At 38.2% G+C, this 144179-nt stretch overlaps 11 protein-coding genes and 1 long non-coding RNA gene across 20 annotated transcripts; 11 read left to right on the plus strand and 1 right to left on the minus strand.

Annotated features, from left to right (window-relative positions):
* The first annotated feature begins 12129 nt into the window (after positions 1-12129).
* LOC132378279 (homeobox protein Hox-A13-like) lies at positions 12130-13472 on the plus strand. Its single transcript, XM_059945065.1, has 2 exons — positions 12130-12821; positions 13220-13472. The coding sequence occupies exons 1-2, from the start codon at positions 12173-12175 to the stop codon at positions 13462-13464; spliced, it is 894 nt and encodes a 297-aa protein (XP_059801048.1). The 5' UTR covers positions 12130-12172; the 3' UTR covers positions 13465-13472.
* Positions 13473-25432: 11960 nt separating this feature from the next.
* hoxa11b (homeobox A11b) lies at positions 25433-34058 on the plus strand. Of its 2 annotated transcripts, XR_009506954.1 has the most exons (3): positions 25433-26479; positions 27659-27967; positions 30818-34058. XR_009506954.1 is itself a non-coding variant. In XM_059945063.1 (2 exons), exons 1-2 carry the CDS (start codon positions 25831-25833, stop codon positions 27889-27891), a joined length of 882 nt encoding a protein of 293 aa, XP_059801046.1. In that variant the 5' UTR covers positions 25434-25830; the 3' UTR covers positions 27892-28205. The 2 variants fall into 2 exon arrangements, 1 of the variants encoding a protein (XP_059801046.1); XM_059945063.1 differs by lacking the exon at positions 30818-34058 and having other exon boundaries at positions 25434-26479; positions 27659-28205.
* Positions 34059-38798: 4740 nt separating this feature from the next.
* hoxa10b (homeobox A10b) lies at positions 38799-42213 on the plus strand. The gene is made up of 2 exons (XM_059945064.1): positions 38799-39606; positions 41178-42213. The coding sequence occupies exons 1-2, from the start codon at positions 38850-38852 to the stop codon at positions 41450-41452; spliced, it is 1032 nt and encodes a 343-aa protein (XP_059801047.1). The 5' UTR covers positions 38799-38849; the 3' UTR covers positions 41453-42213.
* LOC132378281 (uncharacterized) lies at positions 41718-44728 on the minus strand. The gene is made up of 2 exons (XR_009506955.1): positions 43307-44728; positions 41718-42661 (listed from the first exon to the last, which is right to left on the minus strand). It is a non-coding gene; the product is annotated as an uncharacterized LOC132378281 (long non-coding RNA).
* Positions 44729-44736: 8 nt separating this feature from the next.
* On the plus strand, positions 44737-51842 carry LOC132378280 (homeobox protein Hox-A9). 2 transcript variants are annotated; one of them, XM_059945066.1, is made up of 3 exons: positions 44737-48306; positions 49040-49606; positions 50440-51842. In XM_059945066.1, exons 2-3 carry the CDS (start codon positions 49066-49068, stop codon positions 50679-50681), a joined length of 783 nt encoding a protein of 260 aa, XP_059801049.1. In that variant the 5' UTR covers positions 44737-48306; positions 49040-49065; the 3' UTR covers positions 50682-51842. The 2 variants fall into 2 exon arrangements, with proteins under 2 accessions (XP_059801049.1, XP_059801050.1); XM_059945067.1 differs by lacking the exon at positions 44737-48306 and having other exon boundaries at positions 49006-49606.
* Positions 51843-58287: 6445 nt separating this feature from the next.
* LOC132378288 (homeobox protein Hox-A7) lies at positions 58288-60179 on the plus strand. Its single transcript, XM_059945081.1, has 2 exons — positions 58288-58809; positions 59770-60179. Exons 1-2 carry the CDS (start codon positions 58416-58418, stop codon positions 60000-60002), a joined length of 627 nt encoding a protein of 208 aa, XP_059801064.1. The 5' UTR covers positions 58288-58415; the 3' UTR covers positions 60003-60179.
* A 2758-nt stretch (positions 60180-62937) lies between these two features.
* LOC132378282 (homeobox protein Hox-A3) lies at positions 62938-106662 on the plus strand. 6 transcript variants are annotated; one of them, XM_059945070.1, is made up of 4 exons: positions 62973-63076; positions 96907-96961; positions 101979-102549; positions 104103-106662. In XM_059945070.1, exons 3-4 carry the CDS (start codon positions 102093-102095, stop codon positions 104873-104875), a joined length of 1230 nt encoding a protein of 409 aa, XP_059801053.1. In that variant the 5' UTR covers positions 62973-63076; positions 96907-96961; positions 101979-102092; the 3' UTR covers positions 104876-106662. The 6 variants fall into 6 exon arrangements, with proteins under 6 accessions (XP_059801057.1, XP_059801053.1, XP_059801052.1 ...); XM_059945071.1 differs by lacking the exon at positions 62973-63076 and adding an exon at positions 93088-94849; XM_059945073.1 differs by lacking the exon at positions 62973-63076 and adding an exon at positions 98744-98825 and having other exon boundaries at positions 96116-96961.
* LOC132378287 (homeobox protein Hox-A6) lies at positions 62939-69010 on the plus strand. Of its 2 annotated transcripts, XM_059945079.1 has the most exons (3): positions 62939-63076; positions 67694-68316; positions 68502-69010. In XM_059945079.1, exons 2-3 carry the CDS (start codon positions 67887-67889, stop codon positions 68759-68761), a joined length of 690 nt encoding a protein of 229 aa, XP_059801062.1. In that variant the 5' UTR covers positions 62939-63076; positions 67694-67886; the 3' UTR covers positions 68762-69010. The 2 variants fall into 2 exon arrangements, with proteins under 2 accessions (XP_059801062.1, XP_059801061.1); XM_059945078.1 differs by lacking the exon at positions 62939-63076 and having other exon boundaries at positions 66181-68316.
* On the plus strand, positions 68799-72077 carry LOC132378284 (homeobox protein Hox-A5). The gene is made up of 2 exons (XM_059945076.1): positions 68799-71375; positions 71827-72077. Exons 1-2 carry the CDS (start codon positions 70787-70789, stop codon positions 72075-72077), a joined length of 840 nt encoding a protein of 279 aa, XP_059801059.1. The 5' UTR covers positions 68799-70786.
* On the plus strand, positions 79363-85703 carry LOC132378286 (homeobox protein Hox-A4). Its single transcript, XM_059945077.1, has 2 exons — positions 79363-84224; positions 84575-85703. Exons 1-2 carry the CDS (start codon positions 83807-83809, stop codon positions 84898-84900), a joined length of 744 nt encoding a protein of 247 aa, XP_059801060.1. The 5' UTR covers positions 79363-83806; the 3' UTR covers positions 84901-85703.
* A 112-nt stretch (positions 106663-106774) lies between the features above and the next one.
* Positions 106775-111492, plus strand: hoxa2b (homeobox A2b). The gene is made up of 2 exons (XM_059945075.1): positions 106775-109834; positions 110348-111492. The coding sequence occupies exons 1-2, from the start codon at positions 109483-109485 to the stop codon at positions 111085-111087; spliced, it is 1092 nt and encodes a 363-aa protein (XP_059801058.1). The 5' UTR covers positions 106775-109482; the 3' UTR covers positions 111088-111492.
* A 3932-nt stretch (positions 111493-115424) lies between these two features.
* Positions 115425-117705, plus strand: hoxa1a (homeobox A1a). The gene is made up of 2 exons (XM_059945082.1): positions 115425-116052; positions 116438-117705. Exons 1-2 carry the CDS (start codon positions 115428-115430, stop codon positions 116782-116784), a joined length of 972 nt encoding a protein of 323 aa, XP_059801065.1. The 5' UTR covers positions 115425-115427; the 3' UTR covers positions 116785-117705.
* The last annotated feature ends 26474 nt before the right edge of the window (positions 117706-144179 follow it).

Here is a 144179-nt window from a genome sequence, read left to right on the forward strand (position 1 = left end):
TGGGGGAGTTTAGGACCAGAGGGCACAGCTTCAGGATAGAGGGAGGTTTGGTTCAGTTAAGTTAAATAGCATAGAGGTTGTTTAAAATTAACTCATAAGAAAAATCGATTCGAATGTCAGGACACGGCGAGCAATAAAAAGGTGTGTTATCTAATTAACAATTATTTTCAAAAACTATTTATTCAATCCTGTTTTTAAGTAACATAATTTTGTCTTTTATGTTTTAGTGTTTGCACCTTATCCCATTGTAAAACAATTTGAACTACATCGCTTGCATGAAAACTGCTCTAAAATTATTATTATTATTATTATTATTATTATATTGGGCAGAAAAGCTGAATAAAAAACTACTTTTAAGTACATAAATGCCGTTCCTACTGAGCGGGTGTTGTCTAAATTCAAAAAGTTGTCTGCAATATGAAACAGGCCAGAATGCGTTTTTTAAAAAATATAAATTAAACTGGTTCACATCTCTGTCGAAACTAATTAAAACCCGCGTACTTACGCAAGTTTGCTGCCCTCGTAAAATCTACAGGTTGGATAGTTGCATTATAAACATGAGGGATTTAAGATCAAACCGTAACCTACCTTTCAGAAGATATTATACTTGCCATGGGGGGCGGGGGCGGAATCTCGCGCTCTTCGCGGCGGCTTTTTCACAAGTGTCTTAAGTCTGTACTTAATCGCATAATGTCAGTGGGTTCTCCTGAGTTACAGCTGAAGAGTCTTAAATTTTTTAACACTACCATTTCGAACCAATTAAAATCGATATAAGCGTAACTTAATCACGAATTTCATAAGACAAAGAAAGTTAATCGGATTTTTAATCGTTCTGTTACTCTTTTTCGTTCATTATAAGTGTAGTTTAAAGCAATCTATTCGCAATGATCAAAACTAAAGCTGAAAAAGTCCCATTTCTTTTGCAGTACACGATGACATTAATCTAAATAATGACTCGTGGCTTTTAGTGCATTTTTATTGTCTGTAATGGTAACCGAGGAGATTTTTGGCTTCCTGGAGTGCAAGGCTGTGTGGCAGTAACCATGCGTTTGGAATACAAAAACTATTCGTTTAAAGAATTTACCAGCAGTTTCTGAGGTCGTGTAATTAACAAATTCTGGAAAATTGTAATTTGTATATAGATTACCAAAACAAACATTTGACATTAACAGTTTTATACAAATGTGTTCCAATTAATAAGCACAAGCGTATTGGTTTCATTAGATCAGAGCAGTCACGTACTAGTAGAGATGTCGGAGTGCCGCTGATAAGGCGCACTGGGGATGCTGAAAGGGTCAATGTGTTCTCCACTCCAATCTGCCCGCAACACACTGAGGCAATAAAACACCTTTGTGAAGTGGTCGAATGCTTTTAAACCAATCAGCTGCTTGGCGGTTTTCCCGCACCCACATTTCGATCGATATGTTTTCGTGTTATTTCTCCCCCTCTCATTCATTTGATCTAACGAAGGCAACGGGGGCAATATTTTTATGCATAGAATGATCAGGTGCGCTCGGCAATAAATCACAACAAGATGTCCTCCAGCCGACGAAACGGAGCTGGTCTCTTTGATTTATTTTACTGTGGAGCTGAGCCTTATTCTCCGGCCACCACACCAAACCCCAGCACATGCGATTGTATGTTGATCGACCACACCCTCTCCACCTGTTTCTACAGTATTTCCTATCAAGAATTTATCGAAGCAGAACAAAAGTATAGATATTAAATAATTACACAAAATGCTGGAGGAACTCAGCAGGTCAGGAGAATAAACATTCGACGTTTCGAGCCGAGACCCTTCATTAGGATTCGTACCCAACCATCGACTATTTATTCCTCTCCACATACGCTGCCTGACCTGCTGAGTTCTTCGAGCTTTTTGTGTGTTGTTACTCTGGAGTTCCAGCATCCGCAAAGTCTCTTGTGTTTATTAAGGTACAAAACTTTAAATATATTGCAATATAGAGTGCTTTTAACTTGTCTCAGAATGTCAAAAACTTTAAGTGTAGTAATGTGGAAAATATATTATTTGTAAGAACATGGTAAAAGTGAAGTACTTATTCAAGGATTTCTAGATTCGTTTAATTTTCCTGTTCGTTAAGAGGATTTATTTAACCGAGATTAATAAAAGAAAGACTGAAGCCTAATTCTACAGTAACATTAACTAGACGAGGCGCTGCTTCAGACGATAATTTAAACTGAATAAATGTGAAGGCAAATTATATTTTTGGTCGAAAAAATGCTAGCTATGCGTTACCATATAATATGTTACTGTTGGGGATGGGGATTTGCGTGAGTGGGCGCTTTGCAAAAGAACGGGCAATGCCAACAAAAAAGAATATGAAGAGGGAGAGGGATAACTACTTTAGCTAGTTTAAACTAGTCCAGGACACCAAGGACACTCCATTTGTTCGGCACTACGCATTTTATTGCTTAGAGACTAAATATTTGTTCAAAAGTCTAATTTACGTGCCTTTGAAGAAAGCCTAGGTGCACTACCAGACGTAGTGACCAATAAATCTCAAACCTCCCATGCCCCCTGCTAAATTAGCTGGAGTAAGGCCATTTGTCCAACAATATTTCATATAATCAGTTTCAGCGCCCATGGCCCTCACCACGTTTATATAAAATGCGCGAATCTACCCTAAAATAAACGAGTTTCTGGGTTTCAATATAAATAATATTTCTGAAGTGAGATCACATTTTGCAACTGGCAAAGTGAATGCAGTTACTACTTCGGTGTTTTTGATCTGAATAGGCTGAAATTTACTGGCAGCCTTTTTATGGTTTTACCTTCCTGTTTCAACAGTTACGGTAACAAATGACCCACAGGTATGCGCGTAGGATACGTCCTGTTTTACATTGTGTAGCTCCGTAGAAGGTTTAATTCTGCATTCATAAGTACTGTTCCACGAAGAACAGGCAAACACAATATCAAGGTCATCCACCAACAGATATGCTCGGAGACGAGAACTCCTACTTCAGGGAAGAATGGCACTATTGACTCTACTGTTACCTCTGCAGACATCTACCGGCAACATTGAGTCACTGCAACGCGATTACAGGAATGATTTGGCTTGGAAATCTAGGTTATAGGTGCATAATTTTTATTTCTTTTCGGACTGCCAGGGATCATTTATCATTTCATGTCTTTCAGTGACTCGCTCCGTTGGAGATCCTGGGTCAAGCGTTCGTGAAGTCCCTGCTCCTCTCGGGAACAGGACGGTTATGAGTCGCGGTCATTCTGGAAAACTCTTTGACTGACCTCAGAACCAAGATCAGAATCAGAATCAGGTTTAATATCACATGATTGTGCCGTGAAATGTGTTGTTTTGCTGTGGCAGCACATTGCAACATATGATAAAAGTATAAATTACAATAATATTATATATGTGTATTTGTTTGCATTATTTTCTCTTTCTCCAAACTGTGTATGTGTGCGTATAAGTGTATGTATGTGTGTGTATATATATCTATATATATATATATACAGATACACACAAATGTGTGTTAAATTAAATAAGTGCATAGAGAAGATGTACTGAGGTAGTGACAATTTATTCATTGTCCATTCAGAAACGTTGATTTTCTCTTTGATGGTAGCAATGAGAAGAGAGCATATCCTGGCTGAAAGGGGTCCTTAATGGTGAATGTCGCTTTTTTGAGCCATCGCCTTTTGAAGATGTCCTGGATGCTGGTGAAGCATCAAGACCTGAAAGTGGGCTGAAGAGGCACGGGTCCAACAGGCTTTTTCATGGAACTATGGAATTCCCACAGCTTTCACTGGTCAATTTAAGACATACCCCGACAAACAGACACGAAGGTAGCTCAATGCCATTAGTGCAGATAATAATTTACAACCCGCCTTTTGTTGGTATGATGGGGGTGCACAGTGAACAAGTGGGGACAAATTGTGATCAAATTTAGGATATTTTCAATGAAATATTTACAGGCTAAGGTTAACTCACAAAGATTCGGTCAACTGTCAGTTCAGACATGTAAGTCAAATGAAGTCAGCAGTGTAAAATTTTGCAGAAATAGAAGTAGTATATCATTTTAACTAAAATGATCCGCATTCCATTAGCTAGTAGGGGGGAAATATAAAATGTTTGGAGTCGTTATTTCTCCTTTAAGTAGCATTTCGGCTTTAAATGGACTGTAATTCCTGATACAAAGTATCTCCTGTGAAAATAAAATTGAATTTCGGCAAGGAAGATTTAATTTAGATATTATCGGAGTATTACAGTTAAACGTGTTCTCCATACTGCAGAGAACGAACTATGCTTGATATCAAGTTGATTGTCTCTTACATTTGAGGTTCATGAATTAACAAAAAGAAATTATTCGGACTAAAAGCGACAGTAAAGAACAATAGTAAGAGATAATCATTTTTCGATTACATCGTTTTTAAAAATAATTTTACTGGGAAGGTGACGAGATGTCTCTTAGTACTCAGGAAATAACTTGCATGCAGACTGTAGAAAGAAAAAATAATGCAATCGTTTTTCCAAGTTACCTCCATCTCCGAGATGTATAAAAGTCACTGAAGGCCTTCAGAGGCATTTATGAATGATGATCTGTCGGCATTTGTTTCGATGTGTTTATACAGATTGTCGAAGCCCGGCAGCGAGAACATAGTTTGTGTGAATATGTCTCGCCACAACACAAATATCATAAGCAACGACGAACTGCTTTGAAAGAAGTTTTCTTTTCGGAATATATTGTACTTCCGATAGAATTGCCCCGTAAATAATAGCCCGATGGTGAATAAATACTACATGGTGGTTCTCCGAGAATTAATGACTTATTAAGGCGGAACATACGCTTCAATTAAACGACATTCTCTGTATCAAAACAAAAAGAGTTGTGGAAATATCTGAATAACAGACACAAAATACTGGAGGAACCCAACAAGTCAGGCAGCACTTATGGAAGGGAATAAACAGTCGACATTTCGGGTCAAGACCCTTCACCGGAAATATCTGTACTGATTTTGCAGTCATACGTATATAATAATAACCAAAAATAAATATTAGATATGGTCATTTAAAGAAATAACTCAAGGGTAAATAATTCCGGAACATAAAAAAGCAGCCTTCAACATTGCTTACCAACATCTACAGCAAATGAAGTTAAGAAACATATAGTTACTCAGACTATTAAATTAAATTTATGCAACCGAGATACAATAGAATGTAATAGAAACAATGTTAATGCAAGCACACCAAGAATAAATGTCTTATAAATGCCTGTGAAAATATGTTCACGTCCCGGAGTGCCGGCTTTAAGTTTAATTTAGCGTTATACTTAATAAATGTATATAATGTTTATTTAACATAGTGTGGACATCAATTACATTAAATAATATTTAATATTCAAATATTGTTATTAAATATTGTTGTTTCTCTGTTTTCTCGTTGTTCTTATATATTTAATTCAACTGATATATAGGTCTTGTCGTATCGTCAATTTAAAAGAAATTTAAATTTTCTATAATCTTTAAATCATTAAGTTTATTATTGGTGTAGACTTAATGAGCGAATAGTTGTTTGCAGAAATGTGAGAGCGGGATTCGGTACTTCAAAGTCACGTAAACGTTGGTTGCATATGAACAGTATATACATTGTACATATAAATGTTTCCTCCTCCTGGCGATATATACATTTAAATGTTGTCATGTAAGTTTATAAACATTGAATTGGTGATGAAGACTTTTTATGTAAGAATAAATCATAATAATTAATAATAAATATAAGAGCCGAAATAGTTGAATCGAATGATTGGGTGTTATTTATTCACAGCTTGGAGTGACCAGTCATCTTAACTTGCCCACCCAGGAGCTCAGCGTAGTTAGAAGAATCCGTATTATATTAAATACCAAAATGCCAACTTCGACAGTGATCTCGAGGAAACCACCTTTCTAGATTGTGAAATTAAAATAGATTTGAAATGGTGCACAGTTGGTGTACGTGCGCGCGCGTGTGTGTGTGCACGCGTGCGGGGACCTGTGTGTGTGTGGGGATGGGTAGTGCTTCGAGGGGTTAGGGGCGGTAATGGTGAGGCAATAGGGAAGAACATAAGAGCATGAGAACATAGGTGGCAAAATATAACCTATTTCTTAACTAGCTCCAAATCGTAGCACGTTTAAAATGGGACTTTTTTTTCACATTATGCGACAAGCCAGTTTTTGGATTCGTCATGAGAAAGAGAAAAGGCTCGTTAGCCTCCAGCTAACTGGAACTAATTATGCAGCCATGAATTGCTATGTTGAAGCAGAACTATCACACTAAAATTGTCCTTTTTTTAACGTATGAATGTTTACAACGAGAGTCCAGAAAGGAGAAATGGCATTGTAGCTGGGTTTAGAGCAGAAACTATCCGCAGATCTTTTTTGTGTTTTTTTCCTATAATAAGATATGAATAGAAGACAAAGTATTTAAATTTTAAGAGGAAATTTCCAAATAGAAAAACCCATGTGATTTGTGCGTGCCAAGTTATAAGCTGAAGTAAAATCTTCTTCATTAGAATATATTTACCATAAAGTCGGGATTTGATTATTACAAAATTGCATCTTTTGATTAAAGTTCATTTCTTTAAATATGCCAGTGATAATCACATGGCAATCGTTCCACGAATGGCCGCTATGAAGTACCGGATATGCATTTTGTTCTCTCCAAATGTTCGCGCACTTAACATGTGAATAAGGTCATACTTAATGGCAAATGCAGACGGTGCCCCACAGGTGTGAAGAATCAAATAAAATATATGTTAAAATTCAAAATTGCTATTCATTCCTTATCTGTATTTGTCAATGTAGACGAGTTCCGCCTTGCATTGAACACTGGAAAACCCAATTCGTTTCAAACACATACTCAATGCGTGATAGTGGCCAATATAACACAATTCATATTCAAATTGTTTCCATGTTATTCTACTATAAGCTTGACAACCGAATTAATACAAACATCAATGATATTATGCCTCTCGCGAATAACAATGATTTTCCAATGATAGGTAAAGCATCTGGTAAGTCAATCGTAGCCGCATACTTCATAAATAATGGGTGATATCGACAAACATGAAGTGATGAAAGAAGAGTCATGCTCTATCAGTAATGTATACGCATTTATTGATATGAATGTTATATCGCAGACTGAGCAAGTGCATGACAAATTAACCCGTTCATAGAAAACAAAACATGAATCACTTTGATTGATCTCAGTCAGGCTACCGGATAATATTTCAGGAAAGAAATATGAAACGCTCGGCTATTTTTTTATTGGTAGAGATGCTGTGTTGAGTAAATATCGTATATGCCGTATATGATTCATAAGACATATAATAATTGAAACAACTGCAATTTAATTGATTTAGGAAAATGACTTAAAGACCCAGGTGATAAATAGCACATGCACAGTGGAGTAACGTAATAAATATTTTTAGAAGTTTTAGACATTGCCTTTTTAAAATAATAGTATTAGAAGATACCTTTAGCAGCATCGAATAAAGGATTGCGGTTATTGAAATATAACTAACATGATTTATTATATGACTTTGTGGCAGAAAATCAAAAATCAAATTGTCACCTACTTAACAACTCTTAAATTGTCAGGTGTTATTAGTAAATTTTCGTTGAAGATAAACAAGATGTACCACGCTTATTGCGATTATCTTTTTAAACTCAGTCCCTAGAGAAAGTGAGTATTATTTCCCCTTTAAGGATATTAACCTGGCATTAGTCCTAAAGGAAACTAAACAGCAATTTTGAGAACACGTGCCCCTTTTGACCTCAACATTTTCCAAAAGGAATTCTAGAAAGATTTGAATTAAAGAGAAAGTATATGAGCTACAACTCACAGTGTGGTCTAAAGAATATTTTTATGACATGATACAAATATTTTTAACTCTGTGGTTTTGTGGTGACTTCAAATATAGGAAAAATCTAGCTCTAACAGTAACGCTGTTCTGTATCCACGTAAATACCCTTTTAGTAGATAAATAGGTGAATATGTGGAACAGATACTTCCAAAGTCCTCTTGCTTCAAAGGATTATGTCAGACAAGTGGTCGTAGATGTTTGACGAGAGCAATTTGTAGAATACATTCAGAATTTTTTTTTAAAGTGGAAATCAAAACTGACCTCTCCTGGATCAAGCACATCTTTTTTATGTTGAAAACGGGAAGTCAGTATACCGTGAACTCCCTCCAAAATTTGTAAATAAATCCGTATGTGAAGTAAAAAGCGATTCATCATACCAGTAATGATGGAATATTTTTGACCTGCTTTTTAAAATCGACTTATTAACCAATGCGTTCTACATTCATACAAATTGGTTACTGCTTTGCCCTTACGATGATTTGGTATTCGGGCATACATTATAGCAATTATTCATAATATCATCCCGAAAGGGCAAAGCTAATAGCTCCGGGCTGACAACGCGAGGGAAATAACGAGATCGAAGGCTTATGCGTGGGTGCTTTGCAGCATCATTGAAAGCAGAATTAGCAGGCAATATTTCTTTTAAAAAACAATAAATTGTTATTTTGCAAAGTTCTAACAATAACTACTACAAATCGTGAGCAATTCCGGCATAAAGTCAGAGTTACCTCCCAGGCACAGATGCATCTTAGTCACAGCTATCTCTTAGGCATGTAGTTGCTGCACTTTATCAGGGGTAAAAAAGCTTTCCATTGGTGATGTACGGATCCAAAAATAGTTTGAAACCTTGCCTAGAGGTAGCTCCTGGCAGGGAAAGATGGCCCTCATTACTTGACGCAGTATTCATCGTGGCAGTTCGGCGAGTTCAAAATGCCTCCACCTTTCCAAGCAAAAGTAACTTGGCTGTGGTACACTCTGCTCAAAGCAAGAGGTTGCTTAAACAGCGCATTTAAACCGGATGCAATGCTGTCTAATTTGCAAAGTGACTGCATCTATTTCACATCCTATGCCAACAATGCAGAAACAGGCTGGAAATGAAGACGGCATGGTCAGTGAATTTTTTTTACATTTGGAGGGCTGTGAGCGAAAACAAAAGAAAACAAATAAAACGACAATGAAAAAGTCAATTCTCACGGCTTGCCTTTATAAAAATTCAGACATGGTCGTCAACGCGTGAATGACAGCACTCACATTGGCTAGACTGCAACTTTCAACTTGACCTTGGCCTTTGGCCGTGTCTAACCCTTATGTAAAAGAGCTGCCCATTTGGTCGCTGCCATTTTGTAGTGTAATCTGCAGTGTACCATTTGAATATGCTGCAGATTGTATTTACATCGGGCCCATTCCTTAACATAACACTCTTTCAAAGCGGAAGGCACTGGTGGTCCAGCCTACACTCAAGTGCGCAGTCTAATGTTTGCTTCAATTCAACGTGTATTTTTGGGGGAGGGACGGTCGTCCCTGGATTAAATAATGTTAATTTTTTTTTTAAAAAGGTCGCTGTATCAAACTGTTGTTCGAATGGATTCAGATGGAAGGATATTCCAAAATAGCGCAGTCTTATCCCACTTTGCTCATTTATCTGATAAATGGATATTTATATGGGACAAATCTACAAACTTAAACGTTACTCACCTTCTGTGAATCTGCTGAGATTAGCTGAGCACATAAAGGGTTATTAAGGATTAATTTGGAATATTTATGGGCTAAATTGTGCTGTTTCAAAATATTGCATGATCAGAACAAATTCTGGTAAGGCTGTTGGTTATAATACTGGTTATTAAGGTACATCAACCACATTAAATGCTGATACTAATAAGATCGACCGACTAATAATTATGGGAAGAAGCGACTCTTTGTCTATCAGTGACAGAAACGCTGGGGCACCTATCATCTTCTCACATAATTATCACTGGAGTACAAACTAAACGAGTTCCCACCGAGCAAACTGATGATAGATTTGAAAGAATAATCTCACAAGATCTATTCAGAATTTCCCAGTTTAGCCTGTCTATACTTCACAACAGCGTTATGTCTTTTAAACCCATCTCAATATATTTTACACGGTTATAACCTGGAAAACGTTGCATACTTCGGATTTCAAAAGGAAAGGTAATGTAGAATATTTCTATATACAGCGGAGAGACGATTTTAATTATATTATTTCAGGGCACGGAAATCGACGGATAGGGATTAAATCCAATTTAATTGGAATAATAGCCTCTATTTTACTAACAATGGTCTGCATCAGTGAAGATTCGGCGTCTTTAAATCGTTTAGCTTCCCATTACTTACATTTTTTGAAATAAGATTAAAAGGACAACATTTAGCGACTTCTTTAGCGATTGCCCGATCCCAGTATCAGAAGAACGACAGAAAGAAAGTGAGAAAATGGAAAGAGAATATCAGGCAGGAAAGAAATAGAAAGCGTGGGGAAGGGGTAGGTGGAAATTATAAAGAATAAAAGGCATTTCAATAGTAAAATGATTGTTCTGGGCAGCTGCATCACTTCAGTCTTCAGCTAAAGGAATAAGACCAACTGCTGACTGAAAAAGGATTGACGACGTCGCTTATGACATGAGCTAGACTCCACTTACCACAAGGTCCCATGTACAAAGTAAATGACTAGAATTGAATTAAAATCGTCCTTCGTGACGATTCAGTGCTGCCGAATAGTTCTGGATCCTTCTCCACTCTTCATTTTCACCAGCTACTCTTTTTCATCATGTGATATCTGCCTTTAGCTGGACGTTTTATGGTCAAGCTTTCCATCAAATTTCACCGAGTAAATTCTAAATACTGCAATAATGTAGTTGAATCCATTAAATAAGGCTTTTAGCATCGTATTAGATATTATAAAATAAATTATAGCTATGGATTTTAGTAAATTCAACCATGTGGCAGATATTATTAAATAATTCACAATTCTATCGCTCTTCCGTCTACTTAAATGTGCCAGTTGCCCATAAAACACATTTACTGATATTTTAATGCGAAATCCAGTTCTGTGAACACTGTTCCTACTCAGTGAATGCACATTTAGCAGCCAGCAAGTTACCAGGAAGCGTCTGCATTAGCGGGGGAAGAAATGAGAACTGACATTTGTTTAAAAACTTCAGGAATCGCGGCTGGCTAAAAGCAGGAAAAGAATTAGTCAATATTCTTATCTGGCTTATAAATGTCCTTTGATATTAATATATTTTAAGCTGGCTAGGAATTTCACGACTAACGTTTACAGGTAAATATATTAGTTGTCCAGTGCGGATGGAAAATCAGTAAGATGAGTTCAATTTCCGAATTGATTGTGATTGATTCCAACACACGCCGTTCTGGTATATATGCTGTTTACAAATATGATATCGCGAATGAACAGACGTTGTTTTAAAAAAATATCACTTTTTATCAAACACTCACACCGGAATAATTTTGGACTTTTCTTCGGCATTATTACTATTCGGTTTAACGAGTTATGTCATGAAGCAATATAAAGGTCATACAGATGTTTCCTTTTCACTATAAAGTGCAGCTACTACCGATTTCTTCAAGCCTTATTTTCCTGTTAGCTGAGAACAGTGATTTGATTTGTATATTGTAAGGTAAAGTGCTAACCCATCCTGACAAAATGTTACTACCGGCAGCGGACTTGACAAAAATACTACAGTTTAATTGATAGGAGATACGTATGATAATAGGGATGAACCGTAAATTCATCTACTGGAAAGTAAACTAAACGTTTGGCACGATAGTCAAGAATATACACAGATAATCGATATTTCAAATCCTTTACGTGGCCAACCCCATAAAATGAGAATTATTTATTTTGTGCAAAACAAAAGCAACAGATTTAACGTCGAGCACTTTTGTGTTTATGCAAAATATTGCTTTTATTAGAATGGCCAAGTTTTCCCTGTAAATTCACCTCTATAATTTCCATAAAAACGGTTTATTTTGTGCAGCTTTGGTGTTTTTACATTTTGATACATGGGTTTTATTTCAATTACTTGTTCATGTAAATATCCAAACGTTACTTTATTAGACTAAAGGAACATCTACCTTTTTTATTCTTCAGATGTTTATCATATACTTTGCATATCACGTGGGGAACTCGCAGCCAATAAGGAGGCAGGTTTCGGCGACATTGGCGCGTCAACGCTGCTAAGTCTGAGAGCTTCAGTATCTCTTCTCAGTCTTGGGGGCTTTTAAAACGGCCACTAGTCTCAATGTAGGACGTGATATGACAGCGTCAGTGATACTTCATCCCCGCTGGATCGACACGGTGATGTTCGTCTACGACAATAATTTGGATGAAATTAATAAAAACATGGATGGATTTTCAGGAGGGAACTTCACAGCAAATCAATGCAGGAATCTGATGGCCCATCCAGCATCCTTAGCCCCCAGTTCTGCCTACTCGACAACTGAAGTACCAGCCTCTGGCATTGTTGAACCTGTCAAACAGTGTAGTCCTTGTCCTGCAGCTCAAACTTCCTCCAGTGCGTCTCTTCCTTATGGATACTTTGGGAGCAGTTACTATCCCTGCCGAATGAGCCACCATAGCAGCATTAAGTCCTGTGCGCAGCCCTCCAGCTTGTCTGGTTATCCTGCTGACAAATACATGGACACGTCCGCCGGCGAGGAATTCACCAGCCGAGCTAAGGAGTTTGCTTTCTACCAAGGTTACGCGGGGCCATACCAACCAATGCCCAGCTATCTGGACGTACCTGTGGTCCCCACTATCAGCGCTCCGGGAGAACCGAGACACGAAACGTTATTGCCCATGGAGAGTTACCAGCCCTGGGCAATCACCAATGGGTGGAACGGGCAAGTCTGCTGTTCGAAAGAGCAATCTCAAGCGACCCACCTCTGGAAGTCGAGTCTGCCAGGTAAATATAGATAGAACTTAACACATTCCCCATAGCCGAGCCCCGTCCAATGAAGGGGAAAAACGATCTGTCTGACGTGCAAATACGTACGGGTAACCGAATAACATAAAAATAGACCATAATTAAGAAACGATATTCGCAGTGCCATCAGCACTTGTATTTTAACGTGGTGCCTCAATACGCCTTTGCATGTTTTTAATAATTCCTTTGACCTCTGCACAGATTGCAATAATATTTGCGGGCGTGCCAGTTAATTTATTAAATGCAGTCACAGTAACGTCTCCGTGCAGTGATGTTGAACTTGACTCCAGCGACTCGATCTGCCTTGAAACTTTGGTGTATTTGACGTCGACAGCTAAGCTGCCAGAGATGGTAAAGATGTGCATTTCTCTTCACAGACGTCGTATCGCATCCTTCGGACGCGAGCTCTTTTCGGCGTGGAAGAAAGAAGAGGGTGCCTTACACCAAGGTGCAATTGAAAGAACTTGAACGGGAATATGCTACCAATAAATTCATTACCAAGGACAAGCGAAGGAGAATATCGGCATCAACAAACCTCTCTGAAAGACAAGTCACGATTTGGTTTCAAAACAGACGAGTTAAGGAAAAAAAAGTTCTCAGCAAACTGAAAAGTAACAGCTAGTGCGACAATTCCAAAAAAAATTCTTGGACATATTTTGAAAATTTTAAAACAAATCTGATCTCAGCCTGAAGAAAAAGAAACCACCTCAGCTCACTTTCTCGATGGTAGATTTCTTTCTCTTTTTCTGCCTGAATATTACTTTTCTTAAAACATCCCACAAAGTACAAGAGAGACAGTGTACAAATATCTTGCTAACATAATTTAATATTCGCCAGAAATAAATCAAACCTCTTAATCAAGAATCGAGAGGGTTGCTGTTTTCAAATGTGGGGAACGTTGTATGCACATAGCCTGAAACAGAAAGAATAAGAGTAAAACCTTGTTCCACACAGTTTCTTCGCAAAATGCCATCAGAGCACCTAAAGAAAACTTGCTGAAAAGGTTTAGTTATTAAAAAAAGCTACTAGAGTGCATGTTATTTTTTTTTCCTCAGGTAAGCCATGGGATATATCGTGAAAATGTATAATAAAAGTATGTTTAAGCACTACGTTTTCTTTGGAAGGGATGCGCCGTCTCTAAAGATATTAATGTATAGGTAGATGGAAGAATATATTCTAAATAGGAATGCAAATGGGAATGTGAATGCGTACAATTCTAGCTCTCTACGTTTCTAATAATGTACATACCTAAGAGCACCATTGGCTTTCGTAATAAGTGCAGAGCGTCAGTTTCCACAGAGCTGAAAGACAAATTTTGCAAACTTGGAAATGAACTAAATATGAAGCTTTTTTAATATAAGTCTGCTAGTTATCATACACATCTCACATGGCATTAATCTCTATGCAGGCTTAAGGCGCGCAGCTTTCTTCCTAAAGATGACAACGTTTGCGTGCAATTGTATTTAAAAAAAAATTGCTGGATTGTTATATCTGCATGCTCCCCTCTTGCTTGGTATATATAAACCATTTATAGTTGCAACGTTAAATCACAAATGATAATCATGAAATTAAGATATGTTTTACATTACTATTATGCAACTTTTAATCTGTATAGCCTATTGTCTTTTTAATCATCTACTGAATTACTTGCATTAAAACAAATTATTTCACGAATAAAAGGTCTTCATAAACTACAGTGTTGCATAGTTTTTGTTAAGAAACTTCTAAGATTAAAAAAAAATGTCAAAGGGGCTAATTAGATTTCTTCCTGTTGTGAAGCAAGTTACTCGAAATGCGTGGAAACCATGCGTGCTTTCTGAAAACTAACCGACGAATTTGCTAATCGGTAAATATATCCAACCATTCCTGTTTTAAATGGAAGAATGGCACCGCCAGATAAAGATTCAAGATTTTGATGGAAGCTGTAGACTGGATGTCTAAATTTGTATCAATATATACCAAAAGTTTGAGAACAATAAGTAACTCTTTCCATATTCTGGGTAAAAATATATGCTCTCTTTGCTTTGTACGTGGAGGCAGGGCGATGGGGGTGGGGGAGGAGACTTAAACCTTGACCTTGACGAAAACAGATAGTCTTTGACCTTGACGATTAACTGCTCATGAATAGTCATGAGGCGCATATGTAGAGCAAGTCCGCCATCTACTGTTACATCTGCAGACATTCATTTATATGTGCTTTGAAAGCATGAACAACCAAACATGACTGTATCAATTATAAAGGTGCAGAGAGTGAACTGGGAGCATACAGCGTAGGTCAGTAACTTTAACGAATAGTTATGCATTGTGAGCATAATAGAAAATTTCCGGTAAATTATTTAAAATATTTGATTTTTCAATGGCTATACATGAACTATATTTTGCTTCACCAAAGTTTGCTATTTTACTAATATCCCAGGGGAGGGAATTTAGAATCCATATCAAAATGGGGATTTGTTTGTATAAACAAAACGATCGAGTAAAATTTCTCACTGTTATATTTATAAACTGCATTAAAGAGCTTATAGTGATCGAATTATCTAAGAACAGTCGTCTATAACATGTTAAAGACACTTCTGTTATTCCACCTTTATCCGTATTTAACCGCTCTGGGCAGGAGAACATTTTTAATATATTATATGCATAATATCCGGTCATGTGGAATTTCGCTTCTCATCTTGCGAAATTAAAGGTATTGCTTAGATGCTCCAAGTAAGGAATTTTACGCGACGTTTTAGGAATTTCAAATTGTACGGTCTACATACATTTCAAGTGAAATTGCATGTGATGTTGCGTATTCCGTCTTTCGCCGAGAGTAGTGGAAATGGAAAACTATAACTCGATCTTCATTGAAAATGTTAACTACCGCAACTTTTCATTTTAACACACAGAATTGCAGATAAATCCCACAATCATACAGTGAGTCCGCTATTTTATCGTGGATATTATAGAAAATGGTTCCGTGAAATTATTAATTGTGAGGTAAGCTTACTTCCTTAAGTAACCTATCTACTTTGTTACAATAACATCAAATTAATATTCGACGCATTATCAACCTTAAACTATTAATTTATTTTCTCTAGTGCCTTTTTTTCCTAACGCATCCGAGACAACCATCAGTGTGGTGGGGGGGGGGGGGGGGGCGAGGTTTACAGTTCGCAACATGAAAGCTGATTTGTCAAAATGTCGTGGGATTATAAAATTCTACATTGATCACATGACATAGTCGAACCAATCACAGCATGCTTTTGCAAAACCCAAACGGGCATTTGTAGGAAATTGCTTGAGGAGAGCCACCCACATTGTGGCTCATGAAGGCTGGTTTAATTATTACTGTTCTGTATACATCTTGTGTAAAAATACTGCGAAATATCTGCTTAAGGGAAGAAAACCATAATTAATATTTATTATACATTATTAATAATAAGTAACCACTGTTGTTGTCAAAACAGGTAATGTTTAGAGGAATAACTGACAATTATTTCCAAAGAAATTAATGCCATGCAAGTTTTTATTTCGGCTGTTATATGTTTTGTTGGCCTTAAGTAACAAATAATATCGGCGAAAGCGGTGCAAAATCCTTAAGCAATGTCGCTCGCATTTGTCTAATCATCATTTCTTGTTATTTATGTATTGCTATTTGAAAAAATAGCAAAATTAACTACTTAGTTATCTCAGTGATATCTACAGAGACCAGAAAACATAATAATTTAGAACTGGCACTTCTGTATTCATTTAGCCTTCGGCTGTTAAAAGAGTTCTGTGCCAATGATGGACGTTGAACTGTAGATCCTTACTTAGAATAAATGAACGCATATTTCTAATGACTTCAGTGGCAGCCGTGAACGAATAATTTATTGGGAAAACAATAATGCATTTTGGATTACTGAATGTGTTCAACGGAACCGTTATCAGTAACCTTAACATACTTCTTAGTGAGATGCTCACATATTTTACTTTGAATTCTCAAATATAAAATATCATAGCAATAGAGTGCACAAAGCAAAGCATTAGGAATTATAGTCAATAACGTTTATAACCCTGTATCATTTATAATTAAAACGACGGCATTCGTTCCATGACTAAAGTTATCAGGCATTTCCGAGAACTAAAGACATATTAAGATCAACACAGACAAACTGCTGGAGGAACTCAGCAGGTCAGGCAGCATCTATGGTAATGAAAATTATTGTTTTTGATTTCATTTCACTTGTTTTCATAGATATGCGTATGCATGTATATATCTATATCTATTTATATACGTGCGTATGTATGAATGTATGTATGTATGCATGTGTATATATATATATATATATATATACACATATATTCATCAAATACTACTGTGTCACTTCAGAGCAGAAGTATCAGAGAATGTATTTGTGTTATCATGTTTAATTCCAGTTCCGGGAAATAATTACTTGAAAGTACATAAATTCTTTCTCTCTCTCGCTCTCTCTCTCTCTCTCTCTCTCTCTCTCTCTCTCTCTCTCTCTCTCTCTCTCTCTCTCTCTCTCTCTCTCTCTACACACACGCACATATAGATAGATAGATAAATAAATAGATAGATGGCTAGATAGGTTTTATATATATATGTATAAAACTGTTCACGTCACCGAGTATATGTTCTGCCTGCAGCGTTCTTCCTCATTAATCGTGATATAATAGTTTATTTGATTACTTTTTCTCTTTACACGATTGAAGCCTTGTTATCTATTCTGAAGGAATACAGCATTCCCTGTATGATGCACTTACATGCGCAACTAAATACAAAATGCGTATATTTCCCATTTACTGCTGAGTAGAACTTGCTACCAGACAAATAAACGTATCCAAAACCAACACTCTTAATATTGAGAAATAACGAAAAGTATATTTAATGTTCATATCAAAGGGATATTATATAATATCAAAGGGATATTATAAGTAAAATTACAGCTGAATTCAACGATGAACGTGTTCGGTAAATTGGACTTTTAACTGCCTACTGCTATACACGCAACTTACTGTACGTTGCTTTTCGAAAATTAGGTCAATTTGACTTGAAAATTGTTGAATTAAGTTTACAATTTTTCATCAAATATTACTGTACCACTTCGGTTCAGAAATAAATTTGATTTTCTGTAGGAAATATCAAATTAAACCTTTGTATAACCATGTTTAATTCCAATTCCGTAGAAATCACTTAAATGTATATAAATAATTATTTCCCTATTTTATTCTGATTTATAATAGATTATAAATGCATTTCAAAAATGGGCTAATGTGACTTTGTACATAATATAGGTCCAGCAATGAAATTCTTTGCAATAAGATAACATGGGAACGAAATATTACGTCGACTACGTATCTTGTACACCCCGCAAAACGAAACTGTGCTTCATAAAATACAAAATTATATGATATGCAAGCATTTTACTTTGCGGTTTATGTACCACAGAATAATAGGTGAAAATAATTACAGATGCATACCAGCAAGTAAAATAGCCTTTAATAGATTAGCATAAGTTATGTGGTTTTTCATATGCTCGAGTACATCTGCGGAATTGAAGTTAATAATGATTAAAGTATTACTTTTGACAAATTAAGACAAAGAACATTTCACTTGTAGAGTGTGTATTTTCTAGATAACCAATTTTATGTTTTGGATTTGCAAAGGTTAAGATAACACGCGTTTTATGCTTTATAATTCATTTCAAAGGAAATATGTATTCCACTTCATTAAATATTTTCAGGCGCTGAATTAAAGCGGAGGCTACTTATAAATGCAATCTACTTCCTAGATTTTTTACATGTGTGATTATATCAGTACAATTGTACTTAACAATATCAGTTTGCCCCCTCCAAATGCTGAAAGTGTATTTTGCATAATTTAGAATTTATTTTAAATCGCACCCAACCATTCAATTCATGAGGATTTATTTGCTGAACGTGCATTGAGAGTTTGAATTCAGTTGTATTATTACTCATTCCAACTCACTCCAGCCTTGAATTAAAATAACTTCTGTAGAGCTTTTTAAGCAACAATAATTTGTTGAAAGTATTGATGTTCATTATTTCTGAAAGTAAATCTAATTTGCGGTAGGTTTGTGAGTGGTTTTCCGAGATACTTTCTTACATCGACTTACCAATCAGTCATCTAGTAGTGTGGTGAAGTCCTTCGATGTTTTGTCAAAATAATACACGTAGAAATGTTCCTTTCTGTAACAATTTGTCGAACCATATCTATTATTGTGTAGTCTTATTTATGCTTCTCTATTCGGAATGTGAATAGGCTCTCAATTTGTAAACATGATTTGTTTTTAAATGCTTTACTGGTTACCAGTAAAATGTTCACCTCCCGTCTCCAAACGGGGCAGATAATCAAGTGTAAGCAGATAAAATAAAAATTACAGGAGTAGCTTCATTCGCAGATGCGTGAGGAAATGTTCTTCAAAAACTGAGGCAGTATATATTTGAACTTTCGTATTGAGCTCAAAATATTTACCACGTCTGCAGTCGAGATAAAAAAGCAAACGTATTTAAACGTTTTCAGATCTGTAATCTCCAAAGTAATTTACACTATTTACCAATAAAACATCAGGATAAATGCAGCTGAAATTCGTTTGTTTAACTTTTTTGGAATAACACCGTTCACCTCATCCCTGACGCATGCAGTCACGGACTTGTCCTTTTGTTGATATTTAATTCCAGCATTTCACTTTGGCTTTTTATATTCTTTCAGGCAAAGGAATTGAGACATTTTGCTATTATTGCAGATTTGCTGAGCACATACGCGACGTGTGTGGGTTCTGGACGTTCAACTGGGAGACAATTGCATCACGACTTGGAATATGCTTAACCTACCAAAGATTAGTTGCAATTAGGAGGTTGCCTCGTTTATCTGAGTATACCAACTGGGCAAGGGATTAACATGAGGCTACAGGAAATGTTCTGAACCCATCGCACCTGTGCATTCCAAGCCGGCAGCTATTTATTGAAAGGATAAGAATCGGAACGCTGGAATAATGCATCTGACAATGAACGGAATGGTTACAGATTTACGCCATGCCGAGGCGAATAATGTACTTTTAACGAACGTCGTTCTTAAATTCCGATCTGTGACTACCAGCCAAGTTCAAAGTAAGGAGCTTTCAAGTTCAAATCCGACAGTTCAGGTGAAATTTGCCGTACCTTGCAGATATTACGGTATTCATGAAGGCTCAGATTGGCTTATATACTTCAATTAAAGACGGGGCCATTTAGTAAGTAATATCACTATTTTGTGTAATTCGGGGGGAAATATACTGCCGAAATTCACCGCTCAGCTATCAATAAGTTTTATTCAATCTTCATGTCTCTATGATTCATGAATATTGAAGTCCTAAACATGCTATCGTGTCTAAAAGGTAACTTCAATTTATCAAATTCCCTGTGTGTTGGAGTTAAAACCATCCGGTGAAATTAGCAATGCACGCCAACAACGCGCTTCTTGCAAAAAAAAACAACACGATAATGAATTAATAGTTCAAAATAAATTCTCACATCATAGACTCAATAATTCTCGGGAGCGAAACATTGTGCTTATTTGTAAGGAAAGCGGCAATTTTATGACGGCTAGATCTAATTGTTCAAAAGAGAAGCCTCAATATTAATTAATGATCCATTTATTTTGCCGGGGTGAGCTTAAAATACTGCTGAGGGTTCCCCCCCCACCCCTTGCGTCACTGGATAGGTAGACAATTTGAGCGCTAGGTTTTGAATTTATTGAAAAAAGGATAGATTGTCACAATAATCATGCCATAGTTTTAAAAAAATCTTTATTTGGGAATTACATAGGTTAAAAATCAAAATCAATATAATCACTAGCTACCAAAGCAGAAATGTGAGATTTCGAATTGCGAATGCAATAAAAACACAGAAATCTCGCATGAGAGTTTGATTTCGAAGAATAAGATAATTTCCTCCAGAAACAGTTAAAATATAAAATTTTCATTTGCAACTTGTAGTACGGGATGCGTTTTGGCTTCACTGCCGAGTTATCGTGCTTTCACAGAGTACAAGAAATATATTAGAAAAGCAAGATGAAAATATAATTTTTGCTCAAGTACAAGCCACAATGTTCAATGTGTATTGTATGAGATGGTCATTTTAGTAAACCTGTCGCAACTCAACACAACTTAAAACAAAACTAAATGATAGAATAATCGTTGTTTCAAATACAGAGACAACAATCAGCCTGGGAGCTGTATCCTTTTATTTCTCGACTTGTTTGTTTTTCTGTGCTTAACATCTTTAAGGATGTTTTTTTTTAAATCAATGCCAACCTATCCTATTAAGATGCGAATTTCTTCATGTATTTAATTGAACTTTGAGCAAAATTTCGGAGACATTAGGCATAAAAATGGCGGCCAGTCACCGTTGTCTTGTCACTGTCAGGCAGTGCCATTGAACGAGGGGACAAAACAGCCAAGCACGCACACACAGACACAAAACAACATGGACTTTCGTTGAAAAGGAGTGCAATTTTCTGAAGCCAATCGTTTTCATTTTAAGTTTTGAGATTCGAAATGTCTATCATTAAAGAAATAGAGAAAAAAAGACGTTGTAGGCCTCCCTACTCCTCCAATCACCAAGAAAGAATTTGTTTTTATTTGTTTTGATCTCACAACACCGCCTTAGAATGAAGAATGCTATTGCTCCGACTTTGAAACTTCCGCAGTTTATCGTATCAATACCAAGAGGAGAATATTTTGACCTAATGATAAAGGTTCATAAATTGGAAGAGTTCTGGTAAAGGGCGGCAGACATTGTCGTTGAAAGATTCGGGACTAAAATGTCATAGTACACCAGGAAATATATATTTTCCTTTATGCGCGAAGATGCTCTTTTAATTTTTCTTCCAGGGAGACAAAACAAAATATTCAGAAGTATTGAAAACCTTCGCGTTAGAAAAGTGGTTTGGGCGTAATTTTGCAAACTGATTTGGTGTTATACACGGTTAAGATATATGTTGCTTCATTTGCCAACGATAATTAAGATCCATTGCAATTCGTGGGAAGAAATGAAGAACAAATGCGGATGCAATTCCTTGTAAAAACCTGCAAAGAGCAGTAGGGCTGGCCGTTTTCATTCTGAGGTGAATTTCGGTTTTCTGTGACAACATAAGTACACTTGCTGTAAATATACATTTCAGCTTTTACCACATGGACATTGGGATTTGAAAATGAATGAATCCAAACTCAACAAAATGGATTTTCATTTACCGTTTAGTCCGTCTCAGTTAATGGCACAATCCATTTTACAAGTGGTGGCAGGCCACGATCCAAATATTTAAAATTTTCATGACGATCAATAGACTTAAGGTGTCTTCGTATTGAAAGCAAAATGACTTCGCATGATATAGCCCCGGTTTAGAAGAGTATGAACGCTTCGCTTATGCACCCTTTTTCAGAGTTGAAGTTCAATGTTAAGTCGTTTGCACACTCTTGCAAAACCCCCGCAAAACTCAGATGAAATCTTCGCCTAACCCCTCTCTTATTTTACGACAGGCTTTTGTTTTGCAACTTTAACACGGAAATATTTAATCCGATTTCGTTTCTAATAATATCTTCAACAAAGCTTCCAAGTACACCTCAGAGTGAAGAAATTCAGCTTCATCCGGGTCTCAACTCTCCCACGGAGTCCTGCAGGAGATAGCCTGCGCCGCAATAATTCACTGATCTTCTTAAACTTCGGCATTTACATTACATTTCATTTTCATCAAATAACAACCAAATGGCAGGAATTTACGTCTAGTATAAGACCAAAAAGGTAGGTATATTTTTGTTTTTGGACCATACATTTAGCATCGAGTGACTATATTTTTGAAAGCTGCGGGATCAATAAAAATGATTTAAAAATCAAGTTAATTTGATCCTGAATCTATATTTGAAAAAGGCCCGTACTTACTGTAGAGGAAGTACCATAACTGAGAAATACAGATGACTAGAAAATGGCGCAGCGATTAAGATAGTGACTGCATTTTAGATCATTTTCGCCTTTTATTTAATGCAATCGCCAGCTTCTCCTTTTGAATTTGGGGTATTATTGAATATCTGAAGCTTGGTTTTTGATATTCTCTTTACAAAATTTTAGGTTCATTGCGTTAAACCAGCAATCCATGCATGCGAAATCCAATCCTTTGGTGAGAAGGGAATCCGACAAGAAATTAGGTTTTGATCCACTGGTGATAAAAAAAAAACGCGCAATGTCCGGCTAAAAAGCTTACTCTTTCAAAATTCAGCCCGATTTTCATCAGACAAAGGCCGCGTCCTTGACGCTTTTGGGAACGCCTGATTGCTCACGTTAGCTGGGAATGTCAGGGATTCCATGTAGGTGGCGTCTGTAGCTAACCCCTGGTCAGCTACAATGTCTATGCGGGCGTCTGGTGAAGCTGGTTGTCAAAATTACTATTAAAACCATAGGTCGGGCTAAACCGATCTCGGTTCTTGTAGGCGTAGTATTTAGTTATTTCGTGAAACGCAGTGTCGGTATTTGCCCATCCGTACAGGGACAATCGCGTCATTTTCCTTCTGGGCTCCCTTTCATTCAAAAATTCACGAACTTTCATATTTTACATTGCAGTTTTGATCACAGATACTAAATGTGTATATCTCCTCGCGAATCAGTGTTTAAACCGCTGAATATGAATTAATTTGGATATTATTTCAAAACTGTCAAATTTCACAGCATGGCGTCGCGGTTCTATCCCGTGAATGTACCTATAATCTATCTATATATAATTAGTTAAATAATGAAAAGGTATACTATAGTCCATTGTAGAAATATGCTGTTGACCAGCGTTGAATGCCACACAAAACTGACTATTGCGAAGCCTTGTTGCAAATTTTGGCTTCGTTAATGCTCTTTATATTGCAATGTTTTGGGAACTTACTATTTACTCTTTTATAAGATGGACTTATTTTTATAGCTAGTGATTTATTCGGTTGTGCAGGCCAGAGAAATAAGTGAAATCGGAATTCCGAATATTCTGCAGACTTTCCTAGCATCGCCGTGTGCTTATCGAAACGAAACAATTCGAAAAAAAAAATGATTAATTTGCAATTACCATGGTTGCTCGTAAAGATACATTTTGAGCGCGGAACTTAATTTAAAGTTCGGTCTTTCTGGCAAATGTTTATGGCAAGGGTCCTTATCCCCAAGAAACCTGTTTGTTTTGGCACTGCGCAATTGTTTTTGGAGCAGCAATAAGCTAATATGTGACAAATTCTTAAAACAAAGTTTAACTTCAACTCTTATCTATGGTTCCATTATTTTCAAAAGCATAAAGGATTCATTGCAAGCTTTTAAACCCTCAGTGTGCATTTAAAACCAAACAGTCTGTTGGACGGTGGTAATATGTGTAAATAAATGTACTTTTATTGGATATTCTGATTAATATTTCCCTCGCCAAACTAAAACCATTCTGTATTTAGTCTCAACCACATTAACTATAAGACTGCTCCTTACTCATATGACTTTGTTGAGATTTTATGGAAATATGGAACAATGTGCCCACGGCCAATGTCAAATTGGTTTTCAATCCGCATTTTTCACGTTTGCTTCGTCCTAAACTTTTTGTCTCTCTCTGCTACAAGTGTTTTTGTCTTGAACAACAGAGTCACAAGAATCCCGCCTGAAATGTGAACGTTGGTTCAATCTTAGACTGCTTTAGATAATATTTCTCGAAATCCAGCTAAATGGATACCTGATTTATATAATTGTTCTGGGAGGGCGCGGGTTTTGTATATGGTGTTGAACGTGACCATGCTCTGTTTCTCTTCAGCCAGAAGTACAATACCAATTTTAAGAAACATGTTTGGCAGATTCGCACGGAATCAAATCTTATGAGAAAATAAAACTTAGAGTCGATTTGAATACATTGATGAAATCACAAACGAGCTTGTCGAACATTTCGAACTTGTCGCGAGTAACTTAGCTTCTCCACGTCTTTACGGAGGTCTACGACTGACTGTGTGCTCTAATGCCTTACTTTTGTGGAGGGGAGGGTGTAGGTGGGGAGTGAGGATATTTGGATTTGAAAATAGGAGATGTTTGAAGATGAATACTTATTTATTCATTTTAATTTATGTTCTTATAACATTTTCTGTAATATTCTTACTGAGTTTTAGTTATTATTCATCCATAAATTCACAAATGGTAGGTTGGAATAAATATGTTGCCTATCTTCTTCAATTAAAGTCAGAAGAGAAAAGATAAGGGGATTTTCTTCAATAAGATGTCGAATGGTCGCGGACTTTACCTCCAGTAGTTCTGTGTGTGTGTGTGTGTGTGTGTGTGTGTGTGTGTGTGTGTGTGTGTGTGTGTGTGTGTGTGTGTGTGTGTGTGTGTCTGTGTGTGTGTGTGTGTGTGTGTGTGAGAAAGAGAGAGTGTGTGAGTGTGTGTGTGAGTGTGAGTGTGAGTGTGTGTGAGTGTGTGTGTGTGAGTGTGAGTGTGAGTGTGAGTGTGCGTGTATGTGTGTGAGTGTGAGTGTGAGTGTGCGTGTATGTGTGTGAGTGTGTGTGTGTGTGTGTGTGTGTGTGTGCGATAATTCGAAAATCGCGCTTTAAAAATTAATCAGCGCTTGATATGTATTTTAGCTGCGGAAATCGTTAGAAGTTTTTTTCCATGCCTATTCTTGGTTTAAGTCAGCTAGTGGGAGAGACATGAAGTAAACGTGCCAAATGCGTCTCTGGTGTGAAGCCTGAACACCTTCACAGTATTATTCGAGCCTTCCTTTTCCCCTCTTAGAAATGTGCAGAGCTGAGTTGTAAAGAGCTTTGCGCTCCTGGTGCGAGGGGGGAATCCAAAGTGATGCATGTCAATTTCTCCAGGCATCTGGTCACATGACTGACTTGTTCCTGCGATGTATGGAGATACATTTCCACGTCAGCTTACGTTTCCAAATTTTTACTCCGCGGATCAGCTTCAAAGAGGCAGCAGCATCTAAGGACCATGTTTAGCTGTGCGAATGCGAGCTATTCTTGCGCTAGGGGACCCCAAGAAAGCGATGATGGATTTTGATGAGCGGGTTTCTTGTGGCTCTAATCTTTATTTGCCTAGTTGTACCTATTATGTCTCGGGTCCGGATTTCTCCAGCCTGCCTTCTTTTCTGCCCCAAACACCGGCTTCTCGTCCCATGACATACTCTTACTCGTCTAATATCCCCCAGGTTCAACCTGTGCGAGAAGTTACCTTCAGAGACTATGCCATCGATCCCTCCAATAAGTGGCATCACAGAAGCAATCTCCCCCATTGCTATTCCGCAGAGGAGCTGATGCACAGGGAGTGTCTTCCTACCAGCACCATGGGCGAGATGTTAATGAAAAATAGCGCCAGCGTTTACCACCCCAGTTCCAACGCGTCTTCCAGCTTCTACAACCCGGTGGGGAGGAACGGTGTGCTGCCGCAGGGATTTGATCAGTTCTTCGAGACCGCTTACGGTCCTGGTGAGAATCAGCAGTCGGAGTATTGCGGGGAGAAGAGCCCAGGTAAAGTGCCGTCTGCAGCAACTTCAAGTTCGGAGACTTCCAGGGTGTCGGTGGAGAAGGAGACGAGTCCCGGGAGCAGCAGCCCGGAATCTTCTTCCGGCAACAACGAGGAAAAAAGCAGTAACTCTAGTAGGTAGAATCAGTGCCCACTTATGAAGGAAAGTTTTGCGATCTCGCGCGCTGCTGTTAAAAATTTTATGTGCTGTTTTATAAGCATATAAGGGGGTTTATGGATGGCCTGTAGATTTCCCAACAAAACTTTTTTTTATATATAAATGACAGGATCACGTGCTCCGCTCTGAAATTGGCCGTGAAATAACACCAGCCAATCCCTGCATTAACATACCTCAAGTAGCACCTCAAAAAAGTGAATTTTGGATTAAAAATCTGATCGCTTAAATTATCAGATGGACATTTATTTAAAAAGGTAGACTTTTGGCCGCTGTGATCAATGCGTGTATGAATACAGCTCACGGATTCTATAAAACACGTGTTGACACAAAAACTATTTATAGGTTGTATTCAGTTCCACAAGTAACCGCTTTAAAACATAACAGGGGTAAAATGACATTTTTAACAGCAACATAAATACTGCAATACCTTTAGCACGGAGCTTTCCATCATAAAAAAGGACTTATTTCAGGTCGGAGTAGCTATATTTTATTTAATAATCACATTTTATAGCTGGACGTGCGATAAGCACAGCCTTAGCGTTACAGTGTTACTTCTGGAGGTTACTTATGTTGACTTTTTCAGTACGGAATATCCACACAATGACGTCCCCACCCCAAAGGAAACCAATTCCAGTTTCTCAGTATCTTTATAATGTTAGGTTGATAATCATCTGCTCCAAACCCCTTTTAAATGTAACCGCTTTGATAAAATAAAACGTCTTGCCTTTCACTTAATTTTGTCTTTGATACTCTCAACCTCGAGCATTTCACTTTTCAAAAGTGTTTATCTTCCAAAGAGGGTGGCTAGCCCTTTGGATGCATAAAGCCCTTTTGTGATTTCAAGTATCTTTGGAAAGGGAGTATTACCGCTTCAACTTAAGAAATTCTACGACCATTCTGAGCATCGAGGCGGCCATCTTTTGTTCTAAGGTTCATTCAATACGTTAAAAGCGCTTTTATGCTTTAGCTAACTTTTCTGTATCGCGAGTATTGGTGGAGAATTGCTCTGTGTACAATGTAGGAACTGCATAAAACTTTCTTTCCCTGTTCGCGGAGAAGTATAATCCTCACAGAAAGCACTGTCTACTCTTATTTACAGCTATCAATGTTTTAACCCACTGTTTACCTGTTTCAGGTGGTCAGCGTACACGTAAAAAAAGATGCCCCTATACCAAGTACCAGATCAGGGAGCTGGAGAGAGAATTCTTTTTCAGTGTCTACATTAATAAGGAGAAGCGCCTACAACTTTCCCGGATGCTCAACTTAACCGACCGGCAAGTTAAAATTTGGTTTCAGAACAGGAGGATGAAGGAAAAGAAATTAAACAGAGACCGCCTTCAATATTACACTACGAATCCATTGCTCTGAGATTAGACTGAGTTTACAAAGAGGCATTCCATCTTCCTAACTTCTACGATGAAATCGGCCAGGCCAGAACGCAGAGGTAAAAAAAACTCAAGTTCGAGTTTGTGAGCAGACACTTTAATTCAGCCCTGACGGGCCAGGCGACTTTCCAAAGCTAATTAGGACGTCTAGTTTCAACTCTAAAAAGTAACTGGAATTTATGCTCATCGTTGACTTCACAAACACACACACACACACACACACACACACACACACACACACACACACACACACACACACAAACACACACACACACACACACACACACACACACACACTTCCAAACTCATATCCGTCGTCTATATGATTCATACAGAGAGTGTCTCTAGAGATTAACTTTGAGATGTCAAGGTGAACGTTTGAACATAGTTAAGCGAAACTGGGTTTGTAATTGAAGAAAGAAGGCAGCTTCTATACATGAACGGACACGTGTACTGAAGCCCTAAGAGAAAGAATTGACTGTTGTGGACCTGCTGCAATATAAGAATATTTTTAAAATTAAGTTGATAAGATGCGCATGCTTTAGATTAGGAGCATTTCAGTGGCTCTCAATGCCAGCCACAACAATTGGATATATATTTGTTATCTTCGGTTACCAAAAGTAGCAAGCAGTCTCGTTCTTTTGCATCTGAGCCTTCGGAAGGAGAGGACTTAGCGCAGCAGCAATTCTGCAAATTATGCCTGTTTAACGCTGCTTAGCGTATTAAAACTTGTCTATAGGAAAGGCAGATGATAACTTCGGATCTCTACGATAGAATCACCTTTATTTCCATAAATAACAATCAGTACTCCCCATCCCCCACCCCCATAATTACCCCAAATGAGAACATGCATGCAAATATCCAATTTGAAATTCATAGCAAAAGGAAACACCGTTTCTAATGAGTGTGGAATTTATATTAGTCATTAAAATAAGCAAGTGTGGTTAAATTCAGTTTTACATGTATAAATCTGTATATTTTAGCTGTTGGCCTCGATATATATAAACACCTTACCATTTAATACATAGCTTGGGATAATAAGATATTTGAAAACCGGCTACTTTATGCTCACTGAAGCAATCTGTGTGTGTTTATTTGTACTTGATTCATCGTGCTTCGTAATTTTCAAATACAGTTTTTACTTTCAAAAGGAAAAGATTCTACCCACGGAGGCATACTTGAGCACAAAGTATTGTAAATATGTCGCTCTTTTGGTACAGATGAATGTGTATAGGAATTGGGTTTAAAGGCTGCTGCTCACGCATCTATTCTTTTCACGGATTCCTCCAAAGGATGATCAGTCTGCAGTATTTTCAGTATTGATGCCATCTTTATCCGTGTGAACCAAAGACAAAATTATTTTCATTGAGTGTTTTATTGCACAATGGTAACATTTCCTGTACATTCAGCATATAAGCTTTTTATAGACCGATATACCTATAGGCCGTATTGTACAAAAATCGCCACACGTAACCAGACGACACATGCCAGCCCTGAAAATCCCTTTGGTTTATTTTATCAATTTAATTTGAATGTTTCGTTGTGGCTTTTGTTATTAACATCATCAAAATAGCTTATTTTCTCGTTCATTCTCGCAAAATGACAGATGACAGCGGTCGATTGTTCGCCGTTATGTTCTTTTTTGGTAATTCTATTTTTTTTTGTTTTGCAAAACACTGAAATATAACAAAAGGCTGGAACGTGCATCACAGAGGTGGTGTTTTCTACATTAAGAAATTAGATTTTGAAAATAAACAACAATTCTTTTAAGAGCAAAGTCTTCATCAAAAGCTGTTTAATTAAATGTGATGTCGACATTTGCTAACATTTGTATATAATTTGTATTTATCAATTTAACTAAAATGAGGTAAATTTGCATGTCCACGTTCAGAGAGCGCACAATTGGATTTAATGTAGAAAAAGTAATTAAGGTACTTTTTCTTAGGACAAACTTTGTTGGGTATTCAAGACAGAACTAAAACACCTGCGAAGTATTGTATTATTGTTCGTTTCATGTACGTAATAAACAACCATTAAAGCTGGATAACATTCCACATCTGTCTACATACATTGGTACGTTTTTCTTTAGTTTGTTTTCTGGAAAATAAGATATTCAGATCAAATTGCAATGATAATTTCAACTATTCAAGTCATATTAAAAGCCTCAGGTTCGCATTAACAAAATTAGACGAAAAATCAAAAAAATTGCATTGATTTAAACTTTATTCCACATACACGAAAAAAAACCCGAAACTGTTATGAGGGAAATTTTGTGGGTCTTTGCTCTCGGTTTAGCAAATATTGGACTGCGTTTGTTAAGATTCATAGAGTGTATATTAGAAGAAATTGTAATGCATTTTAGCTGTGTTACAATATCTTTAATGCTGATTTTTTTTCTGCTTTCCGTCTTGTTTCCTGGCTTTGAACTTCTGTTGCGCCGTGGACGTCACCTCTAACCTTGGGGGTAAAGGGATAATCAGCCCTGAATCTTCCATTCTCTGCTCAGACTCCCGCCGGAGGCGACGGGAGACCGAAACAAATTATAAGAGACTGATCAACAGTATTGGCAGAGATACTATCGAGACATGCTCTAACATCATGAAAGTTTAATGTTGCGTGTGAGGCTGTTTTAATAATGAATGATACTAACAGTGATTAAAGATATGAGTTAGTTTTTATATCTAGAGAAGAGGGAGTTGAGACAAGTATGGTAGCATATTAAGGGGCTGTGGCATTAAAGGCAAATGACAAGAGATCGCCTCTGTTGCTCGGTTACTAACAGCGGGAAAAGTCATAAAGTCTTTTTTAATTGCAGCTATCTGTTTCTTAATATTGGGGCAATAGATATAAAATTCCAAATGCAGCGAATATAAACAAAATCTTCGAGTTTAATTGTTCTCCCTCTCTAGATATCGTTTTGCGTTCGCTCAGTGTTTCTGCTCAACTACACCAGAGAGCGATGACCATGAATTCTTCCAACTGGACACACACAGTCCACATGGTGGCGCCATTTAGATCAATGTCAAAGCCGCTTTGGCGACCGCAAAAAAATAAGGAAAAATACTTTGTCGATGTTCCAAAGTACAAGTTTAAAGGGAGGTATGTGAATCTTTTGAAGCCAAATGGAAAACCGCACCTCTCTATTTGACAAATTAAATCTAATCCAAATTGAATATCCAATAAAGCTCAGAAATAACCACTTTTTTGCTAACAGAAGAAAGGTGATCGGGTTCATGCAGATACAACATGGATTCTTCAACCTAGAAATGCTATCACACAATAATCACCGAGGAATTCAACAGCTTAGGGTACAATTCATGTAAACTTTGAATTCGGATGGAATGAATTGTTTTAAATTGTTCTTATTTCATTAAAAATGTCAAGGAAAGGGAACGTATACGACAGATTTTAATTGACTTCTAAAATAGATTAGAAAATACAATAAATTTGCCTCAAATAAATCTCAAGAATGTTATACGATAATAACAATACAAAATGTATATTGTCGAATTTAGTAGTTAGGAAGGAAATGTTTGTTTTTCTGCAGCGGTTTCGCCTATTCGTTCTTTTGTTTTTCCTTCCGTTTTTGCACGATATTGTATGATTTTTATTGTCAACTTAACACTAACATTGGACATCAAGCGATGTAATATTTAGTTTGGTTATTTTCTCCAACAACCAGGGCGTAATATTCTGAGAAATATTTTCGCGAAACGACTATATGTATTTTTCAAAACGGTTACTGGGTGTAAATGTGCCCAACCGCTGAACTTTGCGTTTAAGATTCAGAGCATTTCCGACCCTTTTCTGTTTTCTGATTTTGTTCAATTCCCATTCATTATTTTATTTAAAACATGAAAGAATAAGTATATATTTCTTCTTCAGAAGTATAACAATAATATTAGCGCAGTTTCGTGTCTTCCTAAATATTATCGTATGTTAAAACATCAACCGAAAATCGTGTAACTGAGCTAGATTTCCTCGTTTGCCCGCATTTATATATATAATGGGAAACATTATGAAGCATTAGTTGCATATTTTTCCAAAGTATATTCGATTATTTATTTCTCGCTCTGCTTCGTTTTAACGGTTAACGTAGAAATTAGATTAATCTACTCCTGCGAACTATTTCTCTTATTTGTTGATATCCATTGACCATATTGTGTTTTTAACATGGACGACTAATCTACAACTGGATGCAAAGAAACGCGAAATTTGCCAAAATTTAATATCAATTCGGAGCATATTAAGTGCAAGATTTTGTACATTTTGAAGTAAATTTCATGTGCTGACCGTCTCCTGCGGGGAATCTAAGATTAATTTTGTCTTGTACAGCGTTATGTTCCGTAGCGATGCCCTGTGTTAACTCGTCTGACTAAACAATGTATAAGCATGATATATCTAACAAATATTATTGCGTTAAATTGTGGTGGATGCGGGTACTGTAGTTCAGTTCATTGCTTGCTTGCCTGTGTATATGTAACTTTATGCGACTGTGCTAAGCTAGTAAAGGATTTCGTTAAAACGTCAATATTAATTAATTATTGGCTATGGAATCTTTCAGCTAAATTGCGAAAAATTACCTACTTTCTATAATTGAACAATACTTCCAATCTATCCTGTGTCATTCATTGTATTCCTTTGTTTCAGACAATGTAAAAAAATTGTAACTTCCAGCCATTATCTTCATACCTTTTAATGATGTGTTATCAAGAGTGTCATGAATTGCATTCCTATCAGGACTCAATACAACTTCAATATTTAAAGCATGTTATTTGGAAGCTGAGGCAATCTGAAGCCACAGCGCCCTCTGGGTCTAGGACTAGCACTTGCACACTGCACAATATTCATTCATCCTGTTTTTGGTTGTTGGATTAAGTATGTTCCAATGTTTCAGTACTAAATATATTTAATAACCAGAACCGATAACAAACCAACTAAAAATAGAACTTAGTTTCGAAGGGGAATTTAAATTTTCGTGCTTGCTGCATTGAAATGTGCAAAATATCATTAGTAGTTTGTTTGTTAAAGGCCATATCATCAAAGGAAACCATTTCAACAACTGTTCTTTCCTCTTGTCAGGGAGATCAGGTTTTCCACTCCAGAAACCACTGCGCCTAGATTTTAAAATTATTGCTATTCCTGTCTTTCAAGTGTAAGAAAACATTAACTCGTTGATTAGATATCTCGATCAATTGATAGATATCTAACTGAATGAATATCGAAAATAAGCAGTGGAAAGAATAGGCACTTAGTGCGCAAGATTTCCAAAAATGTGAAATATTGAAGGATAAATTTAAAAAGTAGGATGGCTAAAGAAGAAATTCATCTTCCTAACTTTCCGGAAATAAAACTGTTTAGACAACCCGAAGTTGATATAATTGATTTAAAAATCAGTTTATCATGTTCTATCTCTAACAAAAACACTTTTCAAAAATAATTTATTGTACATATTCAGCTGCGTGCTTGGACTATTAATATCTATTTTACAAGTCACTATTTACAAATCGCTTTGCATCAAAACTTTCGTTGCTTGCCCAGTGAGTTCCTGAAAGCGGGACGTCAATGTGCTGTAAAGCATTTTGCTAAAGCAGAGTCTACCGCAAAAAATTAGTAAATATGATTGAACTGGTTACAGTCTGTTTTTATTTGAATAGATGGGGGTGGGGGTTTAATAATGAAATTTAACTATTTGTTCCGGGACGTACAAACTGTACGTTAAACAGATCTGGTATGTGCACGCTTCATAGTTGAATTTTGCCTTAATATGAACATAATGCTGGATTATGGAATGGCTTAAAATTGAACATTAATACCACAAATCCTTCATTGTTTAGAAGTATCAAATTATTGAATGAAACATTCTGGACAGAGTAGATCACTGATGTAAAGAATTTGCTGTAATTGTACATTTTCCGCCAACTCTATTTTCAACGTGGGCCATAACATGGATCTTTTTAGTTTGCGACTCGACCCCTGCTGTGTCACCTTCACCGTGGCCGGTGCAACTGAATTGCCGTTTTTTTTGTTATAAAGCCAGTGAGCTACTCTGTCAGCGTGTAAAAAAAACTTCTCAGTCATTTACCATAAAGAATATGGTTAACAAAATGAAAATCCATAGCTCAGATTATTCCAAATTCAGTACTTCACAAAGAGGTAATTTCAAATAAATGAAACCTACCTATCTGTTTCAACAAAATCTAGTCAAAATCTCGTTAACTTTAGAACCAGGTCGAATAATATATGAGTTTGCGCAAGTCTGTATTTGTTTGCATGTATTTTGCAATGCATGGTTTCCACATCATTTGAGTAATTTTACCTGCAATATCTTAAGGGAAACTATCATTAGAATTATTTAAAATCCCGTTTTATATATTAAAAATAGATATATCGTTACACGATACGGCACAGAAAACTATATATTCTATTTAAGTAGATTTTTATAAAGCTCCCCACCCTATTTTCGTCTGAACACCTTATGAATTGTCAGAATGCTGATTTCATTGAACGCACAAAATTGAAGTGCACAAATCTTCGCTATAACACAAGCGCTGATTTCACCAGTTATAAACCTTTACCTTGTGGAATATTGTTCATTGTTCACGTTCAAAGTCGATTAATTCATTTGAAATTGTATAATCCAATCGCCTTTTCTTAGTCTTTTTAAAAAGGGGATACTGTTGCTACATAACAGTATAATAGCTGAGATGGAAGTAGAACAAATGAATCAGGTCTCCCACGTTACAACAGGGACTGCACATCAAAAAGTACTTCATTGGCTGTAAAGCGCTTTGGGACGTCCCGAGGTTGTGAAAGGCGCTGTTTAAATGCAAGTCTTTTGTCCCTGTTTTAAATTGCTCGAGACATGTTCACGGAATTCTATTTAAGCAAGCAATTGAAAAATAATGTTATTAATTTTTCTTCATTTCAAGCCATAAAACAGTCATACGTCCATTTCTGTTATTACTCTATATTTCATTTCATTTTGTTGTTCAGTACAGGGATTCTTATTGTTTTCTGGCTTGATCTCAGTTTATTCTGCATTCAACTCTGAATGTAAACGATATCTTTAGATTAACGGCTCGGACTCACTATTAAAATAATTTTAAAACACATGCAACAACTTGTCCCTAAAAATATTGCCCACCTCTATTAGTGTTGTGGTGAAGACTAACCAGATTAGTTAGAATTATAGATTTATATGGAAATAATATTTAGTGAATTTGATAACCTTGTATTTCATTTCTTGTCTGCGATCTATAGCGTCAGTTCGTATTTTAATTGTAAACTGTATACAAAGTTCTTACTTCAGAACTTCGTAAACTTATAGAACCGTGTTTCTGTTTCAGTGGTTTCTGCGCTGACCAACAAATATAAAGAAAAAGAGCACTTTAGTTCCACGGGTTCTCAGTCGCCAGCTTGATCCATACACCTTAACATGTATATCGGGTACATATTATCTGGAAAGGATCTGATAGGCAACTGTATTGGGATCTCGGGATGGTTGCCTGTAAAGCTATTGAATACAAAAGCAGTTAAAGGCAGACATTGTTTTCAGATTTATCGTTGAGACACAAAAAAACAATGGTGTCTCTTCGACTTCTCCAGCAATCTTAGCAAATCACAAGGAAGAGATATTACGTTTAAAAATGTTAAGTCAGAGCCCGCAGATTGCAAATATTTGCTCTAGTTCTGCGTCCGTAAAGGTTTCAGTGCGCACATGCAGTACAATGGCCGATACACTTGAAGGGTGAGGAGTTTTGTTTTGAAGTTCAGAGAAGTTTTGGTAGATTTTGTTACTGAGAAAAAAAACCGTAACAAAATTGTTATAAGCAGTCTCACTCAGTGCTGAAAGAGGCGAATGTGTTAGTTTTCACCTTGTATCTTTATCCGGAAAAGAGTGAAAGGAATTTAGTCTAGCCTTCAGTCTTAAGTTCACGATCTAGGGTAATAACGAGTCGGAGCCTTAAGTGAGACAGCCAGCTCAGTTCAGACATTGAAATCGCTTATTTACTGAAGAACCGCGATTCGCTCCACTGCTATCTATGTTCGCCCCTTTATCACTGACTGGAGAACGCATTATTTACCTCAGTTGTTGCTGCGTTTCAAGACGAATGTTTTTTTTTATTTACCCGCTGACGGAAAAATGTAGAAATCTTGCAATGCCCACGATCGAAATAGCATGGCGTAAAGAAAAATTTCTTCGTTTTTCATTTTTAAAAAAATATCAAATAGAACGCACTGATCGCCACGCAAAGTGCCGTCTAACTTGTTCGGAATTATGCACTTTCTAGAGCTATTTCTTTAGTATTTTTTTCTATCTATGCCCCTGAACTGCACGATAAAGGCGTTTCATCTCCCCTGCGTCTTCGGCAGAGTTAACCACGTTTCCTAACTGTTACCAATGTCGTAATTAACAGTCACGTACACCTTAGTAGCAAGAAAAAGAAACTTCTTCCCGCAAATCCTTGCTGCTTCAATTACTTCCTGGTGTGGGTTTTTTAAATGTGCACACGAGACTCACGGCCCTCGCCCCATCCCTATCCATAAAGTTGAGAAAGGCTTGTAGTGTCTTAGAAACTGAAGAAACCAATCCACTGTCCCCATTACAGATTTACTAGGAAATTGGGTTATAGACGTTTAAACCTTTCCAAAAACACACCAATAAAATTATCCAAATATGGTATCAATTTATTAAGCAATGAAACATTTACCAAGAGAACCAGATAAATATCATGTCTCTAACACATAAATGCGCCGCTTGTTAGCATTGGTGTACAGTAGTCCGAACCCTTATATATGAGACTCTGGCAGAGATGATAATTGTTATTTTTCTCCCATTAAATCTTTGTCTGCTCCCGTGATCATACGTGTCATGGGCACAGTGGGACTGCAAAGGGAATATTTTCATTTTTTTCTATATAGAACATTCGGATTTTTATAGGGTTCCTAGACGGCCGTGATAATTCTAAACAGTCGTTAGTGCTTGGGAAACAAGCGAGAATAAGGAATCCTCCGAGACGGCCCCTCAGCAAACACGACGCGTGTAAAGCCGGCCTTTATATCACGGTGACCTTAACTGAAACGATATTTTAAATAACCTTCCTCGAGATGAACAATATTTTCTCAGTTTTAATCCAGCGCCAGAAGTCAAAATAGCTATAATTGGAATAATAGTGCAGAGATGGGGGTGTATGGGTGGTGGTGTGGTGCCGGTGATAGTGGAAGTGGGGGACTGGGTGGGGGTGGGGCGGCCAGGGTGCACATTTTGATTGCGGCTTTAAGATGGCTCGTAGCAAAACACAGTCATGTTCGGGGCTGAATATTACATTCCAAGCTAACGACTACATTTTCAGCATCATTGCTGGCTGCGTTTTATTAGAGATGGCCGAGCAAGATGCAGTCAATGCGACTGACGCCCAGAAATGTTTCCCATCCAGATCCACAACCATACACATAGCCACAAATACACCCGGTTAAGTTCTTACCTTCTCTAGGACCATGTGGATCTCCCTCCCTCTCTCTCTCTCTCTCTCTCTCTCTCTCTCTCTCTCTCTCTCTCTCTCTCTCTGTCTGTATGAGTGTGTGTGTGTGTGTGTGTGTATGTGTGTGTGTGTGTGTGTCTGTGTGTGTGTGTGTGTGTGTGTGTGTGTGTGTGTCTGTGTGTGCGTGTGCGCCTGGGAGGGGCACTTATTACTGTTGCATTAAATTCTATAACAATACACAGATATTAACATTAATTTGTGCATAATCATCCTGCATACTAAATTGGGGGAGAGAAGTTCACCAATCGAAGGCCACAGTTCCATACTGATTTTTTTAAAAAATATATATGCCAGTTTGGCTTTCTCTCTGTCTTCATTTTGTAAGTTGCCTCTGAACGGGACGGAGTGACAGAGTCTGGAGGAAGCTTCCGCTTCCCGCTTTGTTTTAAACTCGATCGGGTTGTAGTTAAGACGCTTGTAAATTTTGTTTAACTGCAACGCACTCTATTTTTTTTAAGACGAAATGATGAGGTCGATTTTATAGGTATGGTAAACGATGTATACTCTGGCCCAGCCGGTCGAAGGGCAGATGAATGAAGTATTTCGCCACAACTGATTCTCGATATTGTGATTTGGGATAAAATACCACGAATTGTCATAATTCAGTAACATCAAATATCCACGCTGTAGAAATAGATGGATAAGAATAAATGCTTGTTTTATTAGGGTGTTTCTTCGACCTTGCACACTTAACCTACAGCGCTGTAGAATGTTACATTAACCCACTAAACTCTAAGCTACGCAGGCCAGATATACAGCCACGGGTTTGTATTTCAGAAGTGATTCTTCAAGGAATAGCAATGGAAGTAACAATCAGTGAAGAGACACCGTGGATCTCAATTACAATGACCACTATGAAACTCTTGCAGCAGGCGGCTGGGTAATTACAATCAGATCGGTGAAAGTCAAGATTACTTGTGTTTACTCGCGAGTATCCTCATATGAAACCTCTACACCCGATTAAAACTGCAGAATATAGAATTAAAACTTTGTTCTTTTTGCCAACTGCATTGGCTAATAATTTAGAGCATGTAAATAACTGCTGCTTGCAATTGTTATGTAGCTTCTCGTTAAATTGAAACTTGTAATATTGAATTTGCATTTTGCGCCTTTTAAAAATTTTACTTGAAGGCCATGATTCTAATACAGTAGAACTGAATAAATAAAGATGCATTTAGACGCTTTTGCAGTTTACCGAATACATATGGTGACCTTATTGCAGTTCTGGTGACGTAGCCCCGCCAAAGAGGAGTGGCTTATGCCCAGTTATGCCTTTTGATTGGCTCGTCCCGCCTGTCGTGCTGCGGAGGTATCTCTAATCATATTCAACGTGTTTGCACAAGAAATGTCAGCCTGAACTGGATATCTTCTGCTTTCGCCAAATTACCCCACAACAATGTCATGCTCAGACAGCCCGGCTGCAAACTCCTTTTTAGTAGATTCTCTGATCAGCGTGGGCCGTGGCGGAGAAGGAACCTATTATCCCAACAACAGCGTATACCTGCCGCCTGGTTCTGATCTATCATACGGCATCCAGAACTGTGGACTTTTCCCATCTCTGAGCAAACGCAGTGAGAACAACTCTCAGAGTATGGTCCTGACTTCTCATCCCTACATGAGCGGGATGGAAGTCTGGTCAGATCCTCCTAGATCTTGTCGCATGGATCAACCTGCAACCCAGCAAGCAGCATGTTCCTTCCCCCAGAATATCAAAGAAGAAAATGCCTATTGCTTATATGATTCTGAGAAATGTCCAAAAAGCGCGGCAGCAACAGATCTTTCCACGTTTCCAAGGCTAACGTCAGAGTCGTGCTCCACTAGTGACACTACTACTAACGGCGGGGTTCCTGTGCCCGGCTATTTCCGTCTGTCCCAAGCCTACCCGGCATCCAAACAGACACTCTATAACAACACTGGGCAGGTTGGGGCCTCTCCGTTCGTGCCTCAGTCCCAGATCCGTTTTGGAACACCCCCTTCTTCAGCTTCGACCCCGAGTGAGTTGGGGAGGAAAGGGAGCGAAGGGACATCCCCCGGCCATTTAACTTGCGGTTCCGAAAGGGAAGAGGCAGAAGCTCCAGCTTCGTCAGCCAACGAAGAGTCTTCTCCAGTCCCCTCAGAGAGCAGCAAAAACTCTCCTGAAAAAGAAACAAAAGGTAGGTACATAAGAGACAGTGGACGGTTTACAGAGCTAGCAATCTGAAATGGGTAGACGTGGCAGGTACAGCCAATAAGCCTAACAAAGGGGGGTTCGTTTTGACCCTGTGAACTTTTTATTTTTGGGCGTGAGCTATGCTGTAAAAATTAATGCCTAGTATAGTTTATAGTGTGAGCCCACGCTCCGGAATCAATTGCACTCACATTCTAAACTTGTCAGATAAGTTACAAACCACGAATCCCGTCTACAGTTATTTAAGTGTACCGCATATTTGAACACAGAGTCCAAAGTAAATAAAAGACAGCCAATAAATAATACTCAAAGGAAATCAGGGACGTTTTATGATCTAGTGCGTCTTTCGAGAAAACAGGGTTAAAATAAGAAAATAGGAAAAGTTTCAAAATAATAAAAGAGAATGCTGTCATATTTTGCTTTAAGACATTTGATGTTATTAAACCAGTGTAGAATTATTGCTCATGGGGTTTTGTTAAAAATATCAGAGTAGATGAGAAAAGACAGTTTTAGAAGTTACCTAGTTTATTTCTTACTGTACGCAAAAACCATCCATTTAGTTAAATGGGAGCACCACAATAGAAAGTTAAAATGTCCAACGATCATTTTAGTTGTAGCTCTAACGAACTTCATAAGAAAACGTTTCAATAAGTTAGTTCAAGTGAAAAAAGTGGTGAAATAGAAAGGCAAGAATCTTAAAGCTTTCAAGTAAAGAGGCAACATTTCGATCTGGTACATTTGCAGTTGTTCGCTTAAATGAAGAATCCCACTTAATCTCCTTGGATTATTGGCATGGATGAAGATAGGTTTTATTTCATGTGAAACATGACAAGAAATAGGACTGAACACTTAAGAGTCTGAAATGATAGGAGAGGCACTAAGCAAAATATTGAATTGTATGATAATTTCACGAGTATATTTTAATTGAATAACCAACTGCGTTGGCATTAATCTAGCACTTTGATAGGAGAAATAAGTTGCACTCTTACAGAATGGAATGAAATTAATCTGACAGTATCACTCTGAGTACATAAGATTTCTGACAATTGTTTAAATTATGTCCAATTCTATTAAAATACGATTTTCAAACTAATTTCATCTTCATCCTAAAAGACTCCACGTTCTCTGTAATACCACATAAACACCCAGATCGGCTTAGATCACGGAATAATTCAAAATGCATTATTTTTCCGTACCATGAAAACGTACAGTAAAGGTATTGACAGGTAATGGGAAAAATAGGACCATGTTTCTATAAGATTAAAAGTGAAAATTTGAAACAATTAGAGGATGCAGTATTTTGAATATTTCAAGTTGTATCTAAAGATGGTGTACCTCATTTTTGGGCACAATGGCATGGAGAACATAGGTAAATGTATCCATTTTTGAACAAGTAGTTTCCCATTGAAAATTATTTGACGAAACATTTTGTTCTTTCTCTGATCATCTGCTTTCTCTCTCACTCTCTCATTCTATCTCTCTATTATCTATTTCTTTATCTATCTATCTCTGTCTGTTTCGTTCCTTTTGCTTGCTGCCATTTCTTTTACTCAATAGGGGAAGTGAAAGCTGAAAATGGGGCTAACTGGCTGACTGCAAAGAGTGGCAGGAAAAAACGATGCCCTTACACCAAACATCAGACCCTGGAGCTGGAGAAAGAGTTTCTTTTCAACATGTACCTGACTCGAGAGCGTCGCCTAGAGATTAGCCGCAGTGTCCACCTGACTGACAGACAGGTCAAAATCTGGTTTCAAAATCGCAGAATGAAACTCAAGAAAATGAACCGTGAGAACAGGATTCGGGAGCTCACAGCAAACTTCAGCTTTTCATGATAAACACAGACACTGGTTTGAATATTTTAGCCGGAGACACCGGGAAGTTGTGCTAGTGTTACTAAAAGACTACAACCTTTTCCACTTACCTCTGACGTCTCAGCCTTGTGCTGATTGTAGATAAATACGTTTTATGTGTTTTGTTTTTATTTGTGGAGCTAGTCTGTCTCTGTATCTATAATAATAAGTGTGGCCATCGATGAGTAAGGCATGCACAGAAGTTATCGTCCTATATGACGATTTTCCAAACAACTGAAGAGGAATAGGGTTGGGAGGGGGTGGGGTGGGGAAGAAGGATGATGAACATGTCAACAAACATTTAATTGTGCTAGTTACCAATTATCAGCTAAGTAAATCGAACATTGTAATATTTAAATACATTTATGCTGTTAAAATAGTTCCAGGATAATGTTACTACCATATACCGATATGTCGATAAAAGTTAAATGTGAATATACTGTAAAAGTGTGTTGTTACATAAATATATCACATGCCATGAACGGAAGCACCATTGCACATTTAAATGTGAAACATTGTTGCAAACATAATGAAGTAGAATGTGGGACCTTTTATTCCGTGCCGCTGATTCCCTTTTAAAAAGAAAATAAAATCAACTAGAATTAATTCATTTTTGATTTTGAAAAAAAAAGAAATATTCTTACTGGAAAACTCAGAAAATGCTTGATCCTATTGCCGCTGCACTGTGTACGTTAGCAAAATCTTGTGTTCCCTGGAAGATGAATAAAACGTATTTCGTCGGAGTCCTTTGAGATAGGTATATGCACATTGTTTTTTTAAAGTTCATTTTGTGTTCGGTGTTTTTTTCCTTACCTTTATCTGTTGAGAAGGTTTACTACAGGAATGGTGGGTTTAAGACTGGCAATTACCGTTGCAATCTATTTAAATATTACCTAGACGGTCGTAATTTGTCTGGGCCATATAGCAATGGTGCTGTAACGTTTGTCGGCTTTTGTTGAGTTTTATGACTTGCTAGTATATCTGGGTTGTTGCTGTCTTGGACGAGTGGTTTCAGTTGAGCGAACAGCCACGAAGACAGAGGAAGCAGCGCACCGCTCGGATGTAGGAAATTGGTTTTCTTCGAACAAAATGCACACCAGATCTTTTAATCTGCAAAACTCAGAAGAGTTTGAAGAATCGAAATACTCTAGCAGATCAAACATCTGGAAGTATTCAGGATGAAGGTGAGATCTGTATGAAGAGCGAAGTCCATTATCGTATATTTAAACCAATAGGTAAGGGATCATGTATAACAAACACGTGTTTTTGGTATATTTTAAATGTAATCTGTGGTGTTAGCAAAGGAAAGTTAATGCTACTGTATGGGCTATTTTCTTTTTGGGTGGGAGATATGGAAGAAGAAGAAAAAAAGAAAATATATATTTATTGTCTGTGTCATCTGACTAGCTCTTTTCTTCGGACAAACCTTGAACTCGTTATTATTGCAGTGCACACAAGTTACAATAGCTTATCATTACTAGAATGAATGACATGTATAGAGATCGCGTGAAATCCTGCACAGGGATAATAAAGAACCCCGCCATATTTAGTGGGGTCTAACAAGTATTCTCGTGCTGAATTTGCAATTCAATTTATTCATTTGAATTGGAATCCGGCATCAAAACCCCGAAAAACCGTCGATTATTTGGGAATAATTTTAGGGACAAGCAGCCTTGCTTGTTGGAGCGTCTTTCGATTCTGGTAAATGCATGCAAGATTTTGACGGGAAGCGCAATGATTGTGACCTCTATCTGAGTAAGCTTGTTGAATGTTCATTCAGATTGCCCCCTACTTATGTACAGTGATAGGAATCTAAAGATCTGAGATAGAACTGACCTGTGATTTAGGTAGTTTCATGTTGTTGGGGTAAGGTCTAACTCTACAACACGAAACTGCCTGAATTACTGCAGTTATCGTCATCGCCAGTGAGTTCTTGAGCTGGTTTGGAAAGAAACAGCAGATACTTTAAAAAAACATGAAAAAATTTAAAGGCTTTTGGTTTGATACGGCCAGCGGTAAAGTTCCGTAACAGGAATAAAAACGTGCAACAAAACGATATAGTAGATAGCCATTCTATAACTTTCCACCCCCGCCCATTCCGAAATTAATGCAATGGTATTTTTTTAAAGAGCACAAGAGATTCTTCCTTATTTTATAATCTAAAGATGGACTGTGCTTTCCGAACGATGTGGAATTTCCTGAATATAACATTCTACATTCGATTTGTTTGTTTTTCCTAAGAAGGATCAAGTTCATGTTTAAATTAAATATGATACATTTCGATTTCCCTTCAATATGTGTGCGTTGTCGAAGCATTATTTCAAAGTACCGATGATGGTCCGCGGTACCCTGCTGCAGATTGCGGCAGTTTCATACGTACGGCGGCGTAATCGATGCATTGCAGATTTCCATTTTGTTAGTGATAAATATTCCAAGTTATATTAGCATAGCTAAAAAAAAAAAGTCACATATTTGCTTGATCCATTCTGTGCATGGCTCATATTGTAATTCGCGGTGAAAATTTGAAATAAAAAAATGTCCTTGCAACATGATTTAAGATACGCATTTTATGCATATGTATTCTACCATGTGCAAGACAAAGAAATTACTTGAAAGGCACAAGGCCTCGGTTATGATCATTACATGGCGCCTAGGCGCGTAATTTTGGTTTGTTCTTGGAAACAGCGACCTCGGCGGAGCGCAGTGGAAGCGCTGCTCAGGCTCTGCTGAAACTAGACTAAACACAGAAATCAGACTTGTCCCATTATATTGGGCTGTTTAGACCAGACAAACAGAAGCTTTAATCTAAGCAAAGCAAGTAAATAAGCACAATGGTGCCTTGTTTTGTTGGCTAAGTTAATTGAACATCCTTTGGAATTAAACTATTTAAAGTGGATGTTTCAATGTCATTATGCAAGGCAAGGATCATTATACAGTAACTACATAGTTTCTTGTCCTGTTTTATGAATACAGAATTAAATTCATTGTACATATAATGCATGTTCAGTAATTGTTCTGAAGTAAAACGAGCAGAATAAATTAATGGAGAAAATGCAGAACTTGCATATTGTACAAAGAAAATATCCTTACATACAATTTTCCATATGGTCCTACAAACGATTTGAAATTAGCTTTGCAAGGAAATTACTTCTGGTTAATTCAGATATGGGTAAAAACTCATCTGCAATATTAAATGATGTCATCCAGCATGTTGTCGAAGGAGATTTAACGCAAAGCAGAAATTTCTATCTTGATTATTTTCTCAGTTCAATGTAAAAAGAAGATCTTCCGAAAAAAATAAGTGCGTTGGTACACCACAGCAGGTTCGTATTCTCCTGATGCCGCTGTGCCACCTTAAACTATCGACGGCATGGTTTATTGACCCGCGAAGGAAGTCAAGTTTGTACTGGTCATCCCTTCTGGTAACTGGCAGACCCTACTTAAAACGTTGTAAACTCTGCCCTTTGACTAAACGCATTTCCTCTCATTTGCCTCGATTCTATAGACGAATACGTTACCAAGAAGTTGGAGATATTTCTTTAATCATTACGCATCCGAATAAATATCGAATTGTGTTTTATATCATCTATATTTTAATGCTATTTTCCCAATTTAATGTCCTTTAACTATGACTTATTTGACAAATCTGATAGTACAAATTATATTATTTTTTAAATCATTCTGGTTACATTTTGTATTATAATATTTGTGCGTTGTTCGCAGTCATCTCCGAGGTTCTTACGATTTATAATCTTATAAAAAAGGAAAGCGCGACAGCTTTGTAGTCGCCTTCATTAATGTTAAATTAGAAGCTCGCTTTCCTTTTTGTTAAAGGCCAGTGCATGCGGTCCTCTACAGTTTCACATTGAGTATTTAATTTCGGATTACTGCGAATGAACTAAAATGCGACTCAAATATTCGTAACTATACAACACTCCAATATAATGTTTGTTTTTTTTTCTCAGACTATAATCAGACATGACTTGTTTGCAACTGAAAGTGAGCGTTTAGCTGCAAAGCGTTCAGGACAATTTTGATTCCCATGTAGATATCGCCAGCATGCAAATTATATAGTTAATACACGTTTGAGTCTTGGTCAAAATACTTTTCTTACAGCAAATTAGACACGAAAACGATGAAAGATGTTTATCGTCCTCACGTACTGTGAGTGTACAAATTGGGCTTTGCAATTTCACACAGATGTTATCTGAACGGAAACATAGGCGTCAGCGTTATTTTAAATGACAGGGCTGTAAAGTCCCTCTAAAAAATCAAAATTTCCAGGCTATGTCAACCTTAAAAATTTTATCACTCAGCTTTATCTCAGTCTTACCAAATTATTCTGACTACAATGTGTATTCAACGACAATCCAATTTGCCTGGATAATTCCATAAAGCATTAATTTTTTTGCTGAGAAAACATCGGTATAATACTTTTGTCTGAACTTTCATGATATAATATTTGCATTAATTCATAACGATATGCTATTTATTTAGAATAAACGTAATTCTAAAGTAAAAGTAAACCAGACCAACTCGACACTGCACAGGAAGAGCAATTTAGCTTTATCCTTGATCCATTCGCCTTGTCATGGAATGAGATACGAATTATCTCTCTAACAAATATATTTTAAACTTGAAGTGGATGCCTTGTTGCACTCCTCTACGCTGAATTATCTGCATCCTTGCGGCATTTAACAATTTATTGGCGAACTTAAGGAATTACATCCAAGAACGCTCCTGCATTTTCCTTCTTTATGCTGTTTTAAAAATGCCCTTGCTTGAGAGCTGGAGCTTGCAAATAACATGTGAGCTTCCCGTCCAGAACGCCTGAACATGAGTCGCAACTGTATACCTAAACTGAAATACAAACCATCAAAATTCGTAACTATATTTTAGGTGGGGGGTAAGGGAATGGATTAGGTTTTGGTAGGAACTAAGTAATGATTATAGTACTTGCAACGAATTCAACTATATCGTTTAAAATCAAGCATTACATACAAACTATAAATCTTTAGGATCACAGCTAGACGCGGCGCACTCCAACTTTTGTTTTAATGGCTAGTCGTTTTTTTAAAAAGCTCATTTAAAAAAACCTTAATTTTAATTAGATGAACGGCTCTGTTTAGCGAAGTACAGATTCAGGGCCCCGTGGCTTCACTTTATGTATATATGAAATCAACATTTTATCCCAATTTCAGACAATCTGCACAGGAAACGCAAACGTCTCCTTTTTTCTCCCTTAGGCTCAGCACTGGACTTGAATGGATCTTGATTCTGCGCTAGACCGCATCACTCCACCAGTTTCAATGTAACACTGCGCTGTCTAGCTACTCATGTCCGCTCGCAAGCGACGGCTGAAGCTCCCCAACACCCGCCCCCACCCCTCGCCAGCAGACACTTTAGACTCAGACTTCAGCACTCCCCCCACAACCCCCCGTAACACCAGCATACCACCCACACAAAAAACTCCTTCCTGACCCACTCTCCCTAACAGTGAAAAGTCAAAGCAGTAAGGAGAAAAATATAATTGTTCAGATTAATATAAAAACCCAGAGGAAAGGACGCCGTGTTTCAGTTATTTCAGGTTTATACAATCATCGGATGGCTGTGAGGACAGCCGTAGGAAGGAGGGTGTATGTGTGGGAGCAACGACGATAGCACGTTGGCTTTAAGTGGCATCTGATAATTGTCTTTGTTTCTTCACTATTTCTGCGTTATCAGATATAACGCAACAGTTCAAGTACTTCTCATTGATTGCGGGGGAAGACTTTGTTGCTACTGTAGAGGTACACCAAGAGATTTTTTCCACCTTCATTTTAAGCAGACGAAATATTTTTAACCGCATATAGCTAGCCAAATAGCCGCAAACAAAGATAAAATTAAAACTGAAACATTACGGCTGAGTTGCGAATCGACAGCTTCAACAGCCAAATCTAATTACTTGGCCTTAAAGACCAAGGGTATTTTTAATTAAAACAGAACTAGGCTCAATGCCAGTCATTTAGAATAGCTGTTATTAATTCTTTCGCAGATTCTGAGTTGTTTCCTACATATAAACACATTTAAAAAGCTGTCCCAATGAGACACTGTTAAAAATTACCATTTTATTCTGCGAACACAGCGCAGGAGAGCCAAACAAATAAATGAATCGACGTGTGATCATTAGATACAAAAGAAAATATTTCCTGTTAGAACACAAATGGTAAGTTATTCTACGCAAAAGGTTATAATAATGACGGAAAATTATTACGAAATATTTCTTAAGTAATTTCATAGATTTTTTATTAAATATATTGCACATTTATTTACTTAAACACTGGACCAGGCCATAATACCGGCCTTCAGGAATATCTTTTATGTTAATTTTAATATTGTTGAGTAAAATCATCCGTCGCTTTAGAGATACACATTCACACATCTTACATATATCGGTAGAAAGTGTGTGCGTGAAAGAGAAGGTTAGGCCCAATTAGGTTTTAAAGCACAGTACTTCGTTGTAATATTTAATATGCCGAAGGGAGAAGGTAATAAATGAAGCCATTAATACGGATGCTGGCGAAATCCACAGAAATAGGCCTCGTATATTTGTTCAATGTCTAACGGTTTGTTTTCATTTGCCATTGAAAGGAATCTATCTGAGCCATATAAGAGACGAGAATTCCAAATACCGTCAGTGAAGGAAGGCTTTGCAATTTTCGCCCACATAATCCTCCAGTGAATGTATGAAGGAGATTGTCCACGAATCCGAAGAGAAAAGATGTGGGGACTACTGGATTTCCGAACAAATTAATATCCCCCGTGTATCTGCATCTGTCTACCAAAAATAACACGTTGTACGCGGAAGTTGTAATTTATTATGGTTTACTGTAGGTAAAGAGCCGTTTTGCAATGGCCATAGTTTGCTAACATGTAGTTTAATTGCTCAAACGGTTATAAAACGGAGATTGACACAGTGGGTTTAATGTGGAACTCGTTTTTAAAAGGAACGATGCATAACAGATACAGGTACACACGCCACTTCTCAGAGGTAGTCTTTAAAACTTCGTTAACAATTATTATTTGTTAAAAATGTATTTGAATTTTAGTTTTTACCAAGCATGAATAGTAAATGCCTGCCCGAACACAGATTCTTTGTTGTTTTTATGCAGTTTATAATTTCACTCTTTTCATAATATTTTATGAGAAGGTTAACGATTATAAGGTGTTCGTTAAAAAAAAACGAGCATCAGATGGGAAGATTGATTATGATATAAAGTAGTCCCCTAAGAAAAGAAATACAACCGAATATTTTTTCACATTTCAGTTGCCAGAAACAAATCGACGGGTTTATATAGAAGAAATTATATCCCTTTGCAAAAAAAAACATATGAACTTGCTATATAAAATTATGACTATAAAAGATTGACCCCGCTACAAGCTGCGGATTGATTTATATTTTATTGTTGTTTTTTGAATCACGTGGGTAATTTATCCAATGGCGTGGAAGTGCGCTTGCACCATATTAGCGGACTGTACTTGTCCCGGCGGTAAGTTGTTATATTGAAATCTGCTCTTTCATATTTTCAGAGGCGCTTGCTGTGTCTTTGCCGAGCATGTCGACATCGGGGACTATCAGCAATTATTATGTCGACTCTCTTATAATGCATGAAAACGAGGATCTGCTGTCGTCCAGATATGCCTCGGGTCCATTGGCTCAGTCTTCCAGGCAGGCACCTCTTGCTGAGCACCCCGATTTTTCCCCATGTAACTTCCAATCTAAAGCGACCGTGTTCAGCACGTCCTGGAACCCGGTTCATGCTCAGAGTTCTGCCAATATGCCCGCCGTTTATCACCCATACATGCACCAGGCACCTATTGCCGCTACGCCTGATGGTAGGTACATGCGCTCCTGGCTAGATCCCATGCCGGGAACCTTGTCCTTCCCCGGGTTACCTTCCAGTAGACACTACGGTATCAAACCTGAGCCCGCAGCTGCCCGCAGGAATGACTGCACCACGTTTGAAACACACACGTTAGCCCTCTCAGATTATCCTTGTGGACCATCTCCCGGTGATAAACGTCTGGCCGAGATTTCCTTTTCTGAAAATAATGGAGAGGTTGAGCCAAACGCAGATAAGCTGCACTTGGATCCAAGTAAGTATGGAAATCTCGCATCTTTTTTAAAAAAAACTTTTCTAAGGATTATAAATTAGAGTCATTTTATATACTTGACTTTTTCATTGCGTGCAGTAATAAAAAACATTTATCTCCTTCTAATTATGTGTTTTGTATGTGTGTGTATGTGTGTGTCTGAAAGAGAGAGAGAGAGTGAGTGAGTGAGAGTATTATGCATAAATTTAAGGTATTTGATCAAGGTTCATTTGTACGTTTTAGGGCATTTCCATGGACAGAAACCGTGTATAAATTGAATTGGTATGCATTCCTTATAACAGAGGAAGGGGAAGATATTAATTGCAGTCCCTGTAATTCAAGTGCAAGTAAATGAGATGGAGATAAGTTCACTGGAAAGATGAAATGCATGCAACACACAATGCAATTAGCTTGATTAACAATTTGTCTTAATACAGCTATTTTATCTCTTCATTTTAAACTCTGTGCAGAGACTCTCTTCACTGAAGTGAACAGTGCGTGTAAAAGTATAATCATTCAAAGATTGAAGATTCAGGATTGTTTAATGTCATTTCCAATACACAAGTGTAAAGGAGAACGAAATAATTGTTGCTCGAGATCCAATGCACCACAAAAAAAAAACACAATATGATAAAAAATAATATTTTTAAAAGCACGATAAATATAAATACATAAGATAATCGGTGTGAACATATGAATTTGCAGAAAACAGTTTCATCAACACAGAGTTGCCCAACCCCTATTATCTGTAAAGGTGTTTTGATTCTGGGAATATTGCAATATTTGACCAACATGGGAAGGGAAATAAAGTAAATGTGTTTCCTTTACACTTTCAGATAACCCTTCCGCCAACTGGCTGCATGCAAGGTCCACCAGAAAAAAACGCTGTCCTTACACTAAACATCAGACGCTGGAGTTGGAGAAGGAATTCTTGTTTAATATGTACCTCACGAGAGACCGCAGATACGAAGTGGCCAGAGTCCTCAATCTCACCGAACGGCAAGTTAAAATCTGGTTTCAGAATAGAAGAATGAAGATGAAAAAGATTAACAAGGAACGACCTAAAGATGACCGGTGACACGGATTAAAATATCTTGGAAGGGGAAAGGACTAACTCACTATTACAATCGAAACAGACCCTGCTTAGAAAGACATTGAGAACATTATATCATACCATTAGCACAAATTACTCCTTTGCCAGTTCTGGACTACACTTGGTGGGAAAGACTAATGCATTGGTTAGATGGGAACCAAAGATGGAGACATCTACGGCAAGGTTAAGTCTGTGGCTACGGAAGCTACCTTTACATGAAAACTACCTTCTATAAATCTACCGCTATTCTGTGCGGGCAGTAATTCAGTAATACTGTATTAGTTTAATATTTACTCGTTTTACACGCAGCAAACGATGCTGCCTATATACTTGAATCCCTGTGTCTGTCGTGATTATCTCTGTGACTGGGCCTATGTGCTTGGGCGGTGTCTGAGTTAAGATCGTGTAAACCAACAAAAGAAAAAACTCAGCTCAACTCAGGATGTTTAATATAAAACTAACAGGCTGTGTGTTGGACATGAAATGTTATTTTCGTGGTGAACTTGGGACATATATTGTATTATTTTCACTGTGAATTAACTTGTAAAAAAAAAACGCCGGGCTTTATGCTGTCTTTGTGAGACTGAGTAACGGCCTTGCCTGGGTGCATGACGATTGTGTTGTTCTTCAGCAAGTATATGAAACTGAATTGCATAGAATGCTAATATAAGTTTTATTTAAAATAAAAAGCAGCGCTGAACATTCTGCTAAACGATACTATTGTCTATTGTGATGAAAGCACGAATAAAGTTCTCAGACACTTTGTATTTATCGGTGTTGTGGTGCAAAGAAAAGTATAAGATTTGGTTTAAAACTACCTATATGTATAACTAGTAACTACCTATGTTTCGTGTGTAAATGTCACTCTTAAAAACTGTCTAGATGCATTTATGCGATGGAAAGAAAACAATATTGTCAATAAAGGTAATGTGTACAATACAAGGAAAATATTTGGGTGCAATAGAAAGAGCATATACCACTAATGTGTTTTAAATGGGATTTTCTTTAGACCTGCCAAGCTAACACATTTAAACTTGTGTACACGTTTAAAATGAATACCTCGTGTCATATTGACCAAACTATACTGTTTGTAATGAAATGTCATTTTATTTGTTGTCTAATAAAATATATGTTTCACTACATAAACACACGTGTTTTCTCGTCATGGAATTCAAACTACGGAAATGCTTCCCGGGGTACAATGTCCCCCGAATATATTTCATCTATTGAACCATAATTTCAAAATTTTTCGAAACTCACCAAACATACCCTTTTACTATATTCAACTATTCTCTACGGGTTTAAAATATTAGAATTAAACCCAAATTTTTACAACAAAAGGGATAATGAAATAAAAATTATATATATATATATATATATATATATATATCAATTTCAAGGAAAAATCCGTTCAGCACCAAGACTTAGTCTCCGATATCAACACATAGTTTTGTAACAGTTAGCGACTACTTCAACAAAAGCTATTAGGTTTCTTTCCAAAATTCTGGCATTCAAAATTTGATCTACTCTTTGGATTTCCCGGAATAAACATGAGATGTTTACTCGTAACTAAAACTAGAGTTCGAGGTTTCGGGCGGGTGGGGGGGGGGGGGGGAGGAAAAATATCATAAACATTGAAGTAGTAGCTTTGTTTTGGAAGCGGATTTGATGACGCAGGGTCTGAATACATTTGAGCTTAACGCCCAGTTATCACCAATTAACCCGAGAACCTGCAAAAGCGCTCTAACAACTTGTATTTGTCGCTTGGCCATGCTCCAATGCGGCTGGCTATTTATACGATTTGTTGTGGGTTACTTATGCAAGAAATGCAGTAATTTTACTCGGAGTGGAAATAGATAACCTTGATCCAGTTGCCTGTGAAAAAACCCCAATGTTATTGGGATTTCATCACATTATAATGAAACGAATATCTATATATTCTTTTTTAAAAAATCAGTCTGGCAGTAATCCTTGCCGCCATTTCCTTAACATATCAACACAAAAGAATCGGAGCCTTTGAAAGCAAAGAAAGTTAAATTAGTCTTTGAGTTTCCTCCACCAACAAAAAGTACACGATTTGGCCATTTGTGCAACTTCCTTGCTAATTGTACGATCCCTAGTAACTTTTTAAATCCCCGAAGACAGTTTGGATGGATTTAGTGGGATTCAAACGGTTTGGGATTTGGACGCAAAGGCCCGGGGTAGCAGCAAGTCTTGGCAGTGGCTGTCGTTAGTAAAATTCAGAGTGGTGTACCGCAATAAAATAAAATGACTGCTGTAAGCGTTTATGGGGTGTAAAACGCTGGAGGTTAAGGGGCGAAGTACATAAACACGACACTGACGATCGAAGTATTCTTCATGTCTAGGGTAAACACGCGAATAGGGTTTACAGTAATTAAAATAAAATTTTATTATGATATTAAAACAGTTGGTAAATTGAAATTGCTTTATTTTATTTTTTAAAGTGTTCAGTCTGGAGGGTTAGAATGTTGCGACGCCCTCTGTTGTTACATATGGAACTTCAAAGACTAAACAGGGAGACTTGCAATAAAATAAAGGGTCTGGCAAGCCGTCTGGAATTCAGGTTTTAATGAGTTTACAACTGTCCAGCTACAATCAGTATTTTTCCAGGGAAGGCCATCCATTTGTTTTGTCTGGCTGCTTAGACAAAAGGGTCTGCGGAAATAACGACCTTTATTAGTCTCGTCTCTAACGTGGGCCCCTCACATATCTCTTTACTAATTTATTGCGTCTAGTGGCAAAAATAACTGATATATAGTTATTTTAAGTCTGTTTTTAAATGTTCGATATTTAATTGGGTAGATATAAGTAAATATCTGATTGAAATCGATGGAGTTACTAGATTCAACACAGTTTAGACAAGGCTTTTCTGGGCATTCCCATTCAGCAGTTCTTTTTGAAGCAAGATCTCCCTACAGCCGGAAGATGGCAGTATTAATCCACAAAAGAGTTTAAAAAGAGTGCCGCCAAGCTGCCAAAAAGTGCAAATACTGTTATATCCCGGGATTTATTTATACAGTAGGTTGTAAATAGGATGAAAACATCTACGACAAATGACACTTGTAAATTCGGACTGTGGTCGATGGAGTATATTCATTTTGAATCTATCAACTCATTTGTGAACAGATTAATTCCACTTCACACAGGGTCTGAAAACCATTTGTACTTTAGTGTTTTATTTTTAATGTACAATAAGGCGTTTTAAATTGGTTATTTTCCACTCTATTCCTCAGCCCTACTGTGCAGTTTGCAGTACTGGAGAGCAATTAAAAGTTACTTGAAAACGAATCATTAAATATCTGCACATAAAATCGTGCATATAAACTACGTGCACAGTACGTCCGCTCACTCACGCAAGTATAACACAAATGCATGTATTCAGACATATACGCATGCAGTTTCATGCCTATGATTGCATGTTAATTATTTATGTTGACTTCCTTTTCAAGAAGAGCAGGAAGAATCTCGTTAAATGTAACACAACGAAGGAGAATAAAATCCATATCACATATAATTTATAACCAGAATTCAGATTATTATATTTAAAACACCAAATTGACACTAAATATATGTATAATATATAGTTAGATAGAATAAGTTCGCCCAATGGTGAACGCAAAAATGTGTGTGTGTGTGTGTGTGTGTGTGTGTGTGTGTGTGTGTGTGTGTGTGTGTGTGTGTGTGTGTGTGTGTGTGTGTGTGAGAGAGAGAGAGAGAGAGAGAGCGTGCGTGCGCGCGTGCTCGCGCGGCTGTGATCTGGTCTGAATGAGAACAAGAGATTACTGAAATAAGCGATAATTTTATTTTATATGAAGTCAGAAAATTATAGATTTCAAAGATGATAATTCAGTGCAACATAAGCTAATGCATTTTAAATATAGATAAGTATTAAATAAGGACGTCGTGAAAGGCGCGGTAAATTCATTCAAATAAGTTTTAGAATCTGCATGAAATGATTAATAATTTATTTAAATTTGATAATGGTAACCAAATAAAAAGTTTTAAGGGGATACACGTTTATTTTTACATATGTGATGTCATCTGCATAATATTTTATTGTTGGATCAAACTGCGACATTTAAGCATATAATTTTTTAAAAGGGTAGTCTCTATAGAAACTCCCCCACATTGGTCTTGGAATGAATGAGGGGGTGGCCGGCGTTAAAGAAGGCCTATTTATTACCAGAATCGGAATATTTGAAGACATTCACTCAAGTTTATTTTGAAAGTCAAAAACGTACAACTACTTTTTGGAAGCATATTCGCTTTTACCTTTTGGAACAAAGCCGTGGCTCTATCGCCGCACTGAAAAGTGCTGCACATGGATTCAAAAGTTCGTCGGATAGCCACAGAATTACGAACACGTGAATGATAATTATTTCACGATATATTCTAAAAATGATGCTCGTAAATTGTATATATTCAAACGTGTATCCGCACGCGTGTGTTTGCACATTCTTGCCACAACGCTATGCTAATTTAGCAAAACTAGGCTTCCATTTTTTCTTAATAAGCTGCAGAGAGGAATCTGGAAGTTTTACAGCTCTATAATAGATTCCAAACTACAGCAAATGAGTTGTAATGGAATTTGATATAAAGGTATTTCAAAATATGTTGACAGCCAAGATATATATTATTATTCAATCGCATTTCAAATATATGCTTCGTGATCAAGTGCTCGTTGCTACTTTGTCTATTGAAGTGTAAAGTTCCCAGCTGCAGTTTCAATATGATCTGTTGCTGTGCAACATAATCTTAATGTTCCATAAAGTATTTTTTTCATGTATTTGCAACCGGCTGCCAATAACATTTAAATGTCTATTAGAATATCATAGAAAAAATACTCATCGTTGAACGGGATAGGATTTCCAAAAATGCAAAAATTTCCAGATGACATGAAATTTGCCAAAATTTCTACAAAATATTATGTTGCTACCCAATATTGTGAATACTTCTTTCTGTCTCGATGTCCGTCTCCCTCTCTGCTGGCCTGTCTGCTTTCTGTCTGTCTGTTTTCCTGTCTATCTACTTATGCAATTGAGAAATTGTTAGTAATTGAATATTTATCGATTTTCAATCGTGCAAGATCAAATATGCCAGAACTGCTGAAGATATAACAGCAGAATTGTTTAGAAACCAGCAATAATTGCAAAGCTTTATAAATCATTTTTATTTCTAAAATTTTGGCAATGTTTGGAGTTACGGCCACAATGTTTTGATATAATCGCATTAACGTGTATCTCGCTTTCTTTGCTTCTGCACGTCCTTCAATTCGATCTGTTACAACAATGCTGCGTATAATGTACCCATGGATTCCTGGTAATAAAAAGAAAATAAAAATTGGCAATGTTGATAAATAAACAGCATCAGTGCTTGATAGGGAAGGTTACAATTTAGTTAGATAACAGAATATAAGCATACTGGCGAGGTTGGGCGGAATATTATTATTTCTTCTATATTTAACAACAAATGCAGCTAGGTTCATGCGTTCGGAATGATCATAGGACAACTGTACGAAGAAACTAGCAATCCTGGTGAATAGAGAAATATTGTGCCAAAGAAAATTGGAAAAAAATAGCTTTGGCAGTTTTCTGCTTCATGTTATTTGAAAATGATTTTATGGAACTTTGAGGAACATCGGTGTTCTTGGCGTGTATTTGACTTCAGTTAATAGCACGATTTTTATTATTATTGAAGTAATTTTGCATGGATGAAATGCTGATCTTATTCCGTTCAATTGCCTTACTTTTTATTTCAATTGACCCCCTCCTATTGACTGGATCCTCTTAAAGTTTTCGTCGGAGATCAATTATTTCTAATCATAGAACAATCGGTAGCGGTAACATATTTTTTGCGAGGAATGTTTAGACTTAGAAAATATGATTATCACACGGTAGGTGATGGTTCTTCTCTCTGCTATATACATACGTTCTGAGTAAGTTAATTAAATCTATTTGAAAAATTATTTTTATACATTCTTTTGACATCCTGTCAGTGTGGTAACAATCTTTGACAGCTCGAATTCGGGTTTATTTTAAGTTATTTGTACTATAAGAAAAGTTTAGAACACAAAACCATCTCTCAAGCCGTTCGTGCGGTATTTACATTAGCTCGTTGTTTCGTTTTAGGGATGTACAGGAAATATGGAGATTACCAGCAATTTTATAGGCTGGTGGTATATAAACTAAAGATTATTTTTTAACGATCGAGGGACGAATGCAGTCCAGCAACCTCCCGATAAAGCATCTTCGCGGGTGGAAAGCCTAGAACTAGCCGGAGAGATCCAGAGTTCAAAAGAAAATAACATTTAATAACATAAAAGCAAGTGCTTCTTAAAGGATTTCAGACTCAAATGCAGAAACATATTTTATTGCAATAAGCCTTTACTTTTAACGTACCAGGTGCGTCGTTGTTAGACTGTGTGCCTGCTGTATGTACAGTGGCCTGGGGTTCCTTGCCTAAGTATAACATCGAACAAATATAACAGTTAATCTTGTGCATTGAGGCAAGAGTTCGGCTAGAAAGCAACCAAAGCCAAAGTAGAGCGACTGTCGCAATTGCAAGGAAACTCGCTTCTGAGACACCTTCCATGATCTAATGAGAGAATTAGGAGACAGAGAGAATGAAAAAAAAAAGTTGTAAAACAGAAGGAGGAAATGATGCCGGGTTAAAGCCCCTGCGGGGATCTAGTCAGATTACCTAGCAACTCCAAGAGGTTTCCACAGAATATCTGTGGCAGAGGAAATGCGGTGGTTTACAAAATGAAATTATGCATTTTGCTACATCAGTATGCAAACGTGATAGAATACATAAAAAGATCGAGAGTTCATAGCAGGAGCTGATATCACAGCGACGCCCCGCCCAGTTCCCTTGCAGCGTTACTGTGGATTCGACCTTTTTTTTTGCATTACTATTACCCATCAAAACCACACAGATTATCCCGTAATCTAGAGATTAGATAGATGAACCCTGATCATTAATTCCATTGGGCTCTGGTTACCATAGGCCTCCAACCCCTCCCCCATTCCCATATCCCTTTTATTTCATAGAGGAACTCATAATGCCGAATAACAGCAAACTCTTGCACAGAGAGCGCGTGTGGAACAATGGAAGAGCGCCTGTCTTTTAATTGAAACCGTGTAATGTCTACTTTTAACAAGCAAAGTGTAGAAGATGTTTCATAATTTTGATGTAATGTGATCATCGGTTTTCTCCTATATGTGAATTTTACCTATTTCAGCCAGTAAAAGCAACGTGTCTCCTTTTTTTTGTATCAAAGAAAACCTTTCATTACATTTCCAAATTCATCGTGCATCTAATTTTCAAAAGCGTTGGAGACATACCTGCGCTCTGAAAAATCTTCACATACATGTGAGGGGGATTGGCTTGTCAAGAACTTGTTAGAAGATACTTACTTTTGGAAAGTTCCACAACCTATCTATATTAATAATGCAATCTTTTATATGATTCTTGCATAATTTATTTTGAAAATAGTCGAATAACATGATTTTTACCACCTGTGATGTGGAATGCTATTGGGCGACGGGATCACATGGTCGGGTCACGTGAATAGAAATAAGTCGGGCCGAAGGAAAATGGGTGTTTGGTGTAAATCGGGGGTGTAATGCTGCCATATATCACGCTATCTCGTAAAACCGACACTGAAGAGTCTCGGCCAACAAATCACCAGACAAAATTATGAGTTCGTCGTATTATGTGAATGCTCTTTTTCCCAAATATACGGCGGGGACATCCGTTTTCCAGAACACGAGTGGCTTTACTGAAGCAACTTCTTGTGCCTTTGCCGCGAACTCTCAAAGATCGAGCTATGGAGCGAGCGCGAGCGCCTTCCCAACCCCGATGGCCGGGTTGTACAATGTTAACAGTGCAATCTATCACGGCCCTTCCATGTACAACACGGGTTATAACCTAAATTCAGATTCCTACAACCTGCGCTGCTCTGCCTTAGACCAGAACATTCCAGTACTTTGCAGCGATCTGAGCAAACAGGGTTGCGAAAAATTGGACCAGACAAGCGTGCACCCTCAAGCAGAGAGCAATTTCCGGATTTACCCCTGGATGAGGAATGCAGGTATGGGACATGAATGTAACTCGGCTATGGGAGACGTGCAAGCGGCCAGTTAAGATGAGAGCCAGTACATCCTGAAAGTAGTTAAAGAGTTTTAATGATAGCTGCGGAACAGTTCCTCAAACGCATGTGGCATTGTATGCAGATAGCAATCATAAAACTTTTATTGCACAATTAATCAGTACAATCCTCGTAAAAGCTCTCGACATCCGCTCATTTAAGGTTAACAGCGAGCCACATATTGCTTATTTACTCACTTTAGTCAACATCAAATAAGCTTTTTAAAAACTGATACTCGGGAAGCAATATAGTCTTGAGCGTATGGAATGATATATTCCATGTCTAATGTAAGTTTACAGTTAAAACACAGTCGAAAGACTGAAGAAATTATACGTATTTTACCCCAAGAAAGATCCCTTGACCTATGTAAAGATTCAACCCTATAGATGTGGGTTCGTCTTTAAAACGTACCATTTAGTACTGTAATGCAAGTGTAAATCTGCCCGGATTTGTGTGGTTCTATTACTGGTCAACATACTTGGAGAACCTTTAATGGAACGTTAAGACAGAAGTTACCTGTATTTTCTGATTAAATTGATATCCATAATCCTGAGTGAAATGTGTAGATCCTGAATGTTATTTCAGTCTACTTAACAACAATTCTTAAAGACCACAGAGGCCTCAATTAAACCTTATTCTACTTGAATACATAGCTAGAAGAAAGAAACGCTTCGATCAAAATTATTCATTTGCATCCTAAAGCTATTTAGAAATTATATTTAGTCCATAGACAATTTAATAAAAGAGACAATTAGTGCACAGACAATTTAATAAGCAGACGTGGGGAAAGTTAGAGCGTCCAGTAGTGAATTAGACAGATTATCTATGTTTACTAGTTATTAAACTTTATTTTAAACACAGATATAATTACTGTTTGGTTTTATTTCCTCTCCTGCACCCCAGGCCCGGACAGAAAGCGAGGTCGGCAAACCTACACCCGCTACCAGACCCTGGAACTGGAGAAAGAATTTCACTTTAACCGCTATCTGACTCGCAGGCGGCGGATCGAAATCGCACACGCTCTGTGTCTGACTGAGAGGCAGATCAAAATCTGGTTCCAGAACAGGAGGATGAAGTGGAAAAAGGAAACCAAAGCTGGCAGCTCTAGCACCACAACCGAGGAGAAACAGGAATGAAACATCCATCTGAAGCTTGAACTGTGCGAATGTACAAAGCTGTTTCCCAACAGCTAACAATGACATTTAACTACCTAGCCACAGTCGTGGACTATTAAAAAGATGTTGTGCGTTGGCACTCATTATACTACCTATATGTTTCAATAATCTTCTGAAATAAATAATAATTTTTCATTCTCTAATTTGGTTTTAATAAAAAAATCCAAAATCTTGATCGGCATTAGTAAAACCATAAGAAGGAAATGGGTTCAGAATAAGTTCTTTCAATACTAAAGTGAAAGCAAATGGTTGTAGACCCTTTGCCCGATGGTCATGTATTTTCCCTAGCTAATCCGAGAATCTCTTATTGCAATATAAAAAACACACAAATGAAAGGACAATTCTGAACCTCTGCACTCTACTTAAATAAGGGAATGGGATCCCGACTCTGTGCTCCAATAGTGGAGCGATAGGAACAATATGGGCCGATAAAAAAACAAACGGTAGCCATTGTATTAAATTCACTTACCACTCTGTGATATAAGATATATCTCATGCACTGAGCTATTTACTAGTCTTATTTTACTTTCATTAATTCGCATCCTAATCATATTTTAAAACATTTCTGCATACCATTCACAAAATAAGAACGTCGTGACTTTAGAGGCTAATTTCCAATCCAACCAGAAACCCAAGTATTGGAGCCACTCTTATCATGTATTAGAATATCTGATGAGTTAAATAGTTTATTTCTGCTCAATTCCTCGTTTTTCTCTACATTGTTTATTGTGTTACTAGTGTGTCTTTTTATATATACCGTCCCACCAGGGATGTAAAGCAATGGGTTGTATTCACTTGGCAATTAAATGTAAACTACCTATACCACAGTAGTGGACATCTTGCACGTTTATGGAAACTACCTAAATGGATTAATTTAAAAAAATTGTTTCTAGACTGAGAATGTTCTTCTGGAGTCTTGATTTTTCGCCCTTCTTATAACAGTTCCATAATATGAGAGTACGATAGTGAAATATATTCCGATATGTGTGTACTTTAATGAGGTGTGTATGTAGTCACTTTACAACAGAAACATAATGAATACTACCTAGAAGCCAGTTTACGTTTAACGCGGATGGAATCCTTTCGCAATATGCTTCAATACTATGCTGTACAAAGCAAAATAGTTGTATTAGGAGGGAGAAATTGCATTATTACTTTTTGATGGGTGTCATTAAAATATATACTTGCTAAAGATTTCAATAAACCTTGTATTATTGACTGATGTAATCGTGTTTCTTTAAGTGTTGTATCAGTTGTCTTAGACATGTGTACTGTTTAAATTATATTAAAAAATTAATAACCAAATGTAATAATAGAAAACCCGAACTGCATCGTCAGCTGAATATATTGTGGTTCCATATTCGGTGTGGTATTTGTCAATCGAAAGTTTGCTTTGTAGTCTGTGTATGTGTTGTTCAATAATAACCGATGTTAAAGGTTTAAGGTGCAATCTATTTAAATATATATATTCGTTCTTGACATGTATACTTTGAATGAAAACTGTGTAAGCAAAGAAAACTCAGAAACATTAAAACGGTGCTTGAATAAACATGGTCTCAATTTCTTGTCTGAGCCAAATACCGCCAAATGAGTGAGTATATGGTTCGTTATAAAGGTATGGGATAGATAATGACTAAGAAGAATTAAATATAAACATTAAATTTATGCATAACCCTTCATACATCGTCATACACCCATCATCTTCCAATAATCTCACTTTAATTATATTAAATTAAACATTGTTTTAAAACACCTTATTGGCAATCTTTATATTAATTAAAACACATGTAAGAAAAGTCGATTGTTAAAAGTGGGTAATTGTGATTATAATTGGCCAGATGTTTTATTTTGAGAATGACATTATTCAGACGGGATACATTCGAATTGAGAAATCCGGGAAAAGTTGCAACTGAGTAGTCAACATTCGATTCTAAATCGCGCCCATTTATCAATCTGGGAACATTGGAAGAAAACTTTTTTAAAAATGAAGCAACATTGTACTCGGACTCAGTATAAAGACAAATAAGAAGTGGGGTGAAGAGCCGAGTCCTCTGTCATCGGCGACCTTTGAACGAATTTTCGGGCAAGTGCATCTATATACGTTATGGATGCAGTGCGGCAGTGCGACCTGAAGTTGTGTCACACGGTATGAACGAGCTGGGGTTCAGTTTCAAACGGCACCATACTTAAATAAAATGGAAAACTGGGGAGGAAAATAGGAATGGAAAGCTTCGATTAAACATTAACACCGACTTGATGCGCCTTAATAAGAGCCTGGGTGCGGTAACAGTATTATCCTGTAAAAAAAATCCCACATATTAGAGACGAATATTACTATCATGATAACTTGTCTTCGGAAACTGGAAAAATATATTTAAACTGCGGAAAAAATCTTTTATAATTTCGCAATTTTAACTTGTCTCTTTGTTAAAAATGGCGTCTAGGACCTGCCTCCTAATAGTCATGGGGAAATGTCATAAATCCGTTGTTGTTTTATGAAAATTTACAACTTTGCAATAGAACTTTACGAGTTGTTCGGTTTTTCCATTGGCCGCTGAAAGTCATGTGGAGAGTAACCGTGAACATGAACTTTTTATAATTTCCCTTGCGACTATAGAGCTGCATTCTTGTGCTAAACGCGTCTTGGTTCGGATGTGAGAGCTTGGAGGCTTTTATTTTCGCCGCATATTTTGTTCTTTTTTTCCCCCTCCCAGCGCACTGATTATTGTCCATGGAGCTTCAATGCATCCAAGCTTTCAGCACAGATCTCATGGCAGGCAACCACGAATTCCTCCACAGAAGGTGGAGCATTGGACTAAAAAGAGCCGGCTGCTATCCGCAGGGCAGTTTCCTGCAAGTCGTCACTAAACGCCGCTGGCGGAATGCGAGAGCAATTGGCCCGGGTTGGATCTGAACGGACAGCTGTCAAACTAACGCGGACTCTGCAACACACTCTCAATGGGGCTGAGTCAACCCTCCGCACGGCCTGCGCAGTGCCCGGGAAAGCCAGCCCGAGAGATCGATTCGGCGACAAGGTAAGGCCCTCTCCCCATTCGTCACCTAGCAATTCCGTAAAAAAAACCTTTTAAAGATATTATGCTAAAACCTGCTTTCTAAAATTCTTAATTTGTCAAAGTTAAAGTCTACTGTGTAAAAGGGTCAACGACCTTCGGAATAACCAATTCCAAATATCACTTGGTTATGCATTTTTTTAAACAATTTGAGTGTTGTCAGAGGCTGCTTTATTCTTTGAAATTGTGAAGTATGCTTTTGTTAAAAAAGAGTGTGAATAATACTATTGACGTGGTATGTTCTGGTTCAACTGATCGACTCCGGCTTATTGGTTCAAAGTGTTTCAGGGGGAAAACACAGAACACATCTAAAGAAGTGAAAGATATTGCTTGATCGGTATTGTTTTCAAGAAGATACCGTATGGTTACAATTCTGCTTTATTTTAACCACGGCTGTTGCACACTTTATAGAGTGAGAAACGTAGATCTACTTAAGTTTAAAATAAGGTGCCGCTTGCAGTGATTGCGACGGCTTTCTTGCACCAATGAATTGATAATTTGTTTTGAATCGTCTTTTATTAATTAATAATTTTAGTTTTAGATACTTTATTTTAAAATAATATTTCTGTTAATTCTTTGGAAATTATCCGATAGCAACGTAATGAGCGTTCTCTGCTGGCGTTTACTTGAAGAAGCCATCCGTAATTATTAGAGGTTTATTGCTGCGCTGATGTTGATCATGAATGTAAAGAAACATCAAAGACGACCTATTTCGGGTGTGAGCAGACAAAAGTGCCTGTTATTGTTGGATCTTAGCGCGGTGGTTGTCTTTCTGGCACTGAAACACTGTTGTCTGACTTAAAATGTGAAAATGTGTGGATATTGATGTTTGCTATGTTTTTGGACTCGATGCTGCCATCTTGTGTTTGGAGTGTGAACAAAACCTGCGCTCGGAGCAGCACAGCGTCTCTTTCTGGTCATACGTTGTTGATTAAATGGTTGAGTTCAGTTCTCAAATTAACCGTTATGTAAGTTGTTTTGTGGACTCGTCCAGTAATCATCATTTTTGCTTACATAATGTCCGAATGTTCTGAATTCGATCCAAGTGCTCGGCGAAGCTCATTTACACGAAAGTAATGTATTAAATTTTAAACGGCTTTAGCTCTGATCGTCCAATTGCGCGCAGAAGAATAATAACCCTTGTGAAGTGCATGTTTGGAAAACCAGTAGCAGCATGTAATGATTTTGAATATTTGTACATCAACAAATCGTCCCTATATTAGGTATTAAACTTTATGTGATCTCTTGTAATATTTATGCCAACCGTAGTTTGAACATAGTTGTGGCAAGAATAGAAAATCAGATTTAATAAGGAGTTTGTAATTAATGAAAACTGAGAGAAATATATCCCCGTTTACTATAAATCAGTGTAATTCTAAATAATAGTCTTAAATGTTACTAACAATTAGTGTTTAAGATGGCAAAGAGATTTTTTAAAACAGGCGTGGGACCGAAAGAAGAGCGAAAAATTAAATTAATCCAGAGCTTTAAAATAAGTGAATATAAAGTATGTTTTCGATCAATCGAACATTCAGTGGACAGACAAATTTTGTATAAATACTGTGAGCTTAATTTATTTTAAAACTCCGCATAATCAAGAGTCTGCAAGCACTACCTCCAATCAATTTAAACTGCCCACTTTTTCGAATGTGTTGGAATTAACAGAAATAATTGGGAGATGGTGGGACTTCTTTTCCTGACTTATATTTTTAACGCAGAATGTTAACGAGATGTGAACATAGCAACAACTAACATAAAATGCCAGGTGGATACCTTCCTGAATCACGGCCTCGAATTTCGCAGTTTCAGGGCCTGTATTGTATTATTTAGAAATTATGCGATGTTTGGTTTAACGTGAGTTTAAGTGTTATTATATTATAAAATATTTATTGGTCGGGACAGTGATTATGTCATTCTACGTTAACTATAAGCGCCAACCCAAGGCCCCAAATATACCTAATAGGCCAAGAAAAGCGCAAGGTATTTATGACTGGAATTACATCTGCTACGACTGTCTAGATTGTACTAAACTTAATCACCCCCAGATCGAAAAGTCTTTGCCAAAAAATTCCCTCTCATTAACCAGATGATAAAATCTAATTTACATATCTTTGCGTTGACGGTAATATAACTTTAATGGAAAAAATGAACTTCAAAGGTACGAAAATTCCTAGCATTAAATTCTAAACTGAATGAGTTTGCAATATATTGGTTATTATTAGCTTTGGGAAGGTTTTGCTATTTGCAAGGAAATGCAAGTACGTCAACGGAAAGACTAACGGAATGATATTTTAACCTTTCCCAGACCAGTTACAATCTAGTTGCAAGTCGCAACAGAGTTAAAATTAATTAGTACTCTGCCTCTAAACAGATGCATGCCAATTAAAAATCTGAGCCGAAAACTGCAGTGCAGTATTTAAATTGGCCTGCGTTGTTTTCCGTTTTAATGACAAGAAGAAACTGTTACTGTTTAATATGTTTGCTGAGCTCTTCGATTCAGATTTACCCTATTCTGCGTTCATGCTCTCATTATATTTATTGGCTTGTTTTCCTAAATCATGGTCCAGCAGCAATTGTGAAGTGGTTATTAGCTATATCACCTAATAGGAAAATAATGGATATAGGTTACCACATAGCTCTTTAATCCATCTTAAAATGTCATATTTTATCTTTACCAACTTGTGAAAATTTCCTTTTTTAAGAGTACAGTAGTAGTGGTGGGGGGGGGGGGGGTCTTCAAAAACCTGCTGTCATGCTTGAGGCAAGAATAAACGAAAGCCGAAAATAATATCTAAAACAAATCATGAGCAGAACAGATCAAACGTGGATGAGATAATTTCAAATTTATTAAAATCTTAGGTACAATTGCAAGAGGAGGCACACATGAGGTATTGCAACACAAGGTAGAATACTACAGAGCAGTTACTGAGCGACGGCCTTTCATTAAGAGGATTCGAACTAGCGTGGTCTTGCTCATTTCCCTCCACAGTCCCGCTGTACTTATACTCACACCTCCAACAGCTACAGATTTTGATTTCGGCAGGCATTCTGTTTGTTTTTATAAAGCCAGTCTATATGTAGAGAAGAAAGACAGATATAAGGGTTCAGTACTGAATATTAACCTGTCGAGGTATTTTAACAACTTACAATAAATAAAATATCATCCTCCCCAGAAAGACATTATAACATTCGAAGATGTAAAATTGTCCGACTACTAACCAACCGCGTTTGTGACTCGCCGTAACTTACAATCATTGTCCTATAATTGCTTTGTTTCGAGTTCGGATACAGGGTCTGTAACTATATTTACCACATCACTTAAATTACCCCCACTAAATATATATAAACAGACACAATGTATGTATGTATGCATTATTTACTCCAGCTTAGATATTTCAATCTCTATATTACTATTGTTGACGAAAAGAAATCTAACGGGGTAATGAGATCTTTGGTAAGGAGCCCTTGGTTTCCGTCCTTTTACTGCGATCTGATGCCGCGCTCAGGGCGCAGTAAGTACTCGGTTATTCCAAAACACAAATTACTCCATCGAGATGTTCAAAAATGCCTAATTATTGCAAAAGAAACATTCCACTATTTTATGGTCGATAAAACCTTAACAGCGTGCAATTATGGAAAATCGAACTTGGGATTTGGGGAGTATTAGCAAATTTCAATCGCGTGCAATTAAAATAACATTGTGATGGAAGGGAGCCCATATGCAGACACATCAAGTATAAATCCGAGCTCCTGTATGTTTGCAGATCGGTTGGACATTTGAACAATCCCCGTGAACGTTTTGTTCAACACTTTTCTCTTGAAGTACTGTAGTGTTTATACACCAAATGCACATGTAGATACATGCACGCTTTAATGAAGAGTGTTGATGCAATAACAATCACTCCCACGCACAATTACTGTGAAATCCTTCAAAGCTAAGATATGGCGTTGTGCTCTTCTGTTGGGATTTTCTTTACAAGAATATCAAAATTAAATCTATAAATCATCTCCCTGAATACACACTCTTAAAGCTATGTTCTTTCCTTTCTGTTAAGCAGGGGTAATTTACTGAAAGCAGAAATCAGGGGACTGTTGCTGTTTCTTATCCCACTAGCTGCAGACGCTGTTGTTCTTTACCGCATTTAAAATAGTCAGAGAAACACTATTCCAGAGACTGATTTCAGATGTTTCCCTAGTCTACACAAGCTAACAAAAAGGGACATTATGCCTGTACAATGAAAAAGCCCAAATGGAGAACTGAATGAAAAAAAATCTATTCTTACAACTGTTATTTACCTATCTAAATTACAATGTTCATCTACATATAAAACACATTTACTGAAATAATAATTTGTTATTCTGTTTCTTATTTTCTCATCTGTCTTCTAATCACTGTTGATCGAGCTATTGTTGAATACGTGACGCAGAGCCATTTTTCCATGTGTTAGACTATATGAAATATGCATGCATAACTATATCCTGTAACCTAATACGGTTCTCATTGGGCCACTAATATTCTATTAGAACCACCTCTGTTATAGTTCAGAACTGATTTGGTTGTTTGTAACTTTGCTAGCACAGTCGTCGGATCTCCAGGGAGTTTTTTGAACTAAAGTCGTTTTCTATTGGCCAGACACTGATCAGCTGGTTATATTTGCTGCTGTCGCTTTGGCGCTCGGCCATCCTGAAACAAACCACCTCGATGACTACTAATAGCTAAACCACATTGTGTACTAATACATAACAAATCATATTACTACAGAGTGTGGAGCAAATGAGTTCGTATTTTGTGAACCCCAGTTTCCCTGTTTCACTGCCTAGTGGCCAGGACTCTTTCCTCGGACAGATCCCACTTTATACAACGGGCTATGATGCTCTAAGGCACTTTCCAGCTTCCTATGGGGCAACCACCCTCCAGGATAAGAGTTACTCTTCACCTTGTTATTATCAACAATCCAATTCAGTAATAGCTTGCAATCGTGCATCGTATGATTATGGAGCTTCTTGTTTCTACCCTGAAAAGGATCTAGCCAGTATCTCGCCATCCGGTAGTGGAAAGCATAGACCCCAGGATGACTTCTTTTCCTCAGACCAACATTACAAAACAGATTGTGCGCAAAACAAAATTTTGAGTGAAGAAGGAAACGACCGGAAGTACAGTACTCCAATTTATCCTTGGATGCAACGAATGAATTCAAGTTCCAGTGAGTATATTTTAGTGCCTACAGACACTTTGTTCCAACTTTACTAGAGGAGTGCTTACATATGTTAATTACAATGTTTAAATGGGGCACTCTGGGTCGAATCGGGGAATTGAATAATATGGTTGATTTGATAATATGACTTTACTGGTTTGAATTTCTTTGACGTTTGTGTTTCCACCATGTAGGTTCTGTATTTGGGCCTCATGGGCGTCGAGGACGACAGACCTATACACGATTCCAAACACTTGAGCTGGAGAAAGAATTTCACTTTAACAGATATTTAACTAGACGCCGCCGGATAGAGATTGCCAACGCACTCTGCCTCACAGAACGTCAGATAAAGATCTGGTTCCAGAATAGGAGAATGAAATGGAAAAAGGAAAACAAACTTCTAAACACAACAGAATCCAACAGCGAAGAAGCAGAAGATAAAACAGGGGAGTAAGAGCGCAAATTCAAAGGAAGTTACCCTGGGCCTTTCTGTTTGGTAGTGAGTTACAATGTGCTCATTCTGCTAAACAGTTTAGAGAGAGAAAAAAATAATCGTATATCTGTTTGTTTTCGTTGTTCCTCCTCTTGAGCTTGTGTCTATGTATAATTGGTAGAGGAATTGTTCAAATAATTCGCATTCCATAGGATACAATAATTATACGGTGTAGGATTAATTGTTTTATAAATGCGAAGTGTGAATGTTTCTGCTTCTCTAGTCGTTACTATGTGATGGGTTGCACCACAAATAATGACCCAATTGTTTCAATGGATAGTTTGCTCCGTAGGTATAATTTGACAGTCTTCAAATAAATGAACGTAGTAGATATGCCCATTTGCTAATGATAAATATTGCATTGTATATGTCCATAATTTGCCCCCATTTTTGTTATTTTTAGATAATTAAGAGGGCACAGTATTCAGGCTGGTCGTGCCATTCTTTCCCTTACAAAGAAAACAATTATATTTCCTTTTATCCTGACATTCGTACGATAAACTAAGCTAGGTTGGTAACGCTTTCGCTTTAAATTGAAGTTTTGAGGATAAAAATGTCTTAAATATATATTAAGATATACATTAATATATAAATAAAAAGCAAGGTGCCCAATTTGTAAGAATTTAGCCTTTAACAAAAGCTGCCGAAAACTTTTTGTATTAAATAAGCTGTGAAAGGAAACTTAGCACTGTGAAATTGATCGGTAGATGTCCTTGTTTCAGAGAGGAAAAAAATGGACTGTATACGTGGTAGGAATGACTATTTGGTTTCTGGGTTCATTAAATAGGGCAATTTTCACTAAATGCACAAGTAAAGACGTAGCTAGAGCCGCGTTTAAATTGTAAAACGTTCTTCATGATATTTATTACAACAAACCTAGAAATAGTGGTCTTGCACAAAGCTGATGTTTTGAATAGGTGGATGACTATTTGTAAAGTGCGCTGCCTTTTGTTAGATAATGTACAGCATTTACTAATCGAACCAACGCAAAATGCTGTGCAAAAACATTATTTCCACGTAAATTGGGCACAAAACGACGTTTATATACCAATCGAAAAGGGGTCCCTGTTTAGGATGTAATATGTAATAAAGTAAATTGGAAAAATTTAAACGCATCTTCAATATACGTGACATGAGTTTTAAGAACGCGAAAATTGGCTTGAGAGTTTAAGTGCGGGGTGGCTTCGAAATTTCCGCAGATACACGGAGAACTCTAACATTGTGAGCTATGCAGACAAAATAAAAAATTAAAACGGCGTAACAGATTAAAAGAATTAGCATTTTGATGCTGTACGATACCGTTTCTCCCCTGAACTAATCAGCGATGGTACCCGAAGCGTACGAAAATCACAGAACACATAACTAAAATTAAATCTAATTTTTAAAATTTCAAAACAAGCCAGTTACAAGAAAACGTCGAGTCCTATCTGTAACACTAGCAGCTCTATCTTAAGAAAACCCAACATCTCTGGTGGGTTAAATAAATGTACTGTTGTGCGACGTAGATTCTTTTTTGAAAGATGCTCTTCTCATTGGTTTATGTGATTTATTCTACGAAATGTAATGGTTAAGTTTGAAATGTGTGGTAGCCTTAATTCGACCCGAGGCCGATTTTCCCGTTCATCACAACTACAGTCGCATAGCCTCTGTCTCCAGAGGGTGGCGCGCAAGGACAACCCAAAGCCAGTGCTGGGAGCCGCCGGCGCGCCCCCGTGCGCGCCACCCTCTTTCTTTCTTCCTCGCAACCTTCCAATTTGTAGCCACAGTGCACGGATTTACCTCTAGAGGTCATCAGCGAGAATTTACGACTGGACAACAAAAGCACGTGATTTCAAGTCGTACCCCATATTTGGGTGCCTACGTAGGAGGGAACGAAGTACATGTCCCAGTCATTTCCATAATTCATCATAAATTGTGCAGGGTGCTAGACGCACAAACGACCAAGAGCCACAAATCAAGTAAAAAATAAATAAATAAAAAAATCAAATGAGCTCTTACTTTGTAAACTCATTCTGCGGTCGCTATCCAAATGGCCCGGACTACCAGTTACATAATTATGGAGATCATAGCTCGGTGAGCGAGCAATACAGGGATTCTGCAACGATGCATTCCAGCAGGTACGGCTACGGTTACAATGGGATGGATCTCAGCATTAGTCGTCCAGCATCTAACCACTTTAATGCCAGTGAAAGATCTCGAAGCTACTCTGCAGCAGCAGCAACAACAGCAGCAGCAGCAGCAGCAGGACCAGAAGCAGGGGCAGACACCAGGTACAACCAACCTGCCACGTCCACTCAGTCTCCTTCACCTGACCCTCTGCCCTGCTCCGCCGTGGTCAGTCCGCCTGCCAGTGACAACCACCCCGGAATCAAAAACTCCATAGCAAGCCCAACTACCTCCTCAAATTCCAGCAGCAGCAGCAGTCAAATCAGTAGAGATGGGGTTGGCACGTCGCCTGGTACTGAGGATGACACCCCGGCAAGCAGCGACCCTCCAAGTTCACAGAACGGGCAAGGCACAGCACAGCAGCAGCCTCAAATTTACCCCTGGATGCGAAAACTGCACATAAGTCACGGTAAACTCCCTCCTCTTTCATCCTTGCATTAGTGGAATCTTAAATTACTTTACGCGCTGTAAATCAAAACGCTAAATATATACGCTAAGATTTCCGTAAGGGTCATAATTTTAAGCTGTAATTATATTTGTAACCATTTGCGGGGTGGGATAATATTAGTATCCAGTTACGTATCATAATATGTGGGTAAATAAGAATTGTTAGACTGAAAAAGGTGTGGTTAATAGTGGGGTAGATTCGTCCAAGTGGAGACTTCAACATTTTGTTCCAGTTAAGTTTCTAAAGTCATTTTGCTATTAAGGCATTGAAGGAGCGCAAAGGCTAACGTAGACAAGCGGGTGCTTAGATTTCAGTCTTCTGCATTCAGCTTGTGTTTATTATTTTGTAGTGTATTTCACATTATACTGATTGCACTAAACAAAGGATTCATTTTTCTGTGTGTGTGTTACAGACAGTATGGGAGGACCAGAAGGTAAAAGAGCCAGAACGGCTTATACCCGATACCAAACGCTGGAGCTGGAGAAAGAATTCCACTTCAATAGATATCTGACCCGGAGACGACGGATAGAAATTGCACATGCCCTTTGCCTAACCGAGAGACAGATTAAGATCTGGTTCCAAAACAGGAGGATGAAATGGAAAAAAGATAACAAGCTAAAAAGCATGAGCATGGCCGCTGCAGGAGGCGGATATCGCCCTTGATCAATAGAAGCACTGGGCACTAGCTGACCAATTAGCATAATGTCAATACAGTACTGACTTCCAAAACTCTTTTCCCGTGTTACTTCTATGAAGAAAAGCATTTCCATGTTGCCGTATTCCAATCTTTGCATCGTTAGTCTGCTTTCTGGTCGTACTGTTGCCTGTACAAGTCATTGCTTACAGTATATTGTCTAGGAATAGGATAGCCTTGTGAATTATAGCTGTTTTAACTTATTTATATTAATACAAGCGGTATTACTTGAAGTAACTGTATAAAATCGTCTAGTAAAATGTAATTATGTGTTGCACTCTGCAAAAAAGTGTATGTATGTGTTAGTGTTGCTAAATGTCAAAATAGCTCCAAGCTTGCAATACGTATTTAATTTCAGACCATCGTCCTCTGTATTTGATATCGTAGTGTTAAATCACTGAGATGCTACCTATTCTGTGTTATTAGTGAGCAGTGAATTTTGTGAAGGGTATTGCGACTTTGAACTGTATGTCTATGCTGTGCCTTTGTATGACTTTGCACGAATTCCAATAAGTGGCTCTTAGCGCAGCGTCGGTGTATGTTTTTTTGTGACAAAGGATAACTATAAAGCCTAAAAGACTGGCAGTTTAAGAAATTAGTGATGAGCTTTTGTATTTGTTTTTAAAACTGACTGGAAGTTAAAATAAAGTTTCTATAGTAACTTTCCTGCTCTTTAGACTCCCAGATAAGTATTTCTCTTGCGTTTGTTGTCTTGTGAATTAAAATGTTTCCACTACAAACGCTTAACATAGTTTTTGTCCAAAAAAGTAAAAGTTTGGCATAATTCTTATAACTTTGCTCTAGATGAAAATATTGCAGATTGGTTAACCACAGGGTTTCAAGTTGCGCAAACTTGTAAAGACGGGTCTCTAACAAATGCATTTCGAAATTTATGATTATTGCAAATGGCGGAATTCGGTAGGAATTAGTTCAGTGAATATTTGAACGTGGTGCTATATTGTAATTTGGTGTTTTTACGCATTTCGGAGTGAATACGTACGCCTCTTGAATCCCAATCCTTGCGCTCTGAATTTTGCGCACCGTTTACTTCTCCTGCGAAAACGCCAATTTCCTTGCTGCTGCCATTGCTGTTCTTGCAATTGAACAAACCCTTTTCATAGTCCTGATTTCTCTGAAACTCTATAGTGTGGGTCTGAGGAAAGATTGCACCCTGAAGCATTTCAACCACTTTTGTTCCGCAGGTAGGCGTTAAGCCACGATCTCTCAACTCCCCCATTCTAAAGTGTAGCGTAAACCTTTTCCAACAGGTATTTTCACTTTACAGAGTTAACTTCACTTACCGCGTGAAAGCAGGGCAGAAAAGTCACCACTTAGCTCCTGACAGCAAGGGGGGATCAGTACTTTCACCCTTTCTGCTGAGTGAGTGCTCGTCCTTTAAAGTTATAAACAGTAAACTTTTATACACCTCAGTTCCGGCTATATGACATTTGGGTGCCAAATGAATAGGGTTTTGTCTATGAATTAGATCGTAAAATCATCCATAGCACAGACTGATAGCCTCACTGGCTATAAAAAATCACGTGGTGTCATTAAAGTAAGTTTTATGGTTTTGGGGAGTTGACATGGAACAGTATATTCTACATAACATATAATCTCACTGACGCTGGACTTCATTTGGCTCCTTTGCAGATTGCGTGTGCAGGCAGGCCACTCAAATGGCTAATCTTCTTGCTCAGAGGACTATCCACAGCTCCACAACTCCAGTATACAGGAAAGTTGTGTTTTCTTGCAATACAAGGTAAATGCTGTTGAAATATTATCGTTGCAATTCTCAACAAGAAATTTGGCCCAGTAAGACAGGCCTTGAGCGGCACCCAGAGTGCACTGAGGCAGAGAAAGAAGTCTGAGTGAGCTACGAATTAGTTTCTTTTTGCGTTCAAATGAAGCTTCTGTTTTTTTACAAGTCAAGTCGTGAAAAAAATGAAAGATTAAGAAAAAAAACTTTGAGGGAGGAGTGTGTGTTCCATTAAAAATGTAACAGGTTTTTGCAAGGCACGATTAATTCTTACCGAAAGCTACTGTTATTGTTCAGTACTTTATACCGTGGACAGAATTTTTTTTTTGCTCCGCAAACTCTGAAAGTGGTGTTTAATGTGTTTATCTGTGATTTGTTTGAGGGGAGTGTTCTGCTGCTGTTGTGACAAGTCTCTTGTTGGTTTTGTTACAAAGTATATGTTTCAAATGTATTCATTGTCAAGCAATTCGGGAGTTTACGGGATACTGATATTTTAATGAGTAGGGTGTAAGTGTGGTTTGAAGAGTTCCAAAATAAAGTCAGTCTGCACACATGAGCTGTTTAAGGTACACAGACTGTATTACATGATTCTTTCACGTAACCAAGCAAACCGCCCCTCCCCCAGCCCCCTCCTCGAAATCGTAATTTAAACTTTTATGGCGACAATCATCAGTCTTTTGAGGAATGGAAGTACGGGTAATATAACAAAGGATGCTACTGCAAAGAAAAACATCCTTAAGATCTAAACTTAGGCACATGTGCGAAAGAAACACCAAATTTATTCAAAACATAACATCTGAAATACGCCCAATAGAAGAGTTACTGCAACTTTTACTCTTAATTGTTGTAACGCCAACATTGTTTTCTCGTGAATTGCAGGCTTCCCACAGTAGTGGCTGACGAACCATAAAGTTTATGACCGATTTTTTATTCTTTGAAGCTTCCGCTAGTCTAGAATGTAGATGAAGGCTTACACGTATAAACAAAGGAAGAATACTTGAAAACAGTATTTCCGAAGAACGAAAGTTTTTTTTGAGAGCAAAATTCATTAACTTCTTTGGATATTTCATTTTCGTTTGTAATGTCAAAGCAAACCTATACTATAAGAAGTAGAGATAATAGGCGACTGACTACACATTTAAAGAGGTTGAAAGCAATTACCCTCCAGAACTTACACTCAAAACATTCCACTGCAATTAGGTCCGTTTTACGACGTGCTATAAAAAACCCAACAGTAAATAAAGGAAATCGGCCCCTGTATCAATACAACAGTTCCGGATCGGCCATGTCAATCGCGTCAATCTGTTGTAATTTCCTTTGTATTAGTTTACATTTAAATATGACAGTTTAATATATCATCTGTCCAGATCACTTAAAGGCCTCTTATAACAAGACAAAACGATCTTTAGTTTCAGTCAGTGCTGGAGTGCCATTCAGACAAACATTACATATTACTTATTACAGTTACAATTGATTTCCTTGCGAATGCATTCCTAAACCCTGGTGGTAATGTGTTATTTCGTTTCAAATTACTCAGAGAGTTGTGCACTTGATATAATTTGCTGAACTTGGGGAAACGTTTCATTTATATATAAAAAAAACATTCTACACTCCAAACTGGACAAAAAGTTGGAGGAGCATACTGTCAGGTTAAGGAGTAAACCTATGTGTGCTATCTAAAATGGGAACTGCACACCCTTGAGCAATGCAGAACAACTCTATGGGGACCAATACAGAATGGCTTAGGGTGCTCCCCCAGAAGTGCCGAGCACTGAGATTTCCTCGGTAAGGTACCTACTATTTCCTACAAGGCCTTCGTTCTCCATGTAGTATACTGCATGTGTATACTTAAGGGTGTAGGAGGGAGGGAGGGGGTGTGTATATATGTGTGTGGGGGAGAGAGAGAGAGAGAGGGAGGGAGGAGAGAGAGAGAGAGAGAGAGAGAGAGAGAGAGAGAGAGAGAGACAGAGAGAGAGACAGAGAGAGAGGAGTGGGAGTTTAACTAGTTTCTGAGGAGAACTGTATTTGCCTTTCAGAAGCATTATTTCAATGGTTTGAGGCTGCCATTTTACGTGAACAATTACAGATACATTTTAAAAACAAAATCAGCGGTTCATTATTTGATATGCCTTTTACAAAGTCTTCTTCAAGAAGGCCCTTGGCAAAGACATAACACGGAGTACAAAGGCAATCTGTTCAGTTTGTGAAACACAAATTGTCAATAAATTCAATTTTATACAAGACAATATTTAATCTGAAAATGCGGTGAATGAACTCTCATTTAAAAAGCTGCTGTTCAATTTTGAAATCGGATATAAGTGAAAAATCTTTTGTTTTCTTAAATTAAAGCATTGGGTAAGTTTTAGTTGAGGCGTTTAATGGAGAGCTTTAACGTAACATATCTCTGCCTTTTAACATACCATCTCATTAATCAGTGGTTGAAATTAAAAGCAGCTTCTGTACGGTTCAGCCAACAATTCCCTTATCGTGAAGAAAAAAATATAAATGTTAAACAAATGAGAAGATGTGAGTGGTAAAGAGATGGACGCCAAAAAACCTGGAATGCGACGTGCTTACGTTTCTTCTGTGCTAAGGGCATCGAAAGGGCACCACGTTCTTCAATTGCAATCTATGCTAGTTTGCTTTTGGCCAGAATAGGAGTTTCTCTAACCTCAGCAAATGGATTCTTTATCAAATCAAGAGCACGTTACAAGGATTTTGATGTAGTTGGCCTTTTTTTTTTATCTATAAAGTGTATGCATCTTTGTATTATGTGAGACAGGGACAAATTTCTCGGGGGCCTCTCAGTGGATCTGGGGTTGTTGTTGATGGTGATGGTGGGAAGGTGGGTGGGAAAGAGCGACTGTTGAGCAATGTTGAGAGTAACTATTTATGATTAAAGTAAGATAATTGACTTGGCATTCATCACATCTTCAAATAACTTTAAAAGGGAGTGGCAGTATTCCTCTGTTTATGAACATAAAAAAACTACCATACAGCTCCCTGAAATAAACATAATACATGTGTGATAATATTATCCACATGCTGACCTAACGTATCATTTCAGACTATCTAGCAAGCTGCATAAGTGTTTAACCGATTAGTTGCCTTTTTTAGTTGCATTTAATCCACCTATCTGACTCTTGGCGATATTGTTAAATGGAATATTTGAAGTCTAAAAATGAGGGTTGTTAAAAGAAAGTAACACACGTATGCTCTCAGGAATTCCGTCACGTTCACGTTTTATTTCTTTATTTTGTTCGAAGTCCCTTGGCACTCAGGTTCATGGAATTAACTGTATTTCAGCAGAGACAACTAATGAGCTAAAGAAACATATTGTTACTAAATACGCTGCCATGGATTTTTCAGCCGTAAAGTTTTGACTGCAGCGTGACCTTGTAGAAATAAAGAACTTGTTAAGTCTTCCTGAAATGGTTTCATTAATAACCGCGATGTGTTTACTGGAATGGAAGATATTGTTGTAATAAAACGCTGAAAGATTCCGTTCACATCAGTATGTCTTGCTACAGATGGAATGGGTGGGGGGGGGGGGAGTGAAACAGGCGAACCCACTAAATAAACCATAACATATATTTTTTTTATTTTGTTGCTAGAGATAAGTCCTTCATAAAATAAGGGGGATGCAAGTAGTTATCATACACACTTTATCTAAATAGGGTATCGTTACGCAAAGATTAAAATAGCAGTATGTATTATGTTTATGCATTTGTATTTGTCAACCTTCTCCTTCTCTCAAGGAAGGAAACAGTAGCTTAAAACAATCTTTTAGAGAGAGTTCACTTAGAATCAATACGCAAAAGGAAATTTCACAAAGTTTTATTATTTTCCCGCCTCCTTTTATGTTTGCTTCTCTACTGCTTGCAGTTGCGACATAAACTAATTAATAATGCATCTTTTTTTTCTTAAGGGGGTATCATATTAAAGTCACGCGTCTTTGGCAAGGAGAATTAACAATGCGCCCCTCGTACAAAAATTATGTAATTTGGATGGGGATTATTTCATTGATTGGAGGGTTTTCGTTCCTTAAATCAAAAAAGGGCATGTTTTCAGGAAAGAAAGAGGTATCTGCACACTCTGCAACTCACCAGCAGAGCTCGCTTTAGACCAAGTTCACAGTCAGTATTAGCAGGGGCTGGGGAAGCTCGCGTACCCATTGTTCTATCAGTATAACAGAAAAGAACGAAAATGCGAAAGTAAACTCGTGTTAAATTGATTTGTTTTTCTCACCCACACTATCTATAATTACATTGGCTGGTCGCTGCAATCATAAAAAAAACTTACCCACTTTGCACATCCAACAAAATAAAGGAGCACTCGAATAAACAGCTTGCAGACTGTTGAGTTTCATGCCATTTTTAAGATTAAAAGAACGTTTCACTTATGGGGGAACGGGTCGGGAAGGGGGGGGGGGGTGGGTGTGGGACAGACGGAGAGGGAATGGGTGCAACTGCTTTAGCTTTCCAAAACTTGAAATTAGCAGTACATCATGAAAATACTGAACGAAAGGGGATATTATTTAGTCCTCAGTGGGGCTTTGAAAAAGGCTCCCTGTACGGTGGTTGGCAGGGCGGTACAACTATAGGTCAAAAAGTTGAGGGTCAAAAGTTTACGTTTTGCCCGACTTACAATCATCTGCTCAGACAGAGTTTGATGTCAATGTTATAGCACGATCTTGACTATCAGCACAAAAGATAAAATAGCTTTGAGTTACCCGTGTATCATGCTATGGACTCCAGGTGAACCCTAGCGACTGAACGACCTCAATTACTGACGAAAGGAAAGAAAAAAAATGCTCTTTTCATGATGGAGACACATTGTATTTCATATTGAAAAATCGACCACGGTATTTCTCCTATCTCCCGTGTAAATGTAGCAGGTAAATCTTTCGAAACTGTACCAAAAAAAAATCAAGAGACCTTTGTCTAAAAAGATAATTCAATTGTTTTATTTAAGTTCGCACTGAAATAAGCATTTTAGGATTTGAAATACAGCAGAAGTCTGTCGAATTCCAATATACAACAGGGTACACAGTCCTCCCCTAGGCAAAGATCGACATCAATTAAATTTAGATTCATAGAAACCTTCTTTAAAAAAGAAATGTAGAACAACTGCTGCTAATTTAGAATTAATGAACATTTCAAAAGTACATATGTTTGCACTGACATCCTATTTAAATCATAAAATTATATAGGTATGTGTCCTACTCTGTATTCTTTTCATTTCCGTTTTGTTCATATCGATGGAAGTGTAACATCTGAGAGTAACATAACTACATATAAAGCTGTTAAAAAGCTTAGTTATTTGCTCAATTACTTCTATTTATTTGAACAACTCCTTGGCTATGTCTTTATCTCTTATTTTTTCACTACTAAAATAAATTTCTGTAGGTAATATGAAAATATAAATTATATAAAGAATGACAAATACACAAGCTAACATTAGAATCATTGTAGGATTACGGCCAGCGTTTAAAACGTATTACAAACAAATGTTAGCCGTGCTTGTAATCTTAACGACTAAGTAAACTAATAAGTAAACGACTAAATCATAGAAGAAGGTCAAATTTTGTTTGGGGCATTAAATCCAGATATAATATTTTAAACAAATATAAGTATTTAAATAGCACCGCTGCCGTTTGGTCATATTATAGATCATGATCAAATATGTCCTAGCTTAAGATACCGATAGAAAATATAAAGCCATGTAAAACGGTCTTATATTTCTTGATTTTCATCATTGTTAGCAAATTATGAGTAACGGGATGCAACGTATTTTGGAAACCAATATTAGCGTTCTACCTAGAAACTGGAGAATGCGTGCATTCGAATATCATTAACACACAGGTAATGGATTAGGGAAGTAAAAAGAGCATCGAGTTGTAGGGATAAACGAAATTAATGCTTGTTAGGAGCAGGCCAAATTGCATAATCAGTACACCAACAGTTTGCAAAAAAAGAACAATCTATTTCATATGTGATACCAAAACAAATGCATTATTCAGTAGGTCAAGGAGCCATCTTTACTCGGAGTCCATATAACCTTCTTCACACCCCCTACCCCCACCCACTCCTCCATCCCATTCTTCTTGAAACTTACAATATTGCTTTAAAATACAGATTTCAGATTATATTTAGTTAATGTATGTATGGATAAAAAGGAGTAAAATTTCTGACAGAGTAAGGGACTCATAGAAAAGTGGCGGATTTTGGTGAAAGAAGGAACCGGCATGATGTTGTATAACAGATGCGAATAAAGAGAAGACAGGAATCCATCATGCATAAATGGACCTTTTTTCCTTCGCTAAGAAAGATGGAAAACTTATTTTAAACGAATAATTTCGTTTTGCAATTTTGACACTTGTTACTAGAATAGTTTGTTGGAAATTAAAACGTTTTCCGAAGCGGGAAATCATTGGAGAGGGAACACTCCATTGGTGAAATTAGGAAACAGGACTTCTTGTCACCATTTTTAAGATTGAAGGTCATATATTAAAAACGTTTTCCCTAAAATAGTAGATTTATTTTATGAGAACGACATTCTGACATAAAATATTGGGGAAGAAGTTTGTAGAGGGATGGAGGCACGAGTGAATGGATTTCAAATTAAATGCAGATGTATTAGTAACACAATGCAGCCCATTGTGCAACTTTTTTGTATGTTAAAATTAATATCAAATCTAAAAAGAAAATTATCTGATCCCAGGTATTTTTAAATGTTATTTAATATTTTCCCGAATTATTTTTTTCTGAGTTTGATCAATCAGATTTTTACAAATGAATTGATCTTTCACTAGAAGTTATATTTACAAACATTGAATCACGGCTACAGAAATGGCTATTGCGACACTCGGGACTGTATAGAAACCATGCATTTTGGCTACTTTTCCCCCCTCCACAAAGGTAATGACCTGGGTAAAACACTCTGGTATTTGAAAGAGCACTATAGGCCTTTTAGAAATGGCTAAGTCCAAGGCCGAGGTGAAATTCAGGTCACCGCGTCTAACAAATATGAAAATGTCGCCTCACGAATGGCACGCCTTGTTACTTAACAAAGACTGTCAATGTATAAGATTAATAAGAAACAAAATGCACACGGTGTCACTTTTCGGTCACTTCCAAACTTAGCTTCGCGTATCCCTTACGAAATCTCATTTCATTGAATAAAACCTTTTGTTTTGTTTCCCGTGTCGAAGTCCAATAAATGCACAGTTGTGCGGCTCTGTGGGATGCGGTGCAAGCCTGCTCGAAGATGTATCTTCGAAATGTACCATTTTATTTGTTTTATTTTGTTTTTGACTCGGAGACCGGCTGTTTTAACCACATGCCCCAGATAGAGATGCGAAACAAGTACACTTTGGCATGATGCAATCTATCTGATAAACCCCGGGATGGATTCGGACGCCTAATGAAGAAAATATGAAACTGTTAATCATCTAAACTACTGATTTGCTGTTCGGAAGAGTTAAGACTGGTAAAGTGTAATTTCTGATTTATTAAAACGCGAAAACAAATCTTCCATTCAGTGCCTCAGAACTTGAATCCTCTTTTACGTGAAACAGATTTCACGAACTCGACTCTTTCTAAAATTAAAATTTCGTGGAAGTTCTTAAGTTGCCCAGGTTTTGGAAATGTCGTAAAAAAAAGCGTTAACTTTGCCTCTCTCTTTAAAATGGCTGTAAATCTACCCTTGCAGTAAAAATGTCAAATGTGCACGCAGGCGAGGTAACACTTGGGGGTCTTGGCTCCATCTCTGTTTATTATGGAAAAAATGCTTTGGCGACTGACCTACACTCGCTCGTTTTCAGAAACGCCCTGTGTTTATACGATGAGCTCTAATTCCCCATTTTTCGACAAAAAACGTAAATACAGATATCACTCGAGCTAATTAGTAGACTGCTTTATTTACCGGCAATTTATTTGGTTAATGCAAACCAATGCACACTACGCCTACCAAAGGGTAGTCATGGGGCGTGTGGTAATGGTGGGGGCACAAGAATTTTAGGAAGTTTATATTTCTTATAAAGGGTGTTGTTTAAAAGAAAGTAAAATTTTATTGGCATACTCTAGACCATATTATTTCATAACATTGTAGGGAATATTATACTTTATTTAAATATAAACATGCACAGAATATATTCTAGGGGGTGTACAAAATAAAATCGCACAAGAAATTTATGTTGCTGTTTTAAGTTGTCCCTTCCTTGTACGGTGAGTAGTGGAAATAAGCATGTATTAATTACACCGAACGTCAATTGATTTTTACAGCATGGTGTTTAATTGAACGCGTTCTAATGGGCGATTACACTCCGCTGCAGAACAGGCTGGGTTGGTAAATGTACTCTACTAAATATGTGTTCCAGTGCATGGAAAAGATCCACTCTAATAAAATGTGAGCAAATGTGCCTGGATACAGTGTGCCGTTCAAACAATAAAATTGAGATTTTAACGCATCCCTTATTGACAAGAACGAATGCTAATGAATCACTTTTATGGCAGTCCAGAAAGCATATTGCATATGCTTATTTTGGAAATGTAACGCGCAATGCAGCAACTTGCCACTTCTTCTGTTGAGGCAACTTCTTATTGCATGTATTCGAAAAAGATCAGAATTCGCATGTAAGCATGATAGAATTTTAATCAGTTTAACTAATCTAAAACGCTAATTAGCTTGCTCAATTTATTATTGTCTTTTGAAGGAAAAGACAGTAAACATTAGAAGGCGTTATCAAATACCACTGGTGTTTTAATGCATTGCTTTAACAGATAAGATTTATTAAAGTTACATGTTTCCTGCATCCACTCTTAACCGTGATATTGTAGAATTACCTGAAATTTAATTGTTTTTTTTCAGTAATTAGCTATGCAAGGAGATGAAACAAGCTTCGTTTCAGATTGAATTGTGCAAAATTAACAATGTTTATTAAATTCCCTTTAACATATATCCATTCAAATTAATCGATTTACTGAACATTTGTGCTTTCTGCATGTTTTTATACATAAAAGTAATGCAATCAGTATACATCTTAACAGCCCATTTCCAATAATACAATGTTCGTTTCTGTCACTCTTATTTCACCTAGCTCAATTAAATCAGATTTTAAAAAATAATATCGTAGGACAATATTAAATTAAAAATATTGCACAATCGAACAATTAAATGGAAGTTTTAACAAAATTTTATTGTATCACGTTGTTAGTATCAATTGATTACATCACGTTTAGTAGTATACATGAAGCAGTTGGACACAATCTTTCAACATTCTCTTGTGTTATCTAACCCTTAGCGAATGTGATTTTACATTGAGATCTTACTGAGATATTCGAAAAGACACAGGTTTTATTTCATTAAACCTAACATTTTTAAGAATTTTATGGGAATTCTTTCAAAGGCTGAATCTCAGAATGTCTTCAGTGGCATCTGTTACTCCAGTGAACTCTCGGAATTATGCCACCAAATAGCCTTAACTTCCCTGCGATATATGCTTATAGAGTCGCATTCTCAGAAATTAGTAAACTATTTAAGATAGTATCAGACATCTCTTGACACTATCTTGTGATATTTTCCCCCGTTAACACACGTCATGCAAATATCTGTTGTCTTTATAATATCGTGACATAACTGCCTATTTAAAATTATTTTGCAATTAGATTTTTTTCCTGATTACTACAGTTTTTTTTCTATCTATGCGGCAACATAATTTCGGGGAAACGAGATTTTGAATGATAATATGGAATTTTTCACTGGACTCCATGCATTCATCATTGGTGTATTTCCTTATCCGGGACCCACAGCCACTCGTCCCATTGGCTGCTTACATCACATGAACAGCTAACTTTATACACTTGACAGCAAGTAGGAGGGTTTTATGGAACAGAAAAACGACAACGCGAGAAAAATTAGTATTTTGCACTTCAGAAATTAATGACCATGAGTTCGTTTTTGATAAACTCCAACTACGTTGAGCCAAAATTTCCACCTTGTGAGGAATATTCTCAAAATAACTACATACCAAGCCAATCTCCTGAATACTACGAGCGGCCGCGGGACACTGGATTCCATCATGAGGCACTATACCCACAATCAAACTACCCAGAGCCGACCTACAGCTTCAACAATGTCCAAGGCACTGGCAACCAGGACATGTCGCAAAGGGGTCATATGCAGTCGCAGACTAGCCTCCAAAATCACATACCGAGACAGAATCAGCTTTGTGAAGTGGTCCCAGTAGCTACACCAGCATTGTGTGGCCAAAATGCGAAAAATCCCACTGCCCAGAAGGGTACTCTCAGCAAAGAGCCCATAGTTTACCCGTGGATGAAGAAAATTCACGTTACCACCGGTAAGTAACTAAAGCAAACTGAAACAATTAAAATTCACTTGAAATCGAATGTGCGGAACCCTTTCTGTAACTAGCCCGTTCATGAGATTTACGATCACCTAACTGTTAGGTCGGTAATTACAGAGCCCATAAATTTGATTGCTCTGGATCTCGCTTCTGGCCATGTGTCTTTGATGCTTTTCTAACCTAAATACCCAGAGCCATTTTATTGCAGTAGATTGTTCTCCGTTGTCAGAACACTTTGACAAAAAACTCTGGACTTTTATAACCTTCATTCACGTGCATCTAATCCCATTGTCAGATTCGTGCCTGTCTCTGTATTTATGTTTGGTTACTTTTTTTTTGTTCAGTGAACCCAAATTACACTGGAGGAGAACCCAAACGGTCTCGAACTGCTTACACGAGACAACAAGTATTAGAGCTGGAAAAGGAGTTCCATTTTAACCGTTACCTAACCAGGCGTCGACGCATTGAGATTGCACACACTCTTTGCCTGTCTGAACGCCAGGTGAAGATCTGGTTTCAGAACAGAAGGATGAAGTGGAAGAAAGATCACAAACTGCCTAACACTAAGATGCGTTCTGCTAGCTCATCATCTTCTGCAAGCCAGCAAACACAAGTATCCTCCCAGGGCCCACAGCCAGATGGTTCAGCACCAAATTCATCAAGCCTATAGCTGCTTCGAGTCTCCAACCCCTCTCCCACAACATAGTTTGGACCAAAATGTGTTCGCCACATAATTGACTTGAATGTGGAAGGATTTCTTGGCAATGAGAATTTTCTTCCAAAGGAAATATGCTGTTAACCTCATTAGGGCCACGCATTTCTATTGTGTTAACCCATTCTCAGCAGACTTTAAAAATGTTTTACTGTTTCATTGGGTACGTTCTCTATCCTTCAATATCCCTATATGAACCGATGCTAAGTTCTGTCAAAGTGGCTTCTACCATGATATTCAAAGCAAAAAGAGCAAAGGACCGTGATTAATAGATATTGTGAGGAACCGTAAGCGTCATCATTTCAACTAGTGTAGTCTGTTGAAATATTTGTGAGAATATAAGAATAAACATGTTTTAGAAAATGAGAAGGGCAGCAATATTTGTGGATGTGGAAATGGTTTTTAGAGCAAATAAACTGTTCAGATGCTACATATATAGGAACTAAATTATGTCGCCAGCGTTATTTAAGGTGTTTTCTTTATTTTAAATCTGTATCCTCTATATAGTTGTGGTACTGATATCAGTATAACGAATGTGCAAGAAGCTTATTCAGAGATTTCAGTCGAGTTGTATATTTAACAATTTTGGTACAGTCCAAGTGTGACGAAACTGTACAAATCATTGGTAAGATTTGTGTAATTTCTGTGGATATTTCAGTGTGCTATGTGCAGTGCCAAATGTTCCTGAAACGAAAGACATAATTTACAGTGTGTAAACCAAAGCCCCAGGCTTTAAATAAAACGTTAATTCGTGGACCATCTCAGTTCTTATGTGTACAATTTACTTGCAGCGAGGATTTGGTAAACACACCGAAGCTGAGAACTCCTTCCACTCCAAAACGTGACCATACATTTAAGTAATTATTCACATTTTTAACTAAAAAATCTAGCTTTCTAAAAAAATTTGCAAAAAAATAGCCTGTGATTCCTAAGAATAATCCAGCGAAAGAGGATAAATTATTGTCTGTGTCTATAATTCATCTTTCTACAGCCTTTCCACATCAAGTTCTACGTCACTAGGTCGTAAATAATGCAGTAAAATGTGAGGCGATCAAATAATAAGTCATCTGCAAGGTGGCGAATAAGGCCTTTTATAAAGCTAATTGTTATATTTCCGATCGTGTAATAGGGTATATATAATCATGTGAAATTACTCTTTAGATTGACTTTGCATCTAAGTGCCAGAGTAATGTTAAATTTAAATTCCACTAACCAGTATTACTTGTTCTCAATGGTCAGGGAAACATAAACTGCGGGAGCATAAAGCGAATATTTACTGTTATGTAGTTTTGTTAATCTTGTAGAAGAGGCTACCTAGGCAAGAATTCACTAAATATAAAGTCGTACCAATTGATTTCTAACATTACGATCATCTAATCTGCTTGGTTATATTGTTTGTTTGAAGCAACACTGATATCAGCGTTCCTGAAAATCAGCGTAATTCTTTTTTCTGTATATCAAATGGTGCGTTCTTCAAATGATAGTTTGTCAGAGCAATTGTGTTAAAATTCACTCAAGGAAATTTCGTTCCTTGTTTTTTTAAAATTATTTCTCTACAAAATATAACAAGAACAAAGTCAAAATTACCGGATGCATCACATTGTGGCGAAGGGAAAGCAATTAAGCGCGTTGCGTTCATTTACTCCCAAAATTATTGCCTAAAAACTGGAATAATCTGTAGTCACTCACAAAATTCTCACAAATAAAGCAATCAGAAGCTTTTCCCGGAATTTCACAAAAATTAACTGAATTGTACATTTTACTTTCTAACCGCAATCTGTCGAAATACATTGTTTTTAAAAAAGAAATTGCAAATAACCAGAGCTAATATCAAGCAGAAACTTTATAAAACACAGCTTGTAAAAGGCCTTTAAGACAACTGCAAACGAATATAGAGAGGAAAAGAAAGGACGACGAGAAACTTCAGCCATTAGACAACCGTGCTTGCTTATCTGAAAAAGGAATTTTAAACAGATTGAAAATAACAGATTTTACCCAGAATCATTAATCACCTCATTCAATAAATACTTCTTTGTATACTTCAACAGCAAGTCTGAAGGGTGTTCTTTTAGAGAAGTGTATGAACACATTGGATCTCTTGAATAAAATGTGGCCATCTCGACACACACCATGCCTCTCTACACTCCCCCCACCCCAGATCCTTGAAAAGTTGTGGAGTTTTAGCTGGACAACGTTATTACAGCAGGAAATTATAGGACGCATATTTCAAAGGCAAGCGGCAATTTACAATATGTAAAAGCAGTTTTGAAAAGTGCAAGTTGATTATAGCCTGTCCTTTATTAGACCAAATTTTAGGTGCCTTGAGCACATGAAACCCCAGTTTGCATCTTGTTCTTTCTCTTTGATGTGTTTAGTTTATTGTAAATCGAACGGCCTTTTGTAATAAAAAGTTGCATTGTTTGTCAACGGCTGGGCAACCAGAGTGAGTTCACCAAGAGGACAAATTTTCTGACCGATTAGCCGTTTTTAGCGTTGCAGACTGACCCCCTCAAACCCTTGACCTTTAAGAGATGGACAGTGCTCTTTCCACTATTTCCTATGCCCGCAGATAGGAACTAAAAGAATACAGCTCGTTATAAAAAAAAACTCTATGATGTTCAAGCGATGTGCATTTAAACTACCTTGATGTATCCAACAATATTGAATATTACACACGCAATAAAGCACAATCACACATGTACATTCATGGACACACACGCACACGCAGATCAACTATATCTAACTTGATGTTTTTAAATGTGCGGCGTGTGCTTATGTAAAGGAGATTTGTCAATGATTTATATACAAGCTCGGAAAATTGCACGTGATAAGAAACAATGGTTGTTTTGAATGGTTTAATTAATAACACATTTTTAGTTAATGACTTAAGAGAATGGATTCAATCCTTCACTTGTAATCGTGAGATAATTCACCTATCGGAGCAGTCCATTGTTCGGATTATTGAAGAGAATAACTGTTACTTTTTTCCTCTGCCAAACACGTGCTTACTTTCTTGATATTATATGTTTTGCAGTCGACATTTTAGAGCGTTGTTGGCAACTGATTAAAATTATTGTAAAAGCATTTCTTCATTCGAAACATGTAAACGGAGTCACAAGGGCAAAGTGCCCAGAACAAAATGGGTTGAGTGTAAAGCCAATTGAGGTTGTAAGCAAAATTGCCACCAAACCATTAAATTTACTGGGACTGTTATTAAATCGACTGTTTTTACTGCATAATGTTCCTTGTCACACTTAAAATAACTAGTGTATGCACCATGATAATCGGAGGATGCCGAAGACCTCTAGTCACAAAATAAAGCCTAATACTCATTTGGGTGGTATAATAAAATATCGACTGTGGCTAGTGAGGGTCGATTCGGTGTCAAATTTAACAGCCTTATGGGGATGTAAAGTCACATATGAAAGAGTGAGCCTTCCTTGTGACTGTTATGTATGCGGGGTACTGTAACTCTGAGCTTCAATATCAAACTGTCAGGCGAACAATAAAGACAGCTTGAAGAAATGCCCAGGAATATTGGACTGAGGCAGCTCGAAATGTAGGTGACATAAATGGCGGACCTGTCAAATCTGGGATCAGGACAGGCCAGTCATTTTTTGCATTATCACTTACCAGCGAGCATCCAAACACTAAAAGAACCCCACGAACAATAAAGATTCAAGTAAGAAGGGCGCAAAGAGGGAAAAAAAACTCCACACTCCAAGATAAAGGGTCACGCGTCTCCTCCGTGTATGTATTGAAATTTTAATCTCTCCCGTCACGTGACTCATTAAATAATTAATGCAGCCGGTCCGGAATAGATATGTAGTCGTCAGTATTCGCACTAGATCTGTTTCAGTCTGATGTGAAAATGAAGTTTCCTTAAAAAATAAGTCTATAATTGGAAGATCTGTCTCAGAGTGAAGTGGCACAAATCAGCTAAGAATTGTGGTAAGTAGTGTTTTTATGATCATTCCTTTATTCTGTTTATGTTTTAACATTTTTTTATTTCTTAAAACTGTCATAAATGTGATGAATAGCGCCCTTTAGTATTCAGATTTAAATCACGGCATGTCTGTGATGGTGTTTAGTCAGTCTCTCGCGTGTCAGTAATATTTTAGATTTTTTCATGATTAATTGCAACAAATACAAACACATATGATGATGTTCTAGTTCACAGTATGTATGCCTGGATACCACGGTGTAGCTGAGCTGCTTTGTTCAATTTTCCTGTCGTTAATAAATCACCATCTCTTACATGCGCAGGGCTGCAACTGTAGGCAGGAGCGTTTGGAAATGAAGAGGCATCAGCTAAATTCCTCTATGATTCATTAATTTGAGCGATTTACAATAAATGACAGAGTTATGCTGCTCTAGTAAATGTACTAACATATGTAATTCTGAACAAAGTGATGCACTTATTCTGACTATATACTGCCTGGCTCTTGTCTAGATCTGATGTGCAACTATGAACAATACACATAAGACGACAGAGTTGTACAGAAACACCTGTCTTTATTACACGTTGCGATAATTCCACAGCCCTGTTGATTATTCAAATTTTTAATTCATTTATTTTCATCCGTTGTTGGAATAAACTTTGAACTCATATAGACGCAATTTATCTTCGCCAGAGAATGCATTCATCCTTTTTAATATTCTTTTCCTATTTAATAGATATGATTTGATTTTGTTACCTGGAGAAAGGGCATTCATAAAATGTGCATTTGTTTGCACTCGTAATTAAGTACTGCTCCCAATATTTACAATAAACCATCATTAGTAAAAGTACATAGCACTTAATTAAATGTCTTATCGCTCCATTCAAGTACATTTTATTAGTCCTACTATTCGTTATGATCAATCAAAACAAGATAATTGCGACAGTATACCGGCTAGTACAATGCTTGAACTTCCGGGCTGGCATTCCAATAAAACACTTCTGTAATTGGATCCACCTCCTAAAATTGGAACAGCACAAGCACATTATGAGTTGCACATTTGGCAACTGTCCTTTAATTTAACATTGAATGCTTCTTACAGATCTGGATCTCTCTATTCAGAAACAGGGCTAGCACCAGGATAACCAAATTGGGATTTGTGATGGGCTGGAGACCAAAGTTAAGGAGGTAAAAAAATTAAATGGAATTAGGCGTAATGCTGAAATTCCATGGCTAGTCTCAGGTACACTTATTTGGGAGTAACAGGTGGTTAGGTGCTACAGTTCATCGGAATCAGTGGACACTAAATGAAAATGTCATTTATTTTTCCAAGGGTGTTATAAGATGAGAGGCGGTATGCTCTCGGCAGAGCCGATTCCTTCCGTGTTAAAATGTACTACCCAGGCGCAAAAAAGGTAGTCATGGAGCCATTTGAAAGTGTCAGTTTGGTGGTTAGTTGAGGGAACAAAAGCCTTGGGTACTTCCTTTGTTAGGGGTTCACAACAACCTCAAAGAATTCACTGGAGCCACAAACATACAGCTTGATTTATTTAAACATTTCTAGAATAAAACGTGGAGCCCACTAATTACTTGCAGGAAAACCAACTTCAAGATACTAATAAGTATGGGTTAAGATTCCCATGTTTTCCTGACACATTGGTATGGAAAACTCCTCTAACTGCAGTTGTGCAGGGCAGTTTATGTGCCTTTACATGTTAATTTGTTATAAAAAAAGATTGACAAATTTCAACTGCTTTGTGCAACTATCCTTTATTTGCCATCTGGTCCCTGCGTTATTCCAATGTAAACCTCCCAAATGTCTGTGTTTATAAAGTTAGTAAGCAAATTTCATCCCATTTATTGAAGCTAACACGCGATTCCCCAGCTATAATCAACAAAATACAGTGAAGCGGGTTGAAATACTAGCGCGTTTCTTTGTTTAATTATTACTCGACTTACAAGGACATCAAAGAGCCACCGCCTATTTCCGTTTCTCTCATTTTTTCCCCGTTTCATGTAACTATCTACAAGCGCTGCATTTCCGTTTTGATTTGCAGTTTTATCATAGAGAGAATAAAAATACAGTTTAAAAGTGAATATTCATTCACGACCATCTCATGTTGGAACATTGAAAATCCAATTGGGATTAGAATATTAGGCCGGGATGTGAAATTTTCAACAGCGCGAAAAATGGGAAATAAAACTTGAGTTTCTAAGAAAAAAGAGGCTGCCAGTAAGAAAGACACTCAAGAAAGAATCGATTTGGGATAGAATGGCAGAGGCGCCTTTAATCTATCTGTTTACTCCTTAAAATCCGTTGGATTAATGGTAATATTATGCCCGCAGTAAATCGAATAAATTCTATTGCCAAATTTTTGTTAGGTTAGAAGTAATGAGAAAGCTCAAATTTTCTGGTTAGTTTAAACTGTCGTTTGATAACTGGAGTAGTTTTATGGCGTGGAATGAGATGTGCAATAAATTACTCGGCCTTAATGTTTTGTTGTGATGGGTTTGTCAATTGCACCCGCACACAGAAATGAGTTTCTCATATGCCACTCTTAAAATGAAAGCCAACCAGAATTTTACTGATACATAACCGCTTTACTTTTTTTTTGAGACCTTCCTTTTACGGTTTACATCAATTAGATTTAACCAAATACAATTGTTTCATTTGGCCCTTTCGTTTGTTTGAACGGTTTATAAATTCTTGGGTTTTCAAGCAGATGAACGTCAGAAAGAAATGAGCATGGAATCCCAGTTTAATTACTGTTTTGAGGTCCAAGTAAACCAGTTTTCTTCTCTCTTTCTTAAGCAGCGTGAATTGTGAGATTTCAACGCAATAAATTTTCTTAGCCGGTTATATTGTTTGTTAAATACGAATATCTAGATTTTCGCTATTTAAAAAAAAAGTAAATGAACGGGTGGCAGTGGTTAGGGTTTAAAGTGCAAATCCCCTTTACTGTGTTGCAAGGTTTTAGCCTTACCTCTGTAATGCATTGGGATTTAGCTCTTCTCAAGTCTGGTGCAGCTGTTTCCTAAATCAACATCGCATATATGCAATGTCAGTTTGCAAGCATACTCGCCTAACAATGAACCACAGAAACTTTATTGTATGCGGTTAATAACCAAATTTAATCCAGATTCTGCTAACAATTATTTTTAAGTCACGTGAACGGATTCCACAAGGTTTTTTTCCCCCCTCGGCTTGGCCCTGCTTGTTTCCCGGGCTCTTTTTTTCTCTCTCTCTTTCTCTAATACACAGATCTCACAGAAAACTAGTACCCCAGACGGCTGCAGAAACCTATAAGGGAAACAGATCAGCACTTGCAGGGCGCCGAATCAGTATTAGGGGAGTAACTTCATTCTCCGGCCTTTCTGTTTTGAGAGAGGTTTGTAGAAAGGAAATATGCCTGGAGCAAGCACCGCTCAATATATTCAGAACGACCGGATAATTTGGAAAATGTAGGATCTTCAGCGTGCGTTGAAACTTTTCCCCTGAAAGCACATTATCAATTTCACAGCAGTCTTTATCTGTCCTTTGAGGCTGGTTTGGATTTGGCTGAATTGTCAGGTAAGCTATAAGACTTCTTTGTAGCTCTGTCTATCTGCACAGAGGAAAAAAATTCCAGTTCAGTTAGTAATTGATGGCTCAAAGTTTGACCTAAGGAAAGGGAAGTCATTGCTTATCGTCAAGCCCGAAGGCCCCTTTATTTGGACCCCTCACTCCTAAAAATGCATGCGTTGATAAAAGTAATTTTCTCGAATATTTTAAGGTTGAATTTTGTATTCCTAAAAGTCTTTTCTAACTTTCCTAGGATTGAGATACAGCCTGACTTCGAAAAATAATCTAACTACATGCCCTGAACTTTAAGTGAATTCATTGCCAGGATGGATTCCCCTGCTCAATTCACTTTTTAAACTTTTCTACGCTAAATTTTTGATCTCACCACGTCCCGACAACAGGATATTTCCTTCTGCAAAGAAAGCTGGAATAAAAGATCGACTCCTTTCTATCTGTCTGTCTGTCTGTCTGTCTATCTATCTAGCCGTTTATCTATCAACCCATCTATCTATCTATCTATCTATCTATCTATCTATCTATCTATCTATCTATCTATCTATCTATCTATCTATCTATCTATCTATCTATCTATCTATCTATCTATCTATCTATCTATCTATCTATCTATCTATCTATCTGTCATCATTCATATGTTTAGTTATACTATATAATCAAATACTTATGTAAACGTGCTTCTTAACTTTCGAGCTTCAAGTCATTAATCAATAATTCATTATTGTTTTACTCAATGTTAAAAGTTTTACTGCGGCCTTTTCGGAACACGGAGTTTAGTTCGAGTTAAGAATCTGGAGAACGTGCAATCATAAAGTATGTTCAGTTTAAAAGTGGAACAGATTGTCCTTCGTCCTTCATCGGAAGACATAGTAACGATCATAATTTCATTCAATTCATTGCCAGCTCGTCTTAACTGCGGAACTGAAAACTTAATGTGTGCGAGTTTTCTTAAAACTTTCAGTGTTATATTCAGAGCCATGTTGCAACATTTGTGGCATTAGACAATGTTTACTGACGAGAATATAGGTTGAAGAATGTGTATCCACATTGTTCAAAACTGATTAGAATGAATGCTTAAATAATGACTTTCAGAAATATTAAACGATAAGACATAAAGTGTTATGTAGAAGAACGTAAAGAAAGAAAAAAACAACAAGGGCTATCTGCTAAGGACAGAATTTACAAAAGGAAACAGCCTTTTACAAATAAAATTAAATTGACGAAGTTACGTGCTCGAAGTAGAAAGATACCAGATACCAATCCTTGCCATAACGCATTTTAAAAATTTTAATCCAGAAAAAATTGTTAGGTGTACCAGTATTACCTCTTACATGTTTTATGTTCCCGAACTTTCAATCTATTGTGCAGTTACATAGCTTAAAAAAACAAGTGAAGAGTTTCAGTTCTATTGAATTAATAGAATTGTCTATTCTCTTCGAAGGTTCCCAATGTCTCATGTTCCCAAGTCTCATGTTGAAACTACTTTAGCCTTCTTACGCCCAAGAAATTTTGCGCGTTATCAACTTGCCCTGAAGCATCTAAACATACATTTTGCATTAGTGACCCCACAGGCACGGTTTACGATTCAGTTGGGGGGAAAATCAGAATCATTATGTCCTTATCAAGTCTACCCCCTCACTCTGTGCTGTACTGACTAAAATCACCTTAGCTTTCCGTGACTGCCTTTTGTCAGGTAAATACCAACCTTATCTAGTCCCCATAACTAGCTTGGTGTAACGTGTGGGTGTTAAGCAAGTCCAATACAATAGCGCTCTAAAAAGCACGCCCAGAAAAAAAGGGAGAGTCGCACACAATCTTAACCGCTGTGGGGCTTCCCTGATTGTTTGGGTCGAAAATGTGGAGTGCTCGCTTTCTTATAGATCGATTTAAATTCCAGACCCCAGTTTTAGTCCATTACAAACAGCTATTCGTCTGCTCCAAGTAGTTCAGCCTACATGCTCCGGATGGAGGTCTTTCACACCGTGAGACACAGTCGACCCAACTTACCTTATCGCGGATTTCTTGCAAGGAATTATCACGGAACAACCTTCTGCAATACCAACAAAACTGAGCTTAAGAAACTTCTTAGGATTTGTTGGGTAAAAAGTTAGACTTTGAGAAAAAAAGTATTCCTTTAATTATCTCCCAAATTCAAATAAAAGGATTTAAGTTGACGTATGACCACGTGAGCACATAATACAGCGCATTATTGTGGCATTTGGATCGGAGACCCAGGCTGGCTTCGGCTGTGATTACGCTTTTCCACTTTCTGTTAAGAGCCAGCTTTTTTCTTCTAAAGAGATTGCACTCTGGGCGCTGGATTTCACATGAAGGGATATATGCGAACAGGGAGAGATGCTGCATTTAGCGGAATGGATTTTATTTTGAGGTATTTCAAATGCTTCCGTTGATTGTTCATTAATATGGTGAGTTATTGCTGTTCAAGGCAAAGGTCAGTGGAAAGGCTTACGGGTGTCAGATTGTGCCAAAACACGCTTAGTTTCCTCTTTTCTGCCTGTTTCGGCGCTTAGTCCATTTCCAGTAATGTTTGCTCTCCATATGGTAAATATAAAAGAAGTTATTTTGTACAGTGGTGTGCGGATCACTTGTATTGTATGTGTTGTTCCTTAAATCATGAACAATCGAATATTGAAATCCTGTCAATGGCCGCTCTCTGTCCGAATAAGTACAAACAAAACAATGTATGTTTATTATAAATAATTCGACGCCAACATTTCTGGTTGTAAGAGCCAATAATAAAATGATTATTATAACACATGGGCATTAATGTACATTTACTTTTTTGACATTTTATTCTTTATATAGCAAGCTACAAAGAAAGGTTCATCGTCCATTTTAAAAATCCTGCCAGCTAGTTTATGAATTGTTCTGTCCTTCAAATTTAGGTTACTAGGTTTTCCCTTACTATGTGAGAATTATCGAAATCGCAATGAATCACATCGCTTCATGGATGAGCATTGAATGTTCTATTTGTGTGTGTGTGTGTGTGTGTGTGTGTGTGTGTGTGTGTGTGTGTGTGTGTGTGTGTGTCTGTGTGTGTGTGTGTGTGTGTGTGTGTGTGTGTGTGTGTTGCACAATGATTTCATGGGGGAAAATATCAAGCAAGCTCTTTAATAAATGATCTAAACACAGTTGCCCACATTTCTCCATCGTCACTGTGGTAATATTTGACTAACTTGAGGTACAAAGCAGGTTGTATTGGGGTATTATTTACTAGCAGGCCGTCATTGTGTTGGAATATTGACTGCATAAAAAATTAACGAAATAAATTAATAGGCGATGGAACCCAACTCAATACTGCCATTGTCTTAAGAGTACATTTGCGGTGAAAAAAGCAGGAAAAGACTCGTTATGTTATGCTGGTGGGTGCAAATGTTATATAAAAAAAATTGCACCCACCAGTGAGCCCTTCTCAGAAAAGGTCAGAGTGCTGCGATTTGATTTATGTTTTCAGTGTTTTGGGACAGCCATGCCAATGCAATCTGCTTTAACGAATGCTTTACTTCTTTTTATATATGACAAATCACATTGGCAATTATTGATAGCCTGATCGGTTATCCTACCAATGCTAAATTCTACCAATCGTGCAAAATTAAGCCAAGTATTGGGTGGGGTGGGTGTGGGATATTGCGTGGGCTGAGGAGAGGAGGAGGGTAGTGATGTTTAGAATATAATTGCCAATAAACAAAGTTCGTTTCTGGGATCTATGCGATTAAAAGAGAAATTGAATATTAAACGTGTTGAACACAATCGTGACTTTGCAAACAATTATTTCACAGACGGTTCCATGCACATAGAGTGATCATCGCCTTAGTTAGTATTTTTTTGTCCTAATTGGACTCTGGAGCACGGTTTTGTTTGCCCATTTAAATTCGTGTGTCCCATCTGCCGTTTCTATCACAACCCCGTCACCCCAATATAAAATGTAAACACTGGACAAAGATTTTTCATGAAGGTTTCAATTTTTTTTAATCGCACTTGAGTTACAGTTCCTTTCTTGACCATTATCCAATACTGAAGCAAATTCAACATGACTAAAACATACAGCACACAGTTTCATAGCGTTTTACATGTTTAAAGAACAGTAAGAAGTTGGGTTAGTGCAGATGCATTTGGGAAGACATGCGTACATAAAATACGACACCGGCGATGACGGACAGAAGGTCTACATGTTGGGTTTATGATAAATCCTTTACTTAGAAGAATCCGTTCGATATACAACGAAGATCCGTACATTTTGGACGCTTTTTTTTCTCATTGATTGGAATATTGTATCTTCGTGTAATTGATTTGAGATCTTAGGTTGATTTCTGTCCGTTAATAATTCATGTAGATTTAGTCGATGCTCTTAAACAAGGATTTTTAGCTTCCCGGCGCCTTTCTTTTTATCGCGTGGAAATTAATGGTTTCTCGATTTCGTTGCAGACTTTGTCCTAAATAACATTTACACAAGCAAACGCAGAGACTGTACAAACTTTCGGTGAGTTTTCTAAACTTTTATGATACCTAAGTAGATAAATGGTGGCTAAGAACAGAAAATGCTCTCGCTGCAAGGTGTCACCTTTATTAGTTCCCGTTCAAGCGACGGGTTATCCTGAGCTTCTAACAAATGAACCGCAATAGGTTGTTACAATTTAAATCACGTGTGCTTTTGGATATTGGATATAAAAAGACACACACCAGAAAGTTACATTCAACATATTATAGATGGTAACATGGATGCTGTACCATAGTAATTAGCATTATCCGAGCATTAGAACACCGATTGAAAATGTAATATTTCCGTTTATATTGAACAAATATACCTTCACAATGGAAGGTGTGACGGTTGCAGTAAATTATACAGACTCTTTGTTTAAAATATTGGCATCTATTGCTAATATCAAGTCAAATCAAGCAGTCGTCACTTCCACCTCTCTCCGTTTACTCTGTAAATATTTGCATCCGTTAAAGAAAAATAGATTCTTATCCAATATTGCAGTTTTCTTACATCCGAGGATAGTGACTTTACAAGGTTCGCTGACATAAGCGGGGCCTTCAATTTCTATCCAGTCGCTTCTGAACTGAAATTCACGGAGCCAAACTTAAGAGGTAGAAAGTTTTAAAGAAAAGATCCAGCATCCGTTGGCGTTACTATTTTCCCACCTTCGTACGATCTCACGAGAGAAGAAAAGGTCGGAGTCAGCACATTAAGATAGTGGAAGGGCTGATCATTGACAATAAAGTACTTCACTACAGAGAGAAAAAACATTGAGCGGCTTACTTGCAAAGTTGCATACGAGTGAATTTTTGGCCCTATCTTCCCTCCTACGCTGCTTGGCTTCCCCTTTCATGTAGTTGCATCGCAATAAGCGATAGGGGCAAGTGTTTTCTCTTTAGTGCTCTGTTTACAGCCTTAGTGCATGAAGTCATAAATCTTACGTAGCCATAAACGACAGAAGCATTGGTATGCATAAGGGGTGTCTATAGCTCATATACTCTTTCATTGCTCGCCTTCTCTCTTTCGTTTCCTCCCCAGTTGTAACTTTTTACTCTTGTAGCTGAAATACTTTGATTTTAACATTTCTAAAACCTCTAGTTTCGGGAGTACCGAAATACTGGATGTGCCTTAGAATCGACTGAACCGGTTTGAAACCGGCTGGACTTTTACTCCTGCGCCGTTTTTCATCTTAACTATTCTCGTGCGGTATTTCAAACAAAGGCCTTTCTTTGCAACCAGGAGTTAATAAAAAGTTAAGCTAGTACTTTTAATGCAAAAGTTTGCGTCCACATTTGAAGAACGCAAAGCTCCATTCGGATCTGAGTGATTATTAAAAAAAAAGTGCGTTGATTTAAATGGGACAAGCTCGTTTCAAGTTTGATTGCATAGATTCAGTGATTGCCAAACCCAGGCGCTTGTGTTCTCCGTGTTGGTTAATTTGCATAATTTTTCACTTGTGACGCTATGTTTCGGGGGAGTTTACCCAGCCTGTCTGTTCAGTACTGCCAGACAGCAAACTTAAAATCCGCGCTTTTAGCATTCAATATTCATAAGAAACATACCCCATTTCTTTGGTATGAGATAAGAGCAGCCAGGGAAGCTGATAGTAGTGTTATCTCCCTGACCAGGGCGCGCTACCATAATCACAAGGGTGGCCATCCAAAAGCTACAGCCCTTCTCTCCAGTTTTTTTCAGCTCTACCATTTTCCTCTCCCCATTTGCCGTTGTCGAATTTCAGCGCTCAAGAGTAATTGTTTGCCTTCATTCCAATTAATTCCGAAGTTCTGAAACTTCTGCTTATCGATTTCCCCCGGTGAATCTGAAAATACTGTGCCGTGGTCTGCGCCTATCGTCAGAGACTAAGGTAAGCTGGACACAAATAGGCTATCACTCGTGAATGGCGGAGTTTATGTCCCAGTGATTTATGACCATATGACTTAAATCTCGGTTCAAGAAAAGTTCACATGCTATAGTTTCCTTTCATATCGTGACTGATACCCGTAGGCTTCCAATTCAAGTCTTTCATTTCAATGTTCTGCTTCTCCTTCGCCCTTGATCGGTTTCTTTGAGCTGCTTCCCTCTGTATTTTCGAAGTTTTATGAATTTATTATTGCTTACAATGCAGCCTAAGGCGCACCACCACACAACTACCAAGATACTCATTCTGTTCTTCCTGTTAGAATCTGGGTTCCAATGCTTTCTTTTTCAACCTTACCACCTTTCTAACCTTAGTGATGTAGAGAACGCCGAAGGCTGTTATGGAGGCATTTTTTTTTTTACTTTCAGTATGCATAGCTTAGGGTTATTTGTGCAATAAATTAGAAAGTACTCCTAGAATTTGAAGAGACTTCTAAATTGGTGAAAGGATTGTTAGGTGAAGTCTATATGTTACTTCAGTTGACACCCTTTGGCCAAATGGCAGTTAATATACACGCACACACGTGAATATGCAGTATTATCTGTGCAGCGTGTGTGCTTCCAGTTACCAACCATCTCTGCACTGAGACATATAAACAAAACAGGAATCAAGAGTAATTCGAGAGTAAATAATTTCGCTTAAAATAGAAATTGGAACAAAATTATTTTGCAAAATATCGGAGTGTAATTATGTAGAATTAAATCATAGCGTTTATACAGGTGAGTAAAGTTGTGTTTGTTGCTTCAGGGAAAATGGCGGACGGCACGCAGGGCCGAGAGAGCAAAAGACATTTTTGGTGCTTGAACAGTGATTCACAGGGGGTTCAATTAATTATTCGTCGAAAAGGAATGAAGAATTCACAACCTTTCCCCGTTAGTTTATTTATGCATGCTTGTGAAACAGTTTCGATCATATAGTAAGAACTGGAAATAAGGCAAATTACTGACAAGTTCTTAACATTGAATCCCAATAACTCAATACATATGGCGATAACTAGCTCCTTAAGCAAATTGTCGCAGGGTTTAGGTTTCAGGCGCAGCTGTGGAGAGTCTGATGCGTAATACTCGCTATTTTATGATTTCAATATTTAAAATGCTTTGGGACCAGTAAGTGCTGCTGTCAACAATGGCACATGACTCGTTCTGAAGACAGGAGGTTAAATGTATCTTTGAAAAGCATAGTTTAGCGTTTGAAGCGCCCACTTTCAGAAACGCACAAAAGGTGTCATTTAAAACCTTAGCACAAGTTTATCCCGCCTGTTCACCTCGGCAGTTTCATTTTCATTTATAGACCGGAAAAAAATTACAGCGGCCTTGAAGATAGCTCCAGGTTCATGTTATATTCACTGGAATCCTGTGAACTATGTTTTATTGAAAAAATAGGGATGTACAAGAGGACAGAAGGGCCAAGTAGTTCATCAGTGTTAACCGGACAATAAATTTATACAAAACGCGGAGAAAACATTTTGGAGTGATCGTTTTGAAAGTAGTTTGAAACTAATCTCAGTTTGGCCTGCTGAACACCTCTAGCATTTTCTGTTTTTATTTCAGACTTTCATCATCTGCAGTTTTTGGCTTTTCATACAGATTCGCTTTGTATTAATTAGGGTGACTGAGGCAAAGGAACCCCGTGGAAACAATGGTTTGCTCGATAGGGTTAACTTATTTCAGAAAATAATACTCCGGTGTAAACAGGGATCTTTAGGATACTTAACCCACCCGAGGAACCCACCAATGACCAAGTATCCGAACATCATTTCTAGATTAATTAGTGATCTGTAGGCCTTAGCGAGCTTTATATATCCAATGCAAAAATAATTCAACATTATCAATTTATTCCGCGCGACAGTTTAAAATTATTCTTTAACCACGGGTATGGATGTATTTTTTAGGAAAATAATAATTAACTGAAAGGTTTGAAGTGGGTTGTTTACTGCCCCTTTCTCGTGATGCAAGCGCTTTCTGTGGGCTGGGTTTTCAACTCTTCTCCCGGCCTAGTGACCCCCATACATCAAATTACGAGCACTTTCAGAGACAGAGCCTATTATCGTTTGGTTGGAAGAGAGGTTCACACCGTGGTCATGAAGAAGAACGCCAGTTTTTCAGGTTCCTGGCGCTTTCCGATCCATCATGCATTTAACAGGTAGAATTCAAACAGTAAAAAAGAAGGCTTGAAAATTTCCGCCCGGCCAAATGGTGACCCGTTTAAAGTGGAACCAACAAAAAAAAAGCAGGACATTTCTGCTCGCCAGTCTGGGGAAATCAGGAGAGTCAAAACAAACACCAGTTAGATTATTTAGAAAACAATGCACTCAGTGCTGGGCAAGAACTGAAATTCTTGTCCAAGGCTCCGGCTTTAAGCATTTTAAAACGAAGCTCCTCTCCGGAGCCGCGTAAATACCATTAATGTCTATATGGCAGGAATGTTCAAGTACTGGCCAACACGGAAATACAGTCTGCAATAAAGTCTGGTAATAGTTTTAAAGAGTTACTTAAAAGGAACTTTGCACAAGTTAGTGTTTACTTTTTGTATTTATCCTTGCTGAAAAGTTAGCGTTGCAAAAACTGCTTTCCTTTGGTTTCATTTTTTTTGGACAAATATTTCAAATGATTTAATCATTTGTGTGAACTTATGTCAATATATCTGCTTTATATAATGGTCGGCATATTTAAAATTGACCAATTTAAACGGATGTGCACAAATCAAAAATCACAATACATTAGTTTTAACATTTGTTTTATTCGCACTCAGTGTTACTTTTTAACTACCTAATGAAAAGAAAGTCTGCTTTTAGGTCAACCTCCCGAAATCCATGGTTCACAGGAAACCAGAAGCAGTATTGTATTTCCATAATCAGACAAAATAAAACAAGAAACCAGAATCTGAAGGAGCTCAATGCTTGGTTCTCACCCACACTGAGCATTTAGTGCTGAGGGTCAGTTTTAAACTGCTGTTATACTGAGAACGCCTCGGGCTAAGCTGTGTGACCAAATATTGCTGCACACTTTTTTCATTTATGGCTTTTGATGTCAGCTGCTATTGAGAGTAAGATGGATTTGTACCATTTCACCATTATGGTTTTGTTTGTGGTAACCCTAGGTCTACCCGAAGAGGCCATTGGAAGAAGAGTCACGTGACACCGGGTGCCAATGTTATTCTATAAGGGTGTCAAGACCCTGTCAGTTTGCGAAATAAATATTGGGAAGCAACGAGATGCAAAAAGCAACATACTACGACAGCTCTGCGATTTTCGGTGGTTACACGTACCAAGGAGCAAATGGTTTTAACTACAATGCCAGCCAGCAGCAATATCCGCCTTCATCCCATGTGGAAAATGACTACCACCGGCCTGCCTGCTCTCTACAGTCACCTGCAAGCTCTGCCCCTCATCACAAGCCCAATGATCTTAATGAGAGCTGCATGCGAACCAGTGCCAACCAAACGAGCCATCTCCCTGTTATTGCAGAGCAACAGAAGCAGCAACCACCTCCACCACCCCCACCCCCACCATCTGTATCCCCACCCCAAAATGCCAGCAACAACTCAAATCAATCTAGCACAAGCAAAAACCCCACACTTACCTCACAAACCACCATTAGTAAACAAATTTTCCCTTGGATGAAAGAGTCACGCCAAAATGCCAAGCAAAAGACCAGCAGTTCTAGTTCAGGTATAACTTAACCTGTTTTTCTTTTGACTTATTTGTCATGACAGAGTTCCAATGAGTACATGCTAACAAAGTCAATCTCATTATCACTATCATAGGTGGTCAAACAAGTAATTGTAATAATGTGGCTTATGTAGTCTTTAAAAATGGTTTGACCATTTTCACACAATAATTAGACAAAGAGCCAATGAATATCATTTTTCCAAAATATAGTTTAAGTAAATTATTTGTCTATTTCTATCTATCTATTTATCTATCTATCTATCTATCTATCTATGTATTTATATCTATAATCTATTTATCTATGTATGCATATGTATATGTGTATGTATATGTTTGTATATGTGTATATGTATGTGTGAGAGAGAGCAAGAAGCAATTGTATATCACCTTCTCTCCACTGCCCTGTTGAACCCTCTGCCCCTCATTCTTTCCCTCTCTTTCCCACTGATCTTTTATTTCTAACATTTTTTAAATCTTAGCATAACTTTGTTCTACTTCATTTATATTGGGTTTATTTGAATACTATATTTGCTATTTATGTATATGTTCATACTGATCAGAAGTTAGAATCATATATATCTGTTCTAATTTCAATAATGTCTGAATGGGTAGTTAAGGATTTCTTCAATCCAAGGATTGGACAGTGAATAGCATAATCTTCATTTCATTTCAAGGTTTCATGACCAGTATATATGTGGTTTAACGTAAATTATCTGTTATCTAAATGCAATCCCTGAAAATATATGTATTGCTATATGATTAATAGCATGATTTGTGGACAGCAGTGATTCTTTTATAAATTAAATTGGCTTGGAAATATTTAAAATTTAGATTTGCATCTGTGGTCACAACCAAATATATGCAAACATATATTTATATTCACAAGCTGAGAAATACATTAATAAGAGCTTTGATAAATTTTCTGTAAACCATAACAACATATGGCATTGCAATTGAAAATTGCGATCAGTGGTTATGAATTATCATTATCCATATTGAATATATTTTTGTTCATTTATTGAATGTGTGCATTGCTGGCAAGAGCAGAATTTATTGCCCATCCATAATTGCCTTTGATTATGTGTGGTGAACCACCTTCTTGAACCACTGAAAATTATATGCAATCAAGTGCTTTTTTTAAGTAACCACTCAATAACTTGAAATAACATGCCATGTTAGAAACTGTAGTGACATAAACAAGCATATCTCTTGTAGAGGGTGAAGGACACTTCAAGTTGGTTTGTTAGTATTTTATGTAAAGTAGCTCAGATGCTAGAAATCAGTGTTCATTTCTAAATATAACTCAATATTATGATTACCTATGTATGGATGTATTCAGTATAGCCCATAGTAGTATGTATTACAGTTCTTAAAGGTCGAATGGCCAATTTTATTGTGTAACTTCCTTATATATATATATTCTAACATTTTATATATCTTTTATAAAGTAGATAGATAAATATATAGATAGATAGATATATGGATATTGAAATATATAGATATGAATATATATCCTTACAGATGTACTTAATGGCCATTTCCTTTATTTATAGTTGAAAGTTCTGCTGGTGAGAAAAGTCCTCCTGGTCCAGCCTCCAAGAGGGCACGCACAGCATACACCAGTGCCCAGCTGGTGGAATTGGAGAAGGAGTTTCATTTTAATCGCTACCTTTGTAGGCCCCGGAGGGTCGAAATGGCCAATTTGTTAAACCTCACTGAAAGACAAATCAAAATCTGGTTCCAGAATCGTAGAATGAAGTACAAGAAAGATCAGAAGGCAAAAGGTATGCTAACTTCCTCTGGAGGACAGTCGCCATGCAGAAGCCCCATCCCGCCCTCAGCGGCGGGAGGATATGCAAACTCGATGCATTCCTTGGCGACCAGTGCACCCTATGATCCTCACTCACCTACTTCCTTCAGCAAACCTCATCAAAATGCATATGGTATTCCTACATCTTATCCTGGGCCTCTCAACAATTGCCCACCTCCACAGAAGAGATATGCTGGGACAGCAGCTGTGACACCTGAATATGACTCTCACCCTCTTCAAGGTAATGGCAGCTATGGGACTCCTCACTTACAGGGTAGCCCTGTGTATGTTGGAGGGAACTTTGTAGAATCCATGCCAAGCTCTGGGCCTTCTCTTTTCAGCTTAACCCACCTTGGCCACCCTCCCTCTGGAAGCATGGACTATAATGGTGGAGGGCCAATGACCAGCAACCATCATCATGGACCTTGTGACCCACATCCCACATACACAGACCTTTCTTCACACCATCCGTCTCAGGGAAGAATTCAGGAAGCACCCAAACTGACCCATCTGTAATGGACCGGTTGGCTCCTGGTGTACTATCACTTTCTTATGCATTTATGTCATCTTAACCTTATGATTACATTTCTCCTTTCACCCCCTTTCTCCTTTTTGATTTAGTATCAATCTTTATAGTTTACATGTAATGGTGTTTCTATAGACAACCAATCCTTGCTTGTATTGCTCTGTCTCTGGTTAGTGGTTGTTCTTCTCATGGACTCCAGCCTTAGCATTCAGTAGTAGAAGTGAAGTACTAAGGCTTCCAGAACTTTGCATATATAATCTTCTACTCTTATGGAACAGGGTATATGAACAAATTTTCTAAAAAAAATACCTAAACGTGAATTTGTTCGTGCTTTATTTTTCCTTATGAGGAACAGTAAAATGGTTTATATTGCACTTCTTTACATTGAATGGTTAAACGAGATCAATGCGCTTGTACAGGGTCTCCCTGGGCAAATAGGAGTTCTTGTCCATCTTTCAGTATGTGTGTATGCTGGTGAACATTCAAATTTATTTATTTGCTCTTTCAAAGGAGAATAATCTAAGTGTTTAAAATATTATTTATCCCCATTGACACATATTTATAAAGAAAACTGTACATTAACTATTTACTTGGTTATGTTCAGCCTTGTGTTTTAAGTCATGGTAAATATATGTTTCTTTTTAAATTCCTGTAAGATACACAGAAAAGTAGTTTTCTGTCCATAATGTAATAAAGGAAAGCAATTTGGTCAATTGTGGGAATAATGCCAAGAAAACAGAATTTAGTCTGTAACTGTAGTATTCTTAAAATGAAACACAACATTGCCACAATTTTGTTTTAGATATGCATTCCATGCTGCAAATGAAATACCCGTTGAACAGCTAGTTCTGAAGAATAAATTTTTTTTGTCAGCAATATTGTGTTGCTTTGCTCAAATCTATGCACTATTTTCCTTCTGAAATGTTTGTAAAAATGCAAACCAGTTCAGCAACACACAGTAAAGCACACAGCCCTGTAATCAGGTTTCCTTTGTGTTGTGTGGCTACAACCAAGTCTTCCACCCCCACACTGTAACATCATCCATTTTCATGTGGCTGGCATCTGTCTCCAATGCTGCATTTATTGAAGTCCAAAAGGGAAGGGACTCTTTCTGCCCCCCATGTAGGAAATGAAAAACTCTACAAGAAAATGGTATTGGATTTATTATATTTAATAATTAATAATAGTTTCTTTGATCAAGACAAATACACACTACAAATAAAAGGTACAGATAGTACACTGCACAGAAAATATTTCACCATCCGAGAGAAGCCCAGCTATTGTTGCCTCGTTCGTTTTCCAACGTAGAATGCACGTGCTGAGAGGAGAAAGAGAAAAAGAAAATGTCAGGATTCAGAAATGTTTGTCACTCATGGTTTTAAATTAATATCTGATTTAGAAACACTGTTGGAAAAGATTTTAACTCTAGCTGATGAATGCATAAAATTCGAATACAAACCGGTTCTAAATAATGAAGAAAGGAAAACAGTCATACATTCGGTTGAGACATTTTGACACCGACCGTTCAACATACAAAAAGACTAGAACGAACATTGTTGGCTTATTTATTTTAAAATGTCCTTTTAATTTTCAATGTTAATGAAGTTATCACTTATTACCTCAGCTATAATAAGTTGCACCTATATTATAAACTGTGATGTAAACTCCATACAGTAATTCAATAGTTAAAACAATTAATGTTAGTTCAGGATTTTTTTTCATCCCATTGTATGTTTCCCCGCGTCAAGAACTGAAAAATAAAAGTATCCGGATTAGACTTCCTTGTTGTCAGATAGTTGCTTAAAATTACTGTTATGTAATTTCTTAATTTTCAAATAAGGTATTTTAATTCCAGGCATGCATTAATAATTACATAACCTTATGATCTATCAAACTACGTCTCAATATATATGTATGCAGTGTATATTGATATATAGTTAGAAATATGATTTTAGAGAATTTCTTAACGTGCTGCAAATTTTCCCGTGTGCTTCTAAAATTTTGGAAGAAACAAGACAAAGAAAGCTTATATTTGTTATGCTACATTTTTAATAAAAGGAATTAATTTCCATTTGATAGAGTAGGAGCGCTAAGAAAGGAGACGCCATGTTGTCGGTATCCTCTCTGTCGGAGTTTCCCAAAGGATATGTTGTCTAATTTATCTTCCTATCCAAAATACACGTAAGACCTTCTTCAACCGAGCTGCAATGCTTTAAATGTGATACTATTAAACTGCGGACCATGGAATTGAGCTATAACTTGGGCCGCAATACTCTAAGAATTTATTATAAAGCACGAGTTTCGTAAATTCAGATCGAACGAAATCACTATGGGTAACCTGAGAAGAAACCTCAACATTTTTTTTCGCGCATATTAGTTATAAATACTGTATTTTAACGAGAGCACCTTTATGATGTGATTTTGCTGTAATTTTGTACAATTGAAAACTAAAATCACATTTAGTTGAAAATGAAAGGCTAAATCGCAACGAAACAGTGTTTAAAATAGCTATTCTAACAATATTTATCGTTCTTAAGTGATATTTTAAACTTACAAATTTGAATTCACTTAGATACTTAAAACGCTTAAAACAAACCATTACTCCCAGAACACAATACGGATTTACCCATAACATCTAGCTAGCATTTTGATAGGACTTGCATGTTTTCCTCAAAATACTTGAGAGGCAATAGTGAACGATCCTCCCCGCATATCTATCCTTTGCTACATTTTGCAAATGGCAAAGATATTCATAAAATCAACATTTCCTAACCTTAAAATGCTCTTCTTTTTATTCCATACCATTTGGTGTTGCTAACAAACTGATTTGCGTTCGCCCACATATCCTTGCAACAGAGACCCTGAAAATTTGCAGAACGCCAACGCCTACTCAAGTTTCACGTACAAAAGCTCCATTTAATTGCAAAAAGCTCTTTTCATTTGTACATTAGCACCAAAGAAAAAAATCATCATTACAAACTTGCAAGAGGGAAAATAAGTGTTAATGATTAAATGTTTCTTTTTAAACGAACTCACCCCTTGGTGTAATAATAGAGTAGCGCTGATTATGGTATGAGGGTAAGCAAAATACTCTCTGCAACAATTTTAAGCACCAAACAGGGTTCTCACATTCTTGATGATATTCGACATTGCAGCGAGAAGCTTTAAATGTGTTCTTGGGGGCCAGAAGCTGTCAGACCTTTAGCCGAGCAAGATTGATAGCGCGCATACTTCCTTTCAGCTTTGTTTGCGGTATAAGCAATACGGAGGCCTAGCAAACCACTACCATTTCCATTCTGCCTGTTCCAATAAATTCCCAGCACCCTTGAATTCCTCGTTCGCGAAAGATATTTTGTCGACGTGCTGGTGTATTTATAAAATACTGCGTGGGCATAACGAATATAAGTGTATCGTGACTTAGCGTTCATCCCCTCCCCCGCCCCACCACCACACACGCCCTTCACAATTTAGATTAAAGTATAACTAATTTTATAAAGATAATTTAAAGATAAGTTCTTGAAAGCGAACGATCAGTTTACTGCTTCTGTTATGCTACGAAAAGCCGCGTTTAACTGAAACTCCTTCGTTTCATTTAAATAAAGTCATATCTTTATTCTATCTATCCATCTGTTTTTCTGTTCCAGCGAGTTTATCTGCGTGGATGCTTGAGTGTACATGTGTGTCGGTGCTTTGCGGATGATTTAAATTTAGTGGCCTACTATCACGAAGAGCTAATCCGTAGATGTTACAGATTTCACAAAATAAGATTATACAGTACCTTCAGTAATATGCCTTTTTTTTCGTTGGCCATAAATAAACGGCTATTAAAAAATCATACAATGTTGTATCCAGAATCATCACCACATTCGATATCCTGCGTGAATTATTGCCTCCATACCGTATAAAACTCAAAGAATATCCGGTACAGTACAAATATAATAATGGGGGGGGGGGGGGGAGACCGAACTCCCAGCGAAAGCATGGAAGCAAATGGCTGTAGCTTCGCCTTGTAACTTCTTATGTGGCTGGGTTCTGGGGTCCAATGTCAAAACTTTGAAGATTAATGGATTACTTTGTTAATGACTCTAGGCGTCAGATTTAGGTGCAAGATGATTTGTGAGGTGCAAGTCGTCTTCGTGACAGTCGGTAACACACAGAGAAAAAGGAGCCAGCAAGTGTGCAGGAGACAGAGAGGGAGACAGTAAGAAACAAGCAGGGCTGTGTGAACTGATTACCACGAGCTTTAAAACTGAAATCTTTTACACATTTATTATGGGAAGATATCAAAAAGTAGAAATCAAAACACCGCTGGCCCAGAATGAGGCGTTCCTCTCTGACTTTTTGGATCAATCACATAGACAGTGCCTTCTTTTGATTAAACCCCAAATTGTCATTGGGCAGACGCAATCATGTGACAGCGAATTCGGTCCAATTTCAACCTTGTCTCCATGAATTCAATAGTTTAATAGTAGCACGGTCCCCATACGGCTGTAATCAGTGAATTAGAAAAAAAACAGCAGCGATATTTATTTTTTTAAAACGGCCCAAAAAATAACTAACACCTAACTTTCTCCCCCTACGTTCTGTGGAGACGGCAATGAATTACGAATTTGAACGAGAAATTGGTTTTATCAATAGTCAGCCGTCGCTTGCTGAGTGCCTGACATCTTTTCCCCCTGTCGGTGATACATTTCAAAGTTCATCAATCAAGAACTCGACGCTTTCACACTCGACAGTGATTCCTCCTCCTTTTGAGCAAACCATCCCTAGCCTGAATCCCAGCAGTCACCCTCGCCAAAGCCGGCCAAAACAGAGCCCAAATGGCACAAGTCCTTTACCAGCCGCGACTCTACCTCCGGAGTACCCCTGGATGAAAGAGAAAAAAAACTCCAAGAAGAATCACCTGCCTGCTTCTTCTGGACCGGCAGAATCCCGTCTTTCCCAAAAAGGTCAGCTCAAAGACGTTTCATTTCTAATGATTGTCTTAACTTAGTCTAACTTATTTGCATGAAGTGTTTAATCAGTTTTATTTTGGCTACTAGGTAATAATTATGAAATCGAAGCACTTTCGCCTACTTATTTAATGGAGAATGATTTATTTGGCGAGCTAGTCAGAAAATGACCTTCTGTGCTCTCCCCATCCCAGAGTTTTTATATTTGACAGTAATGAAGAGTGATAGATGAGCGCGCTTTCATGGTAAAGCAGCTGATACAGAGATCACCAAATGTGCAAAGACTGTTGCGAACTTTGCTATAAGATTGGGGCTACTGCACACGTGGATTTTACAATATCTTTAATATTTTAGAAAGAAGCAGACGCTACGGTCGCAGACTCTGAAACAATGGATTTGCTGCATTCAGGCGGCCATTTTGTTGCAGTGGACAGATTATGTTTTATATTATTTTGGTTCAAATGGTTATAATCTGTTTCATGATTAATTTTCGCGTCCGTTTATTTGTAGAAACTCGTGAAATTCCGGATAATACAGGTGGGGGATCGCGGAGGTTAAGGACAGCTTATACAAACACACAGCTTTTGGAACTGGAGAAAGAATTTCACTTCAACAAGTATCTGTGTCGACCCAGGCGGGTGGAGATCGCAGCCTTGCTCGATTTGACTGAAAGACAAGTGAAAGTGTGGTTTCAGAACAGACGAATGAAGCACAAAAGACAGACCCAATGCAAAGAGAACCAAAACGGAGATGGTAAATTTAAGAATTTGGAGGACAGTGGGCAGACTGAAGATGACGAAGAGAAGTCACTCTTTGAGCAGGGCATCAACAATGTTACTGGCGCTCTTTTGGATAGGGAAGGGTATACTTTTCAAACCAATGCACTGACTCAACAGCAGGCCCAGAATTTACACAATGGAGAATCCCAAAGTTTCCCAGTTTCGCCTTTACCCAGCAATGAGAAAAATCTAAAACATTTTCATCAACAGTCACCCACTGTTCAAAACTGCCTGTCAACAATGGCCCAGAACTGTGCAGCTGGCCTGAACAATGACAGTCCAGAGGCCCTTGATGTCCCTTCTTTACAGGATTTTAATGTGTTTTCTACAGAATCCTGCTTACAGCTTTCAGACGGAGTATCGCCGAGTTTACCAGGGTCCCTGGACAGCCCTATGGATCTTTCTGCTGACAGTTTTGACTTTTTTACGGATACTCTAACTACAATCGATTTGCAACATTTGAACTACTAAATGAACAGTCGCTGTAAGCAAAATATGCCTTCTTTTAAACTCGTTTCCTTCCCTTCATTTCCTTTCAAATGGTCAGTATTTCCCCCATTTTAATAACTTGAATGTGTTGAGGAGCACCTATAATTTGCAAAGATGATTTGGGCTTTCCCTCATATTTCACAATTTGCTAATTCAGCAATACATGGGTCTACGTGAAAATTACTTTAAAGATATTGACCAGTCGCTACTATTACCTCTTTTACTTTTGTATTAAGTTAGGGTGAATTGCCATTAATAATTTGATAGAGTAAAGTATTATACGCTACAGGTAGCCACCCTGAAGCATTTTCTCTCTCAGGACTATTTACACTTAATAAATATTCTTTGTTTTCTTTTTGACATAAATTCATTAATGAAATCGAAGTGCCTGGTCAGTCTCGTTCTTTACTTCTTCTTAGTAGTATTTAATTGCGAAAAAAAAAACAATCCAGTATCTTTATTGAAAAGCTCAAAAGAAAGAATAAAACTGTGGTTGAAAACTTATCAAAACTGTGATACAGAGCCAGGGACCAGGGAAATCTAATAACGTAGCGTTTATTAAATCACAGACAACATTGGCACTTTCATGAGCAGTACAAAAGCCAACAGGCGGGCACATATGGAAATCAACATTTCACGAGAAATAAATCTTCTTAAGTTCACCCCATGGAAACATCAGCCACCACTGAAAATCTAGGAAAGAAGGAAAAAAGTTTAAGTGTCCATGGCCATGTGCACTTGTTATCAAACAACGCTCTTTATTTATTGATGTCAGTAGCTAATCTTTAGCGCCGATTCCACTATCCCTTATCTCGCTTGCTGCCACTCATCATCAGCAATATAGATTCCCATATGTTTTACCACGTCATGCGCGATTAACCTGATATTTAAAAAAAAAGATCTCAGGGATTCATAATATTGCCACGTAGTTTACTATTTTTAACTTACACGCCTCCTGAGGAATATATCGAAGTGCAATTTTATTCATTTTTTAAAAGCTTTGAGAGAGTGTAGTAAGTAAAATCTATTCAACTTTCTTATAAAATTATTTTGATAGAAGTCTGAAGTAATTATGATCTGATTTTTGTCCTCATTTTATAAAAGGCGACACGTATTCTAATTCGTTTTCACGTTTGTATTTCTTTCAATAAAACAACTGTGGGAATGCTTCCTCGTTGTGCACTGGGATTAAAAGGCAGCCATTCCTTTTTTTGTTTTAACTTTCCTATAACAACCCCCTACTCCCACCCCCAGCTTCACGCCGGCCCTCAAAGAATTTGTGGTAATTCTTAGTTCGATTCAGCCGAAACTTGTGTACGAGCGGCGATACACAGCGCTCGTGTTCGCGTCCCGAGTACGTTGGGCTTTTCCATAAGCGGTGACGGGAACCGCTCTGGAGGTAATACTTCCCAATCTCATAAATCAACCCTCCTTTATGAATGAGTATGTCATGAAATGGATCAATCGCAGTAGCACATAACAAAAAAAAAGTTAGCTTACGTATTTGGCCAGTCGGGGATCCCCTGTCAGTTTGTAAGTTGTAGGCGTTCAGTCGTAATTCATTTTCACAGAGCGCGGCAGTTTCTTACAGCTGCCCTGACACACACGAATTTGAACAAACTACTTAAGGATTTACAGCAACGCTACTGTTACTCTGGAGTTCCAATTATTTAATCATTAAGCAGGGAAATGGCGGAAATGGATTTTTATTGCATACTATTACTGGCATTGTGTCCAAGTGTTTTTTTAATATGTTACATGATCAGACTACTGTATCCTGTCCATTGGGAAGACAATGCTCTTTGCTATTAAAAGCAAACCGCACGGGAAACCGTGACACATTGTCAATAACTCGTCTCTATGAACACGACATAATGGGCAGGCTACCAGAAGATGTGCTGTTTTCGCTGAAAGTATAACCAGAGAAGTGTGCCCATTTATTCTGAATTATAGGCTCTCTTTCCCTGTTCAAATTACATTGAAATCCAAATATCGGCCTTGTTTTAGGGGATGAGGTGTGTGTGTGTGTGTGTGTGTGTGTGTGTGTGTGTGTGTGTGTGTGTGTGTGTGTGTGTGTGTGTGTGTGTGTGTGTGTGTGTGTGTGTGTGTGTGTATAAAAGGTGGGGTGAAACACTTATTCACTGCTTATTCACTGGGTCCTTGGAAATCTGCATCAAGATATTCCTTTCACGGTCGGGGAGAATTGCTTTTCTTTGCAGAATTCAATACGTTCATAAGGCGTTACAACATTATTTCCCCCCTTAAATCCATCTATCTTAGACTTGAGGAGGCAGCGTCCTCTGCACTGATTGTTCAACCCCAGAGAATAAAAATGGCGGAGCTGTTTGTTACAGTAAAGCTTTCCATTTGTTTGAACTTGCTAGCACATGGAAGGCGGAAAAATGTCTAAATGCAGCTTCTGGTTGCCGCATATTACGTGGGGGGAAAGAGTGTATTTTTTAAAGGAATACAAGACAGGAGAGATTATATTTTAAAATGAGTCAACAAAGCGTACTATTGAAACCAGTTAAAAAGAAATTTTGATAACCTTTGAAACAAAGTATATCGTATTTTCCTCAGTACTTTATAATTCGATATCGATATTAAACAGTGTTTGTACCATATTTAATTTAAAGTGGAACTTTGCTGAAGCTAATCGATAGACTACAGAATTATTTTTGTTTTACAAACATTGAGTATAATAATTCCTTAGTTTGGGGCAAATGTTATGCGACAATTTTCATCATATTCTTCATTTAATACCGTATATTTATTATATTCAAAAACACAGGTCGTAAATAGCAACGACCACCTCACTGCCACATCTAAGCAAATATAATACTGCGTTTGATTGATTTGAAAAGATTGAATGTTTCCTAAAGTCTAAAGGAACATATACTTTCATTGCTGGCAATCTCCATGCTGATGCTCTGGAGCAAGTAACGAAATGGTCCCGGTTTTCCTCGTCCTGTCGTCATTCCCCAATTCTACAGTGGGATTAGAATCGGCCGCTTGACATAATTAATTATTCCGAGTAAATTATTGTCTGTAAACCTGATCCACGTCGGTCAGTAATGCGCAAAAGATTGATCTGAAATTCTGACCGACCCTCTCCGCTTGGAGAGGCCTCTACAGGAAGCTGACAGATGGCCGGCAGCGCCTTCGAATCGACCGCGTTTGCCTGCATTATGCTACGGCCAAGTGGAGTTATTATTCATAACTGCGTGTTAAAAAAATGTACACTCTGATTCCCGCAACAAACAGAATAAATAGGCGGGCCGCCAATACAAGGAAGATCCTCTGGCTGCCTGTAATCCTTTCGTGAGGGGAGGGGGTGGCTGCTCCCAGCAGCCTGAGTTCGATGGAAGGGTTTGCTCATTTCCATGCCAATAGCTGGAACGCAGAGAGAGGATAGACGCAGGCCAGGCCTTGATAGGCTGCGGTTAAATTCGTGCTCAGTGAAGATATGGCGCCTCCTTTTACAATCGGACGCCACATCACACACAGCTTAATTATAAATATCTACATCATAAACCCTTCAGTCCAATTAATCATTTTGCCCTCTGCTTTGAGGTCGTCCTTATGTCTCGCGGATTAGCACTGAGGGCAAAATCAGTCAATAATAAATATTCACTGTCGATCCTATACGGATCGAACAGCATCAGTTACCTGTATTAAAGTGCATGAACCAGAATAATACATAATAGGTTTCTCACAGACTTTCCCGACCTAAGATAGAAGGGCTGGGCTCCAATACAAAATTAAAACATTGTTCTCCCACCCTGCTATATCTGAGGCACTGGTCAGAAAAAAATTAATCCCATAGGCCGACAAAAAAAAACGATCGCCTCCTCGAGAGGTTCTTAGATGCCAAGTTTTAATATTTACCCGCGAGTTTCTTTCCTTACCTGTTTGCAAGGCTGCTGTGCGGAAGAAGACGGACATCTCCCCATTGTAGATGTGCGATCGGCGCTTACACTAATAACGTAGCAGACCCGAGCAAAACAGTACGTGGATCTTGAATAAATTCCTGCTGCATTCTGCCGGGCATGCTTTGAAGTATAATGCATTCGTGGGCTAATAATGTTCGCAACCTTGATGGAAGAGCGTTTGTAATTTAAATGCCAGTACAGTGATCGATCACCGCCAAGAGCATGCAAACTTCGCAGCGAGCATCGCAATTGGCCAATCGGCGTCACGTGGCCACACTTCACTGTATATTGATATAATTTTCTTTCAGCTCTATTGAGGAAGTGGGGAAGTTGGCACGGTCCATCCAGGTTGGTGGACAGTCACTTTATATGCTGGTTATCCCATGACAGATGGACAATGCAAGGATGAACTCCTTTCTAGACTATTCCATCATTAGCGGAGACACTGGGACTTGTTCTTCTAGAAGTTACCATGCAGATCAAGGAATTACAACTTATCAGTCTTGTGCCGTTGGCAATAATAATAGCAACGTTGATGAGCGCTATATCGTGAGCAGAGGTGTTCAGATAAGTGCTCCCCTTCATCATCACCACCATCAACGTGCCAACTACCCACATAACAACCTGGGCATTCCTTATAGTGCCCACCCTAACTGTGGGACAGGATACCCAGCACAAAGCTTTAACACAGGCTATAGTCATCACTATTCACTGAACCAAGAGACTGATGGCAACGGAGGTTATCCTCAGTGCAATCCAGCCGTCTATCCTGGAAACCTCGCCTCAGCAATTAGCCCGCAGCACCATGGCTTTGGCGGGATGGTGGGAGCAGGCCAATATGCCCATCACCCTTACAGGCAGGAGCATCAGAGTTTAGTGCTCGCTACAGGCTGTCACCCTATGTCACCCGTTCCTGGTTCTCACCAGGAGGCTTGCTGCTCCCCGTCAGCTGAAACTTCTCCCCCAGCACAGACCTTTGAATGGATGAAAGTGAAGAGGAATCCGCCAAAGACAGGTGAGCTGAAATTACCTTGCGTATATCGTTTGTTTTACGGATAAAGGTAAGTGGGCTGGAGAAGTGTCTGCCAAGTCTGTCAGCTCTGGTGGAAAACAATGAATCTTACTCTGTTGCATATTGTTAAAGATGACCTGATGAGCTCACCTCCTGCCTTTATTATTTTTCCTGTGATCTATTATGTCTTCTGTACCTCAACCGAAGTGGATTTTAAACATCAACTAGTTGACGATATGTAGCAGTAATAACTAAAATTGTCTTACGTATCTTAAGTGTCTACGTGGCTTAACAGTGCATCAATCTTCGACCAGAAATTAGAAGCAATTATAATTTTCTTCTCTTTGACTTAATTATTTATTCTGTGATCTTTTTTTAACTGGTTTAGGGAAGGCTGGTGAGTACGGATTTGCCGGTCAGCCCAATACGGTGAGAACCAATTTCACCACCAAACAACTCACGGAGCTGGAGAAAGAGTTCCACTTCAACAAGTACCTGACCCGGGCCAGGCGGGTGGAAATCGCTGCTGCCCTCCAGCTTAACGAAACACAGGTAAAAATTTGGTTCCAGAACCGCCGCATGAAGCAGAAAAAGCGGGAAAAAGAGGGTCTTACCTCAACTTCTCCGGCCACACCTGGAAGTGAAGCGAACACAGAAGACGCTTCAGATAAATCAAGCTCTACCTCGTCGACCCCCTCCCCTTCATCATCTACCTCAGAAACTCTCAATACTTAAGGCTAAAGCATTCCAAACACCAAACCAAACGTTTTACCAGTTGTCTTTAGTTAAAAAGGAAACAAGATGTAACTCCATATGATTTTTCTGGGAAACTAACTAAACGAAACATTATGGGTTGGGGAAAATAATCTGCCAATCTCTAAGCAAACCAGAGATGCACTATTTCAAAAGCGTTTACACAGAAAAAAAATCAACTACTGTATAATATAATTGTCCTATTTTAATTTAACGTGTTGCATATATATTGTAAGCTGCGCTGGCTGTATATATTGTCAAGAGTTTATCTTTTTACAAATATTTTCTAAAAAAAAGATCATGTTGAGAGCCAGGGTCACGTGGCCCTTATATGAAGTAGATGTAGAGATTTTATATGAAAATGTAATCGATGAATTGGAGTGGAAATTATGCATTTCTTGTTCATGCAGAACGTCGAGCTGAGTGAATAGAGATGCTCTGCCCACACTGTGGAAGGTTATATGTACAGGAGTTATTGTATACTTCATTGCACTGGGCTATGTAAAATGTGAAAAGTGAAAGATGTTAAGTATATGTCCCGCCCCCTTCCAAATGTAAGTTGGTTACCTCAAGACCAGCAGTAGCACATTGTTAAAATACCTCAGAATGATCACGTTTACTCAGATATTTGTTGGGCTTAATGTCATGAGCTATCTGTTAAAGTAAGTTAATTAAGAATGTAAGCCAAACGAACGTTTCTTTCTTTCCCCCTGTGGTTTGTGTCTAGAATTTTGCATGATACAATGCTGTCAGTGTGTACTTCTTCTACATTACTGAGTTTTATCAGTTCTTCTCTGTGACTAGATGTTATATACAATCAGCACGTGATTTCAGACAGTTCTGAGATTTTTATGAGACTGAAATCCAGAACAGAACTTACGGGTCCAGATAATAAATTCTATTAAAATGCTGCGTTTCTTCGTTATAATCTAGTATGTTACATTTTCCTTGTCGTTTCTTGAACTTGCTTACTTAGTAATACTATTTCTAAAATTTCTTTTTCCTTTTCTCCAATTTTTTTTACATTACATGCATTTTATTTATTTTAGATTCTTAATTGATAAGACATGACGAGAGAGGGGAAAAGTAACTGAGATTAATGCTTGCCGATTCAAGCAAACCGAATCAAAAGTCAAAAGGGACGTTTTCTACTCATAGGAAAAACAGCGGCTCTTTAAAGAACCCTTTTCAGATCAACATTAAATGCCACACATACCAGATCGACAGAGTGACCTTTTCACCTTGAACAACTTATTTACATATATGTAAACAACGCACTTTCCAAAAACACTGCCACCAACTAGCTTTAGATTATTGCACCAAGATTCCTTTGCTGGTTTCACATGCACGTAAAAACAGTTTAATCAAAACGCACAGGATAAGAACACAGCATTATCGAATTAACTTTTTAACCTTAACCATTTAAAAAATATTGTTTTGACGGAACAAGCTGCTGACGCCGCGTGACTAGAATGTCACTGGCATTTGCTTCAGAATCAACACGATTAGACGCACTTTGGTGTCAATAGCAAAAGTCGATGGTGTTTTAGGGCACGTCGGCCACATCAATGGAGAAATCTGCTATGAAGCTGCCCGCATTTGGAAGATTGAAGTCGATGTAAAGAGAACTTCAAAGAAACGAACTCTTGCTTTATATATTACTCAAAGGCCCAATATCGTTTTGTTTACAAGAGTAAACAAACTTGTACAAAAATCACAAGGCGAAAGCCAACCTACCTTTTAGTTCCCTTAATTTAATGAGCGGGCTAAATGTTCGTTCAATACAAATATACTGATTTTATTTATATTTTAGAACGCACCTGGGTTCCAATGTGAAAAAAAGGAGTAATTGAAACGATATTAGAAAAAGGGCAATAGACTACATTTATGTAACACTCTTCATAACTTTAGGACAGTTTCAAGCACTTCACGGCCACCGAAATTCTTTTGAAGTTTTATCAACGTAGGAAATACGATGGCTCCAAATAAGATGGAAAGATAATTCATTAGATAAATTTAGATTTTACAGTTACTGTATTTGTATGTTTCCACAATATTATAGAAGTTCACTTAATATGATTACGTTCCCTTACATAAACTTTCCCTAAAGTTTGCACGGACATTATGCATGGCTGTAATGTCTGGCCATCTGTTGTTGGTGAATAGGTGCAAAATCCAATCCCTAATTGATCCCGTTTGCTTTCTCACTCTTAGGATTTTAGCCCTCGCTACTCTAAACACTCGGTGTCACGTTGTGGAAAGAAAGTCGAAGGAATGTGTGCACTTTAACGACTTCTTGCCAATGCATATGCCATCAATTTTGTGTACACTCGAGAATAATCGTCTGTAAGCGTGTTACAACCAACACCAGCCCTACAAAATAAAACTCTCCAAAACGTATAATGAAGTCATATGCTGACACGTTCCTGCATGCACAACATGCTGGAGGGCCTACAGCAAGTCAACCAGCAAACGTCGGCTGTTTATTCCTTTCCATATATGCTACCTGACCTCATGAGTTCCTCTCGTATTTTGTGTGTGTTACCTTGGATTTTCACTGTCTGCAGAATCTAAACTCAAGAGATTCTGCAGATGCTGAAAATCCAAAGCAACACACACAGATGCTGGAGGAACGCAGCAGGTAAGGCAGCATCCATGGAAATAGGCAAACAATCGAGGTTTAGGGCCGAGATCCTTCCTGTGTTTATGACTTTTCTACACGTTCTAATTTACTGAAAGACATAAGATACCTGTCAGATTTACAATTCTTTTAATTTGATGTGGAATATATATTCAACTAAGATATAAATTCGCCGTAACATTTAGAATCTGCTCAATCCACTAATACAAAGATCAAGCGATGACCTTTTTCTAATTTGGGCTTTGTTTTCTTGTAGGGGTCACGTTTTTGATGAACACCGAGGATATTGTGCCCTTTATTCGTGTACTTTGTGACTTTTTTGTGTGTTGAATTGATCTGTCATGAGCACAGTAGCATTCTTAGATGATGATTTGTTTGAAAACGGTCACGAGTTAGAGCATCTAATGATAAGGCAGAGATGGCCCAAACGTTCATTCCATTGTAACATTCATCCTCCTGAATTTACCTTTTCCATGTAGAGACTCCGCATTTCCCTCCAGGGCAATCAGATTAAAGCTGATCAATATTTACTCGGTGTGAAAGGTTGACTGAAAACCCTATAGCTAAGAAACTGTTCCACTCTGCGCGTTCAACCCTGTGTAATCTTCAGTTCACTGAAAGTTCAAGCCGAATTAATTCAGTGTTGGGTCATTTTCAAATTAGCCCTCTTGTTTGTAGCCCGAAGTAAGCCCAAACATCAAACTCCAGACAAATATCTTAGACCAGAGATATGGTGTAAGCGAACTACGCATAACCACACTAAAAAAAACCCTCGCAGAATTCAGAGAAAAATGCAGGGTATTAAGCAAATTGTTATCCTTGTTTGAGGTCAAAGTTCACCCCACCACCGAATAAATGAATATTTAATTATACTTTATTGCCCTATTCTAATGACAGGTCACGTTCTTAGTAATCTTCTCTATAAACATTGATGTCCTAATCGATACTAGGGTTTAGTTTTATGACAGAACTGAGACAGAAATTGTCAGCCGTTATTGCAAGACTAACTAGACTTCATTGTCTACAGCTATTGCTTTAATATAACGATTTATTTCGTTGAAAGATGACAAGTTGCAATGGAATTCCGATTATTTAGTATTCATAAAGCCCGTAACAACAATATACAATAAGTTCCCCAAAACTGAATATCAACGCATGGTTACGTAAATCATTGGGAACATTTTCTTATATTGAACTTCCGTGTCGGTTTAATTTCCACCAGAATTTAAAAAATACTTTTGTTCTTTTTCATGCTCTGAGTTCGTATAATGGGGATTCGCAGAATGATATATTTAATAGAAGGGGTTCAACAGCACCTAGAAATACAAATTGAACGGACTGAATGGACCTTCAATCCGAATATTTAACATAATCATTTGATCTATATGTTAAAACAAACGATTTAGCATTTGGTGAAAGCTTATACAATTGTCTAGTGATAGCGAAATATCTCTGTCACCATAGTAAGTGACCTCAAAAATAGTCAATTCAACCCTCGAGTTATTAGTCGTCAATGAATAGATTAAGTAGGGCAATCTGACTGAATGAAGAAAGGCTTCAAATGAAAGGCACGCTTGGACGACTCAGATCGCACAGAAAGATGATTCCTGTAGCATTGCATAGCAAATAGCTACATTTTCTTTCGAGTACATTTTGACGTACCAATTTCACAAGTAATGGTGGAAGTGACTCTTGCCTCAACAACAACACAGTGTTGACGGCTGCACCAAACTCAGGGGCAAATGAAGTCATTGAAAGCTCATCTTTAATAAATTGACGAAATTCTATTTTAACGCACTTCACGTTCAGAAAAAATCAACAAGTTAAAATTCATATATAAACTGTCTGAAAAGTGTGAATTTGATCAGGGAGTAAGCAACATTCTCTTGCTATTTTGCGACCCGCTAAAGAGATCTTTATTCTTTTTGAAGGGGCGGTGGAGAGTTCGTTTGAACTACAGTATTTTCAGACTATACCTGTTCAGGTCATCATGTTTGTTTTCGTTTGCAGTTGATATTATCAATGAGCTTGGCGCACTTCTTGCATTTGTAAATCCACTTTATTAACAAAGGATGAGCTTATCAATCTGTACAGTATTAATCTACGCTATAAAACAGTAATTTGTTTCGAAATAATCAACTGGGTCTATATACCGGACAATCCCAGTTTTGACCTTTTGATAGTTTTGCCCATAAGGTTAAGCAAACGTACTCCAGGATCTAAGGGCCGATTCATCAATTTAAGAGGCCGCGCAGTAACTGGTCGCGCGTGATAGCAAATATTTTACATCTGGAAACAATAGGAGAGTTTAATAGTATGTACCAAATGACAACATGCTAATAAATAAAAAAATTAAAATACAGAAGCTCAACAACCACATTTATATCTCTGCCCGAAAATATACACAAATTATAAACCCAAAGTTGAAATACTTAATCAAACTTGTTAATAACGCATTTTTTAAATTAACAAAACCATGTTCACAGTTTCACGTAATTTCAAAAAAATTTACTTAATTTTACTGACGAGGTGTATAATTTATTCTATTCTACATTAATATTTGTGAATGTAGTCAAATGTCCGTTTGCATATTTACACACAGATCATCGATCGGACCTTTTCTTACACTGTAATATTAATATAAAATTTTGAAAGTCAATAGCATGGATCGATAGTTTAAACATAATTTTCCCACTTAATAGCAGGAAGTGTGAAGAGATAAAATCGATATCGGCCTTGGTGTACAGATAATCAGAATCAAGTTTAATACCGCTGCTATATGTCGTGAAATATGTTGTTTTTCGGCAGCAGTACATTACAATACATAATAAAAACTATAAATTCCAATAAGAAATATAATTATTAAAATTAAATAAGAAGTGCAAAAAGAGCAAAAAATTAGAAAACTAGTGGGTTAGTCTACATGTGTTCATTGTCTATTGAGAAATCTGATGGCGGTCTGGAAGAAGCTGTTCTTAAAACGTTGGTTATGTGTCTACAGATTCCTGTACGCCCTCCTTGACTGTAGCAATGGAAGAGGGCATGTCCTGTGTAACGGGGGTCCTTAATAAAGGAAAATAAGAAAGGCATGCCTTTTGAAGACGTCCTCGATTACTTCGCAACTAACTGATAAGCCCCTGGTGTTTACACGTTTAAGACCAAAAACTAAGAACAAAGTTACAAAATGAAGATTACTATTCTGTAAATACAATCGAATTTTAAAGAAGTTAAGTCATTTTTCGTTCCATTGATGGCATTTGAAACAAACAACTTTTCACTTAATTTGAAGTGAATGCTGAACACAATTCTTAAATGATGGGATAGACATGTTTACGCCTTAACTTCAGAGGTGTAACTATCATTATGAAAGGAAAAGTGCAATAGTGAACTTTCAGAATCAAAACATGTCCATCTAAGTAGACGAATTTCATTTTGCAAGCACGAAGATACGAAAATCAGGATGAAATGTTCAGAGAATTCTACATTTCTGAATATATATTTCACGAAAAGCTCACATTTTCGGGAAATCTAACAAGAATTGCAATGTTAGCTGGTGTTGAATGAATATAAGGGACAACGGAATCAGTATTTTAAAAACAGCGTTACTTTTAATATTTCTTTCACTGCGTTAGAACCCTAGAGCGATATTAAACTTCTGCAACAACTTTACACCATTCACCAGCAAGAACTATGCTGCAGATGCCGTTTCTGTTGGTTGGCACAGTCGGTCGGAGTGTGTCTAAATGTCCTATGCTACCTGTAGATTTGCAAGTTGTGCTAAACAGGACGTTCCTACTATAGGAGTATGTCATTTCTGAGCATGTAAATTAAACCTTCGTACAAATTCAGTGTCTCTCGCACTTCGAAAGGTTACCCACCCCTTACATGAGGAAAATTATGCTCTATGCTGTTCTTGTTGATGTAAGCTGCATCAGTTACCAATGGCCCTCGTTAAAGGCAATCTTTATAATGTTTCTGATACAACACTGAAACCGGACGGTAATTGATAACGCCAGCTCTCCCCTCTTCCCCACCCCCAACAATCCCTTCCCCACCCGCCCCCACGAAGACTCGAGTGATGAATGAAGGTTTAACTTTATTTTATTCGTCGATTGAAACATTTGATGTTTTCGTGCGCAGTTATAACCTGAACATTCTTTGATAGGTGTCCTCTCAGTACCCGGTTGGGCCGCAGCCTTTGGCTCTGGAATTTGACTGTTTGGAAGACTAGTTTTGTTTGGCGCAGAGTTGATGAAGACTGGAGAAAGCAAGCAGGGCGAAGGGACATGACCTACTTAAAAATGTCTTGCAGGTTAAACTTGCGCAGGACTTGCTTTTCCTCTGGGTTTATACTTCAGTTATAATGGTCGGGGCGAGTCGGCTTTAGCCAGAGAATACCGAAAATACTTATCGCGAATCGTTTCTATTATGCGTGCTGTTTTATGTTCGATGTTCTTGTGTGTTGCTTTGCGTAAGATCTTGTGTGTGCTGTTTTGTGTACATTATCTGACAGAACATCTTGACCCACTTTCATCATATATTCCCTAGTGCAGAAATGGGTTCAGCTGCAGAACCTGGCGAGAGCGAGCGAGAGAGAGAAAAAGGAGCTCTTTTTGTGCAATGAGCTCCTGGAAAGATCGATGATATTTACATAGAAGGAGCATTAGGTTTAATACTGAACCGGATTATTAATGTGTACTGTAACTTTTTAAAAAAAAAGAAAAAAAAATTCTAATCATCTTGAAAAATAGTTCTTCAGAAACATTTATTTTTAAAAACCGTGTCGCATCTCAGCTCTCAGTGATCTATATTACACATTGAGGAAAATAGGAAACAATAACCGAGATTAATTTTGGAATCAGTTTGACGTAACTTACAAAATAACACAACATAGTTGCAACTTGCAGACACATAGTGTACATCAAATATGCGCCCGTTTTAATTTAAAATCAAATGCGGCTTCGATTTTTTGAAAATCAAAACCGGGTAGGAACTGTAAACTTAGAAACTAGACCCCAGTAAATTCCCAAAAGAAGGTCAGTCAAAAACATAATGGAGATATGGTAAGTGAAATGCACGTCAAGATGCATCGCTCAGACGTAAGACGACATGTATCTTGAACATAATACTTTCATTAATATGTTGATACCCTTTCAAAGGCATACTACATGCAAACTGCATTTGGACAGCGCGAACGAGCTGCCATCAATGCAAAGCGTGCACGTGCACCGAAATGCACAGGAGAGTTGATGATTTTAGAGTTCAGCTGATGGGAAACTACAGCAAATAATAACTCTGCTTTCTCAAAACATAACTGGAGCCTGTGACTAAACTGCACGCATTTTTAATTGTTAATATTGGAGGGAGGGTAGAACGGGGATGAGTGGTGAGCGATGAATAGCTCAGTCATTTTGTCTTTTTCAAGCGTGCATGCCCAGTGCAGACCGTCTGATTTTGATCTGACCTACTGAGGAGATGTTCGAGAAAGCTCTTTCAGTTTGCGCCAACCCATCACAGCACAAGCTCCAGCTCCAATGATAACATCACCTCCCGAGAAGAACCTTCAGAAAATTGTCAATAGTCCAGCAGAACCCATGCTCACTTTAGATGTAATATTCCAAATCTACAGCTGGTTGATTGATATCTGGTAATACTAATGTAGATCTGCCACATGCGACCATCCATCACCAAGGACCTCCACCATTCAGGCGGTGCTCTCTGGTAGCTGCAGGAAGGAGGTACAGGAGACTTAGGTTCCACACCACCAGGTTCAGGAATAGTTATTACCCTACAACCATCAGATTCCTGAACAAGAGTGAATAATTTCATACACCTCAACACTGAAGTGACCCCTCAACTTATGGACACTTTCAAGGACTCTACAACTCATGCTCTCAGTATGATGTGCTATTTATTGTTTTGTTTGCACAGTTAGACTCCTTTTGCACATTGGTTGAATGCCATATTTTACTTCAGTATAGTTTTCATTGATTTTATTGTACTGCTCTGTTCTTCTGTGACTGTCTGCAGGAAAATGAATTTCAGTGGGGTACAGTAAGTGGTGACATACATATACCTGCACATACTTTGATAATAAATGTACTTTGAACTTTGAAATTTAGGGTGGAATTACAGACAGAAATGTGCTTCTTATACTAACTCCATGGATTTTTCTTCTTTTGGCTTTATGCACACCAATACATTCATGCAAAAAGTTAATTTTGCCTTAGTTTGCAATAGGTTTCTTGAGAAACATACAAACTAGCCTGAGGGTCCTCCTGAAAACTTATTAAAACTAGTTTCATGTACTGCCAGACTTTCACTCCTTGTGGTTACAAACTGTTAAACACAAGAGTTTCTGCAGAATCTGGGAAATCCAACACACACGACATGCTGGTGGAAGTCAGCAGGTCAAACAGCATCTATGGAGGGGCATAAACAGTCAACGTTTTGGTGGGTGTGTGGTTTGAGGTGGCACCATCTATCTTAATGAATTAGTACATCTGTCATTTTCTTTAAATGCTGAGCAGCCCAAGGTTCTTCTACTTTATAATAATATCCCAGTCATCTAATGCTTTGAGATGGTCACGTTCATGGTTACAACTTAGAAATTAAATGTCATATTTTTTTTAGTATGGAAAACAGGAATGTTCAGACTCTCTGGATTGTTGATGCAGTAGGCATTTATTGCATTTGCTAACTGCCTCTGGGAACATTGCAGTGATGAACTGTCCTCCTGAATGTCTATGGACTTTCTGGAGAAGGCACTCCTACACTATCTGGTGATACAATTCTGGGTCAGCATAGTGGGGTCTGTACAGATGGCAGCATTGCCATGCACCTCCTCCCTTTGTCCTAGGTGCAATGGGTGTGCAGAGTGTTGTTGGAGCAGTCTGTGCGAATAATTGCAGTGTATTTTGTAGATGGTACACAATGCAGCCATTCTGTACCCACAGCTGAGGGAATAATTGTCTTGCGAGGTAGTTGTGGAGCCCGTCAAGTATTCAGAATGGTGCTGAATTTCTTGATAGTCGGTATCTATCAGGCTTCTGAACCGGAATGGACAACTTCACTCATCTGAACTTTGAACTGATTCCACAATCTATGGACCTACTTACAGGGACTTTACAACTTATGTTTGCAGTATCATTTATTGTTTAGTATTATTAATTTTATTTATTTTTCTCAGCTCAAGCTGGTAAAATCTAAAGTACAGGCATAGCCAAGCAGGCTTATTTCACAACTGCTAGGAACTTTTGGACTATTCTAGTGGTGTTTACTATTGTGGCTTTCTGAAGATTTCCATAAATATTGCTGGGTAGGCCTAATTGTTTAATGCCATTTTGGGATGATACTAGTTGTGGATATTACTATTGGGACAATGTATACTCTGTTTGTCTTCCATAGTCTTTCAATTTCCTCTTTAAATTCAGCATATTTCTTGTGTTTTTCACTTACTGACTTCTGTACGTTATGTGTGTTTGAAATGTCTATATCCACGAAGTAATTTGTTCTTGCTTGTTTATTCTGTAATATTATATCTGGGTGGCTGTTATGAATTGTTCTATATATTATTATTATTATTTGCTTTTTTTGCATCTGCACAGTTAGTTTTTGCACATTGGGTGCTAGTCTTTACTTGTGTGTAGTTTTTCATTGATATTGTGTTAATTATTTGTCATACTGAGAATGCCTGCAAGAAAATGTATCTCAGGGTAGTATATGGTAACATACATGTACTTTTTATATGATATCTAAATTTACTTTGAACTTTGAACTTTGCACTTACATAAGTAAATGAAGGGTATTCCTTTAAGACACATGCCTTGTAGATGTGGAAATACTTTGATACAGTATTTCTAGCCTCAGACTCCTCTTGCAGCCACACATGATATTTATGTGGCTGATTCAGCAGAGCTTTGGTCAATGGTGCTACTGGGATACTGATCCTATCTGAAATGGTAAGGATAATGCTATTGAATGGTGAGATTAAGTGGCTAGAATCTCTCTTGCTGGAGTTTGCCATTGTCCAGCACTTTATGACATGTTAATTATTGCCCATTCTTGAATGATTTCTAGGATTTGCTCCATGTAGGCAAGGTCTGCTTCATTAGCAAATGGAATTAAACAAGGCATAATCATGAGCAACCATTTTTAATTCTCACCTTTAAACCATGTTCCCCATAAATTGGAATTTATTATTAGAGAGCATTGAACAATCAGCACAAACAGGCCCTTCAGCCCACAATATTGCGCCGACCATGTAACCTAATCCAGAATGTCATAATGCCTGGAATTACCCTACTGCATAGCCTTCTATTTTCTAAGTTCCATGTACCTATCTAAGAGTCTCTTAAAAGTCCGTATTTTATCCACCCCCACCACTGTTGCCAGCAGTGCATTCCATGCACTTACCACTCTCTATTATGGCCTGTTATATCATTTAAAAAGTACTTCAACTTATGCAACAAAGTATAGCATTTCCTGAGGTGTTTACAGTGAGACGAACTCAAAAATACCTGCATTTTTCAACAATTTAGCCGAGCTGTCTTGATTGCCTGTGAGGTGGAAGGCTACAAAGCAGCACCATCTGTGGGAAAAGTTAACCACACATGCACAGCAATTGCCAAGTTGCTCTGAGTGATGATAGACTATTAGGCCATAAGACCGTAAGACTCGGCCCTTCAAGTTTGCATTGCCATTCAATCATATCTGATTTATTATCCCTCTCAACTCCATTCTCTTGCCTTCTCCCTGTAAACTTCAATGCCCTTACTGATCAAGAATCTATCAACCTCCGTTTTAAATATACCCAATGGCTTGGCCTCCAGAGGCATTGGTGGCAATGAGGTACACAGATTCACCACCCCCTGGCAAAAGAAACTCTTCCTTATCTCTATTCTAAAGGATTGTCCTTCTATTCTGGGGCTGTGCCTCCTTGGTCCTGTTGATAGTTTCTGAATCATTGAAATCCCCAAATCTGGGCCATGTGTGGCATGTGGTCAAAGTGTAATTCTGGGAGAGAAAAGAGAATATTTCCAAATAAATGTTTTGTAGCTGCCAATTTTATGCTGCATTTTTGATCTGACTTTTGGAAGAACTTGTGATGAATTATTTGTTCAAGAACATGATCCAAGCATATTAATTATCTGTGTTTTCACTGATGCTGACTGATCTTCTGTGGCCTGGTATTTTTTGAGGTATGATATATTAGGTACTATGTGACATTATGACATTCTTGGCAACTAATAACCCAGTAAGTTTATTTAATACATCCTTTACCTATTATGGACCAGTTGGCAAAAATGCAGAAGTCTGTTTGTCTACCTCAGAGTAATATTTCATAAAAGTGACTGGTATATTTTAAAACATATTCACAAGCAAATTTAAAGTGAAAGATAGACCACGTTAAGAACAAATTCAGAAGCTATAAGTAAAGGTATGTTGTAAATCACAATCGGATAACATGCTGAAGTGTTTTGAAGCCATTAGAAACATTTTAAAAATTAATCACAGCTGTAAACTAAGAAATGCAGAACCCATTTGTGCTCAACAAGACCCCAAAAATAAAATAGGAGTCAGGCAATTTGCTTTCTGGTAATGTTGGTTGCATAATAAATATTGCATAGGACACTAAGTAAAAAAAGTCCCTGGTCTCTTTCAAATGCTGTTTGTGCATATTTTATGCCAACGTGGGAGAGCAGAAGGGATCTTGATTTAACATTACATATAGCCAAGCCAGTAGCTTTTGTACTGACTCCTTAAGGTCGTCATGGCCAGGGGAGGTCATGAGGATAAGCTTCCACTAACTATTAAATGCTCCCAGTGGCATGCAACTCAGATAGTTTCTGACAACCAAGTCCAGACCTTGACCATCACGTGTGGCTACTAAGCCCAGTGGAGCTAGTTCTACCGACAGGAGAAGGGGCAAAGGCAGGTTTCTAATGCCTCAAAACCAATTGTTTTGGGCTCATCAGCCATGGTTAGCAGCTCATCTAGGAGAAGGAAAACTCTGACCTCAGACCTTGGTTGCCTTGCGGCCACACCCTCTCAGGGGGAAGGCTTCGGGGGCAAACCCCAAAGATAAAAACAGAGCTGGAGTCCCAAAGGCAGTTCTACATTGAGTTCAACATTGACTGGCAACTCCTGTGATACCGCTGGTGCCAAACTATATTGGTTTCTGCAGTTCCTTTGGATTCATCAGCTGCATGGAGATGGGCAACAGCTTACACTCCTTATCATATTACCTTGGCTTGCATGTCATGTAGACAGCTAGAACACAACATCCATGGTTAACCATAACCAGTGGAGGGCCTCACTTCTGCAACATATTGAAATGTTACCCACATTATATGATCATACTGCTGATGGCAACATAAGTGATTATGAAATACAAATACATTTTGAAGAGAGACAGATATTCTTCAACATCAATGCCAAAACGTTGGAGTGAAAAGATTCAAGTTTTTTTGTGTAAGTTTTCTTCTTCAGAAAAACAAACAATATCCCCAATGACTCTTGGGAAGCCCTCTCGATATACAAGGTAGCATTTTAGTGCAGGAATATATGTGGTGTCTTAAAAGGAATCCGGGCCAAGTTGTGTTCCTTGAATGGACAGCTTACAAGAGCAATCAAGAGGAAGGCAATGCAGCCTGCTGGAGGCTGAGATTTGGAGAGCCAATCCTCTCCTCATTGGACACAAATTATCCCTCGTCCTTGTTCACTAGGATCTCCAGTAGCGTCTTCCTCATTCTCTTGCTCAGTTACAGTCATAAATTCATAGAGAATTACAGCACAAAAAGAGGTTCTTTGGTACATCTGTTCCATGCTGAACTCTTACTCTACCTGGTCCTGCACACCTGAGCCACAGTCCTCCATACCCTTCCCATCCATGTACTTGTCCAAACTTCCCTTAAATGTTGCATCCACCACTTCGGCTGGCAACATCCTCTGAGTGAAGAAGTCCCCCCTCATGTTTCCCTTGAATATTTCACCTTACACCCCTAACCTATGGCCTCTAATTCTAGTCTCACCTAACCTCAGTGGAAAAAGCCCACTTGCATTTATCCTATCTATACCCTCAGTTTGGTATACCTCTATAAAATCACTCTTCATTTTTCTGTGCTCCAGGGAATAAAGTCCTAACCTATTAAACCTTCCCAATAGAGTTTTTGAGCTACATCAGCAACATTCTTGGCTGTATTTTTCTGATGCTCAAGAAGCCAGGAGTTTGGTGGGATTGGAATGGGGAGGGACATTAGCTGGCAGAAAACTTGCAAGCATTCAGTACGTGAGCTTTAAAAAAATAGCACTACATTAATTAATTAACTTTCAAGATTGGTTCTCTAACTAGTTAAGAATGTTTCCTTAAGGTTGTCATTGCTGGGGTTGGTAGTGGGGATAAGCTCCACTACCTATTAAATCCTCCTAATGGCGTGCGCCTCCAATAGCCTCTGTCAACCAAGACCTCCTCCTGGCCTTCATGTGTGGCTTAGCTGCCAAACTACTAAACTTCGTGGAACTGTTTCTACTGACAGAAGGGACAAAGGCGGGTCACTGGTGCCTTTAAACCAGTCATGTTGGGCAGATGGAGCTCATCAGCTGTGGTTGGCAGCTCATCAAAGAGAAGGCCTTTATGGAGTGGATGTGGAGAGGATGTTTCCTACAGTGGGAAGTCTAAGACCAGAGGACACAGCCTCAGAACAGAATGGAGATGTGGAGGGATTTCTTCAGCCAGAGAGTAGCTGTGGAGGCCAAGTCATTGGGTATACTTAAGGCAGAGTTTGATAGGTTCTTGATTAGTCATGGCATGAAGGGATAGGAGGAGAAGGCAGGAGATTGGGGCTTAAAGGGAAAGACTTGATGGGTCAAATAGCCTAATTCTGCTCCTATATTTTATAGTCTTATGGTCTAAAGTTACATCAGACAATGGAGACCATACTCAGTACATCATTATGACACTGACACACTTCCCTATGTTTGCTTTTCAGTTGCAAAAATAGGTGTAATCTGAAGGCGATCACTTTGGCTTTTGAGAAATTTGATTGGCTTCTTTTGAGTGCATTTAATGCTAGTGCATCTAATAGTTTCCTGGCATTAGGGGCACATCTAATGATGTCAGCATTTAAGCAAAACCCACTGCAGATTTAGATTCAGATTCAGAATTATTTATCATGTATACATTGAAACACACAGTGAAATGTGTCAAAAGTTTCAACAACCAGCACACCCAAGGGTAAGCTGATGGCAGCCTGCAAGCCCACCACGTTGAGGAGAACCTCACAAGCAGCAATAACAACAAAACAAATTTACAATAGCAAAATAAACTCCTTTTCCATCCCCTCATCCCCCACCACCAACCCACCCAGCCACTCACATATCCAAGCTACCTGCCTTGAAACATAGAAATATAGAAATCTACAGCACATTACAGGCCCGTCAGCCTACAATGTTGTGCCAACCATGTAAGCTACTCTAGAAAATGCCTAGAGTTTCTCTACTGCATAGTCCTCTATTTCTCTAAGCTCCGTATACCTATCTAAGAGTCAGTTAAAAGACCCTATTGTATCCGCCTCCACCACTGTTGCTGGCAGTGTATTCCATGTACCCATCACTCTCTGTGTGCAAGACTTACCTCTGACACCCCTTGTATCTACTTCCAAGCACCTTAAAACTAAGCCCCCTCATGTTAGCCATTTCAGCCCTAGGAAAAAGCCTCTGGCTATCCACACGATCAATGTCTCTCATCATCTTATACACCTCTATCAGGCCACCTCTCATCCTCCTTCGCTCCAAGGAGAAAAGGCCAAGTTCACTCAACCTTTTCTCATACAGCATGCTCTCCAATCCAGGCAACATCCTTGTAAATCTCCTCTGAACTTTCATTATTGTATCCACACTCTACAGTTTTGAACTGGATTTGACCCCATAGCTGGAATCTTTGACTAACACACACAAAATACTGGAGGAACTCAGCAGGTCAGAAAGCATCTATGAAAATGAATAAACAGTTGACTACTTATTCCTTTCCATAGATGCTGCCTGATTTGTTGATTTCCTCCAGCATTTTGCATGTGTTACTCTGGATTTCCAGCATCTACATAATCTCCTTTCTTTGCAATCTCTGACTGTTAGGCATCAGTATAACTCAGGGCATTTTGTGCAGGTTTGTTACTTCACTGCTGACATGATGAAAATGGATAACTTTGGAACTGATTACAAGAGAGAAGAAGGCAGAATAAGAAGGTGGGGGAGAGGAAGCTGTACAAGTTGCCAGGTGATAGGTGAAACCAGGTGAGAGGGAAGTGAGAAGCTGAGTGTTGATAGGTGGAAAAGGTAAAAGGCTGAAGAAGAAGCAGCAATCTGACAGGAGAGGAGAGTGGACCATGGGAGAAAGGGAAGGAGTTGGTCACTAGAGAGAGGTAATGGGCAGGTGAGGAGAAGAGAAGGGGTAAGACGGGAGCCAGAGTAGGGAATGGAAAAGCCAAGTCTAAAATCTACATGCAGTATTACATGTTACAACTAACAATGAGCATTTTCTAAGCATTCTTCTACTGTTTCAGTCATTCAGTGCAAACTCAGTAATGATACTGCTGGCAGAATTTCATTACTAGAGACCTGTTATGGCCATAGCTGAAGCTGGAGACTGGAGATTGGAGATTGGAGACTGGAGGCACGTCTTGGAGCTGGAGGACTGTCGGTGTGTGTGTGTGTGTGTGTGGGTGGGAGGGAGTAAAGAGGCTTGTTTCCTCCAGCATTTTGTGGGTTGCTTTGCTTTAGTTGTTCTGTTGCTTGCTCTGGTTTGTTGTGTTCTGTGCTGTTCTGCCGAGCATTGTGGACATGCTATGTCAGTGGTTAATGCGAGCGATGCAGTTCACGGTGTGTTTCAATGTACACATGTTAAATATTGTAAACCTGAATCTGAGATGGCTCTTTTTATGTAGCCTGCCTGGATATTTCATAATTTAGTGCACTTAAGTTAAGCCTTCCTTCAGCACGCTTCCAAAGAAAACAAATCTAGTTTACCTATTCTTTGCTAGAATTACAATATTCCAGTTATTACAACAGTCTCATAGATCTCCTCTGCACCCTCTGCAGCACAACCACATCATTCTGAAAATGCGGGGATTTAACTCAAGCCAACACGTACTGTGTACATTTCTAGCATGGCTCCATGCTTTTGTGTTCCCTAACTCACAATCACAAACAGAATCAGGTTTAAAAATATTGACTTATACCATGAAATTTGTGGTTTTGCGGCAGCAGTACTGTGCAAAACAAAAAAATGTAGTAAGTTACAATAATATATATATAGTACTGCAAAAGGAGAGCAAAAATAGGTAGTTTCTATAAGTTCATAAACCATTCAGAAATATGATAGCAGAGGAGGGAAAAGGCTATTCCTAAAATGTTGAGTCTGTTTTCAAGCTCCTGTACCTCCTCCCTGATGGTAGTAATGCAAACAGGAATTCTTCTCACTTAAACGCCTCAGTTAATAAAGGCATTAATCAATCCACGTACCTAATCATTAAGCAACTTTGGTTGCTTATGTAGATACCAGGTCCTGGAATCTGCCTTTGCATTCTGATTTCCTTGTGGAAGGTACCCCTTTGAGTTAGTCTTTCACAACCAACACACACTTGCATTCTTTGATATGAACAGATGATTGAAATAAAACCTTTTTGCCACATCTTTCAAATCCTTACATACTAGAAGAAAGAGATCAGTCTAGTAGGATTGATTTCATTGTACTCGTGCACTTGTGTGGTCATACTAGCTAGATTTTCTTGAATCATAGTCAAACCAGTAATCATTGATTTTTTTCCACTTATATTCTTGATGTCCCTGTCAGCAAGCTAAGCTTTACATAGGTTGAAATTGATTAATTCTCTCGTACTGGACTCAGCAAGGACTTACAAACTATTGATGCTTGGTACTGCCTTGAGATTTCAAGTCGAGGCATCAGTGATGCACAATCATGAGTCTTATGAGGATTCAGGGAGCTTCATCCTTTTCATCATCTTTTCAGTATTTGACAATGTGTACAACCAGAACTGGATAATGTGACAAATTATCAACATTTCTATGAATAACAGCATAGGAACTTTCCATTGATTTCTGCTTCAATCTGAGTGGAAATCACATTGGTTATGACTTACTCAACATGCTTGGAGCAAAATCATAATTGTTTTTACAAATTAATTCAGGCTAGTACCCGACAGGGACCATGGAGGGTGCTTTTTATTTATTTTTGTGGAACAGACCAATGAGCCTCACCACCCAACAACCCATCTATTAAAGGTTCAAAGATTAATTTTGTTATCAAAGTATGTATGTAGAATACAGTTCTGAGATTTGTCTTCTGCAGGTAGTCACGAAACAGGAAAAACCATGTTGAAAGGAAAGACATCAACTCCTCCCCTGCACAAAGAAGTAAAAGAGACAAAACTCACCCCCCAAACCTCCAATCCCTTCCCTGCGAAAAAAACCTAACTTATCACCTTCTTGGGGGAAAAAAATAGCAACAATACCATCAAACCCCCAATCCCCACCTAGCAGTAGCCTAAACACAGAAAAATTTACAATAACCAGTTAATATACGCACCGGTATTTCTTTGGACTGTGGGTGGAAACCAGAGCACCCAGAGGAAACCCACATACCGTGGCAAGAATATACAGCCTCTTTACAATCGATGCTGGAATTGAACTCTGAACTCCAGAACACCTTGAGCTGTAATAGCATCACACTAATTATTATACTGCTGCCAGTTTATTACCACTATTTTAAGAATTGGGTCTGATAATGCTTTTCATCATCCCAAGAAATGCCAAAGGTACATGGTGATAAACTATTGTCAACCATATATGGTCACCTAAAATGAGCATGTGTCACTGTATTTACATCAGAGCAGGCTTATAAAGCTTTATCTTCATTGTTTGATTGCTCAAACCTAAATTGGCTAGCAAGTACTGAAACTTTACCTCAGAATTACACAACTTCATGAATAAAAAAGAAGAGATAATGGTAGAAACACTCTGCAGGCCGGGTTGCATGTGGAACAGAAGCAGAGAGAAGCAGAAGAAGACAGTTTGAGGCCTGGCTGTTGGGTGATCAGTGGTTCCTGCGGCCAATGCCAAAGGATCGAGGGCTGATGCCCAATCGTAAGTCAGGAAGTTGCCAAATGGATCTGTGAATATCTGAGAGTCTGCTGGGAAAGCCAAGGGCATAAAAATTTTTTTTAAAAAAATTGTCATTAAAAAAAAATTGGATAGGTATATGGACTGGAAAGGAATGGAGGGTTATGGGATGAGTGCAGGTAGGTGGGACTAGGTAAGAGTAAGCATTCAGCACAGACTAGAAGGGCTGAGATGGCCTGTTTCTGTGCTGTAATTGTTATATGGTTATATTAAGTTTGTGAATCTGAGTCCACTAGAAGCCAAAGGTGGCTTGTCCTGGGGTCAGAGAGTGGGTGTGTGGCTGGGAGGGAGGAACAGGACTTATTTTGCTGTTGTTGTTTTGTCATTTATTGTGTTCTTTGAGGTTCTGCCAAGCATTGTGGGTATGCTGTGCTGGCACCGGGATATGTGACGACACCTGCATGTTGTCCCAGTACACCTTCAGGTGTATTAGTTGCAAATGGCACATTTCATTGTATGTTTCAATGTACATGTGATAAATAAATCTGAACCTTGAATCATGAGTCTTAATATCTCAGTCAAAGACCCTTCATCAGAACTGGGAAGGAGACAAAAAAATTGTTAATCTGCAGGGAAAATGGGGGAAAGTTGTCTCTGATAGGGTAAAACTAGGGGGGACCTGCTGATACCTCCAGTATTGTTTTGTTCATAACTTTCTTTTTCAATTTTCATTTACAGGTGATCTCAGTTTCGAATTAATTTGACACAATTCTATATTAATCCATAAAGAGGTGGTGTCAACAGGAATAGAAGATAGTTTCTCATTGTAATAGATGCTTTGAGCATTATCCAATCCCTCAATAAATGTATTCACTTTGACGACCATTGTAGCCTTTTATCATTTAGATTTGAATCAGTTGACTTTACACAAAAACAAATAATAATAAGCAGAGCTCAACATTATTTAAACCATGACTTCGATACTAAGATGATATTAGTTGGTACTTTGGCATTTTCCTGAAGATTTAGAAGATTATTCCTCATTATTTTGCCTATCTTCAGTTTCCCAATTCCGAGAACTCTACTGGAAGGCGCTATGAGGCGATTAAAACAAAAACTTAACGCCATCTTAAAAGTTTCTTCGTCCAAGCAGTCAATCTGATCAACCATTCTACTTAGCACGCCACCCCCTCTGTCTATTACATCAGTCACTGCATTGCACAGTAAACACTTTAAACAAATTTTATAAAGTTGTTACTGTAAATATACGGTGGTATTTTATTCTATGTCTGTACTTTAAACTCTAACATATTTTATACGTAAAAACATAAACTGCAAAAGGCTTAGTCACATATATATTTAGTTTAAGAATTTTGCACAGTACTGTACTGCTGCTGCATGATAAATGATGATAAACCTGCTTCTGATATGGGTCTCTGTGTGAATTGAGAGGGGAATCATGGATAGGAAAAGGGAAGGGAGAGGCGAGGGAGTGGGAAGCACCAGAGAGACATTTTGTAATGATCAATAAACTCAATTGTTTGGAATCAAGTGACCTTGCCTGGTGTCTCAGGGCTGGGTATATCTCCATCCGCGCCACCCCCACCCCTGGCACTCCTTCTCTGCCATCTGTCCCACACCCCTCCAGTGGTCTCCATCCTTGCTATTCCCAAACTTTTTGCTCCTGTAAGATTTGCAAATTCATTCTCCACTCCACGTTGACAAATACAGCCCTGTGCAAAAGTCTTAGGCACCCTGGCAATATATCTGTGAGTAAGATTTTTACGCAGTATTGTATACGTACAGACAAACACACACAGAGTTATTTACTTATTTAATGATACGGCGTAGAACAGGTCCTTTCAGCCCAATGAGCACACTACCTAGCAACCCACCTAGCCCTAACCAAATCACAGGGCAATTTACTAATCTACGTCTTTGGGATGTGGGAGTAAACCGGAGCATCTGGAGGAAGCCCACACGTTCATAGGGAGAAACATAGAACTCCTTACAGATGACATCAGAATTGAACTCTGAACTTCAATGGCCCAAGCTGTAATGGCATTGCTATGCTATGGGCTCCCCAGTTACTGTTTATAATTGCTGAAAGTTTGCATGTTGGGCATAGATCAACACACCACAGCAAATTCTGACAACATGTATATGGTGAATAAAAATGATCTTAATTTGCCTTAGGAACAAAATGAAGGGTGGAATGTGCAGGAGATCAGAGGTAGAGAAATGCAGAGTTCTCACTAGACAATAGAATGAAGAAGTTACCAATAGTTTAAGGGGTTTGATTATGGAGGAGTGAATGTAAGTATGAACATTTTAAAAATGGCTCCGGCAGCCGTGCAGATCATCAAACATTAGTGTGCTTGAGATTTGATAATAGATTAATGAAGCAAAGTTTTATAGAGTCATAGAACTCTACAGCACGGAAACTGTCCGTTTGGTCCATCTAATCTGTGCTAAACTATTAATCTGTCTAGTCCCATTTACCTGCACATGGATCATAGTACTCCATACCCCTCCCATCCACGTACCTGTGTGTAAATGTGTAGAAGGACTGTACAGACGAGAAGGTAGGGTGTGTTGGAATAGTGGAACCTAGAGGTGGCAAAAACAGAGATATGAAATTCAGCACCAGATCACTGGAGTTGGAAAGAAGCTAAGTGTTATTGCCGAGATGGAATCATCTGGTCTATTTGATGTTCAGGGTAGCTGGAATATGCTCAGCTCTGAGTTAAATGGAGGACAACATCATGAGTAATCTAATCTAAGCTAGCTAGCTCACTGGCCCAGCAAGGTGATGGAATCAGTCCCTATGCATCAGGGTTAGAATCAAGTAGTATGCCTGTTAGTGGGGAAAGATTGATGTGAATGTGGGGAGAATAAAATGAGCAACGAGTCTGGGGAGGGGTACCACCTCTGGTGAGGGGGCTTGTTGTGTCCATTCCGGGGCAGTTCACTCACATTTGGTCCCCACAGGGCACTCAGCTCTCACCTGTGGCTCCAGGTAGCTGTTTGCTTGTGACAGCGGCCACTCCCTCTACATCGCTTCAACAGGCAGGCTAAATCAGGTGAGGGCTGCCGGCAGCCTCATGACCCAGTGAGATAGGAACATGTCTGTCCCGGCTCATCAGCTCCAGCAGACTGCAGAGTTTTGATCTACAGGGAGACCTAATGTCCAGGAAAGCAGTACTGCAAAGCTCCATTGAGAGCGTAGATCACGACATGGCACAGACAACATCATGGTCATCCACTGCATCCAAGGAAGACACAGTTTGTGGCACTTGTTCGTACCACTGGACCTGGACTTCTGAGGTTGAGAGAGTGGAACTGCCCCAGTGCAACGGCTCTTCCACTTTAAAAACTCTCCCGCACAGGTTTCCCGTCGCCGTTGGACACGATGGGCAACCACCAAGGTAGCATTAGTGAATATGTGAATGTTTGAGGGTCAGCATGAATTCAATAGGCTGAAGAGCCTACTTCATGTTGCATCTCTGTATATTTTTATACCTTTACCACTATAAATGCTGACCCTCAATCTTTCAAGCCCTGAGCTTTCAAGTGCATTTGATGTCTGCACCAGCCGCAGTATTCAAAATTATGCAATATCTATCACAAAACTACTCCACTGAAATTCCAGACATTATCAAGACCAGAATAATTAACGATTTACCAAGTGATTATAGAGCACGTGTGGTACACAGTGATTTGTCTATTTTTTCACTGTAACTGTAAAAATTAGAACTGGGGGTTAGTTTAGAACTAAAAGTTCTAAAACTGTAAAAATTAGATTTCCGATAGATGGATAGATAGATACTTATTAATCCCAAAGAAAGTTACAGCATCACTAGAGCATTACAAGTGCACAGATATACAAATATTAGATGAGAAAGAAAAAAAAAAGTTACAAAACCTATCATTCGAACAGGAGGGGGTCATCACTTCCCCAGCTATAGGCTGCCTCACTATAGAGCCTAATGGCCAAGGGTAAGAATGACCTTGTATAGCACTCTTTGGAGAAGCACAGCTGTCAGTCTATTGCTAAAAGTGCTCCTCTGTTCAGCCAAGGTGGCATTCAGAGGGTGAGAAACATTCTCCAGAATTGCCAGTGTGTCCAGTTTTAATTCTATAACAGAGCCAGCCTTTCTAATCAGTTTACTGAGCCTGTTGGCATCACCCGTGTTGATGCCATTGCCCCAGTGCTCCATTGCATAGAAGATTGCACTGGTGACAACAGACTGGTAGAACATGTGAAGGAGAGGCCTGCATACTCCAAAGAACCTCAGTCTCCTCCTTTCTGTACACAGCCTCTGTGCTGGTGCTCCACTCAATTTTGTCATTCAGGTGCACCCCCAGGTACTTGTAGGTCCTCACCACCTCCATGTCCTCACCATCGATAGTAACAGGGAGCAGTGCAGGCTCGGTCTTCCTAAAGTCCATCACCGTCTCTTTGGTCTTACTGATGTAGAGCTGCAGATGATTCAGCTTGTACCACAGATTAACGGAATGAAACAAAATACTGAAGACACAAATTCAGATTAGATATAAGCTATGATAATAAACAGGGTGCAAGGAAGCTCACAAAATATGCAGGGTAATGATAATTACAACAGTAAATACAGGAATAAGTGCAACACAATGGAATGGCACAGAGTACCACAGTGCACAAGAAATGCTACAGTGGCAATAATGGAAGAGGTAGCATTAAGGGTTCGAGAATACGGCAGCAGCAGTGGGAAGGGGATGTGGAAGAGGTGATTGGATCGAAGGTCTGAGATCTGTAGGGAAGAACCTGCTGTTCAGTCTGGTCATCTGGGCCTTCAAGCTCCTATTTCTTCTCCTAGAAGGTAGAAAAGGGCAAAGGAAATAGTCAGGATAGCAGCATCCTTGACAATACTGTCAACGTTCCTGCTGGAAGGGACTGTGAAGATAGACTGGATAGAAGGAAATGACGAACCTATGATAGACTGGGCAGTATCTACCAGTGTCTGCAGGTTCCTATGGTCCAGATCAGAGAGGTTGTGGTGTCAGGCTGGAATGTAACCTGTCTGGATACTTTCTACCTGTAGAAGATTGAGAAAACCCTCGTGGACAAATTACATCATTATAGTGTCTTAAGAAAGTATGTGCACTGATGTGCTTTCTTGATATAGACAATCTAAAACAAAAACAGAAAGCATTGAAAGTGTTATATCTATGTATCTATGGAGAGGGAAATAGTGCTTGATTCTTATACTATTTCACTACTTCCTGTCTCCTGCCAGCTTCTTGCCATCTAGCCCCCCCCCCCCCACCACCCACCTGGCTTCACTATCACCTTCCACTCCTTCCACTTGTCCCATCTTCATATTCTAGCTTCTTCCCCCTATTGACTGGCTGCGTCACAGCCTGGTATGGAAATACCAATCCCCTTGAACAGAAAATCCAATGAAAAGTACTGGATAAATAAATTAATTAACTGCATTAATTGTTAATTTATCTGGACCATCTCTGAACTTGGCCTCATATACTTTTTTTTATCTCAATAACTATTGAATTTTAACAATACTGGCTTCTCGATCTACTGATTTTTCTGTGTTTCAGGTTTACACTGGGCTGTACTATTAGGCCCAGAAACTATTTTGGTGTCCTACTATTCAGTTGATTAAATGTTAGGAAACAGCCCTGCTGCCACTGCTGTTATGCTGTGACTGGTTTAGTTGTTTTACTGGTTTTTCAGCTTGAGCTACAACCTGTTTCCTGGCTAGAGTTACACGCTTCTGGGCCAAGATACATTTTTCAGCCATGCATCGATCTTATGATAATCTCCACAATTCTCATTTTGCTTAACTCCATCAAAATTGTTCCAAAACATGAGCCCGGACTTTGATTTTAGAGCCATAGGGGCAGCATGGTAACGTAGTGGTTAGCACAACACTCTACAGGGGTACAATTCCCACTCCTGCCTGTAAAGAGTTTGTATGATCTTCCCATGACCACGTGGGTTTCCTCTGGGTGCTCCGGTTTCCTCCCACAGTCAAAGACGTACCAATTGGTAGGTTAATTGGTCATTGTAAATTGTCGTATGATTAGGTTAGGGTAAGTTGGGGGATGCTGGGTGGCTCAAAGCGCTGTATGCCAATAAATCAATAAATAAAAGGAACACCACAATACCAGAAACAGGCCCTTTGGCCCATCTAGTCTGTGCCAAACTATTAATTAGCCTCATCCCATCGACCTGCAGTTGGACCACAGCCTTTCATACCCTTCCTAACCACGTACCTATCAAATTTCTCTTGAATGTTTCAATTGAACCCACATCCACCACTTCTGCGAGTGAAGAAGTTTCCCCCTCATGTTCCCCTTAAATATTTCACCTTTCACCCTTAACCCATGACCTGTAGTTCTAGTTTCACCCAGCCTCAGTGGAAAAAGCCTGCTTGCATTTACTCTATCAATAGCCCTGATAATTTTGCACACCTCAGTCAAACCTCCCCTCATTCTCCTATGTTCTTTTAGGCTACTATTTTCCACAATCTGTTTTCAGTTAACTGTTGCAGAAAGGTGTATCTTAATAAATCATTCTCCATCCTAACTGGGTAAATTGATTTTATTTTCTATGCTTACCTTTATCTTCTTCTCTCTCTAGTTCTCGGTCTTTCCAAATCCTGACCTTAAAATCAGTCCACTTCATCTTATTTCTGTTTCTCACAGTTTCTTACAAAATGGAAGGAGGCCAACTGAGTCTATGATTTCACTATTTCTGCTATTTATTTCCTTGTAAATTTTGCTATGGTTTTGCTTTCCTTTTAGTTAGAGATACTCCTCTGGCTCTATGAGCCCACACCGTCCAATTACACCCATGGGACCGATTAACCAACTAACTCAAACACCGTTGACTGTGGGAGGAAACCAGAGCAACCAGAGGAAACCCACGTGCTCACAGGGAGAATGTACAAACTCCTTACAGGCAGTGATGGGAATTGAACCTGAGTCGCTAGCCTTGTACTAGCATTATGCTAACTGCTGTGCTACTGTGCCACTCATGATGCCTACACTATCACAATCTTGAACAATTCTTCCTCTTGACACCTCCGAATGCTCCAATAAACTGTTTCTGTGCCTGTATCTGACTGAGTTAATTAGAAAGATACGCGAGTAGTAGGTACCACATAGTGCTTCTTAGGGACTACATCAATATTTTGGGACTGGGTTAGATCCTCAGAGATCTTGACACCCAGGAAGTTGAAGCTGCTCACTCTCTCCACTTCTAATTCCTCTATGGGGATTGGTATGTATTCTCACTTCTGTACGCCCTCTCGTCACACCTGAAATTCTACCAACAATGGTTGTATTGTCAGCAAATTTATAGATGGTGTTTGAGCTATGCCTGTCCACACAGTCATGGGTATAGAGAGAGTAGAGCAGTGAGCCAAATACACACCCCTGAGTTGCACCAGTGTTGATCGTCAGTGAGGAGGAGATGTTATCACCAATCCGCACAGATTGTGATCTTCCAGTTAGGAAGTTGAGGATCCAATTGCAGAGGGAGGTACAGAGGCCCAGGTTCTGCAAGTTCTCAATCAGGATTGTGGGAATGAAGGTATTAAATCTTGAGGTATAGTCGATAAAAGGCATCGTGTTTGTGTTGTCCAGGTGGTCTAAGCCGTTCGAAGAGTCATTGAGATTGCGTCTGCCGTTGACCTATTGTGGTGATAGGCAAATTGTAATGGGTCCAGGTCCTTGCTGAGGCAGGAGTTCAGTCTAGTCATAACCAACTTCTCAAACCATTTAATCACTGTCAATGTGAGTGCTTCTGGGCGATTGTCATTGAGGCAGCCCACGTTATTCTTCTTAGGCACTGGTACACTTGTTGCCTTTTTGAAGCAAGTGGGAACTTCCGCCTGTAGCAGTGAGAGGTTGAAAATGTCCTTGAATACTCCCATTGATTGGTTGGTGCAGGTTTTCAGAGCCTTACATGGTACTCCATCGGGAACTTCCACCCTGCGAGGGTTCACTCTCTTTAAAGACAGCCTAACATCAGCCTCTGAGACAGAGATAACAGTGTCATCAGATGCAGCGGGATCTTCACAGCTGTATTTGTGTTTTCCCTTTCAAAGTGTGCATAGAAAGCATTGAATTTTAGATTTAGATTTAGACTTGGTTAAATGTTATAGAGTAACATGCTTTTAGGATGCACTGTATAACCAAGATAAGAGTAAAAGTTCATTAATTATTAAGGACCTCTACCACCCAGGACATGCCTGCTTACCATTACTACCATCAGAGAGGAGGTACAGGATCCTGAAGACCAACCCTTATGTTTTAGGAATAACTTCTTCCCCTCCGCCATCAGATTTCTGAATAGACGATGAACCCATGAGCACCACTTCACTAATTTTGCTCTCTTTGCACTACTTACTTATTTTTTAACATATACATTCAGTGGCCACTTTACACCTGCTTGTTAATGCAAATATCTAATCAGCCAATCATGTTGCAGCCACTTAATGCATAAGAAACGTGCAGACATGGTCAAGAGGTTCAGTTGTTGTTCAGACCAAACATCAGAATGGGAAAGAAATGTGATCTAAGTGACATTGGCTGT

The sequence above is a fragment of the Hypanus sabinus genome, chromosome 20 (genome assembly GCF_030144855.1).
Source record: "Hypanus sabinus isolate sHypSab1 chromosome 20, sHypSab1.hap1, whole genome shotgun sequence".
Taxonomy (NCBI): domain Eukaryota; kingdom Metazoa; phylum Chordata; class Chondrichthyes; order Myliobatiformes; family Dasyatidae; genus Hypanus; species Hypanus sabinus.

Bases quoted from the DNA above. Each gene is read 5' to 3' on its own strand.
- LOC132378282 (XM_059945074.1), top strand. From the start codon at position 102,093: ATGCAAAAAGCAACATACTACGACAGCTCTGCGATTTTCGGTGGTTAC. The intron at 102,550-104,102 runs GTATAACTTAAC...CTTTATTTATAG, and splicing joins GACCAGCAGTTCTAGTTCAG to TTGAAAGTTCTGCTGGTGAG.
- hoxa11b (XM_059945063.1), top strand. From the start codon at position 25,831: ATGCGAGCTATTCTTGCGCTAGGGGACCCCAAGAAAGCGATGATGGAT. The intron at 26,480-27,658 runs GTAGGTAGAATC...TACCTGTTTCAG, and splicing joins GGAAAAAAGCAGTAACTCTA to GTGGTCAGCGTACACGTAAA.
- hoxa2b (XM_059945075.1), top strand. From the start codon at position 109,483: ATGAATTACGAATTTGAACGAGAAATTGGTTTTATCAATAGTCAGCCG. The intron at 109,835-110,347 runs GTCAGCTCAAAG...GTTTATTTGTAG, and splicing joins ATCCCGTCTTTCCCAAAAAG to AAACTCGTGAAATTCCGGAT.
- LOC132378279 (XM_059945065.1), top strand. From the start codon at position 12,173: ATGACAGCGTCAGTGATACTTCATCCCCGCTGGATCGACACGGTGATG. The intron at 12,822-13,219 runs GTAAATATAGAT...TTCTCTTCACAG, and splicing joins CTGGAAGTCGAGTCTGCCAG to ACGTCGTATCGCATCCTTCG.
- hoxa1a (XM_059945082.1), top strand. From the start codon at position 115,428: ATGGACAATGCAAGGATGAACTCCTTTCTAGACTATTCCATCATTAGC. The intron at 116,053-116,437 runs GTGAGCTGAAAT...TAACTGGTTTAG, and splicing joins GAGGAATCCGCCAAAGACAG to GGAAGGCTGGTGAGTACGGA.
- LOC132378284 (XM_059945076.1), top strand. From the start codon at position 70,787: ATGAGCTCTTACTTTGTAAACTCATTCTGCGGTCGCTATCCAAATGGC. The intron at 71,376-71,826 runs GTAAACTCCCTC...TGTGTGTTACAG, and splicing joins AAAACTGCACATAAGTCACG to ACAGTATGGGAGGACCAGAA.
- hoxa10b (XM_059945064.1), top strand. From the start codon at position 38,850: ATGTCATGCTCAGACAGCCCGGCTGCAAACTCCTTTTTAGTAGATTCT. The intron at 39,607-41,177 runs GTAGGTACATAA...TTTACTCAATAG, and splicing joins TCCTGAAAAAGAAACAAAAG to GGGAAGTGAAAGCTGAAAAT.
- LOC132378288 (XM_059945081.1), top strand. From the start codon at position 58,416: ATGAGTTCGTCGTATTATGTGAATGCTCTTTTTCCCAAATATACGGCG. The intron at 58,810-59,769 runs GTATGGGACATG...CCTGCACCCCAG, and splicing joins CCCCTGGATGAGGAATGCAG to GCCCGGACAGAAAGCGAGGT.
- LOC132378287 (XM_059945079.1), top strand. From the start codon at position 67,887: ATGAGTTCGTATTTTGTGAACCCCAGTTTCCCTGTTTCACTGCCTAGT. The intron at 68,317-68,501 runs GTGAGTATATTT...TCCACCATGTAG, and splicing joins ACGAATGAATTCAAGTTCCA to GTTCTGTATTTGGGCCTCAT.
- LOC132378280 (XM_059945066.1), top strand. From the start codon at position 49,066: ATGTCGACATCGGGGACTATCAGCAATTATTATGTCGACTCTCTTATA. The intron at 49,607-50,439 runs GTAAGTATGGAA...TTACACTTTCAG, and splicing joins TAAGCTGCACTTGGATCCAA to ATAACCCTTCCGCCAACTGG.
- LOC132378286 (XM_059945077.1), top strand. From the start codon at position 83,807: ATGACCATGAGTTCGTTTTTGATAAACTCCAACTACGTTGAGCCAAAA. The intron at 84,225-84,574 runs GTAAGTAACTAA...TTTTTTGTTCAG, and splicing joins GAAAATTCACGTTACCACCG to TGAACCCAAATTACACTGGA.